The 144,179-nt window shown below is 34.3% G+C and overlaps 9 protein-coding genes, 1 long non-coding RNA gene and 6 pseudogenes across 12 annotated transcripts; 9 read left to right on the top strand and 7 right to left on the bottom strand.

Moving 5' to 3' along the window:
- The first annotated feature begins 4,435 nt into the window (after positions 1-4,435).
- On the top strand, positions 4,436-8,279 carry LOC114727460 (toll/interleukin-1 receptor-like protein). The gene is made up of 3 exons (XM_028914169.1): positions 4,436-4,923; positions 5,384-5,597; positions 8,226-8,279. The coding sequence occupies exons 1-3, from the start codon at positions 4,436-4,438 to the stop codon at positions 8,277-8,279; spliced, it is 756 nt and encodes a 251-aa protein (XP_028770002.1).
- Positions 8,280-8,501: 222 nt separating this feature from the next.
- On the top strand, positions 8,502-12,960 carry LOC114727461 (TMV resistance protein N-like). Its single transcript, XM_028914170.1, has 5 exons — positions 8,502-8,992; positions 9,585-10,683; positions 10,924-11,184; positions 11,386-11,685; positions 12,232-12,960. The coding sequence occupies exons 1-5, from the start codon at positions 8,502-8,504 to the stop codon at positions 12,958-12,960; spliced, it is 2,880 nt and encodes a 959-aa protein (XP_028770003.1).
- A 2,309-nt stretch (positions 12,961-15,269) lies between these two features.
- Positions 15,270-15,844, bottom strand: LOC114727463 (uncharacterized). The gene is made up of 2 exons (XM_028914171.1): positions 15,589-15,844; positions 15,270-15,508 (listed from the first exon to the last, which is right to left on the bottom strand). Exons 1-2 carry the CDS (start codon positions 15,842-15,844, stop codon positions 15,270-15,272), a joined length of 495 nt encoding a protein of 164 aa, XP_028770004.1.
- Positions 15,845-20,245: 4,401 nt separating this feature from the next.
- LOC114727485 (TMV resistance protein N-like) lies at positions 20,246-25,148 on the top strand (annotated as a pseudogene).
- A 1,474-nt stretch (positions 25,149-26,622) lies between these two features.
- LOC114727464 (TMV resistance protein N-like) lies at positions 26,623-29,675 on the top strand (annotated as a pseudogene).
- LOC114727465 (TMV resistance protein N-like) lies at positions 29,597-31,489 on the top strand. The gene is made up of 2 exons (XM_028914172.1): positions 29,597-30,148; positions 31,022-31,489. Exons 1-2 carry the CDS (start codon positions 29,681-29,683, stop codon positions 31,487-31,489), a joined length of 936 nt encoding a protein of 311 aa, XP_028770005.1. The 5' UTR covers positions 29,597-29,680.
- Positions 31,490-32,708: 1,219 nt separating this feature from the next.
- LOC114727478 (reactive oxygen species modulator 1-like) lies at positions 32,709-35,106 on the bottom strand. Its single transcript, XM_028914181.1, has 3 exons — positions 34,994-35,106; positions 34,682-34,719; positions 32,709-33,097 (listed from the first exon to the last, which is right to left on the bottom strand). Exons 1-3 carry the CDS (start codon positions 35,064-35,066, stop codon positions 32,990-32,992), a joined length of 219 nt encoding a protein of 72 aa, XP_028770014.1. The 5' UTR covers positions 35,067-35,106; the 3' UTR covers positions 32,709-32,989.
- Positions 35,107-37,321: 2,215 nt separating this feature from the next.
- LOC114727480 (F-box protein At3g54460) lies at positions 37,322-44,218 on the top strand. Its single transcript, XM_028914182.1, has 10 exons — positions 37,322-37,688; positions 37,745-38,049; positions 38,890-41,496; positions 41,595-41,808; positions 41,903-42,172; positions 42,264-42,323; positions 42,413-42,543; positions 42,898-43,012; positions 43,195-43,378; positions 43,758-44,218. Exons 1-10 carry the CDS (start codon positions 37,443-37,445, stop codon positions 43,763-43,765), a joined length of 4,140 nt encoding a protein of 1,379 aa, XP_028770015.1. The 5' UTR covers positions 37,322-37,442; the 3' UTR covers positions 43,766-44,218.
- Positions 44,219-44,813: 595 nt separating this feature from the next.
- On the bottom strand, positions 44,814-46,281 carry LOC114727479 (two-component response regulator ARR9-like; annotated as a pseudogene).
- Positions 46,282-49,269: 2,988 nt separating this feature from the next.
- LOC114727459 (protein NRT1/ PTR FAMILY 5.4-like) lies at positions 49,270-55,205 on the bottom strand. The gene is made up of 6 exons (XM_028914168.1): positions 55,201-55,205; positions 52,397-52,558; positions 52,069-52,286; positions 51,626-51,868; positions 50,608-50,891; positions 49,270-50,154 (listed from the first exon to the last, which is right to left on the bottom strand). Exons 2-6 carry the CDS (start codon positions 52,482-52,484, stop codon positions 49,305-49,307), a joined length of 1,683 nt encoding a protein of 560 aa, XP_028770001.1. The 5' UTR covers positions 52,485-52,558; positions 55,201-55,205; the 3' UTR covers positions 49,270-49,304.
- On the bottom strand, positions 54,206-65,988 carry LOC114727466 (protein NRT1/ PTR FAMILY 5.4-like; annotated as a pseudogene).
- An 11,897-nt stretch (positions 65,989-77,885) lies between these two features.
- On the bottom strand, positions 77,886-79,608 carry LOC114727467 (stress response protein NST1-like). Its single transcript, XM_028914174.1, has 4 exons — positions 79,129-79,608; positions 78,606-78,700; positions 78,246-78,408; positions 77,886-77,948 (listed from the first exon to the last, which is right to left on the bottom strand). The coding sequence occupies exons 1-4, from the start codon at positions 79,606-79,608 to the stop codon at positions 77,886-77,888; spliced, it is 801 nt and encodes a 266-aa protein (XP_028770007.1).
- A 7,274-nt stretch (positions 79,609-86,882) lies between these two features.
- Positions 86,883-93,509, top strand: LOC114727482 (UPF0481 protein At3g47200). 3 transcript variants are annotated; one of them, XM_028914184.1, is made up of 5 exons: positions 86,883-87,052; positions 87,185-87,361; positions 87,534-87,633; positions 90,206-90,781; positions 92,128-93,509. In XM_028914184.1, the coding sequence occupies exons 4-5, from the start codon at positions 90,563-90,565 to the stop codon at positions 93,373-93,375; spliced, it is 1,467 nt and encodes a 488-aa protein (XP_028770017.1). In that variant the 5' UTR covers positions 86,883-87,052; positions 87,185-87,361; positions 87,534-87,633; positions 90,206-90,562; the 3' UTR covers positions 93,376-93,509. The 3 variants fall into 3 exon arrangements, with proteins under 3 accessions (XP_028770017.1, XP_028770016.1, XP_028770018.1); XM_028914183.1 differs by lacking the exon at positions 87,534-87,633; XM_028914185.1 differs by lacking the exon at positions 87,534-87,633 and having other exon boundaries at positions 86,883-87,017.
- A 6,405-nt stretch (positions 93,510-99,914) lies between these two features.
- Positions 99,915-111,815, top strand: LOC114727484 (uncharacterized). Its single transcript, XR_003738581.1, has 3 exons — positions 99,915-99,924; positions 99,990-99,997; positions 111,704-111,815. It is a non-coding gene; the product is annotated as an uncharacterized LOC114727484 (long non-coding RNA).
- A 10,926-nt stretch (positions 111,816-122,741) lies between these two features.
- LOC114727468 (protein NRT1/ PTR FAMILY 5.4-like) lies at positions 122,742-126,446 on the bottom strand (annotated as a pseudogene).
- Positions 126,447-137,100: 10,654 nt separating this feature from the next.
- Positions 137,101-140,132, top strand: LOC114727481 (UPF0481 protein At3g47200-like; annotated as a pseudogene).
- The last annotated feature ends 4,047 nt before the right edge of the window (positions 140,133-144,179 follow it).

Here is a 144,179-nt window from a genome sequence, read left to right on the forward strand (position 1 = left end):
ATTCAATATATTTTATATTGGAACCAATTAACCGATCATGCTTTCGGCATATCTCATTCTCATTTATACTAATTGGAGCATTTTCAGCTGGAATAAGATATTTAAAAATTTTCATTCAGGTTAGTAAAATATTTTGTAGCATTTCATGAATGCAATGTTCGATGAACTTTTGGTCCATACTGATATATTTGATAATCTATATTTGATAGTAATAATGCATTCAATGCGATCTCTTTTCCAGCTACTCAATTTCTTCCCCTCATATTAGGAAAACTTTGTCGAATAACAATGAACTAATTATGCAGTATAAGTCTCTTAAAATCCATTTGTTTCTTTTAGGAACATAATTTTATTTCATTTAGAGACAATCAAGAAGAAGGAGGTTCTTACCCAACATATGTCCCAAGTTTTTTTAAATATTCATCTATGTGCATTGTGTTGGATTATTAGGAATAAATATTGCATCTTTCAAATTTTAGATAGAAAATATCTGGCTCCTGACCAAAAGCCAATTTTATCGGGAGAATTTTGTTGCTTTGATGTGTATAAGTACTGTAATATATTAAATTAAATATGTCAATACTAAAATAAAAAAAAACTTGTGCTTGTAAATATTGATCCAGCTATTCTACTAAAATAAAAAAAAACTTGTGTTTGTAAATATTGATCCAGCTATTCACTGAGGTATTAACACATAATTTCGCTAGATCAATTTGTTAAGTAGGCTTTTTAACATTAAAAGCTTGATATATATAATTCACTAACATCTTTAAAATCAAGTTTTTAGGGTCATATAGTCCATAGATATTTATCTAAACAATCTTGCAAACTTCAGGCCGCAAACTAATGTCAATCACATATGTTACCATTTTATATAGATGCATCTATTAAATATTAAATACTTTTATGGCTTATGTACTTCTAAATGGACCCATATATATGAGTTTAATATATTTTCAGAAATGTAGTGATCCATTTCAAAACAAATATAACTAGTAATATTTTATAATCAGTTTTTTTTTTAAGAACAAGTAGCACATACGGATTCTTAAAAATGTTGGCTATTCGGAAGAATTTGCTAGTTTTTTAATGGATATCAATATATAATTTTCAATAATTTTTTGCATCGTATAGTTCAAGATGATCAAGCAAGTTATGCCAACAATAAATCTAATTATATCAGTAAACTTCTGGTTTACTGTACCATATTTCGTTACCAATAATAAATTTTTTAATATAATATACGATTGATGATATCCATTTATGAAATTCATATGAAAAATATATCCAATATCAACTTATACTTGTATTCTAATAGTTTCCTCCTCAAGATTGAGTCATTCAAATATGATTCTTTTATTCATATATTTCACAAATAGTTATGAGCATATAATAAGCTAAGGCTAATAACATATATTTTGCTTGGAAGCCCAAGTATTGCCTAATTCATATATAGTTATGGGCTTTGATCCAATTGTGCTGTAACATTTATACTCTTTGGAGAACCAAAGTTATGATGTAGATATATGGGTCATATTTTTCACTATCAATACTTTGTCTACTCATATAAAGAATCAACATTAGTTCTTCTGAAACTATATTAATACTATTACATATAATTCTTCAGGAACTATATAATTTAAGAAGAATATGAAAGACCACTTTATTTCAATATATCATTAACAAATAATTATGAGTATCATATATTCAACTTGCAATACACATGGAGAAAACTCAAAAATGTAGAAGAACGTTTAAAAATGAACTTTTGAAAATAAAGTACAAATCAAAATTAACATTCAAAACTTCTCAATATTGATCAAGGTAATATAGACATTTAAAATACTTAAAACTACTATTGAATCAGATCATATTGATAAAATATAACTAATAACTTTTGAGTCTATTTGATCAATTTAATTTTATATCACATACTTATCAATATCACAATATCAAATTCTTATAGCAATTTGTTTCTCAAAAATCACAATAAATTTAAAGACTGATAAAAATAAACATTATATATAGCCTCCTAGGCATATGGTTGTATTTCTTCTATTTTTATAAATACTTTGGGTATCTTTTTTCATAACTTATTGCCTTCAAGTATTAGAATTACTTTCGATATTTTCATAATATCACATGGTCTTTTTAGCTTCATAGCCTTTTTTTTTTTTTTAACATTTACTTTCAATGAATTGATATATATTTGTTTATATGACTTCTGATCATATTATAACATTTGTTTATAATTTTATCGTATTGATCATAGGGCTATTACTAATTTTTCTGTTATGATTCAATAGTTTAGCCTAAAGATTATTGTTTTTTTAGTTATCAGTTCCACTAATACAATGTGATCATACTCTTTATCACTCTTGTGGATATATTCCTTGTTTTCAATAGCACACCATCAATTTTCTCAAATATTAGTCTTTCGGACCATAACAAAATTTTCAAAACTATGAAGTTCTTTTGAATCATTTAATTTTTAAACCACACCTTCAGGACTTTGATATAAATTATCAAATTTTGACAATGTTGTCATGCTATTGTTATAACCATAAGATGGTCTTTTATCAAAGAATCATTAAAACGTGATATGGCCTCTGGCCATCTAATCACAAAATTAAGAGTACAATGGCTATTAACCATTCATTTATATGTCTAACATTTTACTTTCTAAGACAATAATTAACTAATATTGGAGATGATAATCATATATAGTAATGTTATATATGAACATAAATCTCATAGCAAATTAAGAAGTATAAGGATAGTAGAATCATGAAAATATAAGAAAAGTAAGAAATAGAAATAAAAATTTTCATACCTCAATACGATGAATAAAATATTTGGTTCCAATGAAGCAAAAATATTATTAATATGGAAAACTATCATTTCCTTTAAATAAATCGGAGAAATCTTATCAAACTGACTTCATTCAACCAATAAAAAAATAGATTTGAGAAGAGATGTAGACAAGAAAATGGGAGAATGATATTGTATTCTTTTCAGTTGTTTCACTTTCTATCAGAACACAATGGCATGCCCTATTTATAGGCATAATGTGTTACGAAATTAACCAATAAAGAAAGTAGATTAGAGAAGATATGTAAATAAGAAAATGAGAGAATGATATTGTATTTCTTCACTTGCTTCACTTTCATCACAACACAATGGCATGCCCTATTTATAGGCATAGTATTATACATAGGTTATATTTATACTTAAACGGTGGATAAAGGACAATAAACTACACGAATGTGAGTGGAGGATGAGTTACAAAATTAAAGGCATAGTGGAGAAGTAACGAAGTAGTGGAAGATTAATGCCTAATAAAAATAGTGAGAGTTGAGGAAGTTGAAGAGGAAGGGAAGATGGATATCAACGTTTGACAATATTTATAACAAAATGATAATTTTTCCAATTGTTTTAGGCTCCTTGAATTAATTTTTAAGTAAAATGTATTAATTTCGAGTTGTATGTTTTATTGAGAGAGATCATAATTCATAACAGAAGTCCATGGCGGGAGCGGGATTGCCCCTTTGCAGCCGAGAAGAAAATTTCTGTCAAGGCCAATCACGGAAAGGTCAACTTTGAACGCTAAGGCAAATCTCTTCAACCAAGTACGTAAGCCGTAAGGTAATGGGAGTGGACGAGGAATTTCAGCCATACGTGGTGCTTGCTTGATATGGAGATGGAGTGCACGGTGCTAGAATATCTCCGTGTGGGACCGCAACTGTTATGAAAGAAAGTGATAAGGCAGTAAGGCACAAAAGTCAGACTATAATTGAATGCCCGGGAAATTAGATGTGGGCTAGTGAAAAGCGACTCATTTTCGTCACTGAATTGACTGCGTGTTCATCCAATGCTCAAAGGTTTGTTTCTACAGTTCTACTTCAATACTACCCCAATCTTGTACCGGTTTCGTGTTTGGTAGCCGAGAATTTGGGGCAACATTTCTTATGTACGTCTTCACACTTCAGATTGGGCATATAGTCTTGACTAATTTATAATGTTACGCGTTGTTGGGTTGTGAATGCATTTCTATTTCACACTCATTTTGTTGACTTGATGTTTGGGGGGGGGGGGGGAAAACCATCTTGGGGACTAGATCAGTGACAAAGAAACCTTTTTGTTGACTTGATCTTCTCGTTCTACTAGATAACTTCTCAGGTTTTCTGTACTGATGAAACTAGAATTTTGTCGACTTGATTTTCTTTTGCTAATAATTTTTTGTGCTCTGCTTACAGAGATTCCCTTTCTCTTTAATCACAATATACTGGCGTAACACACCATTCTGAGAAATTTATGACTCATGTCATGATTTGTTAGAATTTTTATATTATAAAAAGATATAGATATTCGAACTTTAAAGCACTAGTATTTTTGTTCTTCTCCGGCAGGTCGAGGATCATTTCTACCAGCTACCATGGCTGAGCAATCACCATTTTGCTCTTCCTTCTCTCATGGGTGGACTTATGATGTCTTTCTCAATTTCAGAGGTGAAGATACTCGCTTTGGTTCTGCTAGAAACCTCTACGAGGCTTTACAACAAAAAGGTATCCATACTTTTTTAGACGATGAAAGGCTTAGAAAAGGAGACAAGACACCGTCACTTCTCAAAGCAATCCAAGATTCTGGAATGGCTATCACTATTTTCTCTAGAAACTATGCTTCCTCTGCATTTTGGTTAGATGAGCTTGTTCAGATCCTTGAGCATATAAATAAAAAAGGTAGACTGGTTTTGCCCATTTTTTATAACGTGGATCCATCAGAAGTACGACGTCAAAGAAAAAATTATAGAAAAGTATTTGCTCAGCATGAGAGGAGGTTTAAAAATGACAAGGAGAAGGTGCAAAAATGGATGCAGGCTCTACAAGATGCTGCTAATCTCTCGGGTTTCCATTTCAAACCTGGGTATGTTAGTACATTGCCTCTCTTTTGCTTTAAATCTTTTATTTGTTTATTTGATATTGATTGTTACTACCGAATTAACATCTAAGAGAGGCTGCAACAGAAATTATGACTTTCAAAATTTTGAAGTGCTATATAATTTCGTATTAGCTGTTGTTTGAATGAAGAGAGAGCATGATGAATTTAGCCTGGCTTATATATTTGCGTTTAGTTTATTTGACAGTCAGCCTTTTACATACATATATTCGCACGTACTTGTATATATATATATATATATATATTCTAAATAACTAAATGAGGCCAAGAATCATGAGCATTGCAAAATCTAAAGTGTTTGAATCTTAAATTGAGATGTCTTGTTTGTTTTGATGCACTTGGTGTGAATGGATGTTGTGAGATAATCACAAGACTGATTTAAAGCACTTGGTTTGAATTTTCCAAAACAAAATTGTTATTGGTGCAGATGTCAATACGAATATGCTTTTATCAAAGCGATTGTTAAAGAGGTCACTAGGAGAATCAACCGCAAGCCTTTACACATTGCCAATTTTCCGGTTGGACTTGAGTATCGAGCGGGAAAAGTAAATTCTCTTCTAAATGTCGATTCTAATGAAGGGGTCCAAACGGTAGGAATATGTGGCACTGGTGAAATAGGAAAATCAACAATTGCTCGAGCAGTATGCAGTTTGATTGTGGACTCATTTGAAGGCTTTTGTTTTCTTGCCGATGTTAGAGAAAATTCAATAAAAATCAACATTAAGTATACTGTTGTTGAAGGTCAACATTGCCAAAAAACCCAAAACAAAAAACACTTGGTTAAACTTGGTACTTGGTAGTAATGAATTACATCGTTACTGACAAAAAACTGCTATAATATATATATATATATATATATATATATATAAGTTAAACAGCATTTTTTTAAAAAAATTGTGTTAAAAGTTGAAATAGTGCTTCTTCTTTTTTTGCATATCAGTATTAATTTTCAAAAGGTTCATGTGAAATTCTTCCACCTAAATATTAAAGTATGTTGTTAAAATAAAGAGATGTGTTTTTTTAAAAAATTTATTAAATTTATATGAAAAGTTGTGTTTTCATATAAATTTATTAATTTATATGAGGGGTTGGGTTTTTATATAAATTAATATGTATTTATATGAAACGTTGTGTTCTCATACAAATTAATATATCTATACGAATAATTATCTAGGGAGTTATAACACTAAAACTCACCAATGTTGTGTTTCTTCGGTTTTTATATACATTTATGTAAATATGTGATAATTACTACTTGGTAAAATGTTGTACTCCTCCGATCCTTAATATAAGACCCATTTAACTAATTTGATTAGATTAAGGAAGTTAGGTAAGTTAGTTACTTATAAAAAATGTGACATATTTTTCCTAAAATACCATAATCATCTTTCTTAACACCCCTCTTCCTCTTCTACTTAATTATGGTTGAGGAAGTATCCATAGGGGTAATTTAGAGAAAATTGATAAATATAAAGAAATGGGTCTTATATTTAGGACCAAAACCAATTCAATAATTGGGTCCTATATTAAGGACCGGAGGAGTATTATTTTTCTAAGGCAACCTTAGGTATAAAATGGTGTAACTCTTGATGGGGAAGTTATTAAATAACCTTTGATTATTTAAATTATGTTACTTCATGAATTAACACATGGCTTTGACTTTTAATTAAAAAGCTATTGCTCCAAAATGTTTCTTTTCAAAACACCGTTTTATGATCTATATAAACCCTCACCATTACTCTATTTAGACAAGATATATCATACAACACAAACATACAACAATATTGAATTTATTACCTTTGTCTTTGTACATAGAGATAAAACAAATTATCATTTTATAAAGGTTATTGTTGTTTTAATTTGAATATTGAGAGTGCAATCTATGTTCAAAGATTTTCATTATACTACCTCCATTTCTTAATATAAGACCTCGTTTAACTTTTATTTGGTCCTAAATATAAGACCCCAATCCATTTTGTCTCTAATATTTATACTTTTTTTTTAAGATAGTCCTTCTAACAATGATAATTCTAGCTAATACACTTGATTAGCAAGGATATTTTAGGAAAAACAACACATATTTATTATAAATAACTAACTTAACTTTTTTCGTTAATCTCCACAAATTAGTCAACTAACTCTTATAATTAGGACTAAAAGTAGTATCTTACAGAAAATTTGCTAGCCAACTTGACTTGCACCATTTAAAATAGAAATAAGTGGGTTAAATTAAACCTAAAAAAAAGTATTATCACATGTTGATAATATTTCTCCGGTTCTTAATATAAGACCTAATTATTAAATTGATTTTGATTTTAAATATAAGACATATTTCTTATATTTATCAATTTTTTCTAAATTATGTCCATAGATACTCTTTTAACCATAATTAAATAAAAGAGGAAGAGAAGATATTAAGGAAAAAGATTATGGTGTTTTAGAAAAAACATGTCATATTTCTTATAATTAACTAACTTACTTAACTTTCTTAATTTAATCAAATTAGTTAAAAAGATTTTATATTAAAGACTGGAAGAGTATCATACATCACTTTCTTCTTCGTCTCTTTTACCCCTAATGTTGAGAGAACCATTCCCGCCATTAAGTCTTCTACTGGTTTCATGTTTGGCGGCCGAGAATTTGGGGCGGCATATTTTCGTCTTCACACCTCAGATTGGGCATCTAATCCTGACTAATTTATTTTGTCACGTGTCGTTTCCTTGTGAATGCATTTCTATTTCACGCTCATTTTGTTGACTTGATCATTGAAAAAAGAAACCATTTTGTTGACTTGATCATCGAAAAAGAAAATGTGATGACCCTCCCCTGAACAGAGCTGATCACGGAACTAACCCGATCAAGATGGATGATACTATTACTGCAAAACAAAGGAAATGATTCTTAGACCCAGACACATAAACCACAATCAAATCATGATTACAAACTAGTAAGAACAGCACGAGAGACACAACACAATGACTCTTGGCTCTCGAGAGGCCACAACTCCCAATCCTCGATACTCTTTCAAAATACTTCACACCTCTCTGAGCTCTCTCTGGGGACCAAGGGACGATTTTTAAAGACCCATTCACAATCCCCAGCATAACCCCATAGTCCCTGCCACGGCAAGCCTAGTTCCCTATGTCTTTCACAAAAGAGTAGAATTCTTCCAAGTCAAAACTCTGACTAACGAGAGGTAACTTTCCCTTTTCACGTTTCTTCCTAATTTTGGCATAAAGCCATTTTGTTGACTTGATCTTCTTGTCTAGAAGATAACTTCTCAGGTTTTCTGTCCTGATGAAAACAGGAGTTTGTCGACTTGATTTTCTTTTGCTAACAGTTTTTTTGGTCTTCTTCCCGAGATTCCTTTTTTCTTTAATCATAATATACTAGCGTAACACACTATTCTGAGAAAGTTACGACTCTGATCCATGTCATGATTTGTTAGAATTATTATGTTATATAAAATATATAGGTATTAGAATTAAGGCACTGGTATTTTTGTTCATTCCCCGCCAGGTCGCGGATCATTTCTACCAGCTACCATGGCTGAGCAACCACCATTTTCCTCTTCCTTCTCTCATGGGTGGCCTTATGATGTCTTTCTCAATTTTAGAGGTGAAGATACTCGCTTTGATTTTGCCAGAAACCTCTACGAGGCCTTGCAACAAAAGGGTATCCGTACTTTTTTAGACAACGAAAGGCTTAGAAAAGGAGAAAAGATTACACCGTCACTTCTCAAAGCAATCCAGGAGTCTAGAATGGCTATCTCTATTTTCTCTAGAAACTATGCTTCCTCTACATTTTGTTTAGATGAGCTTGTTCAGATCCTTGAGCATATAAATAAAAAAGGTAGATTGGTTCTGCCCATTTTTTATAACGTGGATCCATCAGAAGTACGACGTCAAAGAAAAAGTTACAGAGAACCATTTGTTCAGCATGAGAGGAGGTTTAAAAATGACAAGGAGAAGGTGCAAAAATGGAGGCGGGCTCTACAAGATGCTGCTAATCTCTCGGGTTTCCATTTCAAACCTGGGTATGTTAGTACATTGCCTCTTTTGTTTTACATCTTTTATTTCTTTTTCGATACTGATTGTTATTTGTTACTAGTAAATTAGCATCTAAGAGAGGCTACAACACAAATTATGACTTTCAGAGTTTGAAGTTACATTGCCTCTTTTGTTTTACATCTTTTATTTCTTTTTTCGATACTGATTGTTATTTGTTACTAGTAAATTAGCATCTAAGAGAGGCTACAACACAAATTATGACTTTCAAAGTTTGAAGGGCTTTATTGTTTCCTATTAGCTCTTATGCGTCTTAAAAGAAAAATGAAAACAGAACATGCATTTATTTTGGCTAATGTGTATCCATTTAGTTTATTTGATAGTCACTCTTCTACATACATACATTTAGACGTGCTTACATGCATATACTATAAATAACTAAATAAGGCCAACAATCATGAGCATAGCAAAATCTGAAGTGTTTGAACCTTATATTGAGCTGTCTTGTGTCTGGGTATATGTTTTGATGAAGTTGGTGTGAATCTATGTTGATCGATAATCACAAGACTGATTTAAAGCACTTGGTTTGAATTTTCCAAAACAAAATTGTTATTGGTGCAGATGTCAATACGAATATGCTTTTATCAAAGCGATTGTTAAAGAGGTCACTAGGAGAATCAACCGCAAGCCTTTACACATTGCCAATTTTCCGGTTGGACTTGAGTATCGAGTGCGAAAGGTAAATTCTCTTCTAAATGTTGAATCTAATGAAGGGGTCCAAATAGTAGGAATATGTGGCACTGGTGGAATAGGAAAATCAACAATTGCTCGAGCAGTATGCAGCTCGATTGTGGACTCATTCGAAGGCTTTTGTTTTCTTGCTGATGTCAGAGAAAATTCAATTAATCATGGCCTAGCATATGTCCAGGAAATGCTTCTTTCTGAACTGTTGGAGGAGGACATCAAGTTAAGAGATGTTAACAAAGGAATTCCAATAATAAAGCATAGGCTCCACAAAAAGAAGGTTCTTCTTGTTCTTGATGATGTTGATAAGCTAAAGCAATTACAAGCAATTGCTGGAGGACTTGATTGGTTCGGTTCTGGTAGTAGAATTATTTTAACAACAAGGGATAAGCATTTGCTAGTAAGCCATGGTGTTAAAAGAATTTATGAGGTAGACTGTTTAAATAAAGAAGAAGGTCTTGAATTGCTTAAATGGCATGCTTTTAAACGAAGTAGTGTTGATGCAAGTTACATGGACGTTTTAAACAATGTCGTACTCTATGCTGGTGGTCTTCCATTGGCGTTGGAAGTTGTAGGTTCCAACTTGTTCAGTAGAGAAATAAATGATTGGAATTCCGCATTAGAAAGTTATCATAGTATGCCAATTAAAGAGATCCAACAAATCTTGAAGGTAAGCTATGATGCTTTGGAGGAATACGAGCAGGAAATTTTTCTTGACATTGCTTGCTGCTTTAAAGGTGACAGTTTTGAATATGTAAGAAGTGCTTTGTACGCACGTGGTATATGCCCAGATTATGGTGTTAAGGTATTGATTGATAAGTGTCTGATAAAGATTAATCATGGTAAGGTGACTATGCATGATTTGATTCAAGCCATGGGTAAAGAAATTGTGCGGCAGAAGTCACTATATGAGCCTGGAAAGCGCACTAGGTTATGGTTTCATAAAGACATTCTTAATGTGTTGGAAGAAAACAAGGTGAGAGTCATTTGTACATGTATATTTTTCATATTATTATTTTTATGATCATAGTGTTCTCTAGTTTTCCCTAATCTATTGTAGCTTTTCCCCACTTTTTCCTCTTCTCATTTCTCGACCAACCTAGTATTATTTCTTTTTACTTGTGCATTATGATTTAATATATTTTTGTTGAATTTTATTCCAATTTGTAATACATCTGACAGATTTTCTGGTTTACTCTGTTACTTGGTGTGGAAGGGTTCTGGGAAGATTGAAGCCATAAATCTAGACATGCCTGGAGATATGGTGATTGATTGGAGTGGAAAGGCCTTCAAAAAGATGCCAAATCTTAAGATACTTATTATCAGAAATGCACAGTTTTCTACTGGCCCCAAGTATCTCCCCAACAGTTTAAGAGTGTTGGACTGGAAGGGATATCCTTGTCCAACTTTACCGCCTGACTTCAACCCCCGGGAGCTAATTATCCTCAAAATGCCAGAAAGTTTCCTCAAACGCGATGTACTACTCAAGGCATGCAGAGTATTGGCACTTTTCATCATTATTTTGTTTTACTATGAAGCAAGAACACTTCAAATTTTGTTCCATGCTATTAGTAGTGTCAGTATTAGAATTTGTCTTTTCTTTTCTTTTTTTTTTTAATGTTTTGTTATGTTCTTACAACTTATTATGACGTAGTTGTTTTTTAATCCTGTTTTGCAGAAGTTTCAGTCTTTGAGCTTGATGAATTTCAGAGGCTGCAAATATTTAAGACAAGTTTCTGACTTATCTGCAGTGCCAGATTTGAGGGAATTGTGTTTGGAAGGCTGCAAAAAGTTAACTGAAATTCACGTGTCCATTGGATTTCTTGGTAAACTTAAAAGGTTGAGTGTTAAACACTGTAAGAAGCTCAAGGCCTTTCCAAGCATCAAGTTAACATCCCTAGAGTTTCTCGACCTTTCTGGGTGCTCCAGCCTCACAAGATTCCCAGAAATATTAGGAACGATGGGAAATATCAAAGAGGTCTGTTTGGGCCATAGTGGCATAGAAGAATTGCCTTTGTCATTCAAAAACCTAGTTAGTTTAGAAAAATTGAAACTTTCATTTTGTAGAAGTATAGAAAAAGTTGGAGGTATTCCACCGAAGCTAAAAGAATTGTCAGCAATAAACCTTGATTGGTACTCCCACTTGAGCTCAGAGTCTCGCCACATTTTACTATGTCAGGTTAGTCACTTTCTTCCACTCTTTTAATAGTATCCATATGATGAATCATGCACTCCTTATACAGAAGTGGTGACAACACGCACATAATGAGATGGTTATCATTTGATAAAAAACGACATGACACTTGAACAAAACCAAAATGTAATCATATTTCAAATATTTATGCCCTTTCTTGATCTAGTGTTTTCTATTGTTGGAACTACTTCATGGTATGAATTTGTGATTTGCTTGTAAAGAAATAAGAAAATACTCGTTACTGTGTACTCTATAGATAGTTCTCCTAAATTCTTCTTCCTCAAACATTAATCTTAGAAATAACTTTGTTCTTGATCCGTTTTGCAACAGGCTTTACATGAGGTTGATGGCTTGAAATTCATAGTAGAAGAAGATAAGACCCCAGAATGGTTTGACCGCTATGTTGAGGGACATTCATTGTCTTTTTCGTTCCAAAAGGAATTCCCTAACATGGCTGTATGTTTTGGTGCATTGATAGAGGACGTATGGCACTCGCCACCAAAAATGCTCATTGACGTCCGAGTTAATGGCACAGATGTTGGATTTCCAGAAGGGCAAACAATCTTTGCACCACTTACAACGCCACATGTCTTTTTGTTTGATTTGCGACCGCTTGTTCTTGAGGATAAACTGAAAAGGGCAGTTTCAGAGTGTGGGTGGAACCACGTGGAGATATCCTTTGTCTTGAGTTACACAACGTGCTACCATCCAGCGGTAATGGATTTGGATGGAATATGTGGTATAGCACTGGCAAAATGGAGTGCAGCATATGTGTACAAGCAAAAATCCAGAATGGAAGATGTTCGGTTCGTAAATCATAGACAGGAAGTAGTACCTGAGTTATTGAAAGGATCTTCGATGAATCCCGACAGATTTGAAGAAATAGTCGTACGTAGAGCCATGGAAAACAGCAGCAACAATGCAGTCATGCCCCTTCTGCCCGAACCCATTACTGAACTGAGAAAAAGGAAGAGGGACGGGAGAGATCTATCAACACGGGTCCCATCTCCTTGCGCTCGTTCTCTTCACTGTTCGTCCCCCTTGGATGAGAAAGGATGAATCAGAAGGAAAATGCCCAGCTGTTACTCTGAATTAAAATGTTAAGAAAACACTGTATGAATGTTTGTTTTGTCACTTGGTTCATCTAAATTTGTTCAATAACTTTGTTGGATGCATTTTGGACAGAGAAAGACATAACGTAAGATTTTGAATTCATAAATTGTAACCAGGAAGCTGTTCCTGAATTATTAGATCGATCTTCCATGAATCCAAACAGTTATGGTGAGATAAGACCACCAACTCAACAGACACTACTCACATACAGCAGAAGCATCAGAAGCATCAAATTGCTGGCTAGCCCTAGAATTGTTCTCTCAGCAACTCAACTTCTAAGAATATATTTGGATTAATGGTGGCAAAACTGACTTATATTCTAACTGATTTTTGTAAAGTTAGAGTAAAAATCAATTACTGTAATACGATTTATGTTTGGACAAGTGCTTATAAAAAGTCGGTTGAAAAAATTAAAAGTTATTTGGATAATTAATAAAAAAGTGAGTTTAGTTGTAAAATGACTGAAAAGGCAAGATTTTTATTGAATAGTAATGTTTGATATTATATGTTTTTAATGTGATAATAGTTAAAAAAAATACCTAAAATTATTATGATAAAATAAAAATTGTTTATTTGTGAAATTATAAAATAAAAATATTTGTTACCGAAAAAAATTAAAAACACATTGTAGATAATTAATTAAATATATATAATGGACAAACATGAATATAAATTAAAATTCATTTGGTTTCTAATTGAAGTAAATGAAATCACATAACTAATTAGATTGTAAGCTTTACACAATTTGGTCTCTAATTGAGTCACGAACACGATTCGTTTGTGTGGCAGATGTTAAACTTGACGAGGATGCATCACTAGTTGCATAATTGTTGTCTTCATCTATTACACTTCCACGTTCAGCTTGTATAAAGTGGTCATCAATTGGAGAATTTTTCCTGATAAAATTATGGACAACCATTGTCGCACAAACTATACAGACTTGTGTTTGAAATTTGAATTTCGCCACATCTCTTAAGATTGCAAACCTATTCTTCCAAACCCTAAAAGTTTTTTTAATAGTGCATCTCAAACTTGAATGATAATACTTGAATGCATCATTCTCATTTCTAAATCCTGGTTGACGATTAAAGTTTGGAAGGTGACAACGCTTATGTTTGTACAGGCCAAGGTATCCCACTTGTGATGGATAACCAGTATCAACCAAATAATATTTGCCTAGGAAATTATGACTCAATTATGTTAAGGTGAAAATAATGCTGAAGCTGAATTTAAAAATAATTGATTTGAAATTTAAAAAAATATACCTTCAGGTAGATAAGGGAGATTCATGGATGGAGTTAAGATAGCAGAATGAAACACACAAGCATCGTGTGCACTACCTTCCCAACTCGCCAACACAAAAGTGAAGCACGTATCCTAATCACAAAGGGCCATGACATTTTGATTGGGAAATCCCTTCCTCCCAATATATTTGTCTTGCCTAGCTTGACTAACCTCACAGTTTATGTGGGTGCTATCAATTGCTTCGATTGCATCCTTAAAAAATAGGAAGTATCATGGATCATTTGCTATTTTTGGGTGACAATAAGAAAATGCGGGATCAATTGGCTTGATATTTTCTCGAGATAAATTGAGACAAGCATCCAACACTCTATGAAAATGCCAACTAAAAGTTTCTCTTGAATGCTGAAACCTTTCTTGAATCATCGTATTACACTGGCTAGGCGCTATTGTATTTAAGAACATGGCAACAGATTCATGGACACCTATGTACTTAGAATTTTGTAACTCATGTTCAACCAATTTAGAGTATAACCGATGGAACGTCTCTGTTTCCATTCGAAACATATCCATCGACCATCCTTCATGCTCGTCCAAAGTCCTTATACCCATAAATAACTTGTTTGTTTACTAGTTCTGTATCTGTTTGCACAGAAAAGGTGTCACATACTGGCCCATTAATACAATTAGCTCTAACAATTGTGTTGTGTGTTCATGTAAAACGAGAAGTAATTCAGACTGTTCATCTCCCCAATTATTATCCTAACCCTCGCACCAACCCTCTATTGAATCAGACGTGGATTATGTAACCTATAAGTGCTTAAATACTAAATGTGAGCAATATTTTCACAAAAAAAGAAAAGAAAAGATAATACACAAATAGTCATTAAACTTTAGCATAATCATTAAACATAGTCATCAAACACACAACATTAAACACATAGTCATCACACATAGTCACCAAATACATTAAGTTAGAAAAATATAAGTCATAATAAGTCACTTGACACAACTCAAGGATTCTTGGGTTTTGCATGTGACAGTGGGTTTTCAGCATTGTGCTTTAACCAAGCTACTAATAACTCCCGATTGCCTCTCAAACCAGCATATATGTCCTTAAAAGTCTTGTTTGCCAGAAGATTACAACAGAGGACACAAAGATGAGTGTCATTGGCAATTTCTTCCATACTCAGCAGATTAGTGGTAAGCTCAATAGTGATATCACTATTAGACATTTTGTTTATTGCCTTTGCTGTATCATTTGAACCAGTAGCAATCGAACTTACTGCATCTGCTATGCTTTTTGTCGCTGGCATTTTTTGCTTCTTGTACCTTCACCTCTCTTCCTCTTCCCTTGACTTCCTGAACTATTGGGTATAGTGGATGTACTATTTGATGTGTTTACAGTTAAATTGATGCTATCCAAAACTACTGCACGACATCCAGTGTCAACACCTAAAAGCCTGTCTTCACTATCCCTTGAACCTTCTTCCCAATCCATTGTTGGTCGGTACTCATTTGGCTGATCAACCCTTTGTGGCTTAGGCTGGGTCCAAGATGGTACCCACATATCCTCTTCTGATGCCATAGTGTCCTTGAATATAGTTTCTAATTTAGCTCAAAACTTTAGCCCATGGTGCCTAAACTTTTCATATGCTGGATTTTCTTGCAAAGTTAAAAGTAAACCAAAGCTAAATCACTTCTAGAAGTATAATATTGCTTATAAATTAACACAAGCTAGTTCATACCCAATTTTTTCCTCTCCCACCACTCATCAGATGCCACCACTATGTTCATTTCAGGGTCCCACCCTATACCAATCTCCTTAGCAATTACTCCTTCCATTCCTTATTATAAAAGACGAATAACCGAATTACGTTGATGAAAAAAAAACAGTTAAAATTAGTTAAGAACAATCAATGTATAAAAAGTATAATTTTTTTCCAAAAATGCCCTCATTAATAAGGAGAGAGAGCATGAGAGAGAACAATTAAATTATTAAAAGAAAGAGAAGTGGGAGGGAGAGAGAGTGTGAGTTAGAGACAATAAATATGGGCAAAATAGGACATCAACACAAAAAAATAGAGACAAATTTTAAGTGTCTCTTATATATAGCTATAGGAACATACCATAAGCATCAAATGTCTCTTATAATAAGGAACGGAAGGAGTAGTGACTAAAATGCCTTATGCTCTTTCCTCAAGTTATCTAACCTATTTTTCAGTTGTTTTTTTTTTTCATATCCTCTCCATGTCTTTTCATTGAATGCTTTGTGAATGTTGTCCCAACCTTGCTTTGTAAACAAAGATCCTTGATGATGTTTGCTATAAATTTGGTCGACACATACTTTGAGAAAAACATCTGTGGTGCTCACATCCCAATGTATTTTACCTTTATTGTTACCCATAGTTCTTGTTGAAATTACATATGTATCAAACCCATAATTAGTCTAGAATCAAGCAATATAAACAGCAAAATATCATCGAGCCCAAATTATTGGGCCAATCAAAAAAACTAAAAGACCAAAATTTAATCACAGGAATATATGTCAATCAATTTATCACCAAAAGTAAATTCAGATAAATAAAATTCATATAAAAGCTATTTAGATTAATTAGTATGGTATATTCATCATATTTTTTTAATTTTAAAAGATAGAAATAATTTTTTTATACTGAGAAATACTTTTATTTTAAGTGTTTTTAAACTTCCTTAACTTTCAAGACCTGTGTAAATAACGTGAATATTTTAGAAATTAAAACTTAACATTATAGTTTTAGATTAAAAATATATATAATTATACTGCAAAGTGAATTTATGATATATTACTCATAATCCCTCAATATCCCTTATCAATATATAAAAAATTTGAAATCTCTGAATGGGAAGAATAATGTTCTTAGCATATGAAACATGAACGAGGAATAATGTGCTTAGCATATGAAACATGAATAAGGAACCTCAACCAAGATTTTAAATCACCTCCAGAGCATTAACTATCAATAATTTCATATTTTCAACAGATATGAATTTTTGAGCCTAGATAAATCTGACACTGCCGGCATCTCCATAATGCAACACAAATTGAATGCAAATGCTAGTCCATTACTCCCTCCGTTCTTTATTATAAGAAACGAATAACCAAATTACGTTGATAAAAAAAACAGTTAAAATTAGTTAAGAACAATCAATGTGTGAAAAGTATAATTTTTTTTTTCAAAAATGCCCTCATTAATAAGGATAGAGAGCATGAGAGAGAACAATTAAATTATTAAAAGAGAGAGAAGTGGGAGGAAGAGAGAGTGTGAGTTGAAGACAATAAATATGGGTAAAATAGGAAATCAATGCAAAAAAGTAGAGATAACTTTTAAGTGTCTTTTATATATAGGAACATGCCATAAGTATCAAATGTCTCTTATAATAAGGAACGGAGGGAGTAGCACGCAAGAAATGAAGCCATATAAGCAGATCCTTCGGTTAATTAGAAGCCATAACAAAATCAAGCATTACATTCGGTAACTATTCCATATAACCAGATCCACAAATCACACATGCACTTAGGAAAAACCAGAGTCAGACAGCTAGATCCACAAATCAGACAGCCAAAAGGGAAATTGATCAATCAAAGAACAGAGGTCCAGACCTAGTTATTTAACCACGTACCTATATTCCAACACTACAGAGCACACCACGGTTGAGCAATGTTGAAGAACGACGAAGACTGGCGGCCACACGGATAGAAGAAGAGAAAGGGATGAGAACACCGATCTGGATTGTATAAAAGGCGGTGACACAAACTGAAGGAACTACCTACCACACCATAGAAGAAGAAAGGGAGCTTTTTTTTTTCAAGTATGCCGGCCGTGAAAAGACCTAAAGTGCCAACGACAGTGACAGAGGGAGAAGAGTAGCCGAAGGGAAGAAGGAAAGGGATATCTGTTTTTGACGTGTGCTGTGGCAACAATGATAGAGGGAGAAGAGCAAACGAGAACAATGGATGGAGACAAGCCAGTAATAGCGACGAATAGAGAAGACCTGGCGAGAGTGAGGGAGGGAGAACAACAACCAAATGTAATGCTTGGATTCTGTTATGAGGGAGGATAGCATGAGAACACTGAAGAAGGAGAAGTGCTTGGTGAAGATTGAGGAGAAAATGTGAGGGGTAAACCTGATAAGTGAAAATTTCAATGCTCATTTACTGCAATCCAACGGTACATTGCATTTTCAAATGCTCTAAAAGTCACTTTACTGAGTGTTGGAACTGAATGCCATTTTCCCCCATAACTCAGTTAATGGAAAAGCCCATCCAAACAACCAATTATATCCAAATAAACCACAAACCTCAGTTTCACACTTCTCTATGTGTTTTTGCCATCACAAACAACAATCCAAATGTGGCCTAAGTTTAAGTTGTTGTGAAAGTGCGAAGACTCTACTTACAATTGAGAAGTTCAATACATCAATAACAAGATTCTTAAAATCAATTATCCATATTCATAAATAATAGTTTATGAAAACTTATAATCTGTACAAGAGAAAGGAAGAGGGGGAAGGATAAAATAAACAAAAAAGAATACTTATTACTACCTCCGTTTCTCAATATAAGACCTCGTTTGATTTTTATTTTAATTATAAATATAAGACTCTAATTCACTCTGTCTTTCATATTTATTCATTTTTTTTCCAAGATAGTTCTCCTAATAATGGTAATTCTAATTAATAAACTTGATTAGCAAGGATATTTTAGAAAAGACAACACCTATTTATTACAAATAACTAATTTAGTTTATTTTCTTAATCTACACAACTTAGTCAACCAGCTCTTATATTTAGGACCGGAAGTAGTAGAACTGTAAGAATTGAGAATTTAAGGGCTGTTCTTGGAGCTTGACTTTGTCATGGTTGGCTCCAAATTCAAATATGCATTTTTCATTTCAATATTTTTTAAAACATTAGAATCATCATTTTAAATGATTTAAACTATAAGAATTGAGTTATACGTAAATTAAATATCAGTTGAGTTAAAATTATAAGAATTAAATTATGTCTAGAGACCGGTAAAATCAAGTTACAACAATAAAAATTAAATATTACTTCTGATATTAAATATAAGAGCTAGTTAACTAATTTGAGTAGATTAATGAAATAAGTTAAGTTAATTATTTGTAATGATTAAGCGTTGTCTTTCCTAAAATATCCTTGTTAATCAAGTTTACTGGTTAGAACTATCATTATTAAAAGAATTATCTCGAAATAAATAAATAAATATAATAGAGAAAGTGAATTGGGGTTTTATATTTAAGATTAAGATAAAAATCAAATGAAGTTTTATATTAAGAAATAGAAGTAGTAATAATTTTTCCACTTTTTTTAAGTACAATATGTTAATTTCCCGATGTAATTTTAAGAGAAAGATCATAGCAGAAGTCTATAGCCGGATTGCCCATTTGCACCTGAGGAGAAAATTTTTGTCAAGGCCAATCACGGAAAGGTAAACATTGAACGTTAAGGCAAATTTCTCCAGCCAAAGCCGTAAGCCGCAGGGAAATGGGAGTGGACGAGGATTTTCGGCCATACGTGCTGCTTGCTTGATATGGAGATGGAGTGCACTGTGCTCGAATATCTCCGTGCGGGACCGCAACTGTAATGGAAGAAAGAGATGACGCACAAAAGTCAGACTATCCTTAAATGCCCGAGCTAGAGGAAAACAAGACTCATTGTCGTCACTGAATTGACTGCATGTTCATCCAATGCCAAAAGGTTTGTTTCCACAATTCTACTTCAATACTACCCCAATCTTGTACTGGTTTCTTGTTTGGTAGCCGAGAATTTGGGACAAAATTTCTTATTTACGTCTTCAGACTTCAGATTGGGTATATAATATTGACTCATTTATCTCGTTACCCGTTTTTTCCTTGTGAATGCATTTCTATTTCAACTCATTTTGTTGACTTGATCATTGGGAGAAAAACAAAAAAGATTTTTGTTGACTTTATCACTGTAAAAGAAAACCATTTTGTTGACTTGGTCTTCTCCTTCTAATAGATAACTTCTGAGGTTTTCTGTCCTTGTGAAGCTAGGATTTTTTCCGACTTGATTTTCTATTGCTAATCAATTTTTTTGGTCCGCTTCCAGAGATGGATTTTTTTTAATCTCAATATACTAGCTCAACGCGCATGAGTCTGTGAAATTTATGACTCATGAATTGTTAGAAATTTTATGTTATATAAAATTATAGATACTATAACTTTAAAGCACTGGTATTTTTGTTCATTCCCCGCGAGGTCGCCGATCATTTCTACCAGCTACCATGGCTGAGCAATCACCATTTTCCTCTTCCTTCTCTTATGGGTGGACTTATGATGTCTTTCTCAATTTTAGAGGTGAAGATACTCGCTTTGATTTTGTTAGAAACCTCTACGAGGCCTTGCAACAAAAGGGTATCCATACTTTTTTAGACAATGAAAGGCTTAGAAAAGGAGAAAAGATTGCACCGTCTCTACTCAAAGCAATCCAAGAGTCTAGAATGGCTATCACTATTTTCTCTAGAAACTATGCTTCCTCTACATTTTGTTTAGATGAGCTTGTTCAGATCATTGAGTATATAAATAAAAAAGGTAGATTGGTTTTGCCCATTTTTTATGACGTGGATCCATCAGAAGTACGGCATCAAAGAAAAAATTATCGAGAATTATTTGCCCAGCATGAGAGGAGGCTTAGAAATGACAAGGAGAAGGTGCAAAAATGGAGGCGGGCTCTACAGGATGTTGCTAATCTCTCGGGTTTCCATTTCAAACCTGGGTAAGTTAGTACGTTGCCTCTCTTTTTTGCTTTACATCTTCTATTTGTTTATTTGAAATTGATTATTACTGCCAAATTAACATCTTAGAGAGGCTACAACACAAATTGTGACTTCCAGAGTTTGAAGTCCTATATCTTTCCCATTAGCTCTTATGTGTCTTAAAAGAAAAATGAAAGCAGAACATGCATTTAATTTGGTTAATATATTTGCGTTTATTTTATTTGATAGCCAGTCTTTTGTATAAATAAGTTTATACGTACTTGCATACATAGATTATAAATGAGGCCTAAAATCATGACCATTTGCGAATCTAAAGTGTTTGAATCTTATATCCAGATGTTTTGTGTCTGAATGTTCTGTTTTGATGCATTTAATATCAATCTATGTTATGACATGATCACAAGACTGATTTAAAGCAGTTAGTTTGTATTTTCCAAAAAAATTGTTATTGGTGCAGGGATCAATATGAATATGCTTTTATCAAAGTGATTGTTAAAGAGGTCACCAGGAAATGAACCGAAAGCCTTTGCATATTGCTGATTATCCAGTTGGACTTGAGTATCGAGTGCAAAAAGTAAATTCTCTTCTTGATGTTGAATCTAGTGAAGGGGTCCAAATGGTAGGAATATGTGGCACTGGTGGAATAGGAAAATCAACAATTGCTCGAGCAGTATGCAGTTTGATTGTGGACTCATTTGAAGGGTTTTGTTTTCTTGCTGATGTCAGAGAAAATTCAATTAATCATGGCCTAGTGTATCTCCAGGAAATACTTCTTTCTGAAATGCTGGAGGAAGACGTTAAATTAAGAGATGTTAATAAAGGAATTCCAATAATAAAGCATAGGCTCCACAAAAAGAAGGTTCTCCTTGTTCTTGATGATGTTGATAAGCTAAAGCAATTACAAGCAATTGCTGGGGGACTTGATTGGTTCGGTTCGGGTAGTAGAATCATAGTAACAACAAGGGATAAGCATTTGCTAGTAAGCCATGGTGTTGAAAGAATTTATGAGGTAGACTTTTTAAATAGAGAAGAAGGTCTTGAATTGCTTAAATGGCATGCCTTTAAGCAGATTAGAGTTGATGCAAGTTACATGGACATTTTAAACAATGTGGTATTCTATGCTTGTGGTCTTCCATTGGCTTTGGAAGTTATTGGTTCCAATTTGTTTAGTAGGGAAATAAATTATTGGAATTCCGCATTAGAAAGTTTTCATAGTATTCCAATTAGGGAGATCCAACAAATTCTGAAGGTAAGCTATGATGCCTTGGAGGAATACGAGCAGGAAATTTTTCTTGACATTGCTTGTTGCTTTAAAGGTGACAGTTTTGAATATGTAAGAAGTGCTTTGTACGCACGTGGTATATGCCCAGATTATGGTGTTAAGGTCTTGATTGATAAGTGTCTGATAAAGATTAATCATGGTAAGGTCACTATGCATGATTTGATTCAAGCCATGGGTAAAGAAATTGTGCGACAAAAATCACCATATGAGCCTGGAAAGCGCACTAGGTTATGGTTTCATAAAGACATTCTTAATGTATTGGAAGAAAACAAGGTGGGAGTCACGGGTACATGTATATTTTTCATTTTATTTTTTTTATGATCATAATAGTGTTCTCTAGTTTTCCCTCATGTAAAATCCTCATCACTGGGGGATCTTGAGCGCATATTTTTCTCTTCCCATTCCTCAACTGACCTCGTAATATTATTATTATTTTTTTACTTGTACGCTGTGATCTAATACATTTTTATTGAATTTTATACCAATTCGTAATACATCTGATAGATTTTCTGGTTTACTCTGTTTCTTGGTATGCAAGGGTTCTGGGAAGATTGAAGCCATAAATCTAGACATGCCTGGAGATATGGTGATTGATTGGAGTGGAAAGGCCTTCAAAAAGATGCGAAATCTTAAGATACTTATCATCAGAAATGCACAGTTTTCTACTGGTCCCAACTATCTCCCCAACAGTTTAAGAGTGTTGGATTGGAAAGGATATCCTTGTCCATCTTTACCGTCTGACTTTAATCCCAGGGAGCTAATTATCCTCAAAATGCCAGAAAGTTTTCTCAAACGTGATGTACTACTTAAGGCAGGCAGATTATTGGCACTTCTCATCATCATTTTGTTTTATTATGAAGCAAGAACACTTCAAAATTTGTTCTGTGCTACAAGTGGTGTCAGTATTAGAATTTGTGTCTTTTTTCTTTTTAATGTTTTGTGATGTTCTTACAATTTATTTTTGACTTAGTTTTTTTTTTAATCCTGTCTTGCAGAAGTTTCAATCTTTGAGCGTCCTGAATTTCAAAGGTTGCAAATTTTTAAGACGGGTTTCTGACTTATCTGCAGTCCCAGATTTGAGGGAATTGTGTTTGGAAGGCTGCAACAAGTTAACTGAAGTTCACGTGTCCATTGGATTTCTTAGTAAACTTAAAAGGTTGAGTGTTAAACACTGTAAGAAGCTCAAGGCCTTTCCAAGTATCAAGTTAACATCCTTGGAGTTTCTTGACCTTTCTGGGTGCTCCAGCCTCACAAGATTCCCAGAAATATTAGGAATGATGGAAAATATTAAAGATGTCTGTTTGGACCATAGTGGCATAGAAGAATTGCCTTTGTCATTCAAAAACCTAGTTAATTTAGAAAAATTAAAACTTTCATTTTGTAGAAGTATTGAAAAAATTGGAGGTATTCCACCGAAGCTAAAAGAATTGTCGGCAATAAACCTTGATTGGTACTCACACTTGAGCTTAGAGTCTCGTAGCATTTTACTGAGCCAGGTTAGTCTCTCTCTTCCCCTCTTTTAATTGCATCAATATGATGAATCATGAACTCCTTAAACAGAAGTTGGTGACACCACGCACATAATGAGATGATATCATTTAATAAAAAACGAGATGACACTTGAACCAAAAAAATGTAATCATATTTCAAATCTTGATTGCCCTTTCTTGATCTCGTTTTTCTATTGTAGGAACTCTTTAAGGTATGAGTTGCTTATTTGCGTGTAGATAAATAAGAGAAGACTCGTTACTCTGCACTCTATAGATAGTTCTCTGAAATTCTTCTTCCTCAAACATTAATCTTAAGAATAACTTTGTTCTTGATCCGTTTTGCAACAGGCTTTACATGAGGTTGATGGCTTGAAATTCATAGTAGAAGAAGATAAGACCCCAGAATGGTTTGACCACTACGTTGAGGGAGATTCATGGTCTTTTTGGTTCCAAAAGGAATTCCCAAACATGGCTGTATGTTTTGGTGCATTAATAGAAGACCAATGGCACACACCACCAAAGCTGCTTATTGACGTCCGAGTTAATGGCACAGATGTTGGATTTCCAGAAGGACAAACAATTTTTGCACCACTCACAACACCACATGTCTTTTTGTTTGATTTGCGCGGGCTTATTGTTGAGGATAAACTGAAATATGTAGTTTCAGAGCGTGAATGGAACCACGTGGAGATATCCTGTGTCTTGAGTTACATAAAATGCTACCAACCGGGGGTATTGAATGGAATATATGGTATAGCAGGGGCAAAATGGTGTGGAGTATATGTGTACAAGCAAAAATCCAGAATGGAACATATTCGATTCATAAATCATAGCCACAAAGCAGACCCTGAGTTATTCAAAGGATCTTCCCTGAATCCAGACAGTTTTGCTAAGCTAGTCCTGCGTCAAATGGAGTGGCCCCACGTCAACTTCAAAGTCATCCAATACAATTGCCACAATGCAGTCATGTCCCTTCTATCCAAACCCATTACTGAATTGAGAAAAAGACAGAGGGACAGGAGAGATCAGAGATCTATCAACATGGGTCCCACCTCCTCTCACACGTTCTCTTCCCTCTCCCCGTTGGATGAGAAAGGATGAATGAGAAGGAAAATGCCGAGCTGTTACTAAGAATTAAATGCTAAGAACCATTGTATGAATGTTTGTCTTGTCACTTGGTTCATCTAAATTTGTTCTTGGATTACTCTGGATAGAGAAGGACACAATGTAAGCTATTGGATTCATAAATTGTAACCAGGAAGCTGTTTCTGAATTATTAGATCGATCTTCCATGAATACAAACACATCACTAATAATAGAGGTTGCACACTTGGAAAAAAGATAAACTTGCCTTCTTGTGACATAACACAGTTTCTTTTCCTAATTAGACCCTCCATACATCAAAAGTTGTCCAAATTATAATTAATCATTACTAATAATAGTGATCTATTAGTCGTGCTCTCATGGGGGAAAGGGTTCGGCAAACCCTGTATATATTAATTGAGCTTCTTATATGAAGCTCTTGCTATACGAAAAAGAAACATAGCAGCGCGAACTATCAATAATTTTTCTTCAGCAACTCAGCTTCCAAGTCTAACTAGTACTAGAAGTGTGAAGATTACAAGAGAAAAGTTCAATACTATCAATAACGAAATCCTTAAAATGAATTATCCAAATTCGTAAATCATATAGCTAATGGAAACTTGTTATCTGTACAAGAGAACAGGAAAGGGAAAAAGGATAGACAAAAAAATATTACTTATTAACCCTTTAAGAGTAGAGATTTTTAAAAATCCTTCTTGGAGTTTGACTTTGTCCCCTGGTTGGCAGAGTATTTTCCTCTCATGTTCATCTTATTTTTCTCCAAAACAAGGGATTAAAATATTTGGCTGACCTAACTTTCATAATTTAACAAGTGTTCCCTGGGGGTCATGTGAAATCAATAGTTGATTGTTAATTTTTTAAGACCATCATATGGGTAGTGCATCATAATTGGTTGCTAAGGGACTAGCTTAAAATTTGGAACAAAAACCAAACAACAATTAAAAAAAAAAAAAACACCATGTCTTAAGCGTGGCAAGGCTTAGATAAATACACAACCAAACAAGACCTTGAAATCAATATATTAGTATTACAAGATTTAATAATTGAAACTGTCACCCCAAAAAAAAAAAAAGATTTAATCATTGAAATTTCTTCTACTTACTATTCATTAATTCTCTGAGTAAAAGATGGCAAAAAAGATTCTCTATATATATGAGTAAAAAAATGGGAAGTGAATATTTTAATATGTCAATATATTATATAAAATATTAAAGAGACACATTTTTCCTGTCACAACGAGCAATATTATTCATAAATTATGAACAACATAATTAAAAATACAAAAAATCATATCTAGTTGCATGTATACAGTGATAAAATTCAAAACTAAATAAAGTAATACTAGATATGAGCAATAATTTTTAGACTAAATGAATATTATATGTTTGAAATAACAAATCAAGTTAAACAGATCCTTGAAGTATTGACTGTTGACTAAAGACAGTTATATATTTTTGCATGAGCTGGTGTCCTACCAACTTTTCTGTCTATTATATTATACATATAATTTTGTTTTACTAAGAACAATAAAGGGATTAAAATATTAGTTATGCTTAGGTAGTTGCTTAATATTCAACCATGGTTTTCTTTAAAAGCCATTGCTAAAGAACAGACTATAAGCAAAATACTTCGTCAGTGAAGATTCTGCTTCATAACCTGCATCATAACATCCACTTCAATTAGCTATCATGGAAGAGCAATCGCTATTTTCCTCCTCTTCTCCCATCTATGGATGGACTTATGATGTGTTTCTTAATTTTAGAGGTGAAGATACTCGCTTTGATTTTACCATAAATCTCTACAAAGCTCTGCATCAAAAGGGCATTCATACTTTTATAGACAACAAGGGGCTTAGAAGAGGAGAAGGAATTACTCCATCTCTTCTTAAAGCAATCCAAGAGTCTACAATAGCTGTCACAATTTTCTCCAAGAATTATGCTTCTTCGACATTTTGTTAAGATGAGCTTGTTCACATCCTTGAGTGTAGACAGAAAAAAGGTCAGCTGGTTTTGCGAATTTTCTATGATGTTGAACCATCGGATGTGCGACATCAAAGAGGAAACTACAAAGAAGCATTTACTCAACATGAGCAGAGGTTCAACAATGATCAGAAGAAGGCGCAAAAATGGAAGCAGGCTCTGCGAGATGCTGCTGATATTGCTGGTTTTTATTTCAAACCTGGGTATTTGAGTGCTTCACCCTTGTTTTGCTTTGCAAATTTAACCTATCCTTTTGATATAGATGATAGTTGCTATCATATTAACATGCAACAAAGGCTAAGAAACATTAAACACTGATACAAATTACAACTCAACTAAAAAATTTCAGGTGATTAAAAGGCTCACATTTTGTCAGATATAGTTGTTCATTTCGTTTTCGATAAAAGTCAAACATTAATCAGGCCTTGTTAGAATATGCATTTCATGAGGGGGAAAGGAGCATGTTCTTATTTTGGCTTAGTTTACTTTGAAGTTGGTATCATCTATATTAATATCTAGGAAACTTCAAGAAGTATAGACGCAGCAAAATCCAGTGCCAGTGTTATATTTGAACGGGTGCATTGGGTTCAAGTGTTTAATTTGATGCATTTGGAATGAATTTTAAATTTTAGTAAAATATTTAGATTGAAATTAATATTTCATAACATTTTGTGATGGGACAGGAAAGAACATGAATGTGATTTAATTGAAAGGATTGTAAAAGAGGTCTGTAGGAGGATTAACTGCAAGCCTTTACACATTGCTGATTATCCAGTTGGACTTGAGTGTCGAGTGCGCAAAGTAATATCTCTTCTAGATGTTGAATCTAATGAAGGGGTCCTAATGGTAGGGATTTGTGGAATGGGTGGAATAGGCAAAACAACAATTGCTAGAGCAGTATCCAATTTAATTACTGATATGTTTGAAGCCTTTTGCTTTGTTGCTAATGTCAGCAAAAATTCACAAAAGCACGGCCTAGCATACCTCCAAAAAATGCTTCTTTCTAAACTGGTTGGGGAAGATTTCAACTTCGTTGACATCAATCAAGGAATTCCAATAATGAAACAGAGGCTTCACAGAAAGAAAATTCTTCTCGTTCTTGATGATGTTCATGAGCCAAGGCAATTGCAAGCCATGGCTGGGGCACTTGATTGGTTTGGTTCTGGAAGTAGAATCATTGCAACAACAAGGGATAAACATTTACTAGCAAGACATGGTGTTGAAAGAATCTACGAAGTAGAGAGTTTAAATGAAAATGAAGCTCTTAAACTACTTAAATGGAGTGCCTTTCGAGAAAATAAAGTTGATCCAAGTTTTATGGACATGTTAAACAATGTAGTACTCTATGCTGGTGGACTTCCATTGGCTTTGGAAGTTATAGGTTCCAACTTGTTCAATAGAGGAATCAATGATTGGAATTCTGCATTAGATAATTATCGAAGAATTCCCAACAGAGAGATCCAACAGGTACTCAAAATGAGTTATGATGCCTTGGACGAATTTGAGAAGGAAATTTTTCTTGATATTGCTTGTTGCTTTAAAGGTGACAGCTTGGAATATGTCACAAGTGCTCTGTATGCTCGTGGCATATGCCCAGATTATGGTGTTAAGGTGTTGATTGATAAATGCCTCATAAAGATTGACAATGGCCTTGTGACAATGCATGATTTGATTCAAGATATGGGTAAAGAAATTATTCGGCAACAATCACCAACTGAACTAGGCAAACGCTCTAGATTGTGGTTTCATGAAGACATTCTCCAAGTTTTAGAGGGAAACAAGGTATGTTAAGATTCATCCACATTTATATTTTTTGACTAATATTCCTTCGATCCTTAATATAAGACCTATTTAACAAATTTGATTAGATTAAGGAAGTTAGGTAAGTTAATTAATTATAAGAAATGTAACACGTTTTTTTTTTTTTTAGGTGAAGAATGTGATACGTTTTTTCTAAAATACCATAATTATCTTTCTCAATATCCCTCTTCCTCTTCTACTTGATTATGGTTGAGGGAATATCTATAGGGGTAATTTAGAGAAAAATAATAAATATGAGAAATAGGTCTTATATTTAGGATCAAAACTAACTCAACAATTGGGTTCTATATTAAGCACTGGAAGAGTATTTATTATTTTCAGTTAAGATATGCTCAAGATAACCTTGGTGGCTGAAGCTTATTTCTATTCCTAACACATCTAATAAGTTTTGCTGTTGACATATATATGTTTGGTTTGGAAGGGAACTGGGGAGATTGAAGCCATAAATCTGCACATGCCTGGAGAAAAGGAGATCAATTGGAGTGGATTGGCCTTCAAAAAGATGCAAAATCTTAAGATGCTTATTGTTAGAAATGCAAGATTTTCCACAGGTCCCAAGCATCTCCCTAACAGTTTGAGATTGCTAGACTGGAAGGGATATACTTATCCCTCCTTTCCATTTGATTTTTGTCCCAAGGAACTAGTTATCCTCAGGATGCCTGAAAGTTCCCTTAAACTGAATTCACCACCCAAGGCATGTACAATATTCCGGTTATGTATTATTATGTTTTATTTTGAAGCAGAAACGCTTTAAGCTGATATTACACACACATTAAGCACAACATGAAACTTTTAAATTGCAGTAGATCCTTTAAATTTTGTTCGTAGCATGCCTAGTGTCATTGTAAGCTTTGTGCTATTTAATGTTCTATGTTGTGATTACTGATTATCAAGATTAGTTAATCTTTTTAATCTTGCTTTGCAGGGGTTCCCGTCCGTGAGTGTAATGGATTTTAGGGGTTGTAAATTTATAACAGAACTGCCTGACTTATCTGGAGTCCCAAATTTGAAGGAAATGTGTTTGGATTTTTGCGAGAATCTACATGAAGTCCATGTTTCTATTGGATTTCTTCATAAACTTGAAAGGTTAAGTGTTACTTATTGCTACAACCTCAAGACATTTCCAAGCATCTCATTAACATCCCTTGAATTTTTCGACCTCTCATGGTGCTCCAGTCTCCAGAGATTTCCAGAAATATTAAAAACAATGGAAAATATAAGAGATGTTCGTTTGGATCATAGTGGCATAGAAGAATTGCCATTGTCATTCAAAAACCTGATTGGGTTACAATACTTGGACCTTTCAAATTGCGAACACCTTCAAGAATTTAGAGCAATCCCACCAAACTTACAAGAATTGGACGTAGTCGACAAACACCTGGGTTCAGAGTCTTGTAGTATATTATTGAGTCAGGTACTTCTCTCTATTACTTTTTTTTTTTTAATGCCTTTATATGATAATCTAATAATGGCTGACTTTGAAAAGAAATTGATGCTAACATCTGTGAAATGAAAAAAAAAAAAGAAAGAAAGAAAATCATCTTGACAAAATAACGTGACTTGAAAATAAAATGAAACACAATTATGTTATGTCTAGATGTTCTGTTTGTCCTGCATTGGTCTAGTGTTTCCCCCTCTACTAGGAGTATTTAAATGGTATTGTACTTAATAACTCACATGAATCATAAACAGGCATACCATTTTTATACTTCAGTTACAAGGGTTCTACACAAGAAAAAAAGACTTGATAAAGGTGGAAATCATTTTTGCATTGTTTACATAATCGCACAAAAATTTGAAATTCCTATTTTACATTCAAGTCATATGTCTAAAATGATCCAAGTGTCATATGTCTAAAATGATCCAAGTTAAACCACAATTGAAGGTCTCGCTCTTCAATACTTTCTCTCAGTCGAATAAAAAGACTCACTTTTATGTCTTGTGCATCCAGTTTAAAAAGATTTGGCATTTCCTTGACTCACTCTAGATCTAAGTTCATCTTATTGGTCTAGCTGGTTTCATGCACGTAGGAAACCATGTATATAAGAGCATTTTAAATCTCATGAACATGAATCCCTAAAATAATTTTACTTGAAGTAAGGAGAGAGAAATACAGAACGGTGAGTTCCACAGATTAAAAGGGAGGCCTATTATTCTGTATCTATCTCTTTTCTCATTTTAGATATTCCATTCTATAATTTCATTCACTCTCACCAAATCCCCATTACATGTCACAGTAACACTGTTCTTAGACACCAATTTTGTTTCTTATAATATTTTGCAACAGGCACTGCGTGAGGTTGATGGCCTGAAATTTGTTATGTTAGAGGACAAAATGCCAGAATGGGACCACTACACTGAAGGCCATTCCATTTGTTTTTGGTTCCGAAACAAATTCCCAAACATGGCTCTATGTTTTGGGGGAGAAAGTGATATTGGACATCATGGAGAGCTTGTTCTAAATGGTACAGTCTATGTGAATGGTGAATTGCTGGAATCTATAATCGAAGACAGGGTTTATGGAAGAATAACATCTCAGCATACCTTGATGTTTGATTTGCAAAACCTTATTCATGAAGATAAACCAAGGGGAGTAGCTTTAGAGGATGAATGGAACAAGATGCAGATTTGCTGTACACTGCGTCACAGAAAAAATCAAACATGGGCAAAAGCTAATGGAATATATGTCTGCAAACAGAAATCTAGAATGGAGGATATTCGATTCATGAATCCTAACGAGGAAATCTCTCCCTAAGTTCTTCTTGGAAGGCTCTTTGACAAATGCCAAGGTTCCAGCTGAGCATAGAAGCAGGTGGCCAGGGACTTCAAAGACAGTGCCAACGGCTTCTCTCATGATGATAAATAAACGAAAGGTACAATGCTCTGGACGCTTATGTATAAACTTCATGAACTACTAGTCTTGCACACAAGCATTACTGCCATTTCCTCACCTGTTCAAATTTCAAAGGCAAATTATGGTCCTAATCATTTTTCATGAGAGAACAGGGCTGGGGACACGGACCATGACAGAAAAAACAAGCATATGGATGCATATGCTGCAGCCTGCAGAGTCAAAATGGCGAGGAGACTGATTCTAACCGTGGCGTATAGATTTACAAATCTATATTCATTGTTGTGCGATTGTTGGATGATTAAATATACAGGCTTTGTTGGGAGAATCTTGGGATAAGCATGTGGATGTATTCATTTTCAACGCGTCCCTTATCTCCACCCCAATAACCCTCTTATATTTTAATAAGCCAAAATCTTTTTTTCTTTTTTGTGGGGTCCGATCTTAAACACTTGATCCATTAGTTAATACTCATGGTATTTAAAATAAGACCTAATTAACTAATTTAAATAGATTAAAAATATTAGTTAAATTAGTTAATATGATATATTTTTCTTAAAACACCCTAAACATCTTTTTTAATTCCTTCTCTCGTACTTGATTATTGTTCAACAAATACTAAGAGGATTAATTTGGAAAAAAAAATAACAAACATATAAAATAAATTTTACAAATAGAACCACAATTAACTTTCGAACTATATCCTACTTTACATTAAGGATCAGAGGAATAATTATAAGTGATTATATACACACACACTTCGGGATGGGTCTCAATAAACTTGTGATATTTGACTGAAATACGCCTATTTGGTTTTGTTCTCCGCTCAGTCATCTCAACCGGTCGGAGCAAGAAAACAAGCTCCTTTTTTTTTTTGGTCCCCCCCCCCCCAAAAAAAAGTGATCACTCCACAATTGCTCCGTTTTCATAGATTTTTTTCGTTACAATTTTTGTAGATTCTTTTACAAGAAAAAAAAAATACGAGTGATGCTACCCGAATATTATTACATGTGTTCAACTTCAACTGTGAAAAATTAGTTAACCAAAAAAAATATAATGCTTGTTGTACTCAAACTAGGCGCACTAACTCCGCATGACTAGTATAGACCATCTAAGACAAACATAATGAGAATTGCCACATATTCAACACCATAAATTGCCATATATGAAATCACGCATCACTTTAGCACAAGAAATTCTGATGCTCTGACGAGAGAAAATACGAGATATACCAACCACAGCTTTTCCAAGCAACAATCCAGATATTAAGTTATTTTGGAGCCCGATAGTATTCTATCTTCCTAGGTTAAAATAAATTGCAGAGCATACACTAATCAAAGAGTTGAGAAATGAGAGGGAAAGAGGGTATGAGGGCTGAGATCAATTCTTCATTGAAGAACATGATTACCGTCCACAGTGTATCAAGCTACCAGCACCGAGGAACAAACCAAATACAGCCGCACTTCCCAGAGTAGTCTGCCCAATATGTCTAATCTTTAGGAGGCCAGGAACCTGCATGGTTCAAGATCATATTCATATCTAAGCCATTTCAAAAGTAAGCCACACATTTCAGCAGAGCACCACTGCTAAACTGATAACCAAACAGAGGTTCAGAATTGCTGCCTAGATAAGCAGCAGATTGAAAGGCTCCCACTGGGTAATTACAGTGCAGCACTACATTCCGCTCAGCAAATAACATGACCCCCAGGTGATATCTTTGAAGCAATATATGGGACTGCCCCCCGCTCCATTCACAGATCAGGTGATATCGTCAACAGAATATACTTTAATTTTATTGACTGAAAACAAGATGAGAATTGAAATCTCCGTTGTAATTAAATAGACTTCCAAACTTCAAAGATTTCTTGACGAAATCATAGATACACCATCTGAAACAAAACTACATCTCCAGACCAGGCCATATTAGTGTGCTATAGAAGAATGTTTGAAATCCTCTAACCAATGTTTGGAAAGAAAAAGGTGTTTAGCTTCTTCTTTTGGGGCAGGGGGTTTGTTTTAACAGGTTTCTGCCTATCGTTAAAAACTTCAAATACATGAGAGCTACAAATTCTCGTAAATATTGATCTTGGTAATTGGTGACATTGCTTTCCTCACAAAAGTCAAGAGAGTTACATCTTTTTTGGTTACATCAAAAGGACTTACGCTTCCTCTACCCACAACCCACCCCAAACTTACCATCACATGGTTCCAGTCTTTTGTGATGTGGATGCTTGAATCGCTTTGAAGTTAGAATCCTCATCTTTTAAGTTTTTCCCCCCCTGTTGTAGGCATCTGTTCTGAAATTTAACCACATAAGAATTAAGAAATACTGAGAGAGTGTTTTAATTAGGCCGAATACCTAGACGTAGGCTGAATGATTTAAGTTGCTTTCCCAGGTTTCCAGTGCTGCCACCAGTACAAGCATACAGCAGTCCTAGGTTTAATAGACATTAGGGCAAATTTATAGGGCGATGGTAAGGATTTGTGAGATTAAGATTTTTGTTTTAACTCGACTACTTGAGTAAGCTGGTATGAATAGGGAATTCAATAGGCAGAAAGCAAAATAGATAGGTAAAAGGCCAGACTTCAGACGAAGGGCTCTTGGCATCATAACCACTTTTCCTGCAGAAAGCCAGAAATATATTCTTGACTTGCACCTTTTGAAGTTTAAAGACACCTAGTAAGATCCTTATTCTGCTTTGGTTGGCCATGTCAGGAGATACTTGGCAGCAACTGGATTGAAAAGAACTGATTTTTCAGTGATTTTGCTTTTGAAATAAAAAATTACCAAATCGTATTCTCTGGTACGCCAAACAAAATAACTATACGTTTTCTCAGATTTCATCAAGTCCTTGCTTTCTTTATCGCTCATTTTATGAAAGTATTGTGGCATTTGAACAAGGAAAAGAATAAGCCTAATGGATATCTGCATTACTTAAAATGCGACCTGTCACCTTGTAGCTTGAACACATACAGATACGAATGAATGGCACAGTCAAACAACACATCACAAATTCTGATTGCCATTAACACTTCAAATAAACCGATAACGAATGATGAAAAATAAACCAACAAAAAATATGAATAAATACATACCTTATACCTAACAGCCTCATATGTTCCATAGACGGCACCTACAAACACATGGTTCAATAAATTACACTGCAGAAAAAGAAGGAAAGAAAGAAACTACTCTAATAACAAAGATAGTTTATTACAGAATAAAGAAACCTAAAGCATTATTTATTATCTATGATACTTAATTTAACCTAATGACCAAAAGTCTGGCTTCGATAACAGAACGCAATAAGAAAGGCGACTCTTTTTCTTCAGGATACTCAACAACCAAACAAGGCAAAAGGGCCTTCCAATCAGAGATATGTCTAAAAACTCAAGGAAGAGACTCACCAACGGCGCCGCCGATAGCACCGCCAAGGGCGGCTCCGGTGGTGACGCGAGTGAGGCAGCTGTCTCTAGCCATTTGATGATCTGAATGCAGAATACTTTTGCGTCAGGCTGCGATTTCCAGACTTTTATTTGGCGTCACAAAGCGACATGTCGTATAGCCCAACTTCATGAACGAATCTTAGGCTGTGACCTACAGGGTGCCTAGCAACCTCTAACCCATGATTTTAGAAACACTTTTCTGTAAAACAAGATAAATTTCTCTATATATTTACTTCGTAAACTGTAAAAGTACTTCTGAAATCATGGTTTAGTTTCTATCCAAACACCCCCTTACTAAGAATCCGTTGGCCCAAAAAAGGGGAAAGGATTAACCCCTTGGATTGAAAGAAAATTAGAAGGGAGAAAAAACTAGAGAAAAAAATATGAAAAAAGACAAGATTTTTTTTATTTGGATAGGAAAGAAAACATGAAAAAAAGAAAAAGTGGAGGAGAACATCCTTTTTTTTCCTTCAAATTTTCTCTTTATATGTAGAGAGATTTGGAAAAGAAAACAAGATTTCTATGACTTTTTATTTTTTATTTTAATTTGGTTTTAAAACATAATAATCTGAAAATGTATATAAACCAAATAACTTGATTTTAAATTATTTGATGATACTAATATTAGTATAATTTTTTTATTGCAATGTTTAATTTAATTTAATTTTAAATATGATAAGGACATTTTAGTTATTTAGGTATTTGCTAATTTTCTTTCTTTTTTATTTTCTCTCATCCATCTAAGTAAGAAGGATCATAACAATTTCTGTCTACTTTTTTTCTTTTCTTTATTTTCTCTCGTCCTATTTTCTTTCCTCTCAACTTTTCTTCCTATTGCTATGATCTTATCTAAAGTGAATTATTTTGCCTTCTACTAAACAACTACAAAGTGAATTAATTAAGTATATAGATTAATAAACACAACTTTTAGTATCTTAAAATATGACTTCTTTTGATCCCTATAATTCAAAACTAGTAATTTTAGTCTCTAAAATATAATTTAATTTTGATCTGCCTAAATATTTTTAACCCTAAAACAAAAATTATATCAAATTTAAAGAATTAAAATCAAAATCAAATAAATTTCACAAACTAAAAAAAATCATCTCCTCTATCCTTTACTTCCCTTATCCCTCCTATAACGTCATGATTATAGTGAAAGAAGTGGGGAAAAAAAAGTTAATGTTCTACAATTGTAAACTATTCAAATCAAGTTTTAACATTTTAAATTTATTTATCTATTTTTATGTAAAATTAAAGTACATATATATTCTCTTTTTTTTTTTTGGATAGCTTAAACAAACATAACCGCAACCTTAGTCAATTAAAAAAGAGAAAATTTCATCAACCAAATCATCACATTATACCTCAAACGAGTAAGGGCCTGTTTGGGTATCCCAAAACCGTGGTTTCAGAAGTATTTTTCCGCAAAACGAGATAATCTCCTCCACATATTTACTTCGTAATCTGTAAAAGCACTTTTAAAACCATGGTTTGGTTTCTATCCAAACACACTTTAAGTGAAAAACATTGTACGGTCACAGAACTTAAAAATGTTTTTTTTTCTTTTTAATTTCTATGCGCACACTTAAAAATATTTTTTTTTCCTTTTTAATTTCTATGCGCACACGTATCTTTCGCCCTTTTTCCTCCTTTTATTTCAATAAAACTTTTATTCAAAAATAAATTAAGTGCAAAACTTCAAATCATCTCTTTTTTCAGACATAGCTCTCCTATTGAAAACAACCTTATTTAAAATATTATTGATACTACTTCTAGTTTTTAAAAGTTTGTTTGACTTTCAATTTGGTTCTAAATATAAAACTTCAGTTTACTTTATCTTTTATATTTATCTTTTTTTTTTAAAGTACTCCTTGTTTGTATATATTAAAGGTTCTATTATATAATAGTTCTAACGAATACATATAATTAGTAAGGGTATTCTGAGAAAAATAATACCTATTTATTACAAATAAATAATTTAACTAATTTTTTAATATTTTTAAATTAATTAATTAGTTGTTATAGTAAAAATTTAAGAAATATGCACAAAAATTTGGATGCAAAGGGGTAAGAAGCCTAAATTGTTTTCTAATAAATTTAATATTCATTTTACCCAAAACAAAAAAACAATATTGACTCTCCAAAATTACAAAGTTCAAACATTAAAAAGGCACGTTAAATCGTTAAATAATAATCAATCCAACCCCCTGATTGGATAGGTGAATTCTGTCCTGCGCATAAAACCTGCAGTTTTAATCTGTTGGCATCAGAAATCGGAGTTGGACTTTCCCGTATTCTTCAGCTATTTCTGTGGGTGCGGCTCGAAGATGCACGACTTTCCATCACCGTCAGATTTTGTTCCTTAATCAAGTCAATTTCGTAGGTGCTGGTTGCTCCAGGCTCTGCAATGGACGATTCCTTCTCGGACGACAAGCTTTGTGGCTTCCTATTTGCGGTTCTCGCAGTCACTCCTTCGCAACCCGACCCGTGTGCCAGTTTGTCCTTCAAACAGCACTGCGACATATTTGGCGACGGTTCTAATGCCGTCGGATTTAGGTCCGAGAACGGGGTCGTTTTAGTTCCGGTGGATTCGGCGGCGGAGCAGGATGATGGCGGGAACGCGTCTCCGTCTGATTCAGCGCAGTGCGAAGTGGTGGGGAAGGAATCTAGGATTGATTACGAATATAATGGTCTTATTGCGCCTCGGAGTTCGCGAAAGAAGGGCAATGCAAGAAGGAAAATTGGGAGGTGTCTGGGAGTAATAGCTTGAGGAGGAAGAGGATGACGAAGATTGGGATGGTGAATGGGAGTGTTAGTGTGATTCACCAGCTTCACGCTTTGGTTAGCAAGAGGTGTTTAAAGATTGATGCTCGAGTGGTTTTGGTTGACCTTGGGGACTGTGGAGAGGCTAGAGCAGTGGTACTGGTCGATGTGTATCTTCCGATTGCATTGTGGAGTGGCTGGCAGTTTCCGAGATCCGGGTCCACTGCTGGCGCTCTTTTTCGGCATTTGAGGTTTGCGTTTATCATTTAAATCTACATGTTATCCAAAAAAGGAATTCCTTTTCTATGGTAATTTAGATTTAGATGTGGAGCTCGCAATTGGATATGGTTTTACCTCTTAAGCCAGTTATTGGTATTACAATAATGTGTGTTAACTTGAGTTGAATAGTATAATGGCAATGATACGTCCGTGTTTGGAGAAAATAGGTTCAGAAATTATGTCGAACTAATAATGTATATAAAGTTATGGTTTTGGCGTGTGTGTGTGTGTGTATTTGCTAGGCATAGGGGTCCTCCTATTGGAGGCAACCTGTCGGAGGCACCGCTGCATTATCTGATTTTTATGATCAATGCTTAAAAACTCAACATTGATCATGTATTGTATGCGTTAAAATGGTCACATGTTGGATTTTGGCTGCCTGCGGAGGGATGATTTGACGATTATATTGACATAATGCTATTCTGTGTAATTATGAAAGTTTTAATATATTTACCAAGTATATCTTTGACTTTCACTTGAAAATTTATGTGGTTTGTGTGTGCGATCAGCATGCTGCCTACATACATAAATCTTTGAAGGGATGTAAAATTATTGAAATGAAAAATGAAAAATATGTGTGATACATCAATGGAATCTGCAATCTTAGTCGACTTCCAACTCTGACTTAACTAATCATTTTATCAAAATGAAAGCCATCTCTAGAATGGTCGTATGTTGTATCAGACTAGTCACTATCAGTAAATAGGACCTTGTAATATAAAGCAACTGATTAAGCCCCTCCCCTTTCTCATTGTTCTGTTCAACTCATAAACCTGACTGTCTTAGTTTGCTGACATAAATGCTTTCCACAGATGTGACTGGGATGAGAGAAGATCGATTCTTTCTTGCTCCGACTATATTAGGAAGATTCAGGGGGCTAATGAGAGCATTTGGAGCCTCTGTGACTGTCATGTATTTGGGTGCAAACTCCACTACCATGCGAAAGATTCTTCAAAGAATAGTCTATTTGAGCTCCATGAAATTTTTAAGAGTATACCTGGTGTAGGAAAAGAGCGGAAGCTAGATAATTCCAGGATAGTACCCTTGAATGACTCTTGGAGATCTGGAATTTGGGAGTTGTCTGATGACATTTTAACAAAAATTCTAGCTCCCCTTGGCCCGATGGACATTGCCAGGGTTTCTGCAACTTGTCGTCATTTGAGATCCTTGGCTGCTTCAATAATGCCTTATACAAAGTTAAAACTCTTTCCTCACCAGCAGACAGCTGTTGAGTGGATGTTGCATCGGGAGCGAAATGCTGAATGCTTGGAACATCCTTTGTATGTTTCTTTTTCAACAGAGGATGGATTTGTTTTCCATATAAATACTGTATCTGGTGAAATAGTCATTGGGGAAGCTCCCACCATTAAAGATTTTTGTGGTGGAATGTTCTGTGATGAGCCTGGTTTGGGTAAGACTGTAACAGCTCTTTCTCTTATACTGAAGACACAAGGTACGTTGGCAGAACCACCTGCTGGAGCAAATGTGGTTTGGTGTCACCATAATGGTAATCTTAAATGTGGTTATTATGATATTGTTGGTAGTTACATAATTGACAATACTAATTTGGGGAAGAGGGACATATGCCAGGATGCTAGGAATAATGAGCATCATGATTACTCCTCCAAAAGAGCTAGATTGAAGGCTCCTGCTGAGAAAACCATTGGACTTAATGATAAATGTTCTGGGGAAGGAAAAAAATCACCTGCAGGCGAATTCTCTGAGCAGCCAATAGCTGCAAGTCGATGCTCTTTGGGCTTGAGTTGCATAAAGAAAAATCTATGTGCCACTTTTGAAGAGGAAGTTGGGCATTCCAAAGAAAGAAAAGATAGTGTAAACCCTTTGAAACTGGAACATGCTTCAAATGCTGAAACACATGTATCTGAAAATAAGCCAGTTGGCACTTCGTATGGACATGATAAGGGTTGCAAGGGACCTGACAAGCCTGTAACAGATTCTTTTGAGTACAGGGACACATGGATTCAGTGTGATGCTTGCCAGAAGTGGCGAAAGCTTGCAGATGCCAATATGGCTAATACTAATGCAGCGTGGTTCTGTAGTATGAACACTGATCCTTTGTATCAGAGTTGTAGCATCCCAGAACAACCCTGGCATAATGCCTGTGAAATAACTTATTTACCAGGATTTCATGTAAAAGGTAGTGCGGGGGGTGAGAAGAAGAATGTTTCATTTTTCACTAGTGTACTTAAGGAGCATTACACAATAATAAATTCCGAAACTAAGAAAGCCCTCACTTGGTTGGCTAGACTTCCTCCTGACAAGCTTTCTGAAATGGAAATAAATGGCATAAGGGGTCCTGTTTTAAGCACCTGTACTGTGTCCAGCCGATATCTTAATCCATACCACAAGATATTTCAAGCATTTGGTCTCATCAAGAGATTAGAAAAAGGTGTAAACAAGTGGTACTACCCACGAAATCTAAATAATAATTTGGCTTTTGATGTAACTGCACTTGGCATGGCCCTGCGTGAGCCATTAGATTCATTTAGGCTATACTTGTCAAGAGCAACCCTTATAGTTGTTCCTGCTAACTTGGTTGATCACTGGAAAACTCAAATAGAAAAGCATGTCCAACATAGCCAACTGCGAGTTTATGTTTGGAATGATACTTGGAAGTGGAAGCCATCTGTGCACAGCCTGGCATGGGATTATGATGTTGTCATTACTACATTTAGTCGCCTGAGTGCAGAGTGGAGCCCACGTAAGAGAAGTGTTCTGATGCAAATCCATTGGCTGAGAATCATATTAGATGAAGGGCACACCCTTGGCTCAAGCCTGAACTTGACAAACAAGTTGCAAATGGCTATTTCATTGACAGCTTCAAATCGTTGGATACTGACAGGAACACCAACACCTAACACTCCTAAAAGTCAACTTTCGCATTTACAACCGTTGCTAAGGTTCCTTCATGAAGAAGCTTATGGGCTGAATCCAAAGTCGTGGGAAGTTGGCATCCTTAAGCCATTTGAGGCAGAGATGGAGGAAGGAAGGTTTCGTCTGTTGCATCTACTTCGTAACTGCATGATTAGTGCAAGGAAGATAGACTTGCATAATATTCCCCCATGCATCAAGAAAGCTGTTTTTCTAGATTTTACTGAGGGTCATGCCAGAAGTTATAATGAATTGGTGTTAACAGTTCGCCGCAATATATTAATGGCAGATTGGAATGATCCTTCACACATTGAGAGTCTACTGAATCCAAAACAGTGGAAATTTAGGATTGCAACAATAAAAAACGTCAGGCTCTCATGCTGTGTTGCCGGACATATTAAAGTTACACACGCTGGTGAAGATATTCAGGAAACAATGGATATGTTAGTAGGAAATGGTATGGATCCTGATTCAGCTGAGTATTCCTCTATAAGATATAATCTGCTTTGTGGTGGCCGGTGTGTCAGGTAACATGACTTTTGATGTTTAATGTGCTTTGATTCTATTCATAGTCATATTGAGCTGCATGTTAATTTCTTTCCCTTTTTTTTTTTTGGGTGTGAAGGTGCAAGGAGTGGTGTCGCCTTCCCTTTATTACACCATGTCGGCATCTGTTGTGCCTTGACTGTGTTGCTTTAGACAGTATGAAGTGTACTTATCCTGGATGCAATAAATTATATGAGATGCAGAATCCTGATACACTAGCCCGCCCTGAAAATCCTAACCCAAAGTGGCCTGTGCCTAAAGATCTTATTGAGCTACAACCTTCATATAAACAGGCAAGGTTTTTGTTAAAAGTTAAAAATCTAGTTGAATTGCTATGATTGTTTTTTGTCTGATGATCTTCTAAATGCTGCTATATTGTGAGCACAGGATAATTGGGATCCTGATTGGCAATCGACATCTAGTAGCAAGGTGTCCTATCTTGTCCAGAGATTGAAAGATTTACAGGAATCCAATAAGGAGAAGGGCTATTATAGTAGCAATGATCAGGTTCTTGCTGAGAGCAGTTGCCCTCTGCTGATGAGAGACGTAAAATCATCATTCCAGCAATGCTCTCCAGGCACTGGGCCCAATAATATGCCTGAGAAAGTTCTTATATTTTCTCAATTTCTTGAGCATATACATGTCATTGAACAGCAGGTAACCTACCTGTTCCATGTTTTGGGTATGATATTTTTGTGAATTCATTTCAAAATGATCATAATATTAACTTGAATTTCTCTCTGTCCAGTTGACTATTGCTGGTATTAAATATACTGGGATGTATAGTCCAATGCCTTTAGGCAACAAGGTATGATGTTGAAAATCTCATCTACTGTCACTGAGTAATATTCAGTCTTGGTTATGACCTTCGGATATTTCTCTTTTTTTCTTTTCCAGAAGAAGTCACTGGCCACATTCCAGCATGATCCCAGTTGTATGGCACTAGTGATGGATGGAAGTGCTGCACTGGGTCTTGACTTGAGTTTTGTTACACACGTGTTTTTAATGGAACCAATCTGGGATAGAAGGTAACACATTCAATTAATTGACCTTTGTGCAAATATGGATCACAAATAAGGAAAACTTTGTTGCATGAGGCTGGTGCTGAAGATTGTGATTGTTAATTCAGAAATTTTTATCCATTATTATTATTTGTGATCAGGAGACTATCAAATATTTTGATGTTTTATAAAACTTTCCATTATCAAAATCAAGTTATTTGGCTTTGGTATCATTTTTGCTGATTAAAAATGATTTTTACATGTCTGTGTGCATGTGAGTGTTCTCCTATGCCCAATTTATTGTTATCACCCCTGCTGGAAATGAAATCACCAAATTAATCCAATTTAATCATCCTTTAACAAGTTTTCATATATTTCCAGCATGGAGGAACAAGTAATTAGTCGTGCTCATCGCATGGGTGCTTGTCGTCCCATTCACGTGGAAACATTAGCAATGCGTGGTACAATTGAAGAGCAAATGCTAGAATTTTTACAGGTGAAATTCTATGACCTGAGCTACAACTCTTCCTAAATTATGACTTCACCAATTACCATGTGGTGAATGCTGACCTGTTGATAGGATGATTAATTTGTCAGTTTGTTTACCTTTCATCTATTTTTTGGCCTGCAAGGGTCCGCCCACCCTGTACTCATGCTGTAGCTATCATTTTTAAACAGGATGCTGATAGAAGTAGGAACTCCCCTAGTGAAGCTGTTGTACAATGTGATGATGGTAAAAAATTCCCAACTGGTGCTGTCCAATTTGAAGAAGGGGGACGAGGACGTTCTTTGCATGATTTTGCAGAAAATAGTTATCTACTGAGACTTAGATTTGTGAACACCAATACTAATGCCTTAGAAGGTTTGTGCATAGTAATTTTGCTTTTCGGTAACTCTGCTCATGTTTATTAACATAAATTGAAGGAAAACTGGGGAGTCATGGACTCATGGTGCATGGCAGAACTTAATTGCAAATGTTCCATGGAAGATGGACTTCTTACCTTGTACATTTATGTTGATTGCGCATGCGTGTCTGGAGTGAATGTTGAACCTTCGTATGACGTTATTGCTTGTGACTTAGTACCTTTAAATTAATTAATAAAATTTGGCGAAAAGAATTATTGTATTGCATCATTTAATTTTACTGGTTTCCAAGACAAGCTTCATACTGAATGTACTTTTGCGTTATTTTCGGCCGTATACTAATTCTTCCTTTTTCTTTTTGGCCCCTTTTGAATCAGGTCTCTGACTTCCCATTGTTAAGAACTGACTAATTTGATTAAAGCATGAACATCCTGCTCGCAGTTTGCTACACATGCCAATTCTTTATCAGGCATTATTGGATGTAAATATTCATTTTGAATGTTATAAAAGTTTTGAAGGTAATTATGATGATGAGGGTTGGTGCAACTGGTGTTAAGGGGTGCCATGCACTATTGTTCTATGGAGAACTACGTCGCAATTGTTCCATCATTTTTGAGAGCAAATGCCTAATGAAGCAATGGAGGGTTCTCTGGATATTCTTTTGTAAATTGTTAATTTCTTGTTGTTTTGAGGTAATTTTGTAGGAAAGAAGACGGGAGCAGTCAACATCTCCCCATCTCGTTATAGTTTCTTAATGGTTGTTTCTTCTGTCAATTAGCTACACTATCATAATGTTATTATAGCACTTAATTTTGTTGCAAGTCATTTTTTCAGTGTATGTTGTCTTCCTTTTTCTTGGGTTGATAGAATCGTGAAAATAGCCTCTTACAATAATGGAGAGCAAGGCTGCATGAAGTGGGTTTTAACCCTCTGGAACAGGGAGGGGTATGACTCTGAAGTTACGTTTAGTAAGAAGTATTAAAAATAAGGAATTAGGATTGTGATTGCAATTGAGAAAATCTACTAAAAGAATATTTAGTATAAGAGATTGATTGTTATATGGGAGTAGTTAAATCCATGTATGTGGGATTGGAGAATACCATGGGAGAAGGTGGTATTTTCCAATCCCACCTCTATAGGTTTGTCTAATCCCATATAATAAACAATTACTCATGCTAAATATTATTTTAATGATTTTTTTAATTGCAATCTCAATACCAATCCCTTATTTTTAATACTTCGTACCAAATGGGACCTAATTTTAATGAATAGTGGTATGTTCTCATTAAAAGATCCATGATATCTGACTAATTTTTATTGTAATACTTTTAGAGCAATGAAATTGGAAAAGCATGTATCACTATAAAGGATATGGGAAATAACATAATAAATAGATAAAAAAACCTGCCTAGGAGGTTCTTTTCTTTAGAACGAAAAAAGAACAATTATTATCCCCTTCTTTACTTTCTGGAGCTGCTCATGCCGTCCTCAAATTTATTAACTCAAATTGAACATTGAGCATCAAGACTAGAGTTGAAGAAAATAAAAGATAATTGAATGAAATCATTTATCTTACTTTTCTATTAGCTTCTGAGACAGAAATGGAATATGGTCAAAGTAATATGAACCTATCCATCTTCTGTCAAACTAGAAAAATGAGCTATCTTTTTTGCCTCAATTTATCTTGAGAGTGGCTCTCTTCCAGCTCTTTTATTATTAATGAGTTGGTCTTTTTCTTCCTTAACTTTTGATCTCAGCATATGAGGCTTGAGCCTGTTTACATCTGACTGCTGAACTGGTTTCAGAAAGAATTCCTCAGCTCCTTCTTCTAAGCATCTGACCCAAACAATTAAAAAAAAAAAAACATTTTTTTTTAGATTTCAGATTTAGTCATGTGATGCCCCTTTAAAATATTTTTAATATGAGATTTGCATATAATGTAGTATGCTGTTTATCTTACCTGTTGATCCTCGATGGCACATTTTCTGAGGACATAATCACTACAGGTATATCTCTAAGAGATTTAGATTCCTGCAAGTTATTGAAATTCCATTATCTTCTAACTTCACATGATTAAAAAGGTTATGAAATGCCTGCTAAAAATGCGTTTTAGGTCATTTTTCATATGAAGATGTTGATTATCAATAACTCCAAAAACACAAAGCAAAAATTCATGGGAAATTTTTGAAATATTTGGAATTACATATAAAAATGTCATAAAACAAAACACTGATACGAGCCTTTTCTTTTCTTTTCTTTTTTTGGGAAAAAATTATGTTTAATGCCCCCGATGTTAAATTAAAGTCAAGTCACATATTTGTAAGGAACAATTTTAAATGTAATTTTCCTTTTAAAAAGCAACTTGCCTTGATTTTTCTGGTGAGATCATAGCCTGTCATTCCTGGCATACAATAATCTGTGATGATCAAATGTACCTCCACAACCTGCATGATAAGTTCCATGAAAGATCAATTCAAATTAATCCACACAACAAAAAAATTTCTAAGAATATGCATTTAATTTATTATCAGAAATCTGAGGCCAAAAACCAATTTTAATATCACATTTCAACCTGATGGGTTTCTGCAGCAACAATAGCAGTTTCTACTTTCATTTCATCATCCACTTGCAAACCCAGAAACTTCAAAGCCTTCCTGCCAGACTCCACTGCGGTTACTGTCATAACACAAAAACTCTAAACTCACATCCCACTAAAAAAGTACTGAACACCGATCTGAAATTTATATATGAGGAAGAACCCTAAAAGACAAGAAACAAATTAAAAATACCATGATAAGAAGAGGTTTTGAGGAGCCTCTCAATTAACATTCTATCTATCAGACTATCATCAACAACCAAAACATGGAACTGTGCCTTTGCAGCCATACCCAGAAGGAGAGAAAGCTAGCAGAGAGTTCTGAGAGATGAAGATGAAGATAATAGAATGCCACATTTTAAAAGGGGAGAACCATGAAGAAGAAGAAGATAAATGATCCTCATAGGAAATCTCACAGTTTTGAGAAAAGAGATCAATCAGATTTCATCCAGAATCTGCAGGATCTTCTAGGTTGATTCTTGAATTGAAAAACAAGAAAAGATAATGATGCTGTCTCTTTTGCCTAATTTAATATTGCACTTGTCCATCATGATTCCTTTTGACCTTTTCTGTTCATAATTACAGACAACTATATATATTATGGTGTATAACTGGTAACTTGGAAAAAAGGCTGCTGTACAGAATATGTCTTCACTTGTCACCACATGCAAATGCACATAAATTTTCCTTAGAAAGGATATATTATAAATATTTCTTAATTAAGTTAAATACTAATGAATCGATTAGTTAAATTAAACAATAGTAACTAAAGATTATAGAATGTGTTTTATATTCATGGCATAAGCCCTCTTCAAGCAACTATACTAGAGTGAACTACTACATCAATGTTCGTTTGAAAACTAAATAATTAATTCTTATTCTAAAACACGATGCTTATGTTTTCTTTGTATTTATTTAGTGACTCTTTCAGTATGTGTTTTACTAAAAAACTCCAGATCATCAGGAATAAGAGAATTAATTAATGAGTCGACCAATAGTTCTCTTATCAAAATATTTTATTGGTATTAAAATGATTGTCCATTGAGGAATTTCAAGGGCCAAATTGACCGAAAAGCATAGACGGTTTCGATTTCCAAACAGCCTTTTGAATGGAAAAGGTCTAAAATATGATGGCCTTCACATTCTCTCTGTCACTAATAATATAACAAACATGTCATTGACTTTCCAACTCCTCTTTCTTCATTCTTCATCATCTCATTCCTACATCGTTGGCCCCAAAAAAAAAAAAAAACTTTTCTGGTTCTTAATATATGACCCAATTGTTAAGTTGGTTTTGGTCCAAATATAAGACTCATTTCTCATATTTATCAATTTTCTCTAAATTACCTCTATGGATACTTTCAACTATGATCAAGTAGAAGAGGAAGAGAGGGTATTAAGAAAAATGATTATGGTATTTTTAAAAAAAACATGTCACAGTTCTTATAATTAACTAACTTATCTAACATTCTTAATCTAATCAAATTAATTAAATGGGTCTTATATTAAAGACCGAAGGAGTATTATCTCATTATTACATCATTTATTTTGTTTTTTCAGAGAAACATAATTGGAACATTGAAACAAATTATAGAAATATTTAGAGTTTTAGGTGGAAATTTCACCAGCAAGGTCTCTTTTTCTGGTGAGATTTCTTTTTCACTACATTGAGAAATGCAACCTTTTACGTTAAAGAACGTTTACACTTCACCAGCATATTACCAACATTCAACTTAAGTTATCTAATTATCTTGGATTCTTATTGGATTGATATGCAGGTATTTATTCTCAAATAGATATACTTATTCATGTATTATATAGACATGTTAATAAAAAATTAAAAATAATTCACATTATTAATTACTTGTGATAATGTGATTTGTTATATATTTTATATTCAAGCATTAATATATTTATTATTGTGATTTTTTTTTACCTTTTAAAAGCTTCCATAAAATGCACAACTAAATCAAAAAACACATTACTATATTGATGATCAGATAGTCTTGAAGTAATTTTTTGGTATTGCAATCGGATAGCACCTAATCTACTTAGCGACAAGCTTTTTTTCCCCATTTTTTTTAAAACTAAAAAAAAACCAGAAAAAGAAGTTCTTGAAATGTTGAATTTTAACAAATCATAAATAAATGATGCCCAATAATAAATCACAACATAAAAGAAATTTATTTCACCTCCTTACCCAGGAAATACTCGTTTTGTGCCTAATTATGACATCCAATTTGAGACTCATAGGTGTCAATGAAAATAGCTTATGTTGGTTTATGCATAAAATGTCTTTGCTTCTTTTTAATTATGCTCTTAATTAAAGGGAATATTTTCATTGAAAAATCTATTCATTTATTATGATTTAATCATTTTTTTAATGAAAACTGAAGAACATTAATTCACAAGAGAAAAAGACAGAAGTACGAAGATAAGAGAGAAACTTCTTTCATTATCATTCATCTCATATTTAAAAAAAAAAAAAAACTGTGATCAAAGATGCAGTAATTTCCTTATCATTTATTAAAGGCATATACTAAAACATTTTTTTTTGTAAGAACTTCATAAAAGATTTTATAATAAGGACTACTTTGATCTTCAAACTGAACTTTATAATTAGGGACAGAAGGAGTCTTACAGTTAGGTTGTTGTCTTATTACAACTAGAACCTCCTTAATTGGTTACTAGCTTCTGAACCACAATATTAATAGTTTTGTACATGAAACTCTTAGCAAACCAAACACAAATGCACAAACTCAGAGAACTTAAACCTGACGAAAACCAATAAAAGTAAATAATTCAAGTGTGCCTGATTCAAATTGTTCCCAATCTTGAACCAGTTTCCTGCACAACTGATGTGACAGAACTATTAAAAGCAAAATCATATACTCATCAACATGCAAATAACCAAAATATAAACACACGAACTCATAGCACTTAAACCTGCCAAAACCCAATACAATTACAAATAGTCAAGGTCTGCCTTATTCAAATAATTTCTCAGCCATTTCTTATAGGCTGAGACAACCATGTTAAGTATCCACAAGAATAGGCCTATTCCAATCCTTTGCGGCACTGACACCAGAACGACTGCTTGGTTTTGTGTGGGTGTGTGTGTGGTTTTTTTGTTTTTCTGTTTTTTGGGGGAGGGGGCGGTTGTATTTTTGACTCAAAAAATTAGAAAATTCAAAAGTGAACTTTTCTGAGTTTGATTATCTAACAGTAGAAATCATAAGAAGCGGAAAGCTAGGAAGGAATCACAATATATATACTGAGAAACTTCATTTCATGACTTCCATATTGTTTACAATGCATGCTGATGATGTTACAAGCTTTGACCAGTCGCATTTATGTTCTTTAAATTCTTATACATAAACTTCTTAGCTAGCCAAATATAAACACACAAACTCACAGCACTCAAACCAGCCAAAACCAAATAAAAAGAGTCAAGATGTGCTCTGTTCAAATTGTCTCCTAACCATTCCTCACCGGCTCTTGAGCTAATCTGTTGCACAACTGTTATAACAACATTACTTGCAAAGCTTCCAACACCTAACAAGCTTAAATATGAAGCAGCTCCTAAGCTTCTCATCGTCTCTGGCACTTGATCATAGAACAATTCTTGTAACCCTACAACAGTTAATGCATCAGAAGCACCATAGATGAAGTACTGAGGAAGCATCCACCAGATGCTCATTGGTATTATAGCTTTGGGTTTGTCAAGAAGATTATTCTCTCTAGCAATGCTAACCCTTTTGGCTTCCGCTAAAGCCGCAACAACCATGTTGAGTACAGATAAGAACAGACCTATTCCAATTCTCTGCAACACTGTGATGCCAGATGGGTGTCCGGTGAGTTTTCTGGCAAAGGGGACGAAAACTCGGTCGTAGATAGGGACAGCGATGAGGATGATGACTCCGACAACTCCTTGAAGCGATGCTGGAGGGATTTGGAAGTGTGGTCCGATTGAACGAACCATTGTACTTCCTTGTTTTGTCATGAATGTGTGGAGTTGAGCTGTGACAACAGAGAACATTAAGCAACTTAGCCATATAGGTATAAGGCGAAGAACAAGCTTGACTTCTTCAACTTGATTCACCGAACATAGTGTCCATGGGTTTCTAGTTTTGCTTGAGGCATCCAAGTCATCAATGATCATTGCCTTGTCGAGAAATCTGCAACAACATTTTACTTTGTAACGTGGCCACTAGTAAATTGGATTGTTGATTTTGAATCTAATTAAGTGTTCGCAAGAAATTTCCTATTTCTCTTTCAAGTTTCGGCTAATAAATAAACAAATTGGATTGCTGCATTGGCATTTGAATCTACCTCCCATGTCCATCCTCATTTCATGAGTTCCTTCCGATCAAATGGCTTTCACAGGAGGAGTTAAATAACTAATTTACATGTATTAAAAATATTAATGAACTTATTTGTAATAAATATGTATTGATTTATATATAAAAATCCCTTTAATATATGCACTAATAGGGATAATTTAATAAAAAATTATAAATTTAAAGACAAAATAAATTAAATTAAAATCTTACATATGAGATGAGACAACTAACACAAGAGGGGGTATTATTTTGATGATGTTTCAGGATTTTGTGAGAAGTGAGAAGCACCTGAATTCATTGGTGTGGGCTATAGAGTGAGAATTTGGTTGACTGCTTTGAAGCTGGGACTCATCATCTTCCTCTTCTTCGCCGTACCTGTAAGTATGAGGTTCACGCGTGGTTTTCACGCGCCATTTCCGAATTGCAGCAGTGAAAACTTGGGCCATTCTTGTGAATGGGCTGCCCGTTGGGCCTTCCTTTCTGTATCGGTTTTTTCCCAACAAGAACATTGCTAGTGCCAACACCAATACAACCGCTGGTACCCCAAGGCCCGTAGCCCATCCAACATTGTCCTGTTTGTCCGCATAATTTAATTTTAATTCTTTTTTACTTTCGAAATTTAATTTTTACAAAAATATACAATGGGCTAGAAAGCTTTAGTTTTAATTTCTGAATATATAGCTTTCTAGAATTTTCGTACAGATATACATATTTAGAAAGAAAAAACTTTTTTAGAGAAATTTGCCGAAAAATTCTTCATTGAAATATTTATTACCCAAAAGTAAATGAAATTTGTAAGCCCTTAATTAGCTGCAATGCATTTTCAGTGAATCAGCTTTCAGGTACGCGCAACTCATTTTCAGCAAGTGTAATTTATCTTCAGCTACACATAAAATTTTTTTTCAACAAGTGTAATTTATCTTCTGCTACCCACAAAAATTTTTAAAACAAAAAGGACATATGCTCACAGAAGATGTATTATACACAGATGTAATGAAAAGTTGCACACAGGGTCCAATATATCTTAGAGGTGTTCGGTAATTATAAAAAATACTTTTAAAAATATTTTTATGCAAGTCCACTTAAAATTTCTGTCTCATAATTTTTCAATCATTTTTAAACTTATGATTTGGTTTTCTTCCAAATGCCCCTAAAGATAATTTTCAATAAAAGATTATTCAGCAATTTTCCAAGTGTTTTAAACAATTTTTTGCCCAAAATTTTGAGCGTGTAGTGCAATTCTTCAAATGAATTTTGTTTTTTGCCAAATAAACTCATTAAATGATTAAAAATGCAAAGGAATTACCTGGAGATATATTAGGAGGAAAGTAGCTAAAAGCCCACCAGCCACGGTGCTCAAATACCACCAGTTGAAGAATGAGCTTTTGGCATTTCTCTCTTCCGGCGAGCCATCGTCGAACTGATTGGCAGCGAAGGTTTGTACACACGGCATGTAGCCACCGTCGCCGATGGATATTACATAAAGCCCAACGAAAAACAGAGTCGCGTTCTTCACTGCTGACACCGACAATATCAAAAGTATTATGCCCTGCAGTTTAATTTTGTTCAAATCATCACAAATAGCAAAAGAACAAAAGCAGAATTGTTCAATCATTTGCAACTACTTTAACAAATGTGCAGAGAGCATCAAGACTTGAATCCAAGGGTCCGAAATCAATCCGTTCTGAAGCACAGCCAAGAACAAGAAGAATATAATAATGACGGTATAGGAGTAGAAGAATTGCATACGACGAGATAGATGAGAGACGACGCTACGATGGTGTTGAAACGACCGAGATATGAGTCAGCGACAAAGCCCCCAAGCAAAGGAAAGAGCGACGAAACGCCGGTCCAAGTGTTGACGTTTATCGCCGCCGCCGTATTTGGCTGATGAAGAGCATTCGTCAGGTAAGTTATCAGGTTTCCGGACAAACCATAGTAAGCGAATCTCTCTGCGAACTCCACCCCTGTGATCGAAGAGAGAATATTACAATAATAAAAGCGTCTAAGTGAATCTTACATTTCGATACTCAGATCGTTGTCTCTGAGGAAGATGAGAGTTGGAAACGCGACTTACAGATGATGAAGATTGCGGCGTGCCAGCCTCCTTTGTGGGCTGAAGAATGTTTGACGAGGAGGGGGTAAGCGTCGGTGTTTTCCGCCATGGGAGAAGACGAAAACGGTGAGGGAGTGTGGAAGAGAGGGGGAGAATCATATAATTTGAACTGAAGCCTGATTCCTGAAATGTGGTGTCAGAATATGAACGCACCGAGTCTCGTGAGGGAGGAACCAACTAAGGAACGTGTCATGCAACTAATGGAAAGTGACGGCCGAAAAGAAATGTGGGGAAAATTAGACATCTAGACCCTAAAATTTACATCAATTCTTCACTTTTCCTCCATAATGTCAACAGTATCAAAGCACTCGTTCACCATTAGCCCCTGTAAATGGGACGTTTCACCACTTAAATACTGCTGCAAATATTTGCATTTGATAACATGAAAATAATAATAATAATAATTAGCCCCTTATAATTTTTAGCGGAAATTACAAATAAAGAGTACGCAATAAAATTTATCATAAATTTTTTGCCAACAATAAAACTAATTATAAATAGGGATTTCAAATATTTGAAACTAATCCTAAGGTTGTTAAATATTTCTAGAAAAAAAGTGTTTCGAGCTTTTAAAAAAAAATCATTCAAGTAATTTATCAAAGAGAAAAATTCACGCGTAGCGTCATCCCCAAATTCAGCAATCAAATTTTAAAGGTGGGAATTGTAAACTTGCAAGTTTTTGGGGGAAGAAACTTTACATGTTATAAAAAGAAATTCACAAATGTTATTTTGTTACATAAACAAGTTTTCCTGCAACCAGTATTTTGGTCAAGATGACATACTTTTTACAAAGAAAATAGACTGAGAATTTTGAGTAATTTCCGAAATTTGAAGTCCCCATTTATAATTAACTTAATTTGTAATGTGATCCCTGTCTTATAGTTTCTTCTCAATCAACTCAACAAACGGCGCCTAACGGTGGCTAGTGAATGGCTCTAATAACCTTCTCCAAATGAACCATTTTTTACGGGGCACTTCTCCTAAACGTTACGGCCCATGTTTAAGTATATCTGGAAGTGGTCCCCTTGGGCCCTAATCTCATTGGTTGTGGCCTTGTGCGCACTATCAATCATTTTAGTGTTATGTGATGCTATTAATTAGGAAGAAAAATCAGTTAATAATTGAAAGGTTTAAATTTTGTGGTCCAAAAGAAATATTGGCTGTACTGAATTAAATTATTTATCTTTTACAAATTGCCATTACAGGTATATATAATTTGGAAGAAGTATATAACGCTATGATATACTACTTCCCGTCTTTAATATAATAACCCATTTGTCTTTTATTTTGGTCCTAAATATAACATCTCAATTCACTTTATTATTCATATTTATTCATTTTTTTTAATATAGTTCTTGTAATAATAGTAGTTCTAGCCAACATACTTGATTAGCAAGGATATTTTAGAAAAGACAACGTTTATTTATTACAAATAACTAACTTAGCTAGTTTCTTTTATCTACTCAAATTAGTTAACTAGTTTTTATATTAAGTACCGAAGATAGTATTAGAAGCTGCATTGCATTTATATGTGCATCAGGACAATCCAGGAGAGAAACCTGTTGGATAGAATCTTATTCTGTCCAAGAGAACTAGCAAGTTCCTAGCTAGTATTTTTCACTCAAATATAGAAAATTCAAAGATGAACTTTTCAGTAATTTGATTATAGCAGTATCTATTTACATACACACACGCTAAGAAATTTCATTTCATCACCAATCTCATTGTTTACAAATGTCTTAATCATATGCTGTTACAAGTTTGGACGAGTCACGTTTTGTTCTTATACACAAACTTCTTAGCTAGACAAATAAAAATACACAAACTCAGCACTTAACCAGCCAAAACCAAATAAAAAGAGTCAAGATGTGCTCTATTAAAATTGTCTCCCTGCCATTTTTCACCCGCTCTTGAGCTTGGTGGGAGTCCAAGGCCAAAGCCCACAGGTACCCCAAACAGGGCCAACAGAGTATACCCCAGAAAACCCCAACCGCCAACTAATGCGGATAGATCCCAAGCAAAAAGAAAGAAAAACCACAACGCCTCTGTTGGAGCACAATACAGGCCCACTGGTAAAGGGAGAATCCATTGCGCAGTACGGAAATGAGGACAATCCACCCAGAAATGGCCCGGTGGGAAACACTCCGAAGAAGGAAAACATAAAGGAATCAAAACCCTCCATTCTGACTATTTGTTGTGTTTTATTTTGTAATGATTGTAGCATCTTGGAATTGTCGTGGAGCAGGAGGGAGATTGTTTCCACGTATCTTCAAAGAGATCATTAAGACTTATAGAATCCAGGTTATGTGACTTTTGGAAACAAGAATAAGCAGTAACTGACTGAAGGAATGGTATGCAAGTTGGGTTTCAATAACTGGATAAGACTAGAAGCAAATGGTTATGCAGGAGGTATCTGGGTCATGTGGAATGATTGGGAGACTGAAGTAGAATACATCAATTCAAACACCCAATTCATACACTGTCGGATCACTAGAAAAGCTATCGGAGAACAAACTTACTCCACCTTTGTCTATGGAGATACTTCTGTAAGAAAAAGATTAAACCTTTGGGCTGCATTGAATGGTATAACCGAAACATGTCATGGACTGTGGATAATATTGGGGGATTTCAATATTTTTCTCAACCTAGATGATAAAATTGGAGGAACTATACCAAACAACAGATGCCTAATCCACTTCCAAGACTGGGTTCAATCTTGCCAACTGTTGACACTGCCTGTAGTGGGGGGACAAATTTACCTGGACCAGGAATGAGATGAAGGAAAGACTTGATTGGGCCCTTTGTAATGCAGAATGGGCCATTTCTCATCCTCACCATAAAGTCTTCCACCATCTCCAGTTCAAGTCTGACCATCGAGTGATTGTAATTACACAAGGAAATGAAAACAAGGAACACCAAAGATTACCTCCATTTAGATACCAAGCCGCTTGGGCTCTAGAAAAGGATTTTCCAAAAGTGGTTATGGAGTCTTGGAATGGGAGGAATTGTGTAACATTCCATTTTTCTTTATCTTATTAATCTTATTATAGGATTTAAGTTATGTGGGTATGAGATTAGTTAATATTATTAGAATTAAATCTTATTGAATAACTTGAAAATTATAATTTCAGTGATATATAAATTATATATATAAAATAGAAGAATAAATAAATTTTTTTAAAAAAATATATAATATATAATTAAAAAAAATTAAAGCAAGTGGGTGGCACGTGGCCACCCACTGCCGAGAGTATGGGTGAGGGAGAGTTGCCCCTTATCTTTTAAAAAAAAAAAAAAGCAAGGCTTTAGGTGTGGGGTTCACGTGACCCACTTCCATTTTTTTTTGAAATCACACACGCACACTTTCATTTCTCATCTCCCTTTTAGCTCCGTCCAGTGCCCCTTACTGCTTCGCGTTCGTGTTCCTCTGGTCAGCTGTCGCGCCGCGTGAGAGAGTGAGAGTGAGAGGTTGAGGGTGTGAGCAAGAAGAGATTCTTTGGTCTCCTCTAAATTATTTGGATAAGCTATTTCTTCCTACTTTTTCTATTTATTTTTAAGTTTATGGCAGAAAAAATGATGTGTTAGGGTTTGATAGATTTTTAATTATTTGAGGCCTCTAACTTATTTTGATGATATTAATGGAGCTTATAGGGTTAGAATAGAAGCCTTATAACTTAGATTTTTAGTTGGATTGTTGATTTGAGGCAATATAAGTTAGGGTTTGGTTGGGAAATGGTGATTAGTGTTAATGGTGATATTAATTTCAGAATTTATCTCCTAGTTGAGTTCATTTGAGGTTATATTGACGATTCAATGCTTGAATTTTGAGGATTGTTGTTGAAATAATAATGTTAATGATTCTTGGAGAGACTCTAACTAGTGAGAGTTGGGTGTTTTGAATAAATTGGGAAAAATAATATAAGTTGTTGATTCTAATGAATAGGGAATGGCTAATGGAAAAAAAAAAAGGGAATAGAATTGTAATAATGATTGGAGGTATAGTTGATATATGGTTATTTTTCTAAAGGTTAAAGTAAGCACTTTTTGGGGATTTTAGGATAATTTGAAGGAATTATTCTTATTAATAATGTGAATGAAAGAAATAGAGTTGGGAAGTACTAGAAATTGTCACTTGGAAGAATAGATGAATTATTATTTTTCCTAAAGATAACTTTTTAAAGTAAGCCAATTATGGGCATTTAGTTAATAAACTATTTTAATGCTATATTAATTAGTCTTTTTATATTAATATATGTTTATCAATTTATTATTGTAGAGTGAGCTTGGTTTGGGCTCTTGGGTCTTGAATCCTCCTACTTTTAGTTCTTGTGTCAAGAACTTGAGGTAACCACTTTTTAATTTACCTTGTATGCTTGTTGATGTGATTATAAGCATATGTTAATATTATAAATGTTATCTTTATATGTTACAGTGTTTTATGTATAAAAAGTGTGGAACAAATACATGAAATTTATGTTTTGATAAATTTGTTAGTTAAGTGGGCATTATTTGATTTATCTTGAAACTATATTGTTGATGTTGAACAAAATTGAGTATTGAATACGAAATAATTTATGGATATTGAATTATGTGAAATTGAATTGTTCCTGGAACTGTATCGGGTTGTGATGGAGTATGATTGTGGGAGATTTGGTTATTTCATACCACGTGGTATAGCCGCCACTTGGCGCCCAGTGGTTGGCATTAACATTCTTAGGGCTCTCAGTATCACCCTTCCTTTAGCCGGGTCAAGGGTTAGTCCAAGGGACATGACACCTTTCCATATTCCAAGGAAAGGGAACCTATGGTCCGATATGAGCTCTGTAACTTTTGGCCGAGTTACACCTCATTATTGGAGAGCTTGGTGCAGTCTTGTAAAAGAGCCAAATCCCGTTATATGTGAATAGCCCATGGGTTCTGTCAGAAGTTACAAGGAGGTTATAAGGATGGTTGATGAAGTTCTGTAAGGATGTTTATCCTATATGTTATTTGAAATTGTACTTTGCCTGCTTAACTATCTTGTAATCACTCCCTGGATACTTGTTGAATTGGAATTGTGGTTACTGGGTCAATTTGACTCACCCCGTGGTTATTTAACCTTTTTTTTTTTCAGGCAAAGGTTCAGGTGTTGGTCCCAAGGGGAAGTTGTCCAAGGCTTGAGTTTTTCTTTCCACTCTGTATAGCCTCTATTTTGGTATATATGATTCAATTCATCTATATTGCCAAACCTTAGGGCCTTTTTGTTATACTTAACATAATTTTAACTTTTCTGCTGCATTATGGAATTATGTTGTTGGGCGGAGCCCTTTTTGACACATATGTGACTTTTATTTTGGTTGTGATTGTTATGGGCGTTAGTGACTGTTATTCTGACGGGCTTCAGAGGCCCTAACCCATTTACAGCAAGTCTTAATTGTATTTTGAGATTCCTGAGTAGTGTTGATGGATTTGATACAAACGTGAAAAAAATCAAGTGTTGATTACTTCTTATTTCATTAACTATCTTTACTATTCTAGAATAGTAGCTACTGCTTTGTTATGGAAATAAATTGTTAAGGACTATGGTAAATTTTTATTTGATTAATTTTGTCCTTTCTACCATAGTTAACCTTTCGAAGTAATTATCGTTTTGAAAATGTTTATTTATCCTTAATTATGGGGGGTTGTTACAAATTGGACTCGGGGCAAAATCACTCTGTTAAACAGGTTACAGATTGGAACCACAGGATGATCGGCAGTATCCCGAGGAAAAAGGACAAGTATTTGAGAAGGCTTGAAGGCGTGGATAAGGCAAAGGAATCGAATTTTCATCCAAGACTTTTGAAACTGGAAAAGAAACTGTGGAAGGAGTATATGAAAGTTATTAACCAGGAAGAATTAATCTGGTACCAGAAATCCAAATGTAGATGGCTGCAATTAGGAGATCGTAACACAAAGTACTTCCACGCATCAACAGTAATCAAAAGGAAGAAAAGTACTATAGAAACCTTGCAAGACGGAAATGGGAACTAGGTTACGGATCAGTCAGTGCTAAAGAATATGGCACTGGATTTTTTCAGGAAACTCTATTCAAAAGACACCAAGGTAACGAGATACACGTCTTGGTCACACACTTTCCCAGTGCTCTCGGAAGAACAAAAGAACCAGCTCTAAGGTAGCGTTACTAAGGTAGAAATAAAAAACGCAGCGTTTGAAATGGGGGCTTTCAAAGCGCCTGGTCTTGATGGTTTATCGCCTCACTTTTTCCACTCACAGTGGCGAGTTGTGGGACAAAAAATATGTGATATGGTAGAGGAAGTGTTTGGGAACTCCCAAAGAATAAAAGACCTCAATCAGACTAACATTGTGCTGATCCTGAAGGTTGATCAACCGAATACGATGAAAGATTTTAGGCCAATATCATTATGCAATGTTAGTTTTAAGATCATCACTAAGGTTTTGGCAAATAGATTTAGGAGGATTATGGACTACCTCATTGGACCAAATCAATATAGCTTCATTAGCGGCAGGCAAGGGAGCGATAACATCATCTTGGCCCAGGAAGCTATTCATACCATGAGAACCACAAAAAAAAGAGAAGGATATGTTGCGGTCAAAGTTGATATGGAGAAAGCATATGATTGCTTAGATTGGGATTTCATTGAAGATAATCTGAAGAGTTTGGGGCTGAGACAAAATTTCATACATCTGATCATGAGAAGTGTTACCACAGCCTCAATGTGGATTCTATGGAATGGATGCCCGACAGAACAATTCCTTTCGACAAGGGGAATTAGGCAAGGAGACCCCCTGAGCCCATACTTATTTATTTCATGCATGGAAAGATTAGGTCACATGATCTAAGGAGAGGTTCAAAATGGAAGATGGAAACCACTGAAGTTTAGTAGGAGAGGACCTGGTATCTTCCACTTATTTTTTGTTGACGATCTTTTCCTATTTAGCGAGGCTTCAGTTGATCAAATGGAGGAAATGAAAAATGTCATGTCAGTCTTTTGTAACATATCTGGTCATAGAGTCAATCTAGAAAAGTCTAAAGTTTTCGTCTCGAAGAATGTTCATTTCAACAGAGCTTGTGAATTCAGCAGAATTTTAGGGGTTAACCTTACTGCGGACCTGGGGAAATATCTTGGTGTCCCACTTCTGCACAAGAGAGCTACCAGAACAACTTTTGAGCCCCTGATTAAAAAAGTCAAAGATAAGTTAGCAAGCTGGAAAGGAAATTTCCTCAGCGTGGCGAGTAGAATGGTCCTCATCAAGTCTGTTTTATCATCACTACCGTTTTATCATATGCAGACTTTGCTCATTCCCAAAGGCATACTTAGAGAAATTGAGCGATGGAGCTGAGACTTCTTCTGGAACCACGGAATCGAAAGTCATAAAATGCATCTAATTGCTTGGGAAAATATTAAGAGGGATCGAGACAAAGGAGGCCTGGGAGTCAAAGACCTATACTGCCAGAATATTGCTTTCATTATAAGCTCTGCTGGGGTCTAATAACGAAACCTGACACACTCTGGGTTAAGTGCTTGCGTAGCAAGTATAGGTGTGGCGGAGAAGAAATGCCTTTAGTCAAGAAGTGATGCAAACAGTCGGCCATATGGGGTGCAATTACCAAAGTATAGGACCTCTTCTATCAAGGTGTAGGACGGAAAATCAGAAGTGGAGAGAATACCAGGGCTTGGGATCATAATTGGACACCCCTAAACCAACCTCTTATGCACTATGTGGATCACAACCACTCGGCATTAGACCCAAATGCGAAAGTTAAGGATTTCATACTAAATGACTTCACATGGGACACTACAAAATGGAAAATATTCCTGCTTGAGTGGGTGGTAGAGGAAACAAAAAAAGTAAACCCCGCGAATTAGAGTGGAGATGACCATGTTTGGTGGAAACCTTCCTCTGATGGTAACTTTAGCATCAGATCTGCTTATCAACTGGTGAAGAATGAAGATGGAGATCAACAGGTAACGTTCTGGAAGCATATCTGGAAGTGGCCTATTCCAGAGAGAGCAAAATACTTTATATGGCAAACTTACCAAGAGAGAATCCCTACAAATGCACTGAGAGCGCAAAGAGAGTGTAGAGATCATAGTGAATGTCCCTTCGAGTGTCACAGAGAGGAGACAATCCTACATATTTTAAGAGACTGTGAGATTGCAAACACTGTGTGGCTGAATTTACTTAACCCAAATTATTACTCTGTTTTTTTCTGTGGAAAGTTGCAGGAATGGATTCAGTGGAATGACAAGCATGAACCTGGAAGCAGAAAACTATCCAAGTGGCAATGGCAGAAAGTCTTTGGACTTATCTGCTGGTTGCTATGGAAGAACCGTTGCACACGAATCTTCGAGAACAAGGGGGATCAACCCCAGCAGCTGATACACAGAGGTTTACACTTACTGATGGAAGAGACTGAAAATGGAAGGCGTAAACACCATATATTCAATTTGACCCCACGTGAAGAGGCTAGATGGTGTAGACCAATTGAGGAATACGTGAGGCTAGACGTGGATGGGTCAAGGAATGGACAGGGCATCGCCACTTACGGAGGAGTAGTCTGTGACAAGAATGGCGAATGGATAGCAGGATTCCAAAAAAAGCTTGGGTACTGATCTATAGTGGAAGCTAAACTCCAAGCTATAAAAGAAGGTCTACAACTCTGCCAGGCAAATGGAGTGAGGAAAATCCAGCTATTCTCATACTCCCTAGAAACAATACAACTTCTGTATAGAGCGAACGTGCAACGGCATCCGCTGGCAAAGGAGATATCATATGTTAGAGCGTTAATTTTTGGATATTGGGATATAGTCATAGCACATGACCACAGAGAAGCATTGAGTTGTGCAGACCTACTTGCAAAGAAGGCGCATGAGATGGATGTGGAAGAAGCTGTATTGCAGAGGCCACCCAATTTTTATGTGGAACAGCTGGAAAAAGACTTGATTTAGTGGGTCCCTAGATGGATCATTGATAAAGCCCAATTTTTATATATTTTATCCCGCAATAATTTAGGATTTAAATGACAATTTTGAGCTTAAATGAACTTTTTATGCATTATCGAATTAATTGGTTGATTTTTGGATTTTGCATAAAAATTGAGATTTTGGATTAAAAATATAAATATTTTGTGATTTCCTATTTTTGACTTGGAATTAATTTTTTCTATTTCTTTGGAAACAAGTCTTATATTTTTAGAAAGATTATTTTTAGAAATTTTTGCAATTTCTTGCCCAATTTTTGTGCATATTTAATATTTAATTTTTGATTATATTTGGATATAATTTACATTAATGGATGCACTTAAATTCTTGTAGGTCAAGAAAGAGCATATAGGAAATTCAATGGTGCAAGATTGTTTCTTGGAATTTAAGCACAATCTAATGACTAATATCAAGTGGGTCAATTAATTACTAATGGGTTTGAGCTTTGGGTCCAAAGAAAATTTCCTTTTCTCCCGTTAAAATATGTCCCTCATTCCATAGTCGAAAAAAAGATGCTCACTCTCTCGCCATAGACGCAATCAAGAAAAACTCTCTCTCAACGGTCTTCATCTTCAACGCCTACTCCATCGCCCACTCATCAAATATCCATTATTCCCATCCCTCCAATCACGCCAATTGTTCTTAATCATCCACCCAACGTCATTTTTTTACTCATTACGTCACATGTCCATGAGTTGCACTATGGAGCTTGGAGAAGGAGATATGTTGATGGCAGCTTAAGCTTCTTAAGGAGGCAACTTAGGAGGAGCATGGAGGAGACTTGAGCCTTGGGCTAGCACTTGAAAACCACAAAGGAGTGATATTCCATTTATCTTTTTAGTTCAAGGACTTGAGATTATTTAGTTTAAAATAATTTTAAGTTATAATTTTGTGAGACAATTGAGTTCTATATTGTCATCTTTATGCTTGGATTGGATTGATATTTGGATTTTATTTGTGTTGAGACACTTGCTGGAATTTATGTTTATGAACCTTTGCATTGTTAATTGAATTTATAATTGAGTTTTCATTATGAGTTTAATTATCAATGTGGTTTGAATTGCAAAATTTGGGTTCTTTTGCCTCTCAATTGTTTAATTAAGTTGGTTAATTATTTAATTGGATAATTTCAAATATGACTTCCAGAATTAATTTGAGTTGTTTTCATTGGTTTTTAATAAGTTTAATTAACCAACCTTATACTGTTATGAGTTCTCTAATAGTTTAAGGGTTTTTCAGATTGAGGGTTCCTTTTGTTTCAAGTAGGTAATTAAATTTATTAATTCCACTCTCTTATCACCTTCCTTTGGTCTAATTAACTAATTAAGGTTATGAAGGTTAAATCCATGCGAATCCTAAGTTGTCTCCTCTACCTTACCGAAGAGAACTTTTCAATTTTTACTTGTTAATTTTCTTTGCTCTTTAGTCAATTTTCTTTATTCATCATTTTTATTTTCCTTCTAAAAAAATCCCCCCAAAAATTGCATTGCATTCATTGAAGTTTAACTTAATTTTCATATAGGTTTTAGGACATTTGCATCTTTCATTTAGAATTAGAATTTTGCATTTTAGTTTAGGTCCAGTTTATTGCATTTTTTTTTATCACCTAAATTTTTACCTAAAGAAACCCATAACTTGCTCCTTGGAAGTAATGACTTAGGTCGATCCTAAACTACAAACCAATTAGAACCTAGTTTAATTGAGTGCTTTAACGACAAAAAGCATCATCAATCATGCTTATCTAGTTTAGTCGTAGATTTATTAGGTTTCTACCACTCCAAGTTTTGTACTTGTTCGTTTTGTATTAAAAAAAAAAAAACACTACTAGCAAAGCTTCCAACTCCTAACAAGCTTAAATATGAAGCAGCTCCAAGACTTCTCATCGTCTCTGGCACTTGGTCGTAGAACAATTCCTGCAACCCTACAACAGTCAATGCATCAGAAACACCATAGATGAAATACTGAGGAAGCACCCACCATATGCTCATTGGTATTACAGCTTTAGGATTGTCAAGAAGATTATTCTCTATAGCAACGTTAACCCTTTTGGCTTCTACTAAACCTGCAACGATCATGTTGAGTACAGATAAGAAGAGACCTATTCCGATTCTCTGCAATACTGTGATATCAGGTGGGTGTCCAGTGAGTTTTCTGGCGAAGGGGATGAAAACTCGGTCGTAGATGGGGACGACAATGAGGATGATGACTCCAACAAGGCCTTGAAGCACTGCCGGAGGGATTTGGAAGTGTGGTCTGATTGAACGAACCATTGTGCAGCCTTGCTTTGTTAGGAATGTGTGGAGTTGAGCTATGACAACAGAGAACATTAAGCAACCCAGCCATATAGGGATAAGACGAAGAACAAACTTGACTTCTTCAACTTGAGTCACTGAACAAAGTCTCCATGGATTTTTGTTTTTGCTTAAGGCATCCAAGTCAGCAATTTTGGAGAAGGCAATGATCATTGCCTTCTCCAAAAATCTAAAACTATACAATATTTGGTTATCACGAATCAAGATTGAAAAAATATGTTGTAAATGTACGAAATATAAGATATAGAACATATCAATTATTATTGTCTCTCAAGTTTATAATTTTTTTCAGTTGATCAGACCGCACATGTTAAGAGTTTTCAATTAAAGAGGGGTATTTGAAAAAAAAAATCCACATTTTTTTATAAGTAACTTAATTAATTTTCCCAATCCCTACAAATTGTTTATATGATTCCTACATCTAGAACAAGAGAATGATATTTGCATAAATATTGAAAGATTGAAAACATATAATAACTATACGTTACAGGGAAAAAATTTGAAAACTCTCCCTATTCCATCCTCTCTCCCCCCCCCCTTTTTTTCCCTTTTCCCCTTGTTGGTGAATCTCTCTATTCCATCCTTATTTCATGACTTTCAATTCAATCTTTTTCATAGTATTTTGAAGATGTTCAAGGTTTTGTGAGAAGTGAGAAGCACCTGAATTCATTGGTGTGGACTATAGGGTGAGACTTTGATGGACTACTTTGAAGATGGGACGACTCATCATCTTCATCCTCTTCGCCATACCAGTAAGTGTGAGGCTCACGCATGGTCTCCACGCCCCATTTCCGAATTGCCGCGGTGAAAACTTGGGCCATACTGGTGAATGGGCTGCCCGCTGGGCCTTCTTTTCTGTATCTTTTGCTCCCAACAAGAAGATTACTGGTGCCAACACTAACAGAACTGTTAGTACCCCAAGGCCCGTAGCCCATTCAAATTGTCCTATCTCTCCACATAATTTATTTTTAATTATTTTTTAACCTTCAGATTTAAATTATTATGAAGCCATTCAAAGAAATACAAAGCCAAGTCAAAACAAAAAACAAAAAAAAGAATACAAAGCCACCCTCAATTTTATCTAATTTATTTCTAAAATAGAGACATAATCTTTCAATATATAACTTTTTGGAATTTTTGCTTGCTATTCCTAGATGGAAGGGCTGGTCTTAAATATAAATACTAGTTTATAATGCAACTTACATTATAAATTAGTTCTTTTATTTAGGATAGGATCAGAGGTAGTATAAACATCCACATTTAAAATATAATTAAAACATTTTTTTGCCAAAAATTTGAGTGTTTAATCAAATTCATTTATTAAATATTTTTTATTGGCCAAATAAATTCATTAAATGATTAAAAATGTAAATGAATTGCCTGAAGATATATCAGTAGGAAAGTAGCTAAAAGTCCGCCAGCCACATTGCTCAAATACCGCCAGTTGAAGAATGAGCTCTTGGCATTTTTCTCTTCCAGCGAGCCATCGTCGAACTGATTGGCGGCGAAAGTTTGCACACACGGCATGTAGCCACCGTCGCCGATGGATATTGTATAAAGCCCAACGAAAAATAGAGTCGCGTTGTTCACTTCTGAGACTAACAGAATTAACAGTATTATGCCCTGCAGTTTCGTTGCAACATAAAAGGCTTGATCATCACAAATAAAGCAAAAGAACAAAACAAAATTGTCCAATTACTTGTATCTAAGGGTGAAATAAAAATTTATCAGTTCCAAAGCACAGCTAAGAACAAGAGAAAGAATGCAGAATTGCATATATATATATATATATGTATATATAAAGAGTAGAAGAATTGCATACGACGAGATAGATGAGAGACGACGCTACGATGGTGTTGAAACGACCGAGATATGAATCAGCGATAAAGGCACCGAGCAAAGGAAACAGCGATGAAACGCCAGTCCAAGTGTTGACGTTTATAGCCGCCGTCGTATTGGGCTGATGAAGAGTATTTGTCAGGTAAGTGATTAGGTTTCCGGACAAACCATAGTAGGCGAATCTCTCTGCGAACTCCACCCCTGCGCGATCGAAGCGAGAAAATCAAAATAACAAAAGCGTCTTAGTGAATCTAACATTTCGATGCTCAGATCGTTGTCTCTGAGGAAGAAAAATATATATAAATCTATGTATACATAAATGAGTTGGAAACGATCGAGACTTACAGATGATTAAGATGGCGGCGTGCCAGCCACCCTTGCGGGTTGGAGGACGTTTGAGATGAGGAGGGGGTAACCGTCGTCAGTTTTTTTGGCCATGGGAGACGACGGAGATGGTAGGGGAAGAGTATGAAATCTGAACTGAAGGGTTGTGTGTGTGTTGGGTTGTAATTAGAGCGTTTGGGGGGTTATATGAATCTGTTGAGCTGCATGAGAAAGCAACTATGGTGTGCCATGCCGCAAAAGGAAAATAAAGGTGACAGCAAAAAACAGTGTGGGAAAATTAAACATCTTGCCACTAAAATTTACATCAATTTTCCAATTTTCCTCCATGGTGTCAAAAGTCTCAAGCCACTCCCAAAAAAATTCTTTTTACCCCACATTAGTCTTGTCAATGGGACATTTTACCATTTAGAGCATCAAGTGGTTTTCTCATTTGATTTGATGTTAATTAAGATAAATAAATAAAAAGTTAGCCCCGTATATTTTGTAGAAAAAATCGGCACAGTAAATAAATAGGGATTTGAAATTTTTGAAACTACTCTATTTATTTGCTGTGCCGATTTTTTTCAAAATTTACAACAATTGCTAATGATTCCCGAAAAAATTGTTGCAAACTTTGAAAAAATGATATGTGACACAAAATAAACTCACAAGTAATTTATTATCAAAGAGAAAAATTGACGTTTCCGTCCCAAATCTAGCTCAATCAATTTTTAAAGAAGGGAGCTGTAACTTTGTAGTAAATTTTTTTGGATAAACATTTTACATTTTATACAAAAGAAAATCATAAATTTTATTTTGTTGGCCAATTTCAGGTTATCTCTTTTGTTGGATTAACAGGTTTTCCTTTAAGCACAAAAGAAACTTGTAATTGACACTTGGTGATTTTCGTCATGATGACACTTTGTTTTTTTGGCTTAAGAAAATGGACCAAGGAGGAGTAATTTCAGAAAATTGAAGTCCATATTTATAACTAACTTTGTTATATGGTCACTGTTTTAGAGTTTCCCCTGATTCAAATCAACAAATTAAATGGCGTACAAAGGTAGCTAATTGACGACGCTAATTAAGCTTCTCTAAATGCACCATTCTTTGTGGGGTACTTCTTAAGGTCCATCATGTTTAAGCATATAAATTTGGAAGTGGTCCCCTTGAGCGCTTACTTATTTTTCTTTTACGTGATGCTATGAATTACGAAGTACTACCCCCGGTCCTAATTATAAGAGCCAGTTGACTAATTTGAGGAGATTAAGGAAATAAGTTAAGTTAGTTATTTGTCATAAATATGTGTTGTATTTCCTAAAATATCCTTATAATCAAGTGTATTGGTTAGAACTATTATTGTTAGAAGGGCTATTTTGAAAAAAAAAAGTATAAATATGATAGATAAAGTAGATTAGGTCTTATATTTAGGATCGAAATAAAAGTCAAATAGGGTCTTATATTAAGGACCGGAGGTAGTATAATTAATTAATAATTGAAAGATTTAAATTTGTGGTACTTAATTACAATTTTTTATCTTTTACAAATTGCAATTGCATGTACTGTATGCTTTGGAAGAAGCACATAATTCTTCAATTTTGTATTTCTCTTTTCTCTTTTTTTTTCTCTGGTATAGCTCAGAATATCTTTAAATCACTTTGAACTTGAGATAAATTTCTATTAGACCTTCCCAAGATTCACACTTATATTCTTCTATTTCTTTTGATAGTAACTCATCCCTTCATCAGAGGGTTGAACAGGTAACATACTTCATATTTAAAAGACTTAAAAGATGTTTAGTATACGTATCATTAAGCCATATGGGCTGACAGTTTTATATTTGCCATTGACAATTGAGGGGATTAACCCTTTATGGCTTTATCTATATAACCATAACTCGCATTGACTCCCCTTGCAATGCACGGGAAGAATTTATTCAATGTCATGAATCTTAATTGATTGCAATCTTTATCACTCTAAAGCAATAATTTAGCATCTTTTGTAAATGCTGCATTTACTGTGATCAATTGCAATCAATCTCTCTTTTAAGAAAGACTCAACTTCAATTGTTATAAATTAAAAGTTATATGAAAAAGTAATAATGTGATAAATTAATTAACCACTTGAACTTTGCTAAAATAGTTATTAGTAACTAAGAAATGGTTAGGATTACAAACAAAGAAATAACACTTTTGACTCAAAATATAATTGGTATCTTTTTCCAATCTCCTATCTATGTTTTTAACCTGATAGTTTTAGAATTTTTGCCCATCGACTTATACAGTAGAATTAAAATACATAAAATGGTGTTCCAGATCCAAGAATAACGGTTTATTATTTAGGCATATTTTATTTAGTGCACTATATGTGTAATTCACTTTGGATTTGAATTTTACTATGAGATTCACAAAAGATTTTCAGTTAAGCAAATTCCAGAAAATAAGTCTGTATTGATTTTCTACCGTTAAAAATATCAGAACTTTTGTATTTCCAAAGTTGATCCTCTCTTAAGAAACTTAGTCAAGCTTCTTACAGAGCAAGTTCATAAAAACAAAGTTATATGTCATATAATTAAAAAAACCCAATTGATTTACCAAAAAAATATCGAGAGTAAATCACCTTCACCAATAACTCATATCGCAGCAAATTTTTTCAGTTGTGCATATCCTGCAAGATAAGTGTGTGCCAATTTTCTACCTTTGTGAATGTCATATCTTCCGTCTTCCCAAGGCTAAAGCCTATTAGACAACTCTAAAACACAACTTTATTGAGGACAACCCCAAAACTTTTTTTTTTGGGGGTGGTTGTTTCCTACTGGATCAACTTCTACAATATAATAATTGAACACTACAAAAAAACAGGGGATTAGCGATGGAATAAAAATTCCGTCACTAATTCGTCACCAATCCTTCACAAATTCTGTCAATAAAATTAGCGATGAGATTTAGTAATAAAAAACTTTTGTCATTAAATTAGTGATGTAATTTTATTCTGTCACTAAATTAGAGATGGCTTAGTGACAAAATTTTATTTCGTCACTAAATTCGGTCACAAATCTGTCGCTGATTTTGTTTTAAATGATTAGTGACGGAAATTAGTAAGGGAAAAATTTTGTCACTAATCTGTTACTAACTTCCATCACAAAACATTTTGTGATGAAAATTAGTGATAGAATTTTTCTATTACTAATTGTCATCACAATTCCGTCACTAATTAGTCACAAAAAATATAATATAAATATATAATAATTATTTTTTAAACTTATTATTAAAATAAAAAATAATATTCATAATTTTTAAATAATATATTATATAAAAATTAAAAAATTAAAAAATTAAAAATAAAATAAAAATAAATAATATAGTTATTATTTCCTTAAATATTTGAATAAAAATATGAATTATTAGAAATTTTTTACTAAAATATAAAAATTAAATTCAAATAAATAATAATATATTAAATTAGATAATATATATTAATTATGTATATAATATTTATTATATATATTTGTATTTATTATTAGAAATATTGTATATATTTATTTTTGCATAATAATTTCGTAAGTGCTTCTCAACTCAACTGGCAAAGGCTTCAACACATGTGTAGGAGGTCACAAGTTCAAACCAACATTCCTTCGCAAATTAGCTCAATTTGTGACGTGGTGATGATGTGGTGGTTCATGAACACGTGTCGATGATATGGCAACATGGGAGAGAGAGGAGTTGGTGAGGTGGCAGTCATGGATGACATGGTAGCTCACAGTGATGGACATCTGGTGATGATATAGATGACAGGATAACATGGCGGCATAGGAGAGAGAGGAAAAGGTGAGGTGGCAGTCACAAACATGACACATGGCGGCAATCAATTGTTGCCATAATCCGTCACTAATTAGGGAATTCCGTCGCTAATTTGATTTTTTTTTTTGTAGTGAAAACAAAAAATACATGAATTTAACATATATTGAATTTACCCATTAATTATTAGGTAAACTTTATGAAAAAAACCACTAAAATTGTTGAATTAGGATGAATAATATGAATTCAACAAATTCCTGTACCTCTCCACCTATATGAACCTCCCGTATAGGGGTGTGCATGAGGCCCGCAAGCCCAATAAGCCCGTCCAAGCCCGCAAAAAAAGCATCCAGCCTAACACAATAAAAAGTTATCCAAATAAAAATGAGCATTTTCGGGCCGAGCTAATTCACGAGCATAATATATAATATATATTATTTTAGGCAATTATCCCCTTTGTTTTGGCTAAAATAATTAGCCAAAAGTAAAAAAAATGAAAAGAACATAAACATTATAATTATATAAAAAAAACCAAATATTAAAGTATAAGATTAAATATGCTAAATTGCTTCAAGTCAAATTTCCTTCTTTTCCTCCTACCTCCAATTTTTCAAAACCAAAAAAAAAAAAAACCACTTTTCAAATCTTGTGCTTTCACATGACTATAAGAATCTGCCAATTATATGAATAAACTAAGGAATTGAACTACAAAATCAGTCAATTATTAAATGTTTTAATTATTAAATATTTTTTTACCTCTCATAAGAAATTGAAGGCTGAAGAACAAGATTACATAAGACTTATATATATGAGAGTAATTAAGTCATTCGTGATAAATTTTTTTCCTCTCATTTGTCTCAAAGCATGATAATTGAATTTTTTTTCTACATGTGATATGGGTAAAGTGTCACTAAGTTGGGTAAAAAAGCCCGCCCTACCCAGCCCGCTCTTGCCCAGCCCAAAATGGTTAAGGCATGTACTAGGCAGGGCCAAGTAGCAGGCTACAAAACATATGCCGCTCATCTTTTAGGCTAGGCATCGGGCATGGGGCTTGCCTTGCCTAGCCCTGCCCCTATGCAGCCTTACTCCCATAGACTGATGACTACTTGTAGACTGATGGCTACCATGCCTTCATGATATGCATAATCCTTATAAGACAATTGCCCCACCTATTTCATAATGCTATAGTTTATTATTAGCAAGAAAATTCTGATAGACTTATATTTCATAAATTTAAATGCAAAAGAATATATGGGCAAATGTCACGAGAATCTAATTTACATGTCTTCCTGATGCTACATTTCAAATAGAATATTGATTACAAATACCATAATGTGTCATATGATAAGCAAATATTACCCTTCCATGGATATTGAAAGTGTCATGTGCTTCAAACTTTATAATCAATTACAGAATTATTTTGGAGTCCCTACACAGAAAATAAAAAATGTGAGTGAGAAGGAATTGGTGCATTTAACTGCAGGTACATGAATAGTGATGTCATGTTGGTTTAGGTGGCAGCCTGCCCTGTCCTGCTGTGAAAGGTTTTAGAAGAAAAAGGACAAAGATGAAGATATGTAGATTATGTAGTGATTTTAATGAGAAAAATGGGACCTTACCCTACTTTGCCAAACACACAACCAATCAACTAATATGTTATTACCAATCAAATACGTTATCATTTCACATCACATATCTACCTCAGGGAACAATTTGGGAGTCAATCAGTAGTACATATATTTATCCTGGAGGTCAATGCCTTAACTTGCTAATACATTTATACCAGCATCAATAATCAATATATATATGTGTATGTATAATTTTCACACAAAAAAAAAATGCACCCACACAGATGTATATGTATGTATAGTATGGATACAAAAGAATCATTAATCAAATAACATATAACCCAAAAATAGATAAATACATAAACTAACAAAGTAATTTCTTATGCCTCTTTTTAGATTCTCTAAACCATTGTTTTAGAAAGAAAACACCTTTGGTTGATGATAGTGTCAAGCAAACCCAGGCTGAGCTCTCAAGTCGGAGATATCTAAGAGACATCAATTAGAAAAAGTGAGCAGCAAGCAGACCTTAAAAGATGAAAAATATGATAACTTAAAAAGAATATAAAAAAAAAATTTCCTATCTTTGAAAACTCCCATCTCATCCTTTTCCTCTTTCCTTGAATTTTTTTGTTTAAATCGAACAATTCGTGCTAAGCCATTGTTATGTTTAGAACTGGTTAGCAATCAATCAAACAATAAAACCTACCCAAGGTAATAAAGGCATGCCTGAAAATTTCTCCTAAATTTTAGATGGAGCAAGATCTTAGAACTGAATATAATGAAGAAAGAAAAAAGATGGGAAAGAACAGAGAAGAAAAAGATGACGAAGGAAAGAAAGGAAAGAAAGACCTTTCTGATTTATTAGTAATGGCGGCAACTACACACAGCATTGTAACCACCATGCACTTGCACCTACCACACCATTGATAACCACCATACCCACACCTGACGGTTGCCAACAAGAGGGACGTAGGAGATGGTGAACTCCTGTTTGGTTCATAGAATCATATATAATGGAATGTAATGTAATAGAAAGGGATGCAATGTAATGTAAAGATGATTACAATAAGTTTGATTGGTTTGATACTAGGAATCTCAAAAAGATAACAGTTTTTATATTAATTTTAATAGTTATAAAAACAAAAGAGAATGAAATATCCTTATCACATTTTTTCCTTACCCCCTTCCCTTCCATGATCACCTTCCTCCTCCTCCTTTTGCTTTATTGCTTGTTGCCATAACCAATGTCTAGAAACATAACCAAGGCAAAATGATTCAAAAGGCTAAAAACAAAAATGGGTGGAAAACAAAAGAGGAATTAGGACTATGACGACAAACAAGGTAGAGGGCCGCTAAAGTCAATGTATATATATTACTGATTCTAAATGTCATTAAATTGTTTTGTTTCCTTCTAATCCAAATGAAAAGGGTCAAGTACTACCATTATCTAATTGATTCATTGCTTAATGATTTGTATGGCCAAAAAGGTTGGTTCAAGTGAGTAGCCATAGCTTTTCTTTGTCGCTACTATTTTATCCACTTTTTCTAGTCTGTTTTTGTTTATGGTTTTCAAGGTCTATACATAAAACCCAAATAACTCAATTCCTAAACTTAATGACCATTGCTAAGTAGGGAAGTTGATGGTGGTGGTGAAATTGATGAATGGCAGGAGTTTAATGAGTGGCGGTACTCATTGGAGATGAAGCTGTGACACCCATAATGATGAAGCTCAACAGTGGTGGAAATGGAGGAGGAGGGTAGTGGATGAAGAGATGCATGAGCAGGTGGATGTATGGTTAGGGAGACCATAAAGGAGGTGGGGGCAAAAAATGTCTTTTTACATGTTGTAATCCTCATTCATATGTCCCACTATTGTAATCCCCATTATATTAATTACTTTAGGTAATTAACATTACAAAATATAATCTTATTTACGTTACAAAACCCAAACCAAAAAAATTAATTAACCATTAGCGTTATGATTATATGTAATTCCGATTCTTGTCATCCAACCAAACATGCCACTAGTGTTTGTAACCAAAGGAAATGGAGTGGTGATTTCTATGAGAAAATCATCAATCTAAGTAAAAGAGAAAGAGAGAGGTTGAAGCTTCCATTTGAATTTGGAATTTGGAAGAGATGGGTAAAAATAGAAAGAGAAACGTGTCTGGAAAAAGAGTAGAAAGTGGAGAGATTAGAATTTAGAAAAGATGAATGGGAGGATGGAACGAATCTTGAAATTTGAAATACTAAGCCCAAAATCAACCTATAATAATAAATAAAAATCAACCGCTAGCCGGCTTATTTTCACCTCCATATTAGCTCTTCACTCAAAATACTATTTTATGAACAGTAATAACTTATGAACAATAGCAACTTATTTATTGGGCTGCGTGCATTTTTCATTTTGTATATGACACGCTTTTTCAAATATCTGTGTAAAGTAAAGGGGAAAATGACAGATAAAGAAACCTAAAAATGTGAAATGCCAAAATAGGAAGCTTAGCAAATGCATTGACAAATTAGGAAGTGTTGCCTAATGGGGGATTATGCAAATCTTGATTAATTACCAAAAAGCCCTTGTATGACCTAAATAAGCAACATTTTTGGTGGATAGATGAAAAGTGTGGCGGGAGCTAGGGGAAAAAGTTGGAAGGGACTATGAACGTAGGAGCATGAACGTGTGAAGTAAGACTTGAACGAAGTAAGCAAGTGAGGTTAGTATTCAATGACTATATTCTTCTTCTCTTTCTTTTCTCTGTCTCTTTTATGCACTGATTCATGTTCTTCTTCCTGTTGGATGGGAATGTCGTCGATGTGAGGCTGGTTTTGAGGTGGAGAGGGTGGCGAAGCAAGGATATGGTGTAGGTATATAGAACTTGTAGGGAAAGATGGTAATCAGAGGGTAAATATACGGGGAAGCAAAAACATTGAGGGAGAGGGGTTTTATGGCCTCACAAATGGGTCAAAGTGATTAGTGTTAAATAAAGGCACAATGTTGAAGGGGGATTCAAATAATAGAGTGGATTGATTCTGAGAAAATGAAGTATGAGTGTGGACAAGAAAGAAATGAGTGTTTTGTTGCAAATTATAAGCATGAATGTGTCAAACCCTAATCTGGTCGTGTAAGTTGATGATGATGGTATTATGTTGGTGAAATTGAAGTGATAAGCTAAATGTTAAGTCATATAATCATTCCAATTCTATTATCCGTGCAAGTGATGAAACAAAATGAATTTTGAAGCTCGGTTATCTTATGGGAAGGAGCTGTTCTATTATTTTCATGTGGGAGAAAAATTTGTGACAAATGGTCAAGGTAAAGTGAGATATAATGGAGGTAGCATGATGTTAAGAAGCATTAAGGATGGGCTAACACTTGAAGAATTGAGGCTAATGATATGTAAGTGGATTGGTGGTGATGGAAGAAATTATGACATTAAGTACACAGTGGCCTTTGATGAGAAGACATTGATTGACCTTCATGACAATGCTGAAATGTATAACTTTTTTCAATACAACGAAACAACGGTCATGTGTATGTGGCTGAAAAAGGGTGGGGGGATCCCCAACCAAGGAACAATACATAAAGGTAAGTGGAAGTTTATCCTAACTATTGTCGTTTATGAATTTCATCTTGTCATTCATGTTAACGACTCTTGTCATTGTGAATGCAGAATAGAGAGATTCATTGGTATGTCACAGCAAACGAAACTGGATGCGTCCTCCATTAGTTTGTGTTATGATTATGGCTGGCTTAGTGAAGAACATACTAGTAAATGTGACAATGATGGAGGAAGTAGGCCCCCTAATGTGGATACATCCATCGAAGTTGAAGATATATATGGTAGTGAGATAAGCAGTGTGAGGACAGGGACTTTTTACAAGGGTGGGTCAATGTTTTCCAAGTACAGATGCATTTCAAGTGTTTGCATACAAGTTTGCACCTGCACACAAGTTTGTGCCTAAGTATGTGAGGAATAACAAGGAATTCATGTCGATGAGGTGTAAAGTTGAAGGTTGTTTATGGAAGTTATGTGCAAATCATGTGGGGAAGAGTTGTGACATGCTACGAGTGATGATATTTATAAATTGGCATGTTCATTCTGCCCAAGATAGCTTGGAATTGATGCATAGTGAAAGAGCTAGTTTGAACTCATCAATAATAATTGATGAGATGAGGGATCATATAGATAAGTGCACTTTTGAGATAAGGAAGAAGTTGAAATGAGAGTATGGGATTGATCTAACATATAAATAGGCTTATAGAGCAAAAGAGAAGTCGTTGGAAGACATATATGGTAGGCCTAAACAATCATACATGCTCATACTATAGATATGCCAAAGGCTAAAGGAAACAGATGAGAAAACCATGGCTAAAAGGATTGCTATTGGGAATTAGTTTAAGCATGTTTTCATAGCCTAGGGTCATGTATTGAGGGTTTCTTAAATGATGCGAAGCATATTCTGTATGTTGATAGAACTCACTTAAGCGGACCATACAAGAGGACAATGTTATTAGGTTCAACTTATGATGTAGATAACAAGCTGCTGTCATTGCAATTGCAATTGTTAAGGGAGAAATACTAGATGATTGAACATGGCTTTTCTATATGATAAAAAAAATTTAGAGTTTTGTGAAAGTGACGATTTTATCAGATCGACACAATGCTATCATCGTAGGAATGGCATCAATCTTTGGGGGTCAAAGGTATGCCTTTTGTTATAGACACATTAAGAAGAATTTTAGTTTAGAAGTTATGAAAATGAATAAGTGGCAACCAAGAACAAATGACCGACCAAGGAGGATGCACTGCATTTATTGGATAAAATTGCATATGCAACGATGGATGAGAAATTTGAGGTAGCAATGGATGACATGAGAGCCTTTTCTCCAAGGCTATTTGATTGGCTTATTAATCATGGGGATGTAGATAGGTGGGCCAGAAGTAGGTTCCTATATAAAAAATGGGACAATATTACAAGTAATATTGAAGAATCATTCAACGCATGGATAGTCAATAAGAGAAAGCATATTGTGCCCCAGTTGATCCATGAGCACCGAGAGAAAGTAGCAAGAAAGCTGCATGCCTCCTATATGACTATGACCAAATGGAAGAATTGTGTTGGTCCAAATATAGACAGTAAGGTGATGGATATAATGGCTGGGTCTGAGCATATGTATGCTGAAAATTATGGTGGGGAAAGAGCAAAGGTGATAACATCACGTGGAGAGTATCGGGTTGATCTTGGACTACACCAATGCAGTTGTAGATCTGGGCAAATGACGGGGATCCCTTGTTGCTATGCTTGTGTAGCCATCAAGGTTGTCCATGGCAATGTTTATGATTATGTTGATAATTGCTATAAAAAGTCATCACAAGAAAATATTTATGCTCACAGTATGATTCCTGTGGTAACAACAGACATGCCTTACCCAAATGATTACTATAGGATAGGAAATGCTGGTGAGTAAATATTCTTGCCACCTCCCATAACATCTCAACCATTAGGAAAGCCAAAAACAAATAGGGATGAATCACAATTCCAGAACAAATGGATATACTAATGTGGAAGATGCCACTAACCTGGACACACAAGGAGGAATTGCAGAAATCCTAGCCCATCATAAAGTTTCGAGTATAGTGGAGATGTGTCATTTTTTGGTGTACATAGTTGTATGCTCCACCCTTATCAACTTTTTTAGACCGGGGTTGTAGTTAGGAGCTAGGTACAGACACTTTTTTTGTAAGTAAGGTGATAAAAATATCAGTGACAAGGAAGCATTAAGTTTAGCCAATATCTTAATGTGCACTTATCATTGAATACATGAAAGCAAGTTACTGTTATAGAGATGTTATCTTTTGTTAATGACGCATTAGTTGTTGTCATTTTCAAATTTGTTTTGGTTATTGGTAGTGATGTAATCAGCTTAATCTGACAATTTATGTTAAACTGATGTTATTTATGAAGATCAGGTTATGTCATCTTGATTGTTGTTATATTCGAATTAGTTTTTGTAATTTTCAAATTTGTTTTGGTTATTGGCATTGATGTAAGTAGCCTAATCTAACAGTTTATGTTAAATTGATGTTATGTATGAAGATCAGGTTATGTCATCTTCATTGTTGTTATATTCGAATTGGTTTTTGTCATTTTCAAATGGATACCAACATGACATATTGAAGTAAAAATGAGTGACTTCAAAAGAAATGGAAACAACAACACATTTCTAACGTGGCTGTTGTTATCATCTGTTTTTGTGTGGTTAAACTTAGATTCATTAATGTCACTGGGGAATAAATTGGCATCATGCATCTCAACATTCATAAATTTACGGACACCAATCTCTGTGAAGCATAAGAATATGTTCATTCACATGGTAGAGTACACATTCGGTCAACCTACAATGCACATTACATACAGCAATCTAACAAAAAACAAGTGAATTATCAGCCTAACATTGAGACACCTAGGACAGATACCTATTATTTGACTTTCTTCTCTTGGTTAGTTGTGGTTGTCGAATAAGATCCAATGCCTCGTCACGGTTGTCATTCATTTCATGATTCACCAACCATCATGTCAGGTCATGACGAAAGCCAACAACTTATTCCTCTGTGTAGTTAAGGGTCACACCAGGTTCCCATCTTCTCAGTCACATCATGCAATGCAACCCACAATCCCTCCTGTGGATATAACAATATCAACATAGTTAGTTAACGTCTTTGACATGTTCATTTACCACACAAAATTTGAAATTGACAAGACTGACAGGTTATTCTACTGAGGAGCTTCTACAAATATTGTTTCAAACATTGGCTTTTTCCCAACCAGTCCTAGCTTGACCAAGTCCAAGATAATATTAAACCTCTTCCTTTGCAAAGAGATTCAGGTGTGGTTCACCATGCTTCAGGACCAACATAGAAAGTTGAATGATTTTAAAAGTTCAAAAACTAAGGTAAACACAATAAGTTTTTTCTTACACATTCATCCACAGCTATTTCTACTGGGTCCTTAATGACAACCTTCTTCTTCTTTTTCATGTCCTTAGCTTCAAAATGGTCACTGATGGAGTCTAATACGTGGAAATCCAATGTGCTAGGTTGAATGGCAACGCAAAACCAGTGTTGGCCAACAAGAGCAAGACTAATTATGAAATCACATTCACCTAAGTTGTAGCCAACAAACTCAGGAAGAAAGAGCTTCTTACATTTTTGGGCTTTCTAGGTCAGGTCATGTGCCATCATGTTCTGTATGACATTAAATTGTTAATCCATTAACAAAGAACAAGTCATTTCCAATTCCATTGTTGTCATTGGTATTTGGACTTGGAATTAAGTAACCTTACCATGAAATCCACATTGAAGATGTGCCTCTTCCCTGGCCCCAACTCTACCTTCATGTCCTCTATCATTGCCTTGCACGCCAAATTAAGCACCTATATTGCACAGTGAAAACATCATTCTTACACAATAATCTCACCAAACATTAGCAAACATAAGCATAGGTGCAGACACAGAGCATTCAAAAATACCCTGTTATTTACTCTGTTCACTCTACCCAGGAAAAACAGCTGTTATTGGTCTATATCTTCATCAAATATTTTAATGATAGTCTCGCAAACATTGTCAGATGTCAGTAACAGAAAGTATAATATTGGGGGTATCATCACTTGTCATCCCTATATAGTTTATTGTTATTATCAGTTCGATTGCTATCATTGTCAGTACATATCATGTCATTTAAAACTCAGGCTAACCAGGGATATACTTATTTCTTTGCCTCCTCCTCATTCTTGGGTCTACGGGATATTAAAGTGAAAAAAATTTCCCTTTCCTCCTTTGGCTTCTTTGTCCTCGGAGCTACCTTGAACTCCATCCATGGAGATTTAATTGTGAAACTCTTTACCCTTGTTGACCTCCTCAGTTCAGTAGATTTTTCAAGTCCTGCTTCCTCCCCACTGTCATTGCTCTCCCATTCATAGTCCAACAACAAAGGAATATTGGTAGGGGTTGCAGTCTTTGCATGTGTGCCTTCCTCACCCTCATCATATGAATCCTCAACCTCCTTATCGTCATCTTCCGCCTCTTCAACCACATAGTCATGACCTCCTTCCTTGTCATCATGGTCATCCTCGTCCTCATCGTCATCGTCATCACCTCCACGACCATCACAATCACCCTCATCTTCCACCTCCTCAACCATGTAATCATGACCGCCTTCCTTGTCATGAAGGTCATGTTCTTCTTCATCCTCATCCTTCTCATCATCTCCTTTACTGGTGTCATTCTCATTAAGTTCCTCATCCCCACTTCCCGCTACAACCTCTCTTGTAATCTTCTCCATTACTCGGTCAACGTCTTCAACTTCTTCAGCAACGTTACCACCTGCACACCAACTGTTTGACCCCCTTCTTTAGTAGTGGCTTTCTCATTCCCCATCCCCTTCACTTTGGTGTTCAATCCAATCTACACTTTCATTAGCTCATCATCAAGAGCCTTTATTAACATCCTCTGGCTTTCTTCAAGCTTCTTCATGAAATGAGCCCTCAACTCCTTCAATGCCTGCATACATAGTAAATGAAGATATCAAACAAATTGATCACTGTTATCATTGCCAGTATCTGACTGGTCATTTGCTAATCAAGTCTTGTCATCTCTAGTAACAACTTTGCCAATAGACTTACTTAAGCTCAGGTCAGCTAAATTTTTTAAATTCCCACATGTCGGATCTAAAGATTGCAAAATTGAATTGTCACCATCCCCTGCTGAGTAAATCTCACTGCCACTGGTTCCATACAATATTCCGATGCTGTTACCTGTAACATCCAGACTTTTAGGCCTAGAAGTTCCAGAAATAGCCTAAATTAAATAGGTTACCAGACCTCTGTGAGCGGAAGTCCCAAAGACGAGAAAGGAAGCTAAAGCAGTTTTAGGGACTAAACTGCAAAGTAAAAGTTTTCAGGGGCTCGAGTATAATTAAGGTTAGAGGCTCCAGTAAAGTCTCGAAGGCCCAGAGAGAGAAATGAGACTAGATATAGGCCAAAGGTTGAGTTAGAAGCCTCAAAGAGAGGATTATATGAAGTTAAGTCCAACCAGGGACTAAACTGTAAATTCTGAAAGTTATGACCAACAGGGGTAAAAGTGGAAGAGGGTACAGAAAATTCTAAGAAAATCCTAGAAAATGGGAAATAATATTCTAAGACTCTTCTATGAAGAGGAAAGATGAAAATACCCTTGAGACAGCTTAAATGGAATTTATGAGGTTGTGACCCGTAAAAAGTATACTGTTTGAGGTAATTATTTAAAATAGCAAGAGACCTCAAAAATGTATACAAAAATAAGGTTAAATGGTTGAAAGGTTGTACTAATTTATAAAATTAGTCCCGCAACCAAAAGGCCAGTGGAGTGGCTTTAATAAATTAAAGAGCCGGTTTTGCCGATAAAAGGGTATTTTGGTAAATGAATTTTTATGCAAGATTTAAAGGAAGTGTTATGGCCTAAGAAAATTCATAGATATTCTTTAGAATTAAAGGAAATTTATAAAGCAGACAGAACAATTTTCTGAGCTCCGAAAGGCCATAAAGAAAGCCGAAGAAACGTGGGCCAAGTAAATTCGGAGGAAGCTTATGAAACAAGTTTGATCCAACGGTTAGGATCTAATCTCCCATTTCCTCCACCACTTTCATGACACTTGGCATCTTCTAGAAGGTTGAGGTAAGCATGATGTAATAAGATGATGCAATGATGATGCAAAAGTCCACTTGAACTTCCAAATTTGCCCTTACCCTTTCTATTAGCCACCAAGGGCATTTGGTCCATTCAAGCCAACTTTTTTGGCTATAAATAGAGCCTCTTCCCCTTCATATTTTCAGCCAACATGAGTTTAAGAGGGGAAACTCTGCCAAAATTTAGAGAGAAAAACGTAGGGGTGAAGGCCAAGAAGAAGGAACAAAGTTCAAGCTTCAAGATCAAGGTATGTGGTGGCTGTAACATCTGATTTGATACCTATTTCGAATTAGTTACTGTACGTATCTAATTCTGAAATTTTGCATGCTTAAAGTACACTCTGTGAGCTTTAAATCCATGGGTAGAACACTTCATTTGGATATGTGTACGATTTATGGTGATTTTTCAAAGTTAAGGTTTGAAATCTGGAAACAGTGTTAAGCTTTTGGAAGGGTGTCGAGTTCCGTACAATTCTGGTACTGTTCAGAATAGAATTGGTTTCTAAAAATATTTTTCATTTAAATTTAACTTAATCATCTTTCAGTGAGACTTAGAAGCACTCAATTTAGATTTTTATAGATTTAATTATGAATTTTCAAAGTTGAGCAAAAATTCTGGAGATTCTGCGTGAACAGTACCCGTGAACCAAAATTTCCAGATTTGATCTTCTTGAATCTAAGGCCATCTAAAGTGGTCCTAATTGACAAGAAATGGATCATAAGGATGGGAAATGATGAGATTTATGTTAGAAAAGCTAGAAAGAAAACCCTAAGACTAAGAGAAAGGGTTGAGATTCAAGAGAGCTAGCTTTGAACTTTATGTAATCTAGTGGTCCTAATAGATTGTATGATCATTATGACTATGTTTAGGACCTTTGGAACATCCAAGAGGATGTTTGATGATATTGACCGAAAGCTAACATGGTTGGAAAGTCAAGGGAGTCAAAGGAAAAGTAAGAGGAAGGCTTGAGGTGCAAGGTAGTGAACTTACCTATTGTCATTGCTTGATGTTGTATGCTTGTGTGTTGCCGTGTACATGTTATTGAATGTTATTGTGACATGTTTTAGCTGCTGTAATTGCTATTCATGATGAGTAGATTATGTCTCCATGGCCATGCATCAAGAAGTTAGCTTTGAGTATGCTAGTATGTCACTAATGAACAAGAGAATAAACAAGTTGCGTGTAGTGCATTAGCATCCATCTAGCATGATTATGTGGTATTGTTTGCTACTGAGATTCCCCCGAATCTCACCCCTTCCCTAACCAACCATTTAGGTCAAATCAATGATGGGCACTAAGGGCATGAGAAGCAAGGAGAAGAAGTGGAGAATTATTAATGCTAATGATTGATGTTATTATTCAATGCATAATTCTCCTATGCTGTAAGTTATGTTATGAATGCCATTACTTCAATGTATATGCTTAGGATGTTTATGGCATGAATGAAAGTATATGAGTATGAATGAGAAAGATTAAGCCCATGTTATGTATGTCAAAGAAATAAAAAGAATTAAAATAAAGAGATATTAAGGGATAAAACGTAGGTCCTGAAGCAGTTAATTTCAAGCTTCAGTTTGACCTACCATATGAATGAGTTAAGCTACGAAATTTGGTACACTTATAATGCATATCCCAAGCTTCAAAATGAGTGCTAAATCACCTCATTTGTATCTGTATACGAAGAGATATGAATTTTCAAAGTTAAGGCGCAGAATCTGGAAAGTCCAGATTTTTCCAAACGAATAGTAATCTTAATCGAATAAACTGTACGTTTTCAGTGAGGATGAGTTCAGTTGAATATTTTTCCCTTAAAGAGCATTGAAAGAGCTTTCTGTAGAATTTTGGAACACCTCCATACGATTTTTCTAGAATTAGTTATGGTTTTTCAAAGTTGGACCTGTAATCTGAAAACTGGACAGTGAACAGTAATTTTCCGAAAATTAACGTCCAAATTGAAATTTTTAAGTTTAAGACCATCCAAAGTGGTTTGGAATGGTTCTAAATGACTGCTAAGATACTATATAAGTAAGGTGTGACATTACCTCTTTCTTTCTCCACCCTTTCCTTTATCTTCTCCTCGGTCCAAAATTCAATGGGGCTTGTTGAACCCTAGTCAACAGTTTTCCCTAGAAGGAAACGCTCAGCAAAATACAGCTGCAAAACCAGATAAATATAGGTCACACTTCTGCAACAATAACATAAAACAAAATTATAGTGACTAATAAAAATATTGACTTACTAGCAGCAAATAAAGACACCCTCTAACATTGTAAGTTCCTTTCTTCTTCTTTTTCTTTGTCATCTTCACAAAGTCTCCCATGTCCTTCCACAAAGTTCTTAATTATGTATGTTGACCAATCATATTTTCTAAACTCATCCATCATGTGACGCATCACTTTCAACAAACTTAAATATACAGTTGTGCTTGGCTCAAGACATAAAAAACCTCCAATTGTGTAAAGCATAAATAGGAACTCAAAATTGTTGTTTTCTATCCTAGATAATATCCTCTTCAGTATCTGGGTAAATAGGACATTCCAATATGTGTCCTTTAACCTCTTATATATTGGGTCATCCTCACCAATATAAGATTTGACTTCATCTCCATCGTGAGATACACCTAGAAACTTATAAGTATCTTTTGCTTCAATTGCCTCCCCTTACCCCCTAATAGTAAAAAAAATGTGTTGGTAGGCCATAGGATCTCAATAATGACACAACTAGATCACGTGGAAGTTGCTTTACATTCACATTAAGCAAGTTCCCAAATCTCATCCTCTCAACTTTCTGCCTTAACCGCTTGTTCTTCTTCACATACTCAGCCAATAACTTAAATCCAGGCAATGAGCACCGTGTGTACAAGAAAACATCATACTTCTTCTTCTCAACTTTCCTTAGCTTCGTTTTGTTTGCCCTCTCATTATATCTATCTCTCTCTTCCTGACTCAGTGCCTTCCATGCCTTCCCCACTTCAATTTTTCTTTTCTTGCATTTTTACACTTCTCCCCTCGTTTTTCCATATAGTCCCTTCTAAACAACACAAGCCCACTGTGTACTCCTTTGTTTGTGAACCCTTCCCCTTCTTCCAACACCATCTCATATAATTCTGCAGAGTCATCAATGTATAGTCATTAAGTCATAATTGTTATACATATACTAAATATCTAGTTCTTTCCAAATATGTTATGGTCATTTCCAATTCCTTTATTGTCATTACGAATATAGTCATTACAGACTAAGAATATGGTCATTACAATAAATATGGTCATTTCCAGTTCCTTCATTGCCATTACGAATATGGTCATTATAATGAATATGGTCATTTCTAGTTCCTTCATTGTCATTACTAATATGGTCATTACAGACTGATAGTAAAGTCATTATTATGAATATGGTCATTACTATAAATATGGTCATTTCCAATTTCTTTATTGTCATTACTAATATGGCCATTACAGACTGATAGTAAGGTCATTACTATGAATATGGTCATTTCAAGTTCCTTCATAGTCATTTACCAGTATGTTATTGTCATTTCCAGTTCATTCATATAATCTTTCGAGTCAAGTAGACAATTTTCCTATTCATTTGAAAACCCATTTTTTCCTAATGTCACAGCTCTCAACTTCGTTATAAAAAACAAATAGCATGCCACAAAGACTCAGAATAAACCCTTAATCACCATTCCTGTCATTCACAAACTTCATCATGTCATTTCTAAATATTGCCCAATCATTGCTTTTCCCGCTCACCCAGAAACGTCAACCACAGCATGAAACTTAAATCCCTAAACTTACCTCAGTGAAATACCACCGATGTTTGTTAACTACAATGGTGAATCACCGACCACCAACCTTCGTCCTTCCACCCAATCAGACAGAGCCGACGACATTCGCCTTTCAAACAGAATAGCCTTCCACTTTGAACTCCTCTACTCTCTTACGCACACACTATGTCGGGGTCATCAACTATCTAACTTGCTGGCGTTTTTAGGGCAGCAATGGGGATGGTGGAAGCGAGAAACCGAGAAGCACGAGTGGCCAGTTCGCGCCTCTCTCTCTCTCTGCTTTCAAACTCTGACAGAAGGGCTTTTTGATAATTGATCAACATTTGCATAATCTCCCATCAGGCAACCCTTCCCAATTTGTCAATACATTTGCTAAGCTTTCTATTTTGGCATTTCACATTTTTAGACTTCTTTATTTGTCATTTTCCTAAGGTAAAGATGTGCGTTTTAAAATTTAAAATTCCCTCCATCTCCATCTTTGCTCTTTTTTTCATTTCAAAATTCAAAGTCTGCAAATTTTTGATTTCTCATGCTTTTTCCTTCGCAAGTTAAATATAAAATTACTCATTAATATTATTAATTTTAAATTAAAAATTAATACACACATAAATTATTTGAATTTTATTCAATTTAAAAATTTAAATCTTTCAATTTTTGTGGTAATTTTTATCTTTAACAATATAACAATATTATAATATAAATAATTTTTTGATGTAGTAACAAAAATATTTTTACTTGCCCTGAAAATATAGTAAAATTTTGCAACACGTTTCTCCTTGCAACACGCTTTCTCGCCTGAGTCACCTCTGCACCTGGTATATTATATAAATTAATTTAGTTTATGTTTTTACCCTTACATATTAGTTTATGTTTTTTATTGATATATTGTATAAATTAATTTACATCTTAATTTAAATCATATAATTTAATAAAAACTCAATCTTATCATGTTAATATGTGTATTAAAAAATTGGTACAGTAATTTTTTATTCTAATTAATATAATAATATATTTAAAACAATCAAATTAACAAATTTTATATGCTCTAAGAAAAATAAAATTTTATTCTCTTTAAGCTATCTTTTTTTCCAGCTTTAAAATATATTTAATAAATAATATATTTATAAAAAACAATTAATTTTATAATATTATAATTTTTATTTAAATAATTTTTTATTTTTAAATAATTTTTATAATATATTTTTAATTATAATAATATATATTTTTACTTAGGATAATATATTTTTCATTTGAAATAAATATTATAATAATATATTTTATGGGTAGAAGTGGAATATTAAAAAAATTATATGGGCATAATAGTCTAAAATTTTGACTCCCTTCCAAAAACCCCCAATTTAGAGGGGAGCCAAAATGGGAGAGGGAGGGGAGGGGATATTTTAGCTCTCCTCCCCTTCAAAATTTTTAACCAAATGAGGGGAGGGGCTCCCCTCCCCTCCCCTCCCTCCAACTAAACAAACCCTAATCCCTTGTTTGTTTGGATTGAGAGAAAATTGAAAAGGAAAGAAAACTAGAGAGGAAGATATGAGGAGAAATAAACTTTCCCTTGCTTGGATAGGAGAGAAAATGTGGGAGGAGAAAATAAGGTGGGCCCCATATCTCATTTTCTCTCCAAATTTTCTCTCCACATATGGAGAGATTTGGGAAGGAAAACAAAACTTCCATAACTGCCCCTCATCTCTCTTCCTCTCCATATTTATTTTCTTTTATTATATTTAAAAGGTTATTCAACTTTTTTTTCATCTTAAAACAATATTTTTATTAAATAATTTGGTTTTAAAATATAATAATCTGAAAATATATACAAACCAAATAACTTGATTTTAAATTATTTGATGATGTTAATGCTAATATAATTTTTCTATTGTAATATTTAATTATAAATATGATATATTTTGATAAGGATATTTTAGTCATTTAGATATATGCTAATTTTTTTTCCTCTCTGTTTTCTCTCATCTATCCAAGTAAGAGGGATGGTCACAATTTTCCTCCAATTTTTTCTTCCCTCTATTTTCTCTCCTCCCATTTTCTTTCCTCTCAATTATTCTTCTCATCCAAGCAGAGCATAAATCGTCTCTTCATTGCCTCCCTTTTTTGCTTCGTGTTCCATCTTTTTTTTTCATCTCAGTTCTGCTTCCAACTCCCAAGTTTGCAAGTCGTCGGAGATTGTCGCCAGAGACGCTTCACTTCTTCTGTCTGTTGAATCGTATCTTGTGGTAATACTGATGCTAGAAGTTGCTTTTACGGCAGTGTAAACTTTTCTCCGTCTTCTTTTTCCATTTCCCTCTCCATTCTTCATTTTTAAGAGTCAGGCATTTATATTGCTTCTTAATACTGCTGGAATTTAATCTTTATTGTTGATTGTTGATTTCTGCCCCTGCAGTTTCCCAGTCATCATGGAAAGGAAAAAAAAGCGAAGCTATGCTTGAAGATGCACGCCAAGTGTTTGAGAAAATGACCAATAGAGATTCAATAGTAGTAGACCAGAGGACACATGAACTGATGATTCAAGCACTTTGTGCTGGAAGAAGGACAACAGAAGCAATGTGAGGTTTCGAAGGTGGGATTTTTTAAATTCTTTTTAATTTCTCATATTTTTCGTTTTTCAAGGACTGCTTCTGCTCACTCTCCCTATCTCGGTCTTTTGTTTTTTTCCCCCCATTAGATGTACTATTTACTCTTAGGAAGCCATTGAAGCTTTTTGACCCTCCTTACTAAGTAATGTCTCTCAGATTTCTTTCACTTGAGAGCATCGGGCTAGGATTGCTTGACTCTATCGTTAACTCAATATGTCTTTTTTGTTAGAACAGATGGTTCAGATAATTGAAAGAGGTATAAGAAATTATCCTGTTAGTTTATATATTTATGTATTTTTGGGTTATATGTTATTTGATTATATGATTCTTTTGTATGCATATATACACGCGTATATGTCTGTATGGGTGTGCAGGTATTCTTAGTGTCTTATGAGAATGAAAAGAAGGGGATGGAAGTGAAAATTTTATTCAAGCCATTTTCTGTGATTCAGAGTTCATAGGCATTTTTCTTTTTCCTGTTACAGTATAATAAATTGAGGAAGCATACACACATGCCATCAAAATACTGACTGGACTGTTATTTTTATCTTTTTTAATTTTTTTCCATTAGAATTTCTGCTTGCTTGAAGGGTTTTTGCTAAATCAATCATCTGAACCATTATGCGCTGGGTGTTGTGTTTGTGGTTTCACGCTAGATGAATACTTTCAATAGAAATATTACCAGATGAAACTCAACGTATGTTTTTGGTAGAAAATAAAATTTCCGAAAACCAAAATTCTTATGTCCTTATGTTGCTCTAATTAAATGCTCCTCAATCTGTTGATGAGATTGTGTTGAAGCTGTGTCCTAGAAGTGGTTCATTAATTTCTCTTGCATGGAATAATTAATTTCTCAAGCTATCACTTTTCATCAAGCTTTTCATCTTAATTGTTTGGTTTGAACTCTTTTTTCTTTCCCAATAATTCTTTGCACGTGCTTTGTGACAAAAATTTTGCCTTTGTAGATGCCTGATAGTTGTCTCAGTGTATAATAGCATAAAGACCTTTTCACAATGTGCATTGTACATATATTCATTCTAGAGATAATCCATTCTTTGATGGCCTTGTGATAAGATCTACACTTGCAAGAGCTGATGACCGAGCTCTCTTGGAGTCTCTAGGAATAGCAATCAGCAGCAGCAGGAATGTTTTCAGATCTTTGTCAGATAGTGTTGACACATATATTTCTAATAGGTCATGGAGTTGCCACTAAAAAAGTTAGCAGTCTTGGATTTCAGTTCTAAATTTGCTGAAAACTCTTCTTAAGAATAATAACTTCATGTGTTCAGCTTTATTTTAAAACTTATGTCAAATTTGGTTTTTATGTCCATTTCTGTTAGCAATTCTCAGCAATAATAACTTTCCTTTGTTGTTTTATGTCACTTGACATTGATATTGCAATCCATATACATGTTAATGAAGATGGACCCACTACCCTACTTGTCTCATAAGAGTGCTTGACCTCTAAAGAACTTATATTTTTCACCATTAGGATCATCTTGAGATTCTATTCTATTTTATTTCTGAAAGGATTGAGTCTTGAGACCATACAACTATAAAGACATGAGATTGAAAAAATACCATAAAAAACATTATTTCTTAGTCCGTAACCGGAACGATTTTTTTGTTATTAAATAACGTTTTCGCAGAGATCAAATGGTTAATTAAGAGATCACAACCCTACTTATGCAATAATATAATCCTTTCTAATTATATTATGGTCATTATCTTGCCAAACGTTTTTTTTTTTTTAATAAAATGCAAATATTGACATCAAAAATAAACTTTTGCAGAAGTGTAGCCAAAAATTTTTTTTTATACAAAATCATCATTTATAATATTCAACAGTCAAATGTCATAAATTCTCAATGTCCCTACACATTGCACGAGAAAAGTAAAATCATTGAATACATATTTCACAATAGATTAATTAGATAAAATTTAATGGTTATGATTATTATACTTCAGTGTGGGATTTTTTTTGGGCCAACTACTTCAGTGTGGGATTGAACCTTAAAAATTAAAATAATGAACTTTGTTTAGGTATACCATGAGTATATTCTTCCCATGTATAATTATGTGCTTTTGATAGTTGCTACCAATTATTAATGAAATAGGGTGATATTGGTTTTTGAAAAATCAACTTGACAGCTTACAATTCGAGTGGATTAGAATATGAGATATGCATTATTATTTTTTTATCAATATAATTGTTTCCTTATGGACTATTTATGAATGAAGGTTTTGTTGATAAGGTTTGATCTTAAGGAAGGAAGCATAAGGTTATAAAGCTGGTAAATAGAGCTTTAACTCATTTCATGATAATTAGAACACCATTGTCAGTACATGGGGTGTAATTATACAGTGTTAATGCTTTTGTGACGATAAAAATTGTAATAAGCAGAGATTTTAGGTATATTGAAATAAATTCATCCCGTGCATCGTATGGGGGAATTAATGCTAGTTTTTTTTGAGCAAAAACAGAGTGAATGCACGTAGCCACATGCAAGGAGCTGGCACACTGTTCATAAGCTGGTACTGTTCATAACACAGTGATTTAAGTGAGGAGCCAGTTTGAAGATAGAAGTAGCTTAGCCTGGTTTTAATTTTTTATTTAATATTTTAATTGATTGATTGATATCAAAATCATTCAAGCCGGTTCCTCTCACGTTTTGCTGTTCAAATGAATAGAACCAGCTCATATTGGGCTCTGTGTAAGATTAAATTGTTTTCTTTTCCCTCCATGTCCTTTCAATTTCGAAATTTAAAATTCAAAGTACTTACCTTTTCCATTTCGTTCAAACTTCTCATCTTTACTTTTTTGGCAGAAACCTCTTTCTCTATGGCCTATCTCCAAATCAGTTAGTGGGTCTTCAACTTCATCTCCATCCACCTCTACCAATTTCTAAGAGTTGTCAATCCTCTCTGAATCTTTCCCCTAGACATAGCCCCCTGCGTGTTGCTATATATGATTCTCTCTTGCTTGACACTAATGTCGGTGATTCTGCTGGTGTGAGTTGCTGAGCATAACAGAGTAGAGATGCACTTCCTTCTCCTCCTTCACGTCCGCTCGCCGTTCTCAATATTACCACAGAATAGATCACAGCCTCTTGGCAAATAAATCATTCAATAATTTATTTCATATTATTCGATTTTCGGCTATTATATAACCAAGAGTACCATCAATGGAGAGTGCAAGAGTACCAACAATGGTGAGCACAAGAAAAGCAAAAAGAGCAGGTGGGGCAGCCTCAGTTTCTCCAGCAACACTTGCTTTATCTATTCCCCGCTGGCTGATGTCTAAAGTCATGGGCCGAAGAGACAGAGCCTCTGAGAGTGATCAACAAATGGTGGAGCAACAGTCACCAGTTTTCTTATTCACCAACAGCTTGGAACAACAACAAGTATGTGTCATTCCATTCTTTACTACTCTTTCTTCAACTATGAAGCCTTTTCTTATTATTTTCTTTGCTTTCTTTTTGCTTACAATTTTTGAGGTTGCTTCTGTTTGTATAATTCCTCTATTATTACACTTCTTTAGTCTTATTTCGTTTTCCTTTCATCCGTGATGGCTTTTCTTAATTTCTACATTCCCTTTAATTTGATCGCACCTTCTAAGATTTGCTTGTGTGTAATACCCCATTGTAGCCCCCCCCTCTCTTTGACCTTTTTCTTTGGCCTTGTCTGGTTTTAGTTATAGACAATTTTATGAGAATAAAAATCTGTTGTTATCAACAACATAATTTAGATTTTGACAAAAAAAAAATTTGATCTTGTTAATCTTTTACATTTGAAATCGTAAAATTTTTAGTAGTTCTCATATTTTTGCAATTCTATAGATATCTAGAAATTATGTACTTTTTTTTATCTTGAATTTTCAATTATTTTTTATTGGCCATAATCGTGATTTTTTTTTTGTTTTTTATATGATAATGTTTTTGGCCAAATTTTCATGTGATAATGTTTAAAGAAAAAACATGTTAGTTAAATTCAATTAAAAGAATTAAAACTAAATTTAGGCTTTTTAATTATGAAGAGTATTTTGGTCTTTTAGCAATATTTAGAAATTCCCAATTAGGTTTCTTTGGACTAATTAAGAATTTGTTAAAAGTATAGGCTTAAATTAGCATCTGTTGTTAATTTTTTGAAAAAATAATTTTTCTATTTAAAAATTATTATTTGAAAGTTTTAAATTTGCATCGTTGACACTGTATTTGAGATTCTGAAATGTAAGTCAAAGTCTTTATCTTTGTTTGACCTTTATCCAAATAAGTTGGAATTGAGAAGTTTAGAAATGAAAATAAGTTTTTGAAACTAGATTTTAAAATGAAAAAGTTGTCAACTTATTATTAAAAAAACCAGTTATTTATATAAAAAAAACTCACATTTTGTCTTCAATTATTTGATGATAACTGTCAGTAGGTAACCAATTTTTTTTATTTAAAAAAACCCGTTTAATGGTTATTTATTTAAGGAAAAATTATTCCCACTAGGTCCCTCTCTCTAATTTTCCCTTTATTTAACCAACAAATATTTTGTCGATAAACTTGATGGTCAAAATAACAACTGTCAGTCAGATATCCTCCCAACTTCCGCCTCAACCTATATGCCCTGTTTTCCTATTCAACCGTCAAGCTTTACGCGGCAAAAAAGCCCATGTTTATAATGGGGGATTCTTTACACACACACACACATATAAATATATATCACTTGTATAATTCAAGTTTGCATTCTAAATCAAACTTCAAAGGTTGAAGATGAGCTGGCTATAGACATCAAAGAAATGATTCAAGATTGCGGAGATGGTCTTTTGTCACCCGACTGTTGTATCTACCGAGTGCCCATTGTGCACCGTCATCTTAAAGAAGAGGCTTACACTCCAAAAGTTGTTTCAATTGGTCCCTTCCATTACCGTAATGAGAGGCTGCAGGACATGGAAAGGCATAAACAAATATTTTTCAAAAGATTTGCTCGAAGAGCTATGTCAAGCTTGGATGATTTGGTTCGATGTGTGAAACATTTAGAACCAAAAGTCCGTGCTTCTTATTCAGAAACCATTAACCTTAGTGAAGAAGAACTTGTGAAATTGACGTTAATGGATGCTGGTTTCATCATTGAACTCTTCATCATGGCCTACAAGAGGGATCATGGCAACGATGCTATACTGACGCAGCTCTGGTTAGTAAGTTCTATATCGCAGGATTTGTGTTTACTTGAGAATCAACTTCCATTCTTTGTTATTGAAGAGCTATTCGATAGAGCCTTTCCTGATGAGCGTCGTGGTAGCCTCCCTTCCTTTCATAAGCTCACGTATAAGTATTTTGAGTATTATCATGGAACAAAATTAATGCCAAATATTGATGTTGAGGTAAAGCATTTTACAGATCTTCTTAGATCATTATACTTACAAGGAGAAATGTCTGCACAACAATTAATATCAGTGGATGGAAGTCATCGTCTTTTATACAATGCAAATGCATTACAAGAAGCAGGCATAAAGTTGAAGGCTAGTAAGAGCAAATGCTTATTAGACATGAAATTTTCAGGACATATTCTTGAAATTCCACAATTTCTGGTGGATGATAACACTGAACTTGTGTTTCGCAATATGATAGCATTAGAAGAGTGTCATTATCCTTGTGCTGCTTACATTACTGACTATGCTCTTGTATTGGATTGTCTAATAGACACACAAAAAGATGTGGATCTCCTTATTCACAAGAAAATAGTCAGCAACCATGTAGGGGGTACGAATAATGTTGCTTTATTATTTAATGGTCTTTTGGGAAATGTCAATCAGTTGACTTTCAACTCGAAATACTTTGATATTTGCCAAAAGTTGAATGCCTATTGTCAAGATCCTTGGCATGAGCTGTGGGCAACTCTAAGACATGATTATTGCCGTACACCTTGGCAAACTGTTGCTTCTATTGCTGCAATTATACTCATCTTTCTCACGGTTGTTCAAACCATAATTTCTATCCTCCAAGTTGTGTAGTAAATTTCCAGCTTTGTATGTATAATGTTGGGATTTGATTGTGTCCTCTGACTTTGTTTCCAGTGTGGGCAGTATACTCGTAATTAACTAGTGAAACGATTTCTTGTACCAGGTTTTGTTGACAATAGAAATCGCACCTTGTAGCCACAGAAAAGTAGTTCTGCTCCTTGTAGCCACAGAAAAGCTCTTCTAAAAAGCTATTACACACACACACACACGTCCTCTTCTATTCTTTCAATTTTTGTAGCCATCAAATTAAATTAATCCAATCGGTTATCCATATTAGAAGTAAGTTTCCATGTAGGGGATACAGGAGGTGATTCGTATATACATGCTTATGGCCATTTTTTTTTCCCTTTTGGCAGCTTTAAAAATGCACATACTTGATAATGATACAAGAAAAGTGTATATTAAAACTTCATTTGAATATTTATGTTTGCAATGAGAATGAGGATTTATATTGCTGATTGCTTTATCAATCAAACCTGATAGATGGAAGATGACCTGACAAATGATGTCAAAGCAATTATTCAAGATATACAGAAGAAGATATTCTGTTAATGCCAATATGAAATTTGTAGGTCATCTTCTTGAGATCCCACATATTATGGTTACATATGATCGAAGATAAAACCGAAATTTTGTTTGGTAATATGACGACTCTAGAACAATGTCAGTATTCTTTTGATTTTAAAGTTGGAAAGCTTATATTTAATTTATTTTATTGTTAATATTGTAATTTTTTATTTATTAAAGGAAACTTAATTTGTACCTAAATGTAAAATTTTTAATTTTTAATTTCTTAAAACAATAAATACACATAATTAAAAGATATGTGTCTGTGTATTGCTCATCACTACTGAATGCTCTATTAGGCTACAGGCCAGCGATTCAAGTTTAAAAACAGTAAATTAATAATTAATGAGATCAATGCACGTACAATTATTTTTATTTTCTTCGGTGATAAGATGTACAAGTTTTATTAATCAAACTTCGTACACATAGAAAATTGAAAAAAAAAATCTTGTTTTTCATATCTCTGGTATAAAATTATTATCAGATGTTTTAGGGAAATTAACTTTCTTCTTTTGAAATTATCGTGATTTTGACCTCAATATAATTAACACCTTAAGAAAAAAGAAGTGCTCACAGTTGTGTCTCTCACTTCTAGTTGGTAGAATCATCTTGAAAGAAGGAAATTAACCCAAAAAAGAAACCAGCACCGCCACAAAAGCAAGAAAATCTAGCAGAAAACAAACCCAGAGCAGAGAAGTCAAATAACCAGCAACAAGATAAACCACTCAATTGAAAAAAAGAAGAAAAAAAAACAACACAAACCAAAAGCTCCAAGAAGATCTTCTAACTATCTACTCGCACACCATGAAGTTTAAAGAACTTTCAAGAGAAAACTTGGAAGGAAGAGCTCTCCTTTTTCATGTCACCTTTTCCTACATGATTTCTCAAAGAATGTGATAAACATGTATCAGTGTGATGGGCTTGGCTGACACGTAGGCCTTGTTTGTTTCCTTTTTCTTTTTTCTTTTTAAATGTTTTTTGAATAGTTTTATAGAACAGTTTTTAGAAACAAGTTTTGAAAACTAAAAAAGAAATGCTTGGATAATTGTTCTAAAAAAATTATGTTTGAAAACAAAACGTACATAAAAACTCGTTTGAAATAATTGCTTTTAAAATTAATTTGAAGAATTGATAGAATGTGAGAGAAAGATTAAAGAATACAACGAGACAGAAAATTGAAAGACTAAAAAATGAAGTGGATGAGTGTGAGGGTTAAAGTGAAGAGTGTGATTGCGAGTAAAAAATAGGGTTAAAAAAAACAAAACATATAAAAGTTGTTTTGAGTTTTTTATTTTTAAAATTAGATTTCTATTTTTTTTGTTCTGCAAAACACTTGACTGAAAAATTGTTTCCAAAACAGGAAACTAAACAGAACCTTAAGATTCTCTGATCATGATCAAGAGTGATGAATCAATTGTACATGATAAGATCTCTAACCTCACGTGCGTATAGCTTGGCCATCGGGTGATTCAAAGTGGAACCGTTATGTAAGAAAACTTTACAGTAAGTCTCAAATTAAATGATTAATTTAATAATGTTTGGATCTTAAAAAGCCTTTTAAGAGATGAATTACAAATAACAGATAGAAATGAAAGTGTCAACTGTAAACTGAGAGGGAAACTTGAAACTTAATTGGCACTTTTGAATTCACAGTTGTCTAAAGCAATATTTAGATTTTTTTCATTTTTTTTACAGTTAAATGTTATTGAATTAATTTTTCTGACATATCTGTCTTTTCTTGTTATTTAACAAATGATTTCGCAGTTTGCACTGCACAGATCCAATTAATTAAAGGGAAAATTAGGTCCTACAGAAGACAGTTTATTCATCTAAGGTTCTACAAAATGTCAAAATCACTGACAGGTCCCAAGGGACCTCAGAGTAATATATTTTACTTGTAAAATGACATTACTGCCCTTCACATTCCAAATTCACATTTGCTCTGTTATTGCGATTTACAACATTAGCAGCGACTATTAACAACCCAATGAGAGGGCGTTAACAACCTAAGCAGTATCCGTTAACAACTTACTTTATAAAATCATATAACCTCTACATAAGAGTAAATTATAGGGAGAATCCCAATTAAATCCAGCCGAAATACCTAAATTCAGATTTAGGCCTACACTTTTAGCAAATTCCTAATTAGGCCATGAGACTTAATTAGGGATTTTTGAATGTTGTTAAATCACCAAAATGCCCTTCTTCAATTAAAAAGAAAACTTGATTAATATACCTCTCCCGAGTAATTCCTCATCTCTTATGATTTTTTTTAGACCAAAAAACATATAAGTAATTTTACAATGTTTGAAATTTGTATATATAACTTATACTATTAAAAATATTTTAATAAAACATGTTAAATTACAAATATAAGTAAAATTATAAATATTTTTTATTTTCAGTTCTTGTAATTTACGTTAGTTTTATCTATTTAAACAATGTTGGATCCAACTGAAAATGTAAATGATTACGATTTAATATTAAATTTTTATTATGATTAAAATATTTTAAAATTTTAAAATAAATATTTACAACTTGAAAAGAAAAGAATATTAAAAATATTTATTTAAAGATTACATATATTATAATTTGAAATGTTTTATGAAAATATTTTGAAGATTTTAGTTATATTACAAAATTTCAAACACTAAAAAATTATTTATATTTTTTTTGTCTAAATATTAATAATAAGAGATGATGAACCACTTTAGAGGGATAAAATAATCAATTTTCATTTTTAACTAAAGAGGGGCATTATAGTTACTTAACAATATTCAGTAATTTCTAATTAGGTCTTATGTCCTAATTAAGAATTTGTTAAAAGTGTAGGTCTCAATTTAATTTTAAGTATTTCAGCAGGATTTAATTAAGATTTTCCCTAAATTATAACCACATAGTATAATACAACAACTTTAACACTAAAATGGGAAGCTTTTTGATATCATTAAGAATTTTAACTAAACCCAATAGGATTATAGCAACATTTTAATGCGAAGAGCCATTTACAACCTCAACGGTGAGTATTAATAACCTAAGGAGAACTGTTAACAACCTTAGCAGTGTCTGTTAACAACTAACTTTATCGGATAATATAACTTCTAATTATAACTAACTAAATTATAACTAAATAGTGTTAAAGTTAATCTTATATAGTTGTTAGAGGTTATATTATCCTATAAAGTCAGTTGTTAACAGATACTGCCTAGATTGTCAACAGCTCTCTTTGGGTTATCAATACTCATCGTTGAGGTTGTAAATGGATCTTCACATTAAAATGTTGCTATAATCCTATTAGATAATATAACCTCTAACAACTATATAAGATTAACTTTAACACTATTTAGTTATAATTTAGTTAGTTATAATTAGAAGTTATATTATCCGATAAAGTTAGTTGTTAGCAGACACTGCTAAGGTTGTTAACAGTTCTCCTTAGGTTATTAATACTCACCATTGAGGTTGTAAATGGATCTTTGCATTAAAATGTTGCTATAATCCTATTGGGTTTAGTTAAAATTATTAATGATATCAAAAAGCTTCCCATTTAGTGTTAAAGTTGTTGTATTATACTATTTGGTTATAATTTACTCTTATGTGGAGGTTATATGATTCTATAAAGTAAGTTGTTAACGGATACTGCTTAGGTTGTTAACGCCCTCTCATTGGGTTGTTAATAGTCGCTGTTGAGGTTGTAAATCGCAATGACAGAGCAAATGTGAATTTGGAATGTGAAGGGCAGTAATGTCATTTTACAAGTAAAATATATTACTCTGAGATCCCTTGGGACCTGTCAGTGATTTTGACATTTTATGAGACCTTAGATGAATAAACTGTCTTCTGTGGGACCTGTACGTAATTTTCCCTTAATTAAATTAGGGAGAACCAAAAGAAGGTAATATTTATTTTAAGAGACCTTAAAAACTATAATTACTTACTAGTAATAGTAAGAGAGCCTAAACATACTAAGATTTAGATATTAAATAAATGAGATGTTAAAAAAATAAAATAAATAAATGTACCAAATTGCCCTCCTTAACATATAAAATCCCTAATTTTTTTAACCAAATATAGGCCAAGGTTGTTGTTCGAAGCCAGTATTCTGGCATGGTCAGTTATATATTGTAATGTCAAGAGTGAGAAGCATGAGAGGTTTGAAAATACTAATACAAAATGATAGGTATAGTGTGAGCAACATAACTACCAATGTTGTTTATAGAGAAATTTTTTGAAATGTTGATACTATTTTTCAGTTATTCTTTGTTGTATGCATTTTCGTTTCACTATTGGTCTGTATGGTTATATAATTCTGAGCAAAAAGGGCACATATTTTCACCATATATGTTGATGAATTTCTCCGAAGCATGAGAGGCCAGTCCATGCTAGTTTTAATCAAAAGAAAATCATAAATGTTATTTTTTCGGCCAATTACAGGTTTTCCTTTAAACACAGAAACTTGTAATTGACACTTAGCGATTTTGGTCATGACGATACTTTTTTTTTTTTGGTTTAAGAAAATGGACCAAGGAGGAGTAATTTCAGAAAATTGAGGTCCATATTTATAATTAACTTTGTTATATGGTCACTGTTTTAGAGTTTCCCTCATTCAAATCAACAAATTAAATGGCGTACAAAGGTAGCTAATTGACGGCGCTAATTAAGCTTCTCTAAATGCACCATTGTTTGTGGGGCACTTCTTCTTAGGGTCCATCACGTTTAAGTATATATACTTGGAAGTGGTCCCCTTGGGCTCTTACTTATTTTTCCGTTACGTGATGCTATGAATTAAGAAATATAATTAATTAATAATTGAAAGATTTAAATTTGTGGTACTTAATTACAATTTTTTATCTTTTACAAATTGCAATTGCTTGTACTGTATGCTTTGGAAGAAGCATATAATTCTCCAATTTTATATTTCTCTCTGTTTTTTTTTTTTGATATGGCTATCAGACCTTCTCAATATTCAAACTTATATTCTTCTACTTTTTTTAATAGTAGCTCATCCATTCATCATATTCATAGAGGGTTAAACTTGTAACATACTTCATATTTAAAAGACTTGAAGAAAATGTTTAGTATCATTAAGTCATATGGGCCGACAGTTTTATATTTGCCATTGACAATTGAGGAGATTAACCCTTTATCTATATCTATATAACCATAATATCAAAATCATTCGAGCCAGTTTCATAATATGGCTCGTCTCACGTTCTACTGTTCAAATGAATAGTACCAGCTCATATTGGGCTTTGTGTAAGATTAAATTGTTTTCTTGTCCCTCTATTTCCTTTCAATTTCAAAATTTAAAATTCAAAATACTAATCTTTTCCATTTGAGTATTTTCCATTTAGTTCAAACTTTTCATAGGAGGTGTTTAGATGAAACCAAACTATAGTTTGGAGAATAGTTTATGGAGAATAAATTTTAAAGAGAACATATTTTGTGAAAAAGTGATTCTGATAAAGTAAAAGTGTTTAGATAGTTGTTATCAGAAGCACTTTTTATATGTACAAATTACTAAAAAGGACATAAGTTAATATCATAATTACATAAAGAATAGATTTTATAATATATTTTAATTTGAAGAAATAAAGTTGTTAATAAAATAATTTTTACTAATATAATTAATAAATAATTAATATGTGTATATATATTTATAAATTATAAGATTAAATATGTTTATAGAAAAATGATTATTTTTTTCTTACAAAAAAATATTAATTTGCTTTAAAGATTTTAAACATGAAATTTTATAACAATTTTTCACAACTAGTTTTTATAACAACATACTACCTCTCATTTTTAATATAATTAATTAATTGTTACTACGTGTATAAAAATATTTATAAAATATAAGATTAAAAATATTTTTAGAAAAGATGAATAATTTTTTGTAAACAGAAAATAAATGAATTAAAAAAAAAGCACCAAAGGTGGGAGAGAATGTAACAAAGTATTACTTCTTTTCTGGTTCAAAAAAAAAAAACACAACATACTACCTCTGAACAGTGAAGGAATGAAGACGGAAGATTGAGGGGTATATGTGTCTGGTCAAAAAAAATAAATCCTCACATCTGTTGGCATTAAAAAAAACCATCTCACACTCTTCAATTTTCTCTCCAAAAGCATATTCAAAACGCTTCTTCCCAAACACACCCATGTCTTTAAATCAGTTAGTGGGCCTTCAACCTCATCTCCATCCAACTCACCAACTTCTACTACAAGAAAACGTAGAATTAGCAGCGGAACATTTCTAGCGGTTCAATAAAACCGCTAGAAATTCTGACATTTCTAGCGGTTTTTAGAAAAACCGCTGCAAATTACCGACGGTTTGACCATTGCCCGTACATTTCTAGCGGTTACCACCTAACCGCTAGAAATTTAGAGCTAGAAAATTTCCCGGGTTTTGGCGGGAACTTGGCGCCAAATTTGTAGCGTTTATTTTCTAGCGGTTCAGGCCAATAAACCGCTAGACACTGAAAATTTCTAGCGGTTGATGCATGAACCGCTAGAAATATTTTTAATTCCCCGAGGAGTTTAGATATTTCTAGCGGTTCGGGTAAAAACCGCTAGAAATTTCTAGCGGTTTTTACCCGAACCGCTAGAAATATCTGCCAATTCCCGAGGCACTTGTGACCGTTGGGAATTTCTAGCGGTTCTGTCCAAAACCGCTAGAAATTCTCGGTCTATATAAACCCCCTCTTTCACTTCTTCAATCATTCTGGAAGCGAAGCTCTGCTGAATTTTCTCCACAAACATATTCGAGTTCTGATTCAGTTGCAGATCCTTATTTTCAGGTAAAAATAGTAATTTATTGATAAATAATTTTTATTTTATATTTTATTTTATTTAATTTATTATGTTGTAGCTTATAAATAATTTTTCTTTTCATTTTATTTATAAATAATTACTATTTGTTGTTATTAGGATGACTCGTCGGCACGGGAAAGACCCAGTTGATCCTGAGAGAGCTGGACCCAGTGAGGTTCATCATGATGCTGGCGAGCCATTCCCCAGCATTCATGACTACGATCTCAGCGAGGAGGATATCCTCAGTTTTATGGAGCAGGATGATGTTGAGCGGACTGAGGAGGCTCATTTTACTGGGGATGAGCAACCCCATGCTGATGCTGATGCTGCTGACGAGGAGGAGGAGGAGGAGCAGGATCAGGGGAATGAGTATCCCCAGGCTGCGCAACGTCCTGCTCCGAGACGTCAGGCTGGTTATGAGGTGGAATTTGTCGGTAAGTATTTATTTAACTTTTTAAAATTTTGATCAGTATTTAATTTATATAGAAATTATATTAATTTATTGATATATAATTTATTTCTTAATTAAATTTTGCAGACACTGAGGGGAACAGGTCCTATCGGAGGCTGACAGCCAGAGAGCTGTCTATGATGACGAGCGGACGAGTGGTTGTGCCGCTCAATGAGTTGGGCCAACCGACGAAGAAAGGTGGCCAGTTGTACAACAAGTACGTGCGCCTCCTTGGTCAGCAGTGGACGCTGTTCCCCATCTACGTGCAGGACTGGAAGAAGATCACCTCAGACAAGAAGCAGCAAGGCTGGGAAATGATGAAGGTAATGTAAAATTGTTATTTATAATTTTTTTTAATTTAAATAAATGATTATATATTTTGTTTTCAAATAATTTAATTGTTTGATTATAATTTTATTTATTTAATTTGTTTGTTATTTATAATATTTTTAAAAGTAGTTAAATGAATATATATATTTTTTATTTAAATTATTTAAAAGTAGTTAAATGAAAAAAATTTGTTATTGATTTCATTAATTTATTACTTATAATAATTTTAAATTTAGTTGAGTAAAAATATTTTTTCATTTAAATTACTTAATTGTTTAATTATTATTTGTTTTTGATTAATTTATATTTTATTTATAATATTTTAAATTAGTTAAAAACTAATTATTTGTTTTTGATTATTGAAATTGCTTAATTATTTGTTTATAATTTGTTATTTAGTTAATTTATTATTTTAATCATAGAGTAAATTTATTCTGGGGGAGGAGTTGAGGGCTGACACGATCAAGAGGCTTGGGATGGCATGGAAGAACAGGAGGGCCGACCTGTGGAGGGAGAAGAAAGGTGACAGGACGAGGCCCCTCCAGGAGATACTGGCAGATGTACCTGGTGGAGTCCCGGACCAAGACTGGTCCAGTTACGTCTATTTTAGGATGACGGCTGACCAGATGGTATGATAATATTGTATTAATTATAATTTCTTTATTTTTTATCCGACTTGACTCATTTAATTTAATTTTTTTACATTTTGCTTCAGGCTCTTTCTAGGAGAAATGCTGGGAGCGTCAGGCATCAGACGATACGTCATAGGGCTGGATCCAGGAGCTTTGCGATCACTTATGACGAGATTGTGAGTACTTGAAATAAATTTATTAAATATGTATATGTATTTAATTTGTAACTAATTATTTCTTTGATTTCATTTACAGAGGGAAAAGATACGGCAGGAGCGGGGATACACGGCCACTTATGGCGAGATGTGGCCGATGGTGTATAGACCTCGAGACGGGCGTGCGTCGGATGAGGTTGAGGAGATAGCGGTAAGTAATAAATTAAATATTAATATAATATCACAGTGTAGATATCATTATATTATAATTAACTTCTTTATATTAATTTTGGTAGGCACGGATGACTCAGGTCGATTCCGAGTTGCGTGAGTCTCAGGGGTCTGCCTTGGATCCCACCGCCTCACTTTTAGTGGGTCGTGGCCGGCCGCAGCACCCTGGTTGAGTTAGCGGGCTTGGACTTGGACCTACACCGACTAGGTTGCCCCGCTCAAGTGGCGCTGGCCCTTCATATACTGCCGGGAGCTCTCATGCGAGTGCGAAGCGGCCGGGTTCCTCATCCTCAGAGGAATTGCGAGAGGAGCTCAGACAAGAGTTCGAGGCCAGGATGGAGGCCAGGATCGTGGAGCGTGATCGTCAGCTGCGTCAGCTGTAGGAGCGTGATCGTCAGCTCCAGACGCAGCTTGACCAGCTCTTGGCAGCTGCTACGGCTCTGCGTCATGTGGTGGTCAGTATAGCTCCAAACATCTCGGTTCCTGAGATCCCCGACCTACACCTGCCACCAGTCCCGCCCCTACCCCCCATCCGCCAGTCCAGTCCCAGCAGGTTGAGCGGCCTGCCCACCCCCAGCCGGAGGATCCAGCAGAGGATGATCACGATGATGCTGCTTCTGCCCCTCACCCATGATTTATCTTGCTTTCATTGTATGGGATTTTATTAGAATTTTGATTTTACGGTTTTATATACTATTTAGATATTTATTTGAATTTTATATTTATTTGTTTACTTTATTTATTTATTTCTATAATTTTATTTATGTCAAGTGTTAATTAATATTGAAATATTTATTTATTTATTACAACATCAACATTACAATTTATTAAACACGTTAAACATGTTAATTAATCAAAATAATTCTATAATCATTTATTAATTAATAAATATTTATTTTTGTAATGTTATTAATTTATTGTGCAGTATTTCTATTTAATATTTAAAAATAATATCATTTGTAGCGGTTCTAAAACCGTTAGAAAATTCAACTGAATTTATTACATCGTGAAACTTTCTAGCGGTTTTATAAACCGCTAGAAAATTAGTAATTTTCTAGCGGTTTATAAAAACCGCTAGAAACTTACCTCATTTTCTAGCGGTTGATAAAAACCGCTAGAAAATTACCTAATTTTACGTAATTTTCTAGCGGTTTTATAACCGCTAGAAATTTCAAAACCGTTGGAGACAAAATTCCCGTTAAACCGCTAGAAATTTCTATGGGTTTGTAACCGATATTTTGAATTTCTAGCGGTTAATAACCGCTGGAAAATGAAACTTTCCATTAAAACCGCTACAAAAAAATGACCGTTCCACCAGCCTCCTTTATAAGCTGAAGCACTCCAATTGAATTCCATTTTAACTTCTCTTTGAGCTTCCTGTGTCATATTTTCATGAAATTTGAGCATTATTAGTGATGGATAGGTCGTGGATCAACTTGCACCGGTCGACTCCGCAATACTTGGTTGGTCTAAACTATTTCTTGGATTTTGCTTTCGCCAATGCTGCCGTAAATGGTAAGATTCAGTGTCCCTGTCCTAAATGTAATTTCAAAAAGTGGCATCCCAAAGATATTGTTAGGGAACATTTAATCTTTAAGCCTTTTTTGCGAGAGTACGTATTTTGGCAACTACATGGGGAACGGCTAGATATGGGTGCTGAGTCAGTTCCAGTAGTTTCACGGATGGGAGTTCGAGTGGATGAAGCCGATGCCATGAATGATGCTGTGCGTGATGCTTTTGGTGTTCACGAAAGCTCGAATCCCAACGAAGATGAAGTAGAGGGACCTCAACCGGAGTTTCTAAGAAACGAAACTACTCGGGAATTTTTTGACCTCATGACCGAAGCTGACAAGCCTCTTTATTCTGGGTGCACAAAGTATTCGAAGTTGTCATTCTTGGTGAGGCTGTATCACATCAAATGCTTGTGCGGTATGACTGACAAGGCGATGTCCATGTTGCTGGAATTACTGGGAGATGCTTTCCCCCAAGCTGAATTCCCTCCATCTTTTTACGAAGCAAAAAAGATTATTAACAAGCTTGGCTTGAACTATAAGAAGATAGATGCATGCCCAAACGACTGTATGCTATACTGGGGAGATGATGCCAACAAAGAGATTTGTACGAGATGCAAGACGTCACGCTATAAGTCGGTACGGAAAGGCAAAAAGCAAAAGAAGAAACCGGCCAAAATTCTCAGGTACAAATTATTACAGCGTGTTACTTGTTCCGGCTCTAAATATTCGATATTTGAAATTCTTAAAACAATTGATTATGTCATCAATTTTTTTAAATTGAGTCAATATTTAGTATTTAAATATTTGGTATTTTAAATTTTTAATATATTATTTTCTTAGATACTTTCCTTTGAAACCACGGTTGCAAAGAATGTATATGTCATCAAAAATGGCTCAGCATATGAGGTGGCACGCGACTGAGGAAAATCTAGATGGTAGGTTAAGGCACCCACGAGACTCGGAGGCGTGGAAAGCATTTGATGCGAAATTTCCAGACTTTGCCAATGATCCTAGAAATGTACGTCTTGCATTGGCAACCGATGGTTTCAATCCCTTCGGAAACATGAGCACAAGTTACAGTATCTGGCCGGTGGTGTTAATTCCATACAATCTACCACCTTGGATGTGCATGAAGCAGAGCTCCTTTTTGCTTTCCATGATCATTCCTGGCAAGAAAGCACCAGGAAATGATATTGACGTATACCTGCAACCGTTGATACACGAATTGATCGACCTATGGACGAATGGTGTTGAGGCATATGACTCACATGACAAGCAACTATTCAATCTCCGTGCAGCCTTGATGTGGACAATAAGTGATTTTCCCGGTTTGGGAACTTTGTCTGGCTGGAATGTGCATACTGGGTTGGCCTGTCCTGAGTGCAATTTTGATTCTGTGCCATGTCGCCTTCCATACAGTCGCAAGTGGTGCTTCATAGGACATCGACGGTTCCTTGATTCCAAGCACAGACTTAGATTGCAACGGATTCGCTTCGATGGGAAACAGGAGAAGAGAGATCCTCCTGTTACTTTGTCTGGTATGGATATTTTGCGGCAGTTAGAAGATGTTCATGTCGAGTTTGGTAAGAGTGTGGATCCCGAACGATTGGGACGACGATCTCGTGGGACATCTGATACGCAACCTATGCAATGGTGGAAGAGAAGCATATTTTTCACTCTTCCTTATTGGGAATCTAATTTGCTACGACACAGTTTGAATGTTATGCACATTGAAAAAAATGTGTGCGATAATGTGCTATATATGTTGCTCAATGAAGCTGGAAAGTCCAAAGACCATCTCGCAGCTAGAAAAGATTTACAGGCCTGGGGAATTCGTGAAGAGGCTTGGCCTGATGAAAACGACAAGTTTCAACCAGCTAAATTCACCTTGACAAAGCATAACAAGGATATCTTCCTCTCGACGTTGAAGAACATAAAAGTACCAGATGGATATTCTAGCAACATCTCAAGGTGTATCGATCTGCAGGCTCGAAAGGTTACTGGGTTGAAAAGTCATGACTCTCATGTTCTTATGCAACAGTTACTTCCATTGGCCTTGAAAAACACATTTCCTTCTGATGTATCGGTGGTTTTGGTAGAATTATGTTCATTTTTCAAGAAGTTGTGTGCGAAGGTCTTGGTAGCAGAAGAGCTTGATCAGCTGCAAAATAAAATTATTCTTACACTTTGTCACTTGGAGATGATATTTCCTCCATCATTCTTTACTGTTATGGTTCACTTGACTGTCCACCTTGTTCGAGAAGCAAAGGTTGCTGGCCCAGTACACTATCGATGGATGTACCCTATAGAGAGGTACTAGATTATCTTTTATTCCTGCCTCTTTAAATTTCACATTGTTCTTTCATTTACTCGTAATTATTAATGCAATTTTAACTTACAGGTACTTGGGAAAATTAAAATCATATGTTAGGAATAAGGCATGGCCTGAGGGGTCAATAGCAGAAGGTTATTCCAGAGATGAGGTCCTAACTTTCTATTCGAGGTACTTTGATGACATGGAGACATCTTTTAACCGCCCGCGTCGCGTAGATGATTCTCCTCCTGGTCCTTCCACGTTAACTTTATTTCCTTCTGTTGGGAAACCAGTTGGAGGATATGAATTCTTCAGACTCACTCCTACAGAGAAACTCCAGGCACACAGACACGTTTTGATAAATTGCAGCCAAGTTGAACCCTTCATGCAGTAAGTATATATATCATATAAGCTCACTAGCTTTTACACTTTATATTTGTTTCTTATTGACTCTTCTAACAAATTACACTTTACTATAGTGAGTTTAGGAGTTATCTCAGGCGTCAGCTACGGGGCCGTGCGCGTTCTGCTGACATTGATAAAAGAGTCCACAAAGAGTTTCCCAGTTGGTTTACACGTCGAATACGTAATGACAACAGCCCATACACAGATGAATTCAAAGCTCTTTCTCTCGGTCCGTTAGACCATGCACGAAGTGTAACATCCTGAGTTTTATCGGGTTTTAGTAGCCTCTTTTGGGTTGATTTTGAGGATAGATTAGTGATTTAATCTTGATCTGGGTGTTTGGGTTGGATTTGAGGTTTGTTGGAGGAATAGGTGAACGTACCCCTCTCAAGGTATGTTCGCCGCGGCGCACCAGGAGTTTCAGAGGGAGTGTCTTCTCGGGAAGGTTTGGCCGCGGCGAAGTTGTTGTTCAGGTGAGCGAGGCTTCCCTTTCGGGAAGGTTTCGCCGCGGCGAAGGTAGGGGTATGCCGCGGCGAATGTTTTCTGGACGAGCGAGAGTTTCCTCTCGGGAATCTTTTGCCACGGCGAAGATTGGGGTTCGCCGCGGCGAAGTCAGGTTTTCAGGCGAGTAATCCCTCTCGGGATTAGTTCGCCGCGGCGAAGATGGAGTCGTCGCGGCGAAAGGTCGCGATTCTATATATCGCTGGAGGGTTCAGTTGTGTGAAAATAAGAAAATCTGAAGGAGGAGAGAGGAGCTCTGCTAGGGTTTCGGTTTTGAGGCTTGGGAAAGACATTTCTAAGGATCCATTACCTCAAGTAAGTGATTTTAACCTCTAATCTATCTTCTTGATTGGAATTTGTAAGGAATTATGGTGAAACCTTAGGCTTTTCTAGGTTGTGATGAAACTGAGGTTTTTGACTGATTGTTTTGAGTTTAATTGATTGCATTGGGTTAGTTTAAGTATTTAATCGGTGTAGTTTTCCTGGATTTAAAGAATCTTGAATTTTTAGAGCTAGGGTTTATGGAAATGGATGATTTGGGATTGAGGATGATAATGTAGAGATTGATTTTGAGTTTTGTGAATTGGGTTATGTTAAGGAGGGTTAAATTGGATGTTTAATCGGTTTAGATTTGTTGTTGGAACCTTAATTGCTCAAATGAGATGTTGGAGGTTGAATTCCTATAGTGGGTCCTTGAGGTTTGAATTCTAATTGATGCTTGGAAGGAGACTTGATGTTTTAATAGACTTTGAGGACTTTGGAGTGTTGTTTTGATAGTTATACCCTTTGAGTTGGGTAGAGTTTTGATGGGAGATAGGAATTTTGTGTCCCCAAGTGTTGTTTTGGCCACATTATTAGTTTGAAAGCTAATATATGATGGTTGTGTGTTTGTGTGCTTGTGTAGACCGGTTGTGAGTCGTGGTGGTGCACGGGGCCACATTGTCAGTTTGTTATTCCTTGCTCAGGCGAGAGGTAACCACTTTCCAATCCTTAGTACTTGCTTCTGTGGTTTTGTGAGTAGATTTATGTTTTGTGCTCTAAGTAGTAATTATGTTCAAACTGTATGTTGTGTATAAAAAGGAAAACCGTCTTGTGGGGTTTCGACTACTGATGAATGAATTTTGGTATTGTGAAAGATATGCCACTGAATGAGGTTAATTGTGAAATGATTATTACTCTTTGATTATGATTTGAGCATGATGCATTAATTGGGAATTGGTGAGAGTTTTGTCTGTTACTACCACGTGGTAAGGCCTCCATTAATGCATGATGGTTGGCTTAGTACGTCCCCCATAGTGAGGGATAGGCCTTTTGGCTCCTTACGTCCCCCAAAGTGAGGGATAGGCCTTTTATGGCTCCTTACGTCCCCCATAGTGAGGGATAGGCCGGCTTCGGCTCCTGAAAATCCCCCAAAGTGAGGGATTTGGTTGTTGGGATTGCATCATTGCACTTGCATAATTTGTTGTGGCTATCTCGTTATTATACTATTTGTGAACTGCCCCACTTGACACCTCACGAGCACCTATTTAGTAGTACCTAGTATTGGAAAGGTTGGTTACTGGGACTTTGTCTCACCCCGTGGTTTACAATGTTTTCAGGTGAAGGTTCCGGGCGTGCGCCTTCGGGAAGAGACGCAGAGGCTTGAGCTTGGTTAGCTTTAGGCCTCTAGCATTTGTATATGTATGACTAGTATATATTGCCACATTTAGGACTGCTTTTTGATATATTTGATTACCCGGCCTTGTTGTAAACTGGAGAGAATGTATCTCCTTATTTTGATTGGCCGGAGGCCATTGCTAGTGTTTGATGAACTCTGGATTATATAGTTGAAAACTTTTTAGATGGGCTGACTTTGATGTATGTGTTACCCGGGCCGGAGGCTCGGAGGCCCAGTAGATATGAATGGATTATTTTAGTTGCATGCAACGTTTATCGGGTTGACCCGAGTTTGAAAGTCAATTTCTAAAAATATGAAATTTTCCTTCTACTATGGTAGCTCGTTTTAACAGCTTTCCTTTTCTACCATAGTAGTGGACTTTATGATGATTTATGATGTTTTTAAGGTTAAGGGTTTTACACGAAGGTTTACCGCGTACAATGTCAATGGCTTCAAGTTCTGTACGGTTGGACGTGATCAGGAATTGCTCACACAAAACTCTGGAGTTTGCGAGACATTCGGAACGAGATGTTATGCTAGCAGTAGTGATGGCGATATGCGCTTTGGAGGCGTCACTTACTATGGAAAGCTAATTGACATTATTGAGTTGAGTTACCAGCTTTTCACCGTGACACTGTTCAAGTGCTCCTGGGCAAATACGACAACTTCACGGGGACTCGCTACTGACCATTTGGGCATCACCTCAGTTAATTTCTCTAGACTTATTCATACGGGGGCATCTGAAGATGATGAGCCATATATCCTTGCTTCTGGGGCACACCAAATTTACTATGTCGAGGACGAAAAACATAAAGACTAGAATATGGTCGTTCACCTCAAGCCACGGGATCTTTATGATATGGGTGATGGTGACATTATTTACGACAGTGAACCCTTCCAACCCTAGAATTTTGAAGACTTCTTTCCTCAAGGAGATGATAATTTGCCAATTATCAGGTACACGTCTTTTCTTAAATTATTTAAATAATTAACTACTAATTACTAATTTTTTCCAAATACATTATAAATTTAACAAATTTTTTTAAAATGTGTCCTTTCAGGCCGGATGATGATGGAGAATAGCAGCATCCAAAATAAATTATTAAAAAAATTTTCCGTCCATAAATACATATGTATAAATTAAAATTCGTACAGTTTTTTAAAAAATAAAAAAAGTTTAATTTGTAGCGGTTAAATAACCGCTACAAATTTATTTTACAAAATTATAATTTGTAGCGGTTATTAACCGCTACAAATACATATCTATAAATTAAAATTCGTTCAGATATTTAAAAATAAAAAAATTAAATTTGTAGCGGTTATTAACCGCTACAAATATATATCTATAAATTAAAATTCGTTCACATATTTAAAAATAAAAAAATTAAATTTGTAGCGGTTATTAACCGCTACAAATAAAACCGCTACAAAATACTAGCGGTTATATATACGCTAGAAAATGAATAACAGCTACAAAATGCAATGAAACGCTACAAAATCACCGCTACAAATGTGTCGCTGATCTCTATAAATACCATATCTTCTCTACATTTATTTACTCCATCTCTTTTCTTTCCTCTCCTATTCTTCTTCATAATTCTCTCTTTTTTTCTTACTATCTCATATGGTGGTTTCTTTCTCTTTACTGTATGGTAAGTGAATTTTATTTTATAATTCATTGTATCTTTTATTTGTTTTTATTTAAAATTTACTAACATATTTATTTCTCCTTTTCTTTCAGATTTTTCTTCTTCACACTTGTCATGCCTTCCTCAACTGATTCAAATACTCCTCAACCTAACACTATAGATTCAATATTACAAAATATATCATCTTCAATTCAACTATCTTATTAAATATTCAATTAAATTATCTTATTAAATTAAATTCACTTCTTTTGACACATTCATAATTTAATTACATATTGTTTATTACAAAATTTAAATATATAAAATGTAACATATAACTAATTATACAAATTAACAAAAATTCTTCAACATAATTTATTTAATGGTTTTTAAAATTATTATATGAAAAACCAAAAAATTTTTTTTTTGGCATGGTAAACATTTCTAGCGGTTCCGAACCGCTAGAAATATTTCGTCAAATTTAAATTTTGTGCCAAAATTTCTAGCGGTTCAAACCGCTAGAAAATTGTTTTGCCGCCATTCCAGAAATTTAATTGGCGGGAAAATTTAATTTTCCAAACATTTCTAGCGGTTCTATAACCGCTAGAAATTTTCGCGCACTACTGAAATTATTTATTTCCCGGCAAAATTGATTTGGTTTAGCATGTTTCTAGCGGTTATAAAACCGCTAGAAATTTTATTCCGGGCACATTTTCTAGCGGTTTTATAACCGCTAGAAATATTTTTCCTTTCTATATTTTCTAGCGATTATAAACCGCTAGAAAGTTTCTAGCGTGTTGACCATAATGTGTAGCGGTTGCCATAACCGCTAGAAATTTTTTCTTGCGCCTGTTTTTCTAGCGGTTTTGTTAACCGCTAGAAATGTATCACTCTAACCGCTACCATTGACATGTTTTTTTGTAGTGTTCGAAGAGTTGTCAATCCTCTCTGAATCTTTCCCCCAGGCATAGCCCCGTGTGTTTCTATATATGATTCTCTCTTGCTTGACACTAACGTCGGTGGGTCTGCTGGCGTGAGTTGCCGAGCATAACAGAGTAGAAATACACTTCCTTCTCCTCCTTCACATCCGCTCGCCGTTCTCAATATATACCACCGAAAAGATCACAGCCTCTTAGCAAATAAATCATTCAATAACTTATTTCATATTATTCGATTTTCAGGCTATTATATAACCAAGAGTACCATCAATGGCGGAAATTTCAGTATCAGCTTCTTCAGCTGCACGTGCTTTTATTTCCCGCTGGCCGATGTCTAAAGTCAAGGGCCGAGGAGACAGAGCCTCCGAGAGTGATCAAGAAATGGTGGCGCAGCGGTCACCAGTTTTCTTATTCACCAACAACTTGGAACAACAACACGTATGTGTCATTCTTTACTGCTCTTTCTTCAACTGTGAAGCGTTTTCTTATTATTTTCTTTACTTTCTTTTTGCTTATAATTTTTAAGGTTGCTTCTGTTTATACAACTCCTCTATTATTACACTTCTTTAGTCTTATTTCGTTTCCCTTTCAAAGACACTTGTCAGATTGCAAGCATGCGTCCTGTGCTTTTCATCCGTGATGGCTTTTCTTAATTTCTACATTCCCTTTAATATGATCGCACCTTCTAAGATTTGCGCGTGTTTAATACCCATTGCAGCCTTTTTCGCCCCCTCTTTTTTACCCTTTTCTTTAGCCTTGTCTGGTTTTGGTTATAGACAATTTTATGAGAATACAAATCTGTTGTTATCAACAGCATAATTTAGATTTTGACAAAAATTATCTTAATGTGTAAAGAATCTAAAATAAAAATAATTTCTTATTAAAATTTTGAAAAAATAATCTTTCTATTTAAAAATTATTATTTGAAAATTTTAAATTTGCGTAGTTGAAACTGTACTTGATATTCGAGATGTAACTCGAAGTCCTTTTTGTTTTTTTTTTTTTACCCTTATCCAAATAGGTTGGAATTGAGAAGTTTAGAAATGAAAATAAGTTTTTGAAGCTAGATTTTAAAATGAAAAAATTGTCAATTTATTATTAAAAAACCATCAAATAGTTAAGGTTTGACGGTTATTTATATAAAAAAAATTCAAATTTTGTCTTCAATTATTTGATGATAACTGTCAGTAATTAACCAATTTTAAAATAAATTAAAAAATTAAACCTGTTTAATGGTTATTTATGTAAGGAAAAATTATTCCCACTAGGTCACTCTCTAATTTTCCCTTTATTTAACCAACAAATATTTTGTCGATAAACTTGACAGTCAAAATAACAACTGTCAGTTAAATATTCTCCCAACTTCCTTCTCAACCTATATGCCATGTTTTATATAATCGTGAATTTTATAAGTGACACTAGTTAATCGTGATTTCTGTTTGGATGTTTTTTTTTAAATAAGTGGATTTAAGAATTGTGATTATGTTTGGTTTTTATTTATTAAAATCACTTATAGATGTATAATTACTAAAAAGGACATGAAGTTAATAAAGTTGTTTACATTTTCATAATTATTATATTTAATAATAAATTTTATTAAATATAATTTAATAAATGACACGAATATTTAAATATTATTTTTATTTTCTTCATTTAACGATGCTCGTCAAATCAGAATCAGATCAGAATATTATCTGAATATTTGCATCCCATTGTTTCAACCATATGTCATCCATTCAAGTTTTATCTGATTTTTTTTTAAATGTCTTTTAGATAAAATTAAAAGAAAAACAGTTTCATATCGTATGCTTTTTAAAAAAAACAAATAATTAAAATAATTACCATTAGAATGATTATTAGTATGGCTGTTTCCGGAAAGGATGTGTGCAGGAGTGGATGGAATAGAGAGAGGCACCGAATGAGCAAAAGGTATATTGGAGAAAATTTAATTGCTGAAGATTGATCAGGATTTTTCAAACTCATAAGCTACTTTTTGTTGCTTATCCTAAAAGTGCGGTAAGAGGTTAAAATCACGATTTATCGGGATTTTATGAAAATTATCCAAACAACTCAAATGTGCTTCATAATCACTTATTTGGATTTAAACGGGCTTATTTGAGATCCTACCACTTAAACAAACAGACACTTCCTCTTCAACCGTCAAGCTTTACGCGGCCAAAAAGCGCATTTTTATAACAGGGGATTCTTTATATATATATATATATATTTATATATCACTTGTATAATTCAAGTTTGCATTCTAAATCAAACTTCAAAGGTGGAAGATGAGCTGGCCATAGACATCAAAGAAATGATTCAAGATTGCGAAGATGGTCTTTTGTCACCAGACTGTTGTATCTACCGAGTGCCCATTGTGCTCCGTCATCTTAAAGAAGAGGCTTACACCCCAAAAGTTGTTTCGATTGGCCCCTTCCATTATCGTAATGAGAGGCTGCAAGACATGGAAAGGCATAAACAAATATTTTTCAAAAGATTTGCTCAAAGAGCTATGTCAAGCTTGGATGATTTGGTTCGTTGTGTGAAACATTTAGAACCAAAAGTCCGTGCTTCTTATTCAGAAACCATTAACCTTAGTGAAGAAGAACTTGTGAAATTGATGTTAATGGATGCTGGTTTCATCATTGAACTCTTCATCATGGCCTACAAGATATATAAAAGAAGATATCAATCATCAATCAATAATCAATAACAAATAAAATACTCTTCCACCAAGCTTAGCATCAATAATCAATAACAAATAAAATACTCTTCCACCAAGCTTAGCAGCTTATATGGCTTATTGATGGTTCTTCTCACAAAATACTGTTCACAAGGCTCTTGATTATTATCTCAGGCTGTGTTTAAGCTGGCTTCTTGTCATTAATGCATCTGGTTCAGGAAAGTGTAAGATATTTTAATTATATATATTATATTATATTATATTATTTTGTTTTAATTAAAATATCTAGAGTATGGCCCGTTAGTCAGTTAGGCCCAATCTAGATAGGGTTCTAGGCTCAATGCCTTTTAGTCATTCTTGACCTTGATGGTGGGTTAAGTTTTGACGGTTAATTGATTGGGCATTGTGAAAACTAATACATGGCTCTTGAGGTTCCCTGACTGGACGCGGCTCTTTCTTATTCCATCACTGTGCCCACCTCCCAGTCAGAAGAGATCCTGATATCTTTTCTACTAACAACATCTGAATAATTTCAGTTATTCTAATCCAGATCAAGGCCATAAGCATTGTGGATTGCCTCTTCAGACTATTTAGCATGGTGAGAGGTATTTATAAGTCTTCTACTGCTACTCTGATAATTGTAGAATTCTATGTGACTATTTGGATAAATATATGTGTTCATGTGAATTGTTCTAACATGTGGTATCAGAGCCAGTTTTTAGATCTCCCCCTGCCTGCTGTTTTTGTAAATGATACATTATGAATGTATGTTAATTTTCTATTTGGAAATTATTTTGAGAAAAACTTCTATGAGCATCATATGTGCTTGTTTCAACCGTCTTTGTTTTTCTCGGATCTCTATATATGGTCGAGCTTTTGGGTGAATGGACCAAAGAAAATTATATATATTGTTTCCTTGATGACCGCCTTCAATTTGGTTTGCCTTTTCATTGAAATTTAAAGGATCCAAAACGTTAGCTTGGTTTTGCATCAAAATCTATATATTGATATATGCGATTTGAGTTTTCGTATCCTTTACATGTGATTATTGCCCACATGGACTTTGCCATTTTGGAGAATAAAATTGCCAATGGTATCACTGTGATGTTTTGGTTTGAAATCAAAATTTTATTTGGTTTTTTTCTTTTCGCATGTTTTTATCAAATTCAATTTGATCATGGGCTTGCTCTTGATGATATTGCTATCATAAATTGCTAGCCATTGAGTTCTGATCATCTTGCCGTGAAAACGATCAGAAATGGCGTTAAAATCGCCGGCAAAGGTCACCTGCAATTGCAGACGACGGCAGATATGTCTGTATATATTCGGGTTGAAATTGCTGGCGGGTTTGTTAGGGATCCGACTGAAGGTGGAAAATAGGCGGCAAAGGGAAACTCCCAGTTTCACTATTCAGTTGTTGGGCTGCACATGGTTTGGGCTCAAGAAAAAGTAGGCATCTGAATTGTTCTTTATTTTGTTGGGGACTCTGTTTTGTTTTTGCAGAATAGCTTGTTTGTTACTCGAAGCCATTTTACAAAATTGGGCAGTGTTTTGGGCCTATCCCATGACAGCTTCTGTTTTCATATTTTCCACATTTTATGCGCCATTCGGTTTTGGGCTTATTTAATATACACACACAAAAAAAAAGGGTTTCGCAAGGACATTGTGGTTCAAGTTTCTACCTTCAAATTTTATTTTCTGGTTTTAATATGTTATTTCCCTATAGGCCTTTAATGTTTTACGCCCATATGACATTCTGGGTCATTTTGATTTTATTTCAGAACCAAAGTGGACCGTGAAAATTATTTCCAATTTCTCAAAAGTTTTAGTACTATTTGTCTGATTTCAGAAGTTGACTGTTGAAAAATTGTTTTAGTTTCCGGAAAATTGGAACATGGGCCTCAATCAGTTTAATTTGTTTCTAGTTCCAATTTTTTCACTCTTTTGGTTCATATCCAGAAATATATCTAGGCCTTTTATGTATGTCTGAATCCAGAAAAATCAATTTTAGCCTTTATGCGATTATTGTTGTTTGGGATGGTTTGTGTAATTTTTCAGAAATCATTTGAGCTAAATAGATGTTGTATGAGTTCTCTGATTTATTATCTGGGACTCTTTTTGGGCCTGAACATTTTTTATCTTTTTTTTGGAATTCTGGCTTTGGGCTCTATTTTGTGTTTTGTTATATGAGCCAATTTTGTTTTATTTCCGGAAATAGTTTTTGGCTAAATAAAGTATTATTTAAATTGGTTTTTATTTATTTAGCCATATGGTTTATCTATAATCTATTTCATGCACCATTTAAATTGTTTAAATAAAAGAGAAATCAATTTAGCTATTTTAACATACTGTGAAATTTTGCAAAATTCTTTTTGTCCGCTATTTAATTGTTTAAACATTTGTTTTAGGCAATCATATATTTGTTTGAGTTTTGCAAAATTATATTTGATTTGAAATATGCTGAATTTGATTTATTAAACAATTTTTGGGTGTATAAAATAGTGGGAGAATTTAATTTTAGTTATTTAGTTGCTTATGTTGCTTAAATTAATTGGTCAAGTTCTCCATTATGTTATGCATATATGAGATTTAAATGCACATAGTTAATAATTGTGATTTGCATACAAAGTTGATAAGGAGTAGCCACAACATCCTCTTACATAGCGCATGGATAGATAATCACATACAGATTTTAAAATATCAACTATAATCAATGAGTAATTATAATTTGATCACATAAATGGTTTAGTTGATTAAATTATTTAGTTGGAATGCTCATTAATATTGTGTGTGTATATGGAATTTAATTGTACATATATGACATTAGTGATTAGCATATATATTTGTTCAAGGAGTAGGCACAGCATCCTTGTTCACATGTTGTATGCATATTTAATCACATGTGGATTTAAAATATCAATTTTGGTTAAATGCACAATCAATACACACAATGATTTGATGTCTTTGTGATGCAAATGTAGAGTTGAGGAGTAGCCACAGCATCCTTACATGTACATGTATTTGTCTTAATAGACAAATCATCATATAAAGATTTAAAGACATCACTTGTAATTAAATATGTAGTTATGGTTAATCTTTTCCTACAGGTAGATAATTATAATTACATATTTAATTAGGGTGGGATAGAAACGGCCTTATGATTCCTAAGTAGCCCACAGGTATTAGAAATCTAAATGCGTTCTAGTTTCACCAATTAGAGAACATAAATTTGTGCTATGCTGAAGTCTTTATCCACAGGTAGACTTCAGTGATACGAAATTTATGATTGTATGATTTACGTTGGTAAATGTACGCTTAAACGTGATGGTTAAATGCCTCATAAAGTGTTGTTGTAAGCATGATTAAAAGTTAATTCTTTATTTTGCAGCATTATTGTTATCTTTTGAGTTAGGGAAAATTATTGAGCCTAGAAGAAGATAAATGTGACTTCTTCAACTAAATTGAACTTGACATCAAGAAAGTTCTAGTGCTTATTAATACTAGCATGCAAAATGAGATAGTATTATGAGACTAAATTGTCTTAATACAATGATTTCAATTAAGAGCTGGTTATGGGTACATAATGAATGGAACAAAAGTCAAGAAATGGGTTGAAGGATGAATTTGAGAAATTCTCATAAAGAGTCATTGCATTGTATGCAGACTATAAAGTGATTCTCCATAAAGTGTATTGGCACAAATAATCTCTATTACTATTTGTGAAAGAGATTCTTAATTTATTATCCCATTAGTATGAGCTATATACGTTTTCATAAATACATGTAAGATTAAGTATTTATTGAAAATGTATATATTAAATGATTGGCTCAAATTTGAATAAGAATGAGATTTTGAATAAGGGTTATTTAGTCACCAGCTTCAAGACCATAAAGTGATGTACATATATAAGAATTATATGTTAACAAGGAAAGGTCTGATTGGAGATAATGATGGATAAATTATTGCCATTGGTGCATTTAAAATCTCATTTTGTTTGTACTAATCATGAGAAGGATTTCTTCAAGTTGTGTGGTGCATAATAGTTTCAAAGATCTTCATGAAAGGGTCAAAAGGTTTATCAAGAATGAGATTTGATGATCTCTTAAACCTTATTGATTCCAATTTATGTATAGTTTACATTAAGAAATACGTAAACCATCGCACCACTTTAAAAAACTTGAAGAGTTATGATTAGTAAGAGATTACATGTACTATTATTTATTTTAAGTTTGTGTTCTAGTAAATGGAATTACATATTTTTCCTATAAATGGCCTCTCACAATGTATGATCACTATTTGCCTTATAATTGTGTAATGTACAAGGCAAAATTGGGTGGTTAATCTGACAAATAGATTAATGCAGTGAGATCAACAAGGAAGATAGATGGTGAGTACATCAGTGATGGACAGTAACCTAGTCTATTCATTGAGTTTCTTCATATGAAAATCACTAGGTGATGTTGTTGAGAGAAGAAACATAATATTAATAGACATATTGAGCAGTAAGGTTTACAATTTGTTTTTCCTCTTCAGGTACACACTCAAGACAATTATGTATATACTAAATGAGATTCCAACCTAATTTGTATTTAAATTCTTTTGAAAATCTAAAGAGTTAGAAGCTTAACTTATTATATATACTTGTAGAAAAATTGTCTTATGAAAGAAAGAGTGTAGAAGGAAAATATTTCTTGAGACTTATATTGCATATTTTGATGAAAATGCATAAAAGTCTCAAGCATCCAAATGTTTTGTCCATCATATTTTAGTGTAGTATTTGGAGGAATGCCAAATTCATTATTATTGCCATGATTAGTGGGAGTGATCAAACTAATCAAGAATGATCACATATAAAGAACAACCTCTAATTATGGTAGAACATTGGTTTGGCATGGCACTCATCTTATTAAGGTGAATGTAAAACCATCATGAAGTTCTTAGATTCACAATTGATCATGTTTGAAATTAAGAGTATCAACATTAAGAATTCCGTCAATTATACAAGGAGTATTTGAAAATATATAAGGGATATCTCAAAATTGATGGGTGATACTCTTTTTTGCAACTTCAATCTCATTAACAGATTGAGTTAAGATCAATAGTGATTGAAATTTGGTAATTCGCTGTAACTACATGATGTACATAAAAGTATTTAACTAGAACATAAATATAAATATGGAGTATGACCTCAATTTCATATTTCAAGAAATGAAATAAATTCCAAATAAAGGCATTGCTTCATAATAGATATGTAAGATTTCAAGGCAAACAATAACGTTTGAATATTTGTATAGTTGCTAGTATGCAACATTAAGTAATACAAAAGAATATTGTTTGCCAAAGATTCTCTATGGAGAAAAGGAACTTATTATAGTGAGATATTACCTCCTATATTAATGAATAGTTCCCACCATATCTTTATGGTGCCAATGTCTATATTGATTTGGAATATTGTTAGAATCTTTCCAATTTTTGATACAAGGAGAGATACATGAATTTGTAAAAGAGGTCAAATAGTTTATACAAGAAGAATTTAGTCCATGAGCAAGTCTCAAAATAGTGATGACTAATATATCATGGTATACTCACATGCATGATCAAGTTGAGAATATCATGGTTTTGTTTGTATCACTTGATTAGTGGGAGTTGGCTCATCTATAATTTGCATATAGATGATCCATATATTGTTCATATTTATGACTCAAGGTGTTACAAATGAGAGGATGGTCATTGTTCAAGAGTTGTGATATTATTGGTTAAGGTGCTGTATTCTTTTAGAATACATAAATGGATTATTCTCAAGGTACTTGAGATTATCATAAGTAACATATAATCACAAGTACTTGAACATCCATGAATAGATGACATTTGTCATGTGTAACACACTGATACAAGGATATGATCAGATTGTCCATATTTCTCTAATATGATCATCATGTAAAGGAGATGATGAGCATTTCTTCTAAGTCAATTGCTAGGATATTGCCTTGTTTGAATGTGCACAAAATGGGCAATGTCATTACAATGAATATTAGTAGGAGTTACAAGCAAATTAATACTTGAATGATAACTGAAAAGCTGCAATGGTGAAGTACATTACTAAATGTACATTAGGTATCATGCTTCACATATATAAGTCAATTTCCTTGAATGATTGAGATCGTTCAATTTAGTTGGATGAGTTAGCAACAAATTGTTAACATTGTGATACATATCCATGCTTAATGAACAAGTTGCATCATGAAAGAGTGCAAGATTGCTAAACAATCACTGATTGTTTCCTTTCATCATGAAGTGTCTCTTGTAATCATTCATAGAGGCAAGTTGTAAGATTGTTGATTAATTAATTTCATCATAGGATTTTAAATTATTGAATTAATTTCAAATTCATCAAAGGTGTTTATTATATGACCATGGATTTAATTGGTCATAAAACATATAAAGCGTAAATCTTTTGAGTAAAGAGCATGCTATTAAAAATGTCAAAGGATCAATATCTTATCAGAGATGGATCACATGTAGTGATCTAGATGAGGTGTTATCAAGTGATGAAATTCAAATTTTGGTTTGTTGTCTCAAGTTTGGTACCTGAATTATGTGAGATTAACAAACATTCAAGTTGAAACCGAATAAACATTTAAGGTTTATTCATAAAGTTATAACCCATTAAGTAAGGATGCTATTTGAAATACATGGAAGATAATACTCGATTAAGGGGACTTATCGCCATGATTCTAATAGTATTGCCTTGATTAACCTTGACATGTCAACTGACATATTATGAACGGGCCAAGTGGGAGAATGTAAGATATTTTAATTATATATTTTATATTATATTATTATTTTGTTTTAATTAAAATATCTAGAGTATGGCCCGTTAGTCAGTTAGGCCCAATCTAGGTAGGGTTCTAGACTCAGTGCCTTTTAGTCATTCTTGACCTTGATGATGGGTTAAGTTTTGACGGTTAACTGATTGGGCATCTGTGAAAACCTAATACATGGCTCTTGAGGTTCCCTGACTAGAAGCGACTCTTTCTTATTCCATCACCGTGCCCACCTCCCAGTCAGAAGAGATCCTGATATCTTTTCTACTAACAACATCTGAATAATTTCAGTTATTCTAATCCAAATCAAGGCCATAAGCATTGTGGATTGCCTCTTCAGACTATTTAGCATGGTGAGAGGTATTTATAAGTCTTCCGCTGCTACTTTGATGATTGTAGAATTCTATATGACTATTTGGATAAATATATGTGTTCATGTGAATTGTTCTAACAGAAAGTACATACTATGCAAGCATATCAGACAAAGTTTAAAATTCAAATACGATTCAAGTCCCGCCATATACATTGTTCCTTTCTTAAGTTCAAATTTGAATCTGAATCTTATCTTATTTGGGTTTCAATATTCTACTCAAACCCTCTCCCTCATCTCTTCCCTCAGCCTTCCTTCTAAAAATTTCTTCTTCCACTGCCTGTCCTTCATTGATTCCTTCATCTTCTTTCTTCACAGAGCCCTTCATCTTTTGCTAGGTGAGATGAAAAGAATGTATTATATGTTGCGTGCCTCATGGAGTATTTTCAACTTTGAATAGCTGATCTGAAGCCTGATATCTCTCATTCTACGTTTCAATATTGATATTTCCTCCCCCACATCACGCCTCAACCAGCCTTCCGTCATCAATTTCTCTTCCTCCACTCTCTCTTCATCAGTTTCTGCTTCTTCTTCACAGTCTCCTTATCTTCTTCCACTTTTGATCAATGATTTCATGATTTCTTATAGGTCACAGCAACAGGGAGGGAGTGAAAAGAGGGAGAACTGCTGTCGAAAGAATGGAGATGGATAGCTATTGGTTCGTTTTCTATTCTCTTTATGAGAAGCTCGTGGTGGTGGGAAGTATCTTCGACAAACCTTCTTCCCTTCATTGTCATCATCTAGCTGCACATTTCTTTGTTCATCCACTTGGTCCTCTATGTGGGTATGTTTGAATCCATTCCTTTTTCATTCTTTTACCCTACTATATAATCGACGCAATTCTAGGATCCTTTACCCCAAATCTTTTCATGGCATTTCAAATTACGATATCTGCTTTTCTTTGACACCTTCTCTCTATAACAGTGCACTGTTTATTTATTTTTTCAAGGTAGTCATTGTAATAATAGTAGTTCTAGTCAACACATTTGATTAACAAAAATATTTTAGGAAAAACAACATCTATTTATTATAAATAACTAACTTAACTAGTTTTTTTTAATTTATTTAAATTAGTCAATTAGTTCTTATATTAAGGACCAGATGTAGTATTATAAGCCGCATTGTATTTACACGTGCATCAGGACAGTCCTGGAGAGAAACCTATCGGGTAGAATCTTATTCTGGCCAAGAGAACTAGCAAGTTCCTAGCTAGTATTTTTCACTCAAACAATAGAAAATTCAAAGATGAACTTTTCAGTAATTTGATTATAGCAGTATCTATTTATATACACACTCCCATATTGTTTACAAATGTGTTGATCATATGCTGTTACACGTTTGGACGAGTCACATTTTGTTCTTATACACAAACTTTTTAGCTAGCCAAATATAAATACACAAACTCATAGTACTTAAACCAGCCCAAACCAAATAAAAAGAGTCAAGATGTGCTTTATCCAAATTGTTTCCCAGTCATTTTTCACCTGCTCTTGAGCTAATCTCTTGCATAAAAGTTATAATAACATTACTTGCAAAGCTTCCAACTCCTAACAAGCTTAAATATGAAGCAGGTCCGAGACTTCTCATTGTCTCTGACGCCTGATCGTAGAACAGTTCTTGTAACCCTACAACAGCGAATGCATCAGAAACACCATAGATGAAATATTGAGGAAGCATCCACCATATGCTCATTGGTATTACAACTTTGGGATTGTCAAGAAGATGATTCTCTGTAGCAACATTAACCCTTTTGGCTTCTACTAAAGCTGCAACGATCATGCTGAGTACAAATAAGAAGAGACCTATTCCGATTCTCTGTAATACTGTGATACTAGATGGGTGTCCGGTGAGTTTTCTAGCGAAGGGGATGAAAACTCGGTCGTAGATGGGGACGGCTATGAGGATGATGACTCTGACGACGCCTTGAAGCGATGCTGGAGGGATTTGGAAGTGTGGTCTGATTGAACGGACCATCTTACTTCCTTGCTTTGTTCGAAATGTGTGGAGTTGAGCTATGACAATAGAGAACATTAAGCAACTCAGCCATATAGGAATAAGACAAAGAACAAGCTTTACTTCTTCAACTTGAGTCACTGAACATAGTCTCCATGGATTTTTGGTTTTGCTCAAGTCCTCCAAGTCATCAATGATAATTGCCTTCTCCAAAAATCTAAAACTATACAATATTTGGTCATTATGAATCAAGATTGAAAAAACATATTCTAAATATAGGAACTAATTAAAAAGACTTATTTTGATCCTAAATATAAGATATAGAATATCTCAATTATTCTTGTCTCTCAAATTTATAACTTTTTTTCTCCCAATTATCTGACTGCACATATTAAGTTAAAAAAAAATAACCCATATTTTTTTAACCTTCTCAATACGTACAAATTGCCTATGCGGTTCCTACATTTAGGACAAGAGAGAATGATATTTGCATAAATATTGAAAGATAGAAAACATATAAACTATACGTTAATGAAAAAAAATTGAAAACTCTCCACCTATTCCATCTCTTTTTTTTTTTCTTTTTTTTTGTGAATCTCCCTATTCCATCCTTATTTCATGACTTTTTTTTTGGCCAAAATCCTTGTTTCATGACTTTCAGTCCAATCTCTTTTATATAGGGTGTTTGGATATAAACAAAATCATAATTTTAAAAATGCTTTTAATGATATACGAAATAAACATGTGAAGGAGTTTGTCTCTACTTATAAAAAAAATACTTTTAAGTGCTTTTTGAGTAATACAAACACGATACTATTTTAAAGATATTCAAGGCTTTATGAGAAACACCTGAATTCAGTGGAGTGGGCCATAGAGTGAGCCTTTGATGGACTACTTTGAAGATGGGATGACTCATCATCTTCATCCCCTTTACCATACCAGTAAGTGCGAGGCTCACGCGTGGTCGTCACGCGCCATTTCCAAATTGCAGCAGCGAAAAATTGGGCCATCGTCTTGAATGGGCTGCCCGTTGGGCCTTAATTTCTGTATCTTTTTGTTCCCAATAAGAACATTGCTAGTGCCAACACCAATACAACTGCTGGTACCCCAAGGCCCATAGCCCATCCAACATTGTCCTATTTGTCCATGTAATTTATTTTTAGTTATATATGAAGACATTCGGGGGTTGCTATTTGGGAATTGTGGAATTGGAGAAATAAATTTGCTTTTAATGAAGGATTTAAGAAACCGATTGACCCTACAATGGTTGTACTTCGAACCTGAAAGAATTATATCATTTCACAGGAACAAGTTTTCTCCAGGGAGGAAGTTAGGAGAAGATGTATGGCTTGGCAACGACCATCATCGGGGTGGATCAAGATTAATGTTGATGGGGCGACAAGTTCCTCAAGCAAGAAATCTGGATGTGGGGGTGTTATTCGGGACCACACTGGCAGTTGGATTGTTGGATTTACTCACTTCATTGGATACTGCTCTGCTTATGAAGCTGAGGAATGGGCTGTTTTTGAGGGATTATTGTTAGCCTGGGATTTCTGCTTTAGGAAGGTCTAGCTTGAATCTGATTCTAAGAATCTGGTGGATCTTTTAACTAATGAATCTTCCAACATGGGAGCGAGCTTAGTTTTCATTTAGATCCAAAATCTGTTGAAGTATACGTGGGAAGTGAAGATACAGCATGTATCCAGAGTGCAGAGCAAAGTGGCGGACACACTGGCAAAAGATGGACTTCGGGCTTCAGCTTATATGGACTCTTGTCCCCGGAAGCTAAAGCTGCTAGTTGCCAAAGAGTGCATGGGATTTGAATCCCCATGATTTTAATGTGTTTTTAGGCCTAGCCCTCTCGTGTAGCCAAAAACAAAAAAAGAGTTATATATGAAGACATTCAAAGGACTACAAAGCCACCCCTGACTTTTATCTAATTTATTTCTAAAATAGACACATAATTTTTCAGTGTATAAATTTTTGGAATTTTTGTATGCAATTCTTAAATGAAACATCTAGTCTTAAATATAATGGCTAATTTGTAGTATAATTTGCATTAAAAATTAGCTCTTATTTAGGACCGGAGTTAGTATAAGCATTCATATTTAGAATATAATTAAAACATTTTTTTTGCCAAAAATTTGAGTGTTTAATCAAATTCATTCATTAAATATATTTTATTGGCCAAATAAATTCATTAAATGATTGAAAATGTAAATGAATTACTTGAAGATATATCAGTAGGAAAGTAGATAAAAGTCCACCAGCCACGGTGCTCACCACCAGTTGAAGAATGAGCTCTTGGCATTTTTCTCTTCCGGCGAGCCATCGTCGAACTGATTGGCGGTGAAAGTTTGTACGCACGGCATATAGCCACCGTCGCCGATGGATATTATATAAAGCCCAACGAAAAACATACTCGCGTTCTTCATTTCTGAGATTGACAGAACCAATAGTATTATGCCCTGCAGTTTTGTTGCAACATAAATACAGCAAAAGAACGAAACACAATTGTTCACTTAATTGCAACTACTACTTGAATCCAAGGGTGAAGTTAATCAGTCCCAAAAGCACATCCAAGAACAAGAAGAATAATGTGGAATTGTGTGTGTGTGTGTGTGTGGAGTAGAAGAATTGCATACGACGAGATAGATAAGAGACGACGCTACGATGGTGTTGAAACAATTGAGATATGAATTGGCGATAAAGCCACCAAACAGGGGAAACAGCGATGAAATGTCGGTCCAAGTGTTGACATTTATTGTCGCCGTCGTATTGGGCTGATGAAGAGCATTCGTCAGGTAAGTTATCAGGTTTTCGGACAAACCACAGTACGCGAATTTCTCTGCCTACTCCACCCCTACGATTGAAGGAAGAATATCAAAATAGCAAAAGCGTCTTAGCGAATCTAACACTTCGATGCTCAGATCATTGTCTCTAAGGAAGAAGAATATATATAAATCTATAGACATATGAATGAGTTGGAAACGATCGAGACTTACAGATGATGAAGATGGCGGCGTGCCAGCCACCTTTGGGGGTTGGAGGACGTTTGAGGATGAGGAGGGGGTACCCGTCGTCGGTGTTTTCCGCCATGGGAGACGACGCAGATGGTGGGGGGCAATGAGAGTATGATATCTGAACTGAAGGGTTGTGTGTGTGTGTGTGTGTGGGGTTGTAATTATAGCGTTTAGGAGGTTGCATGAATCTGTCGAGCTGCGCGAGGAAACAACTATGGTGTTTCATGCCACAAAAGGAAAATGAAGGTGACAGCGAAAAAAAGTGTGGGAAAATTAAACATCCTGCCCCTAAAATTTACATCAATTTTCCATTTTCCTCCATGGTGTCAAAAGTCTCAAACCACTCCCAAAGAATTTTTTTTTTTACCCAACATTAATCCTTGTAAATGGGACATTTTACCATTTAGCGCATTAAGTGGTTTTGTCATTTGATTTGAGTTTGATTAATGTCAAAAAGAAAAAAAAGTTAGCCCTTATAGTTTGTAGGAAAAATCGACAAAGTAAAATTAATTATGAATAGGGATTTGAATTTTTTGAAACTACTCTTAAGGTTGTTAAAGATTCCTAGAAAAAATCGTTACAAACTTTGAAAAAATTATATGTGATACAAAATAAACTCACAAGCAATTTATTATCAAAGAGAAAAATTGACGTTTCCCTCCCAAATCTAGCTCAATCCATTTTTAAAGAAGGGAGCTGTAAATTTGTAACTTTTTTCGAAAAACATTTTACATCTACATAACTATAACATCTATACTCTACAATAAGCAGAGCTTATTCCATTCACTGGTCGGCTACACACTCATTGTATTGTTCATGTAAACAGTGCGGCTTAAGTATGACTTGGGCCTCAGCTTTTGGGCTCCGTGCAGACTCTCCAAAAAAAAAAAGACATTTCCCCACTGCATAGTGCACATGAGGTCCTTTACACTCAATACAATGGGTTGTGGCTGCAATCTTCTGAAATGCTTCCTCCAAAGTAGGGGAGACTATTCAAGGTAATGTGCGCAGACGTTCTACATTTATTTCCTACCATAAACCTCACTTTCTTCTACTATATAACCCTTGCTCACAGCGTCACTCCAACACACACTGCACTTCACGATCCCCATATTAGATTTTCTTGCTTCTCTCCTACATAAATCGCCATGGCCTTGAAATATGATAGGCTTGATGAGATCTCTCCTTCTGTGGACACCTAGAAGATCGTCATTAAGGTTGACAGGCAGTTCACAAGGACTAGTTTTGACTTTACAAAAACGGATTATGGATACCCAAAGAGTGTCGTCTCCCTAGACATGATTGTATTTGATGAGCAAGTATAAACTATACTTTATCATCCTAAGTGTTGTTGTCTGTTATTTTAACTTCAAACGCCTTCTTCTAGTTTTAGAATATGAGAATGATGCTGAGGATCATGGGGGATGATTTGGTTGATTGATTCTGCAACCTCATGGTTGAGTCAAAGGTCTACCTGATCCAATACTTCAAAGTTGGCATTGGAGGTGAGGGCATCCACTCCAATCACCACATCGTACTCCTCCATAGTACTTTGGTTTACGAGTGTAATTACCTGTTCCTTGCTCACTGCTTCAAACTTTGGTTTGTTGATGCAATTTTGAGGGAGCCTTCAAGTGGATGTAGAGTGACAGGTTCATTCTGAGAACCTTATACTAGGATTTGTCCTTCTGTTTTAATGCTTACTTTGCTTTGGTAACTTGCTTCTTCTTCTTTATCCAGATGTCTGTGGATTGTTAGCTAGCATTGAAAAAGCTAAATAAGCAAGGGTTAAGGGCCTTCTTACATGTGTGCTAACATTTGTCATACAGGACACACATTATGAATATGATCTTGTTCTCAAGTGTTGAAATTTACGTGGTCATATATCATGTGCTTCGCTTAGTTCTTTTATGTTGGTTTTACAGAGGTGATAGGGTGAGGTGTGTTCTGTTTGGTGACTGTGTTGAGGAAGCATGGAAGAGCTACCTTCTACTTAAGAGAATGAACAAGCTGGTGACCCTTGTGAACTATAAGGTGGTCCAAAAACAGCAAGGCAGATGATAGTCATATTTGTATCTACCATTTTCTAAGTCATTTGCTTACTTATTTAATTCTTTTCTCAAACTACAGACTCCTTCTCTCTACAAAAATATGTTAGCGCAACAAAAGTGTATTGGAACCTTGCTTTCTTGGAGATAATGGCTGTGAGGAGAGCACTTCTACTGGATGGGAGTGCTTGAGAAACTATATGTTTTCTTGAGTTTGGGCCTCTTTATCTATTTTAGGAAGATCGATGTAGCTGTTATCATTAGGTTGTTTTGTGGAATAGGTGTTATTGGACTTTTGGAGCATGGGAATATGTGTGATCCCAATTGCTGTGTGGAATAGGTGTTATCAGAGTAAATGTATTGGACTTTTTAAGCATGGAAATATGTATGATCCCAACTGCTATGTGTGGAATAGGTGTTATTAGAGTGAATATATTGGACTTATGGAGCATAGGAAGATGTATGATCCTAACTGTTGTACACCAGTAACTATTGTGAGGTCATGCCTTATCTATTTTATGACTTGATGGCCTTCCAGTGCATTTAGGACATATTAATCATAATTAATATATCTATTATTGAACTCTTGCTCTCATGCTTACATTTACAATGTATTTACGATTGCCACAAACTTTATTCTATGCATTGTGTTTGACTAGAGTATACTATGTTCACCTCCTGAGCAAAATGAAAATCCATAATGAGCAATGAGTTTTTGAATACATTGTCTCTTCTCATATATTAAGGTATTGCAATTCGGCTTGATTTATGTCTTTGCTCATATAATACCAGGTAATATCATGAAAAATATAGTTACATTTGGTAGGAAAATGTGATATTCTTGTATGGTCGTGCGTTGTATCTCTAAATTGAATTAATGGTGAAAAACTTAGAATAATATTTAAGGTCATATCATTATTGAAAATCCATTTTCTCCGCATTGCCAACTTTTACTCCGATTAAATGAGTTGGCGTATGAGAGAAGTTTTAGATGATAGCATAGTTGGTTTCACACAAAAGAGGTATATTTCTTGAATCAACAGGAGAGTTAATGTTTTGTGTTTACATTATTTTTTCCTTCCCATATGGGTGAGCTCTATAGACATCTGTGGCAAGGGCAAATAACTATTCCGTACCCTAGAATGAGTGTAAAATTAATATACTGGCTTCCTACTTTTTACATACCTAAAGTCATTGCATATCTGACTTCATTTTTAATGTCATTTGTACTTTTTTTGCTCTCACAATTAGTGTATTGTTCTTTAATAAAAAAATGTGATTCAATAGATGACATCGATGTTACATGGTTAATTGATTAAATAAATTCCTCTTAGCTATCTAGATCAGGGGGTATTCTTTTTTACTACACTTTGTATTAAATTAGAGAGAGAGAGAGAGTATGTGTGTGTGTATGCGATATAAGTGATATGGATTGAACTAATTAAAGGGAAAATTTTATTTCACAATGGGTAAATGTCTCCTCGATACATGACTATGGGACATGTGTTGCTGTTTTACCTACTCTCTGAATAGTTTGACCCCTATATATCATGTTTACATGGAGAGCTATACTGAAGTCTATCAATCAAGCTCAATCTTAATTCATTGCCATATCAGCATTCAGATTTATTTAAGTGGCCATTTATCTAAACTATCATCATCTCTTTGAGCTAGGTATGTGAGCGTCGTTCAATTAGTCATTGTCTACAGAACTACTATTTCTTGCCAACTGGTCATATAGAGAAGTCTCTATAATACCTTATTATCACTGTTCACCGAATCATCCTTATTATAATTCATATCTTTGGAGTAAAGCTAAAGATTTTGTCTGCCGGTGAATCTTTGGGAGATTGTACATCTCACATTCATATCGATAATGTCATCTCCATACCTATTGATATGCTGACCACATTAACAAATATTTAGATGCATAATATTTAGTAAAACTAGTGGTCTTAAATAATTAAATTATTAATTGACTTATGGAGACTTAAGCAAAGTTGCTACAGCACATAAGCATTGAAAGAGATCAAAATGTATTGGTAAATGATGCTGAGAATAGACCTCCATCTTTGCATTGACTCAAAGGCTTCCCCTGACTCTGCATTAATGGTGTTAGATTACTCAGTTATTATTGATTAGCTCATGCCAAATGGTGTGGAACAATATCCTTGTTGTCCTCACCTTAATTATTTAGCTTCATAGTACCTTTTTTGTGTTATCTGATGATTGATTATTTCCCTGATCACAAGTTTGAACTACATTGGGAATCCGATATGTATGGTATGAGCTATCAAGAGGAAGATTTGGCCTATTTATTTAGCTGTGGAGCCATGTCCATGTTTTCTGCTGGTGGTCATTTGATAAATGACGTCATCCTCATATCACGCTGCTTGCAATATTTTGTTATCGTAGCAAAATCTTTGACCTTCCCAAGAGTTATATACGGGTTCCACGAGATTGCCATCTTGATTAGTTTCCTTGTCAAAGGTTTGAAATTCATTGGGAATCTGATATGCATGATATGGGTTGTCAAGTGGAAGATTTGGCCTATTCATTCAGCTTTGGAGCCATTTCCATGTCTTCTGCTGGTGGTTATTTGATGAACGGCTTCATCCTCATATCACATTACTTGCAATATTTTGTTATCATAGCAAAATCTTTTACCTTCCTAAGAGTTATATTCGAGTTCTAATGGGTCAAAGGTGGATTGTGAAACATATATGCTAATGATATCCTTCTTACCATTACATATCCCTTAATATATGGATGATGGGGAATGGTTGCTATCCTTCAATGAATGTGTAGACTCAGTATGGCATAGATTCACTCGAGTTGGTTAGGAGCCTTTTAAGTAGTCCAGGAGTATCCTTGTGTGGGATGGGTAGCTTCACCTTAGATATATTGGAAACAAATACTAAAAACTTGTATTTCAAACATATTTGTGAAGCCTAATATGTACTTTTCACTAAGTTCACCGTTGTCAAAGTTAGATTTCCCACCAAATGGCAAGTGTGACGCCAATATAAGATGATATGCTCTTTGTGTTTCACTCACAGAAGAATAGCTTATTAAGATATTCCAAATACTATTGTTATAAGACCTTTATTTGCTACTACTGCGAAATTACAACCATAAAATGCTCCCTTCTCAAGGATCTCAATGACGTTACTGACAAGTGGAGGATTTTGGTTAGAGTGGTTAGGAGGTGGAATGTGTACAAGAGGGACTAGCATGCTAAGGTCTTCTGCATCTCTGTGATGTTGATTGACCAATAGGTTTGATTACTATGTGTTCATATCTTTACTGTTTTATACATATGTGCATGATTTGATTATACTTATCTGATTATGTCATGTTATTGACACTTAGGGGACAAGAATCCAAGCCTTTGTGATGAACAAGAGCATCTTCAACCTTTACAAAGCTAGACCTGTGGAAGGAACGAGCTACTTGGTGACTAACTTCTTGGTGTCTCTAAACAACAAGGAGTATAGGGCCACCAACCATTCCTTCAAGCTGACTTTCGGGAGCCATACATTAATAAAGGAAGAAATTAGTCAAATACCTATGTACTCCTACAATTTCTTCCCCATACGTAATATTATTAAGGTGAAGGAAGACAACCATGTTGAATACCTCATTGGTAAGGATAATATCGAGTGAATTTTTTTTTGTTTTGTCAATTGCACTTTGAATTTTGAAGTTCCAAAGCTACGCATTCTACATATTAGTCTTATCTGGCCTTTAGATGTCATTGGTTTTGTGTCATCGCTTGGTCACCTTGAGAAATACAGATCTAACAATGAAACAAGAACAAGATTCGATTGGTGCTAGTAGATGAATTATAAGGATATAATGACTCATTTTTTTCTTCCCTTTCATTATAAGATATAAAAATGATCTATCCAATGAGGTGATTGTTTCATACAAGGGGAATACTGTTGGTTACATTCTCTATGATGATTGTAAAACCAATGTGTGCATGATGGACTTAGCCAACATGCAAGCTCCTGTCATGATGATTATACAACTTGGAAGGATTGGTTTTAATGAAGATGGTACTTATTTTTTTTGAAGTTGATCAATACTATGCATCACTATTAGAACTCTGGTGCATAGGTTTTTATTTGGCTATTTGGCATTCATTAATTTGGATTCATGTTTAGGTATGGCTGAGGCATGTAGCTCTTACCATGCAACACATGTTTCGTTCAATGCTACATTCCTCAAAGTTAAGCACTTCATTAACAAGTATGTAAGCAAACCAATTTCATGTCCTAATCCTCTCAATGCTTTGACTAATATAAAACTGATGTTGTTAATATGATCAATGTTATACAAATAACAATGAGCAGTGCCATAACATTACCATCTCCTATTATCAGCAGCATATCATGTTTTGTCCCTAGCCAATCAAGTGGTTAGTCTTCATCAAGCCTAGTCCGTAACCATCCTCTGATTTTTAATTGTAGACATTCCTAATCAGATAGCGGTTGGTTTACAGGAATTTTCATCCTTTCCCATAATTATATATGTAGGATAATAGTTAATAAGTTGCCTGTTATTTATGTGGTCTCTTTTACTTTTTGTAGGATGCTTTCTTCCTCATAAAGTGTCTTATAGTCAAGGTTGACACTTTGTATGGATGGTTTTATAAAGGATACTCAAGACGTGGTAGCAAATTGAGGGTTGTAATCATGCCTCAATTGTAAAAAAAGGACAAGTGACATTTGAGCCTAAGTATATAAATTATTCGTTAATGTATGATGATATTAATTATTGATTGGCTTAGCTGTTTCAATTAAATGTATTACATGTTATGGTGTCAAGGTTCAAGGTTCACTATACGGTTGAGGACTCTTCTAGGAGGGCTACTATGGTATTCTTTGACAAACAAGCCTTTCACTATTTCTAGAAAACTGCGTTTGAGATGCAGAAAGCTATGCTGAAGGTAGTTTACTAATTTTTTTTAGCAATGATCAAGTGGATGTTCATCTGCCATTAACAATTTAGTTGAGACAAATGCATGAGGGAGAAGAGGATGATTTTCCAGATGAGCTTGATAACTTGGTTGGGAAGAGGATGATACTGAAGCTGAAATTAAACAAGTATAATGTGGACTTCCCAAATTCAGGAATTTCTGTTGCCTCGTATACAGAGTGCACCGATTTAATAGATAAGTTTAATGAGGTTTTTCAATTATTATCAATTATCAATGATTATTCGTGTCTATATTTATTTTCAAATATCCTTCCATTCTAACTGGAATGCCCATTTGACTTATAGGCTGAGGAGCAAAATATCAATGCCGTTGATGAGGTAAATATTAAAGCATATAATTCAGTGGTAATAACTCGGTAGATTTTGCTGGAACTTTTGCTAACTGATCAAGAAATTCAGGGGTCTAACTCTATTGTTCCTAAGACTGAGCCTGTTGATGTCACTTGTGAGGAGAAAGATGAAGAGAATACTGGAGTTAAAGAGATGTCACTCTCAAAAATCATGGGGACTCTACCTACAGAGCAAAGAGCAAGAATGCTGGGAAGAAGATCCTTGTCGGGAAGGAGAAGTATGTGCATTCACTAAGTGTTTCACCTGTGAAGTCCTCAACTTTAAAGCCTCCTAAGGCCATCAAGCAAGAGAAGTTCTGAATGATTGCTATGTTAGGTTGTTTTGCTGTGTTGCTTTCATATTTTGGAATGGTTCATATGAAGCCATGATCAATATCTTTCATTTTTGTCCTTAGGAATGTAATTTCTATTGTTTCCCAATTCAGTAAACAGTTTGTTATGTTATCTAGTTTCTAAATTTGTGTTAGTTGTTTGCTGTATGAGTATGACTGATATATGTTATGGTTTTTATTTAATTTATGGATCCATTGGATGGTTCTTATTGCATTAATTTTACATGCATCAGAAGCTTGAATCAAGAGTTCCTATATGACTTAGAAGATGCAGTAAACTATAGATTCATAGCAATTCGAGGGTGTTAATGCAATGATTAAATTGGGTGTTGAAAATTTTGCGTGATTTAGTGTGGTTAAATCAATCAACTATTACAAAGATGTAACTGATAACAACCATGCCCAATTAAAACTATAAGGTTGAACAGTCCATATTGTGGGACTAATAATAATTATCACGAATTGAATATTAAAGTAACATAAAACTTATTTAGATGGATGGTATTTAGGAATGTTCTGGCGATGTCAACCCAAGTAGCGGTATCAATTATTTTGTTCTTTTCGTAATGAATGACTCAGTTCCTATGGTGATTTAAGTAGTTCGTACTTCATTTGCACATTCTCTATATGAATCTAAGTTCAATGAAAGGGTGTACCAATATATTGGCCCAAAATAAGATAATAAGCCCAAACCATATAATGGTGTGAATGCAAGAAAACACATATGCTGTGTAAAAACCTAAGAGAAATGTTGGAAAATATGTTCGATAATTTATGTAGTATGCAATTAAGTTCTACACTACATGTGGAGGGGCCCATAGCATGATATTGGGTATCTGTAGGCCCAAATTCGAAGAAATAGAATGATGATACCTGCTTTTGTATAGTTCTAGAACTCAAGGTTCAAGTTAGAAGCAACATTAGATATGTCTTTAAGAGGAGCTCTCCTTGTCCTGCGTCTAAAAGATGAGTAGTTATTGGTTTGAAGCAGTTCATTCTCTTGTGTGTTTAACTCTGCACCAACATGAAGATCTGACAAGTTCCCTCCGCTCCCTGTAAGTAGTGTTTAAAAATAGTTAGATGAAATATTGACACAAACATTGAATGATTATAAAGTAGAGAACTTGTCAGGTTGACCCTAATGGTAGCCTAATTTTCACCTAACGATGCAGTACTGACTGGAGATGGAACTAATTTGAGAAGTGCATTATGATCAGGTACAAGCTTGGAAGATTTTCTCTTTATTGTCTTAGGAGCTCTAAGCTTGAAGTAATGTGAGTCTAAAATGAGATAGCCAACTATAGATAATATCTCAATAAAATAAAGTACAAATAAAATATTGAAACAAGTGGCTTCGAAGCATAGGTTGTCATCATTACCTATGTCTTGTGCAGCGTAAATGGCTGCAATATTTCATGGCATATGGACATTGGAAAGAGGGAACAATTCCAACATTGAACTACCTAAAGACCACTTGAAAAAATCCACATACTTGCTGTCACGTCACAATTCAAACAAAAAATGTTAAGCATTAAATATAATAATTTGGAATATGAACACGCTTCTAAGTCATAGTCCATCTGTGTAAAATAATGATCATCCATCCAAAATAAAGAAATAGGCTTTTACAGGCAAACTATCCTGCATGCCATATGAACAAACCAGAATTGGTCATATAAGTTGATAAATTTCTTCAAAGCATGAGAGGCCTTTGCTCCCACGCATCGCATTGGGGTCCATGCTAGTTTTATACAAAAGAAAATCATAAATGTTATTTTTTCGGCCAATTACAGGTTTTCTTTTATACACAGAAACTTGTAATTGACACTCAGCGATTTTGGTCATGACGATACTTTTTTTCATTGTTTAAGAAAATGGACCAAGGAGGAGTAATTTCAGAAAATTGAAGTCCATATTTATAATTAACTCTGTTATATGGTCACTGTTTTAGAGTTTCCCTCATTCAAATCAACAAATTAAATGGCGTACAAGGGTAGCTAATTGACGGCGCTAATTAAGCTTCTCTAAATAAGGTAGCTAATTGACGGCGCTAATTAAGTTTCTCTAAATAAGGTAGCTAATTGACGGCGCTAATTAAGCTTCTCTAAATGCACCATTGTTTGTGGGGCACTTCTTCTTAGGGTCCATCACGTTTAAGTATATATATTTGGGAGTGGTCCCCTTGGGCGCTTACTTATTTTTCCTTTACGTGATGCTATGAATTAAGAAGTACTCCTCCGATCTTTAATATAAGACCCATTTAATTAATTTGATTAGATTAAAAAAGTTAGGTAAGTTAGTTAATTATAAGAAAAGTGACACATTTTTTTCCTAAAACACCATAATCATCTTTCTTAATACCTCTCTCCGTCTTCTACTTGATTATGGTTGAGGGAGTATCTATAGGGGTAATTTAGAGAAAATTGATAAATATTAAAAATGGGTCTTATATTTAGGACAAAAAACAATTTAAGAATTGGGTTCTATATTAAGAACCGGAGGAGTATAATTAATTAATAATTGAAAGATTTAAATTTGTGGTACTTAATTACAATTTTTTATCTTTTACAAATTGCAATTGCATGTACTGTATGCTTTGGAAGAAGCATATAATTCTCCAATTTTATATTTCTATTTTCTTTTTTTTTAATATAGCTCAAAATATCTTCAAATCACTTTGAAGTTGAGATAAATCTCTATCATACCTTCTCACAATTCAAACTTATATTCTTCTACTTCTTTCATCATATTCATGGAGGGTTGAACTTGTAACATACTTCATATTTAAAAGACTTAAAGAAAATGTTTGGTATCATTAAGTCATATGGGCCGACAGTTTTATATCTGCCATTGACAATTGAGGAGATTAACCCTTTGTCTATATCTATATAACCATGATATCAAAATCAGTCAAGCCAGTTTCACAATATGGCTCCTCTCACGTTTTACTGTTCAAATGAATAGTACCAGCTCATATTAGGCTCTGTGCAAGATTAAATTGTTTTCTTGTCCCTCCATTTCCTTTCAATTTCAAAATTTAAAATTCAAATTACTTATCTTTTCCATTTCGTTCAAACTTCTCATCTTTACTTTTTTGGCTGAAACCTCTTTATCCATGGCCTATCTCCAAATCAGTTAGTGAGTCTTCAACTTCATCTCCATCCACCTCACCAACTTCTAAGAGTTGTCAATCCTCTCTGAATCATCCCCCCAGACATAGCCCCGTGCGTCTCTATATATGATTCTCTCTTGCTTGACACTAACGTCGGTGGTTCTGCTGGTGTGAGTTGCTGAGCATAACAGAGTAGAGATACACTCCCTTCTCCTCCTTCACATCGGCTCGTCGTTCTCAATATATACCACAGAATAGATCACAGCCTCTTAGCAAATAAATCATTCAATAACTTATTTCATATTATTTGATTTTTGGCTATTATATAACCAAGAGTACCATCAATGGAGAGTGCAAGAATGGCGAGTGCAAGAGTACCAACAATGGCGAGTGCAAGAAAAACAAAAATAGCGGGTGAGGCAGCCTCAGTTTCTCCAGCAGCACTTGCTTTTATTGCCCGCTGGCTGATGTCTAAAGTCATGGGCCGAAGAGACAGAGCCTCCGAGAGTGATCAAGAAATGGTGGTGCAGCAGTCATCAGTTTTCTTATTCACCAACAACTTGGAACAACAACAAGTATGTGTCATTCTTTACTGCTCTTTCTTCAACTGTGAAGCCTTTTCTTATTATTTTCTTTACTTTCTTTTTGCTTACAATTTTTGGGGTTGCTTCTGTTTATAATATATAATTGCTCTGTTATTACACTTCTTTAGTCTTGTTTCGTTTCCCTTTCAAAGACACCTGTCAGATTGCAAGTATGCGTCCTGTGCTTTTCATCCGTGATGGCTTTTCTTAATTTCTACATTCCCTTTAATTTGATCGCACTTTCTAAGATTTGCTTGTGTGTAATACCCCATTGTAGCCTTCCCCCCCCCCTCTTTTTCACCTTTTTTTCTTTAGCCTTGTCTGGTTTTAGTTATAGACAATTTTATGAGAATACAAATCTGTTGTTATCAACAACATAATTTAGATTTTGACAAAAATTATCTTAGTATGTAAAGAATCTAAAATAAAAATAATCTCTTGTTAATTTTTTGAAAAAATAATTTTTCCATTTAAAAATTATTATTTCAAAATTTTAAATTTGCATCGTTGAAAGTGTATTTGATATTCGAGATGTAACTCAAAGTCCTTATCTTTGTTTGACCTTTATCCAAATAGGTTGGAATATGAGGAGTTTAGAAATAAAAATAAGTTTTTGAAACTAGATCTTAAAATGAAAAAATTGTCAATTTATTATTAAAAAAAACCATCAAATAGTTAAGGTTTGACGGTTATTTATATAAAAAAAAATTCAAATTTTGTCTTGAATTATTTGATGATAACTGTCAGTAGTTAACCAATTTTTTTAATAAAAAATAAAAATAAACCCGTTTAATGGTTATTTATTTAAGTAAAAATTATTCTCACTAGGCCCCTCTCTCTAATTTTCCCTTTATTTAACCAACAAATATTTTGTCGATAAACTTGATGGTCAGAATAACAACTGTCAGTCAAATATCCTCCCAACTTCCACCTCAACCTATATGCCATGTTTTCCTCTTCAACCGTCAAGCTTTACGCGGCCAAAAAGCTCATTTTTATAACAGGGGATTCTTTATATATATATATATATATATATATCACTTGTATAATTCAAGTTTGCATTCTACATGAAACTTCAAAGGTGGAAGATGAGCTGGCTATAGACATCAAAGCAATGATTCAAGATTGCGGAGATGGTCTTTCGTCACCAGACTGTTGTATCTACCGAGTGCCCATTGTGCTCCGTCATCTTAAAGAAGAGGCTTACACTCCAAAAGTTGTTTCGATTGGCCCCTTCCATTACCGTAATGAGAGGCTGCAGGACATGGAAAGGCATAAACAAATATTTTTCAAAAGATTTGCTCAAAGAGCTATGTCAAGCTTGGATGATTTGGTTCGTTGTGTGAAACATTTAGAACCAAAAGTCCGTGCTTCTTATTCAGAAACCATTAATCTTAGTGAAGAAGAACTTGTGAAATTGACGTTAATGGATGCTGGTTTCATCATTGAACTCTTCATCATGGCCTATAAGAGGGATCATGGCAACGATGCTATATTGACGCAGCTCTGGTTAGTAAGTTCTATATCGCAGGATTTGTGTTTACTTGAGAATCAACTTCCATTCTTTGTTATTGAAGAGCTATTCGATAGAGCCTTTCCTGATAAGCGTCGTGGTAGCCTCCCTTCCTTTCGTAAGCTCACGTATAAGTATTTTGAGTATTATCATGGAACAAAATTAATGCCAAATATTGATGTTGAGGTAAAGCATTTTACAGATCTTCTTAGATCATTATACTTACAAGGAGAAATGTCTGCACAACAATTAATATCAGTGGATGGAAGTCATCGTCTTTTATACAATGCAAATGCATTACAAGAAGCAGGCATAAAGTTGAAGGCTAGTAAGAGCAAATGCTTATTAGACATGAAATTTTCAGGACATATTCTTGAAATTCCACAATTTCTGGTGGATGATAACACTGAACTTGTGTTTCGCAATATGATAGCATTAGAAGAGTGTCATTATCCTTGTGCTGCTTACATTACTGACTATGCTCTTGTATTGGATTGTCTAATAGACACACAAAAAGATGTGGATCTCTTATTCACAAGAAAATAGTCAGCAACCATGTAGGGGGTACGAATAATGTTGCTTTATTATTTAATGGTCTTTTGGGAAATGTCAATCAGTTGACTTTCAATTCTAAATACTTTGATATTTGCCAAAAGTTGAATGCCTATTGTCAAGATCCTTGGCATGAGCTGTGGGCAACTCTAAGACATGATTATTGCCGTACACCTTGGCAAACTGTTGCTTCTATTGCTGCAATTATACTCATCTTTCTCACAGTTGTTCAAACCATAATTTCTATCCTCCAAGTTGTGAAGTAAATTTCCAGCTTTGTATGTATAATGTTGGGATTTGATTGTGTCCTCTGACTTGTTTCCAGTGTGGCAGTATACTCGTAATTAACTAGTGAAACAATTTCTTGTACCAGGTTTTGTTGACAATAGAAATCGCACCTTGTAGCCATAGAAAAGTAGTTCCGCTCCTTGTAGCCACAGAAGAGCTCTTCTAAAAAGCTATTATATGTGTGTGTGTCCTTCTATTCTTTCAATTTTTGTAGCCATCAAATTAAATTAATCCAATCGCTTATCCATATCAGAAGTACGTTTCCATGTAGGGGATACAGGAGGTGATTCATATATACATGCTTATGGCCATTTTTTTTTTTCCTTTTGACAGATTTAAAAAAGCACATACTTGATAATGATGCAAGAAAAGGGAATATTAAAACTTCATTTGAATATTTATGTTTGCAATAAGAATGAGGATTTATATTGCTGATTGCTTTATCAATCAAACCTGATAGATGGAAGATGTCCTGACCACTGATGTCAAAGCAATTGTTCAAGATATAGTGATATACAGAAGATATTCTGTTAATACCAATATGAAATTTGTAGGTCATCTTCTTGAGATCCCACATATTATGGTTATATATGATGGAAGATAAAACCGAAATTTTGTTTGGTAATTGATGATGCTTCTGTCGTTAAAGTACTCAATTAAATTAGGTCCTAATTAATTTGTAGTTTAGTTATGGGTTTCTTTAGGTAAAAAATTAGATGATAAAAAAATACAATAAATTAGACTTAACTAAAATACAAAACTCTAATTCTAAATACAAGATGCAAACGTCCTAAAATCTATATAAAAATTAAATTAAACTTAAACGAATGCAAAGCAATTTTTGGGGGGGGATTTTTTGTTTGAAGAAAGAAAATTAAAATAAAAAATGAAAAAAATTGACTAAAGAGCAACGAAAATTAACAAGTAAAAATTGAGAAGTTCTCTTCGGTAAGGTAAAGGGGACAACTTAGGATTCGTATGGATTTAACCTTCATAACCTTAATCAGTTAATTAGACTAAAGGAAAGTGATAAGAGAGTGGAATTAATAAACTTAATTACCTACTTGAAACAAAGGGAACCCTCAATTTTAAAAACCCTTAAACCATTAGAGAACTCATAACAGTATAAGGTTGGTTAATTAGCTTATTAAAACCAATGAAAATAACTTGAATTAATTCTGAAAATTAGTTTAAAATTATCCAATTAAACAATTAGATAATTAACCAACTTAATTAAACAATTAAGAAGCAAAAGAACCCAAATTTTACAATTCAAACCACATTGATAATTAAACTCATAATGAGAACTCAATTATAAATTCAATTAACAATGCAAAGGTTCATAAACATAAATTCCAGCAAGTATCTCAACACAGATAAAATCTAAATATCAATCCAATCCAAGTATAAAGATGACAATCTAGAACTAAATTGTCTCAACAAAAATACAACTTAAAATTATTTAAAACTAAATAATCTCAAGTCCTTAAATTAAAAAATAAATGGAATATCACTCCCTTGTGGTCTTCAAGTGTTAGCCCAAGGCTCAAGTCTCCTCCATGCTCCTCCTAAGTTGTCTCCCAAGCAAGCTCAAGCTGCCATCATAATCATCTTCCCTCCAAACCCCTTGAAACTCACGGTCATGATGACTTGTGAATGATGAAGGGTGGTGTAGGTGAATGTGTGTCTAAGGAAGGGAATTAGTTGAATGGGTGATGATGACTGACTAACGGCTTCTTATACGTGGAGTAAGAAAGGAGAGGATGTGAATTGATGATGGCGAGAGAGGATGATGGGGAATCAAAGAACGTATTGTTCCTGTTTGGTGACTATGGAATGAAGGAAATATAATGCGCAGGCGTCAGGCTTGACGGATCACGGTGAAAGAAGAGGATTGAAGTTAAAACGGTGTCCGTGCGGCTGAATGGAGAAGGAAAGAAAAGGTGCTCTTCGGTGTGAATCCTTGCTCTCAAATAAGGAAAATAGTTTAATGGGAGAAAAAAAAATTTTTGTGGATCCAAAGCTCAAGCTTATTAGTAATTAATTGACCCACTTGATATTAGCTATTGGATTGTGCTTAGATTCCAAAAAACAATCTTGCACCATTAGATTTCTTATATGCTCTTTCTTGACCTACAAGAATTTAAGTACATCTATTAATATAGATTATATCCAAATACAATATAATTTCTATAAAAATTAAATGTTAGATATGCACAAAAATTAGGCAAGAAATTGCAAAACTTTCTAAAAATAATCTTTCTAAAAATATGAAACTTGATTCCAAAGAAATAGGAAAAATTAATTCCAAGTCAAAAATACAAAAGTACAAAATATTTATATTTTTAATCTAAAATCTCAATTTTTATGCAAAATCTAAAAATCAACTAATTAATCCAATAATGCATAAAAATCCATTTAAATCCAAAACTATCATTTAATTCTTGAATGAATGTGGGATAAAATATATAAAAATTGGGCTTTATCAGTAATATGACGGCTCTAGAATGAACAATGTCAGTATTCTTTTGATTTTAAAGTTGGAAAGCTTATATTTAATTTAATTTTATTTTTAATATTGTAATTTTGTTATTTTATTAAAGGAAACTTAATTTGCATCCTAAATGTAAAATTTTTAATTTTTAATTTCTTAAAACAATAAATATACATAATTAAAAGATATGTGTCTGTGTATTGCTCATCACTACTGAATGCTCTATTAGGCTACAGGCCAGCGATTCAAGTTTAAAAACAGTAAATTAAGAATTAACGAGATCGATGCACGTACAATTATTTTTATTTTCTTCGGTGATAAGATGTACAAGTTTTATTAATCAAGCTTCGCACGCATAAAAAATTGAAGAAAAATTCTTCTTTTTCATATCTCTAGTATAAAATTATTATCAGATGTTTTAGGGAAATTAACTTTCTTTTTTTGAAATTATCGTGATTTTGACCTCAATATAATTAACACCTTAAGAAAAAGGAAGTGCTCACGGCAATACGATCTGTGTCTCTCACTTCCAGTTGGTAGAATCATCTTGAAGGAAGGAAAGTAACCCAGAAAAGAAACCAGCACCGCCACAAAAGCAAGAAAATCTAGCAGAAAACAAACCCAGAGCAGAGAAGTCAAATAACCAGCAACAAGATAAACCACTCAATTAAAAAAAAAAAAAAAAACAACGCAAACCAAAAGCTCCAAGATCTTCTAGCTATCTACTCGCACACCATGAAGTTCAAAGAACTTTCATGAGAGAACTTCGATGGAAGAGCTCTCCTTTTGCATGTCACCTTTTCCTATATGATTTCTCAAAGAATTTGGTAAAAAAGTATCAGTGTGGTGGGCTTGGCTGACACGTAGGCCTTGTTTGTTTCCTTTTTTTTTTTTTAAATGTTTTTAGAATAGTTTTATAGAACAGTTTTTAGAAACAAGTTTTGAAAATTAAAAAAGAAATGCTTGGATAATTGTTCTAAAAAAAATTGTATTTGAAAACAAAATGTACATAAAAACTCGTTTGAAATAATTGCTTTTAAAATTAATTTGAAGAATTCAGCTAAAAAAAAAATTAATTTGAAGAATTGATAGAATGTGAGAGAAAGATTAAAAAATATAACGAGACAGAAAGTTGGAAGACTAAAAAACGAAGTGGATGAGTGTGAGGTTTAAAGTGAAGAGAGTGATTGTGAGTAAAAAATAGGGTTAAAAAAAACAAAACATATAAAAGTTGTTTTGAGTTTTTTATTTTTAAAATTAGATTTCCATTTTTTTTGTTCTTCAAAACACTTAACTGAAAAATTGTTTCCAAAACAGGAAACTAAACAGAACCTTAAGATTCTCTGATCATGATCAAGAGTGATGAATCAATTGTACATGATAAGATCTCTAACCTCACGTACGTATAGCTTGGCCATCGGGTGATTCAAAGTGGAACCGTTATGTAAGAAAACTTTACAGTAAGTCTCAAATTAAAAGATTAATTTAATAATGGTTGGATCTTAAAAAACCTTTTAAGAGATGAATTACAA

The sequence above is a fragment of the Neltuma alba genome, unplaced genomic scaffold (assembly GCF_004799145.2).
Source record: "Neltuma alba isolate B1F8T4 unplaced genomic scaffold, ASM479914v2 tig00012477_pilon, whole genome shotgun sequence".
NCBI classification, from domain to species: domain Eukaryota; kingdom Viridiplantae; phylum Streptophyta; class Magnoliopsida; order Fabales; family Fabaceae; genus Neltuma; species Neltuma alba.

Excerpts from the sequence above, each read along its gene's own strand:
- LOC114727482 (XM_028914184.1), top strand. The coding sequence starts at position 90,563 with ATGGAGAGTGCAAGAGTACCAACAATGGTGAGCACAAGAAAAGCAAAA. Across the intron at positions 90,782-92,127 it reads ACAGCTTGGAACAACAACAA|GTTGAAGATGAGCTGGCTAT; the intron begins GTATGTGTCATT and ends CAAACTTCAAAG.
- LOC114727480 (XM_028914182.1), top strand. The coding sequence starts at position 37,443 with ATGGACGATTCCTTCTCGGACGACAAGCTTTGTGGCTTCCTATTTGCG. Across the intron at positions 42,173-42,263 it reads TACATGTCATTGAACAGCAG|TTGACTATTGCTGGTATTAA; the intron begins GTAACCTACCTG and ends CTCTCTGTCCAG. Across the intron at positions 42,324-42,412 it reads CAATGCCTTTAGGCAACAAG|AAGAAGTCACTGGCCACATT; the intron begins GTATGATGTTGA and ends TTTCTTTTCCAG.
- LOC114727460 (XM_028914169.1), top strand. The coding sequence starts at position 4,436 with ATGGCTGAGCAATCACCATTTTGCTCTTCCTTCTCTCATGGGTGGACT. Across the intron at positions 4,924-5,383 it reads GGTTTCCATTTCAAACCTGG|ATGTCAATACGAATATGCTT; the intron begins GTATGTTAGTAC and ends TTATTGGTGCAG. Across the intron at positions 5,598-8,225 it reads AATCAACAATTGCTCGAGCA|AAGATAACTTCTCAGGTTTT; the intron begins GTATGCAGTTTG and ends CTTCTTGTCTAG.
- LOC114727467 (XM_028914174.1), bottom strand. The coding sequence starts at position 79,608 with ATGGAGAAGATTACAAGAGAGGTTGTAGCGGGAAGTGGGGATGAGGAA. Across the intron at positions 78,701-79,128 it reads CTCCATGGATGGAGTTCAAG|GTGCTTAATTTGGCGTGCAA; the intron begins GTAGCTCCGAGG and ends TGTGCAATATAG. Across the intron at positions 77,949-78,245 it reads AAATAGCTGTGGATGAATGT|GAGGGATTGTGGGTTGCATT; the intron begins GTAAGAAAAAAC and ends TTATATCCACAG.
- LOC114727463 (XM_028914171.1), bottom strand. The coding sequence starts at position 15,844 with ATGGCATCAGAAGAGGATATGTGGGTACCATCTTGGACCCAGCCTAAG. Across the intron at positions 15,509-15,588 it reads GAAGAGGAAGAGAGGTGAAG|CAAAGGCAATAAACAAAATG; the intron begins GTACAAGAAGCA and ends CAAATGATACAG.
- LOC114727459 (XM_028914168.1), bottom strand. The coding sequence starts at position 52,484 with ATGGCGGAAAACACCGACGCTTACCCCCTCCTCGTCAAACATTCTTCA. Across the intron at positions 51,869-52,068 it reads CGTCTCTCATCTATCTCGTC|GGCATAATACTTTTGATATT; the intron begins GTATGCAATTCT and ends ATTAAACTGCAG. Across the intron at positions 50,155-50,607 it reads GCCCACACCAATGAATTCAG|ATTTCTCGACAAGGCAATGA; the intron begins GTGCTTCTCACT and ends ATGTTGTTGCAG.
- LOC114727461 (XM_028914170.1), top strand. The coding sequence starts at position 8,502 with ATGGCTGAGCAACCACCATTTTCCTCTTCCTTCTCTCATGGGTGGCCT. Across the intron at positions 8,993-9,584 it reads GGTTTCCATTTCAAACCTGG|ATGTCAATACGAATATGCTT; the intron begins GTATGTTAGTAC and ends TTATTGGTGCAG. Across the intron at positions 10,684-10,923 it reads ATGTGTTGGAAGAAAACAAG|GGTTCTGGGAAGATTGAAGC; the intron begins GTGAGAGTCATT and ends TTGGTGTGGAAG.
- LOC114727478 (XM_028914181.1), bottom strand. The coding sequence starts at position 35,066 with ATGGCTAGAGACAGCTGCCTCACTCGCGTCACCACCGGAGCCGCCCTT. Across the intron at positions 34,720-34,993 it reads TGCTATCGGCGGCGCCGTTG|GTGCCGTCTATGGAACATAT; the intron begins GTGAGTCTCTTC and ends ATGTGTTTGTAG. Across the intron at positions 33,098-34,681 it reads ATGAGGCTGTTAGGTATAAG|GTTCCTGGCCTCCTAAAGAT; the intron begins GTATGTATTTAT and ends TGAACCATGCAG.
- LOC114727465 (XM_028914172.1), top strand. The coding sequence starts at position 29,681 with ATGGATTTTAGGGGTTGTAAATTTATAACAGAACTGCCTGACTTATCT. Across the intron at positions 30,149-31,021 it reads GTAGTATATTATTGAGTCAG|GCACTGCGTGAGGTTGATGG; the intron begins GTACTTCTCTCT and ends ATTTTGCAACAG.